The 144,179-nt window shown below is 41.2% G+C and overlaps 1 protein-coding gene across 2 annotated transcripts; it reads left to right on the top strand.

Annotated features, from left to right (window-relative positions):
• The first annotated feature begins 65,031 nt into the window (after nucleotides 1-65,031).
• On the top strand, nucleotides 65,032-139,123 carry fut8b (fucosyltransferase 8b (alpha (1,6) fucosyltransferase)). 2 transcript variants are annotated; one of them, XM_029496400.1, is made up of 10 exons: nucleotides 65,032-65,235; nucleotides 107,465-108,056; nucleotides 114,806-114,924; nucleotides 115,899-116,061; nucleotides 119,095-119,209; nucleotides 122,793-123,030; nucleotides 129,073-129,319; nucleotides 135,875-136,051; nucleotides 136,144-136,294; nucleotides 137,353-139,123. In XM_029496400.1, exons 2-10 carry the CDS (start codon nucleotides 107,854-107,856, stop codon nucleotides 137,689-137,691), a joined length of 1,752 nt encoding a protein of 583 aa, XP_029352260.1. In that variant the 5' UTR covers nucleotides 65,032-65,235; nucleotides 107,465-107,853; the 3' UTR covers nucleotides 137,692-139,123. The 2 variants fall into 2 exon arrangements, with proteins under 2 accessions (XP_029352260.1, XP_029352261.1); XM_029496401.1 differs by lacking the exon at nucleotides 65,032-65,235 and adding an exon at nucleotides 99,151-99,200.
• Nucleotides 139,124-144,179: the final 5,056 nt, after the last annotated feature.

Below are 144,179 nucleotides of genomic sequence, written 5' to 3'. Positions count from 1 at the left end.
AATAAATGCCTCAGATTTATAATCAGTCAATATCAAACAGAATAGCGGCACCGTTGATTGAAGACATGTTTTCTCAGCTTTGTTTATGAGGTGTTGGTATTATCTGAAATTATATAGAAATATAGAAAATGATTTCTATTTGAAATCATCTTTGAAACATTGACACCAGCCAAAGCTGTAAAAATTCCTGATAAAAAACAATACAAGCAAACAATGATAATTATGCTCAGTGCTATTTTGTTTTCCCCTTTAGCAGCAGTTCTGCCAATCAGTCTGAAGGTGAGAAAGTGTTTTCAATCCTGGAAAATGATAATATCTGAAAGCAAAGATATGAAAAACGTGTGCCACGTATTACATCACTAATGCAGTTTGGACTGGGGGGAGTCTGGCTCTCACTGAAGCCACCAATGCTAAAAATACTGTAGGCTTGATGAAGTTTCTCACCATAAGCCCCCAGTCTGACGGTAGCTCTGGCATTAATCCTCTGGGTAGCTCTTTAGGGCACAGTTTCTTTTCTTTCTTTTTTTTTTTTTTTTTTTTTTTTTTAACCTCTCTCAAACATCACATCACATTTCCAAATATTTTTTGTAGCCATTCCTCAAGGCACAAATTACGTCTCTGAAGCGCAGAGGACTGTATCGACACACACTGTGCTGTCTGTAAACACGAGCAACATGGGAGTGACAGTGAGCTGGCTGGCTGTACAAAAACATCAGTTCCAAAAGAGTCTCTGTGGCAGTTCTCTTTACCTTTTTGTTCTTCACCACTGGCCCCGGTACACCACAGACTCATTTTAAAAGAAGAAAGACCTCTCTCAGAAAATTCCACAGTTTTTTATGAAAGGAAAGAAATTGGAGATGATGTGAGCAGGATTAATTTTAAGTTGTGAGGAAGCAATACTTAATACGGTTCATGTTCCTCTCAAAGTGTGTGGTTGTAGTCATGCATTTGTATGTCTGTGTGTGTGTGGGGGGGGGTTGTAGGGCTGAGCTAAATAAATGTGTGTCTCTTTCTTTTTTTGTGTAATACCATGTGTATTTGTTGCAAAAGGGGAAATGAAAGCTTTGCATGTAGCTGTGTGTTAGTGTGTGTGTGTGTGTGTGTGTGTGTGTGTGTGTCTATCCAAACGTCAGTTTACCAGTGTGAGTATGTGCCCGTGTGTGTCACTGTGCTCCTGTGGAGCTCAGTAAGACAAAGAACCCATTGAGTCATTGCGTGAGTCTCCCATTAGAAGAAATAGCTCCTATTTTCAGCGCTGCCTTGCACTCATTATAGGCTCACACTGCAGACAGAATATGGCTGACATTTAGCCATTAGGCTCTGCCACCATCCTATCCCGTCCTGGCTCCTCTGCACGAATCAACAGCATTAACAAGCGGGTTAAAGACCATGGTAAATGTCACTAATGACAGGCATCTAAAAACAGCAAGGATAAGGAAGCTTTTGCATTTATGGAGTCGAAACCAGGGGCACATGATCTCAGGAGGTTTGAAAAGGGTGCTGCACCCTATGACAGTCACAAAGTCCATGGCAAAGCAATTAACACAGAAGCCCCTGATGACCCCAGCATGTAAGGCAGGGGAGCAGAAAGCAGTGTGACATTTGTATCTGTGACACACAAGTGCCCTGCTCTGCTACTGAACATGATAATTTCTCTTGTCAGAATGTGATTATCTGCTCTGGGCTTGCTCGGCCTTTTTTCCTCTCCAATTACGGCACTCCTAGGGAAAAAGCCATTAGGACATGAAGACAGGATGCCAGTGACGCTTTCCTGCAGACATGTCTTGTCATTGTGAATGGGCCGCATATCTTCTGATGTTACACGTTAATGATGAGACTCGTGATGTGCTGTAGAGGCCTAAAAATGTGGTTTAAAGTTATGTCCACAAGGCCAGCACAGTAATATAAAGCTATCCACTGGTATGAGACAAAATAACAAGGAACCAAAAAAAAAAAAAAAAAACTGTGTGAAAGAGATAAAGTGAGAGGGATGCAGAGAGGGAGGAAGGGAGGGAATGGCTGAGCTGACTGCCCAGTCACCATAGCAACCTCTTTGACATGCAGCTGACATACCTGCTGCCAAAATCAGAGATTTGCTCAACCATTTACTTTGTGCCTTTATATAAAAGACATACAGTATATAGTATGTTAATGCAGAAGATAGTTGTTGAATACATATACCCAACATGTGTGATCTTTTCAACCTGCCAGTATTAATGTTCCTTGAGTGCTTGTGGTAATTATGTCTGAGAGCTGGTGTTTGGTGGAAAAAGCTTTAGAGGGTCTTTCAAACATCTCTCACTGGTAATTACTTTGAATTATTGCTGTAGTTGGTGTATGCATATGCGTGTAAGTAGGAGTGTGTTGTCGGACGAAAAGGCAAGGCTTCAGGGCAGCCATCTGAACTTAATACATAAGTCATCTCAGAATGTGTGGTGATGCTCTGTGTTTCTACTTCATATCAAAGACCTGTCAGCTCTAAGTTGTTCAGAGTGACCACCGGCTACTGCCTGAGGGCAGCTGACATCTGTACACCCACACAAACTGTGACACAACACCTGCAGCCTCCCAGCTACACAGCGCACTGCATACAAAGAGCTAACTTCCTGTGATACAGATGTATAGATGATTATGCCCATGTGGTTGCAAATTTGACAGCTTTCTCATTCAGAAGCCTGCGTGACTGAACACACACATATATGCACCTAACATACTGAAGTGCTCTCGCCTTTAACACCTTAAAAAAAAAAAAGCAACACCTGTGGCAGTGTAATTTTCATCCACGTTCTGCAGCACTGCTGTGTTTTACCCCAAGAGATAGCAGCAATCCACTACAAATACACACACGTTCATAAATATACACACGTGCAAACATGCAAATGCCCACCAGGGTAAATGCCAACCAAGACAGCCGCTTTTGAGATTAAAAAAAAAAAAAAAGCTGCAAGTTTCATAAACACACCAATGAATTAATAATGATGCTGTCTAAAACCGGCTCACCACTCACTGCTGTATCTGGGCAAAACATCTTCCTATCATTCACCCCTCACTCAAGGATGGAGAAACTTATAGTCATTGAGCAAGCAACAAGTAAAGTTACTTTTCAGTATCATTCCTAGACAATGGTTGTGCTAAAGGTCCACAGAAGCCACTGACATCTTAAATTAATATTGAGTTTGAGGTGAAATGAAAAACAAATTCTCCCATTTGCCATAAGTACAACATGAAAAGACCTTTTTCAACTGAGAGGGCGAGAGTAAAGTAGTTAAGAATGTAGCGGGAATGAAATATTAAATAGTCTTGGAATCATATCAGCAAATACATAGCAAATCTGTCATATTGATTTAAATGTATGTGTGCATAAAAGCTAATTAGAGCTTCTGTATAAGAATTTCTAAACTTGCAGATTGACATCTTCTCATTTAAATAATCTTTGATGGAACATGCGAGTGGGTAAAGCAGATGGAGGAGTGGATAGTAATAGTCATTTTTTTTGTGATCTCAAAGAATTTTTTTCTGAACATCAGTGATTTTACAAGTGAAAACTGAGTGTATGACAGACAACTGCCCTTATCGCACATAGCCAGCTTTTACATGCTAATGAGAGAGTCCGACTGCTTTAATGGCTCTGAGGCTCAATGTGGGGGAAAAAAAGAAATCCCAGAAATGGATAAAAATGTGGTTTTCGCTCATACTTGAATAGTCTACATCCAAATGACAGGTTTATCATATTGCAAGCAAGTTAAGAGATATTTTGTATTTGTCTGAAAATAGAGCAACCGGAAAGTTCAGCCTGTTAGGTTGACACTAAGATTTTATGCCATAAGTAGTGCCAGGCAGGCAAAGCTGTGACAAAATGAAATGTAAGAAAAGCAATCTTAAGGTCTGTGAGCATAAAAGGACAAATTACTTCCTCTTGTTCGGAGCGAGACACACACACACACAAACGCACACAGTGAGTGAGTGAGCACATGCCAGTAAAAAACTTCCCTTCACCTGTTAAATTATTGACATAATGTAATTATAGCTTTCATTGAATTTCGGCTCCAAACTCGGTGCATGCGCCCTCCAATATGTGGCTCTGAACAGTGAACAGTGAAAACTGTTTGTGTTGCAGCAACCAAATACAGCATTTTGGGAGCAGTGAGCATAAACAAGAGAATGACAGACCAGACAGCAAAATAATGAGTTTAAATTCACTATAAAGCTTGGTAAAGCTTTGTGAGTGGACCTGCAAACCTGCATAATAATCACCTGTTTATCGCTCAACGTGTCCCCTTTTATGTTGTCACATTATTTTCCCGTTGGCACTCGAAAAATTGCTCATGTAAATCACGGTTTATAGCGACTTTGATAAGATGTATGTAATTAACGGTGTCCTCATTTTCAGTAATTTCAGTAACTCTTTTAGTGCATCAGCGTTCTAACATTTGAAAATCAGCACTAAGCACAAAATACAGCCTATAAATTGAAGGCATATCCATGATGGGAGAAATTTTGTTTTGTTTAAGAACAACAAAAATGACAACACTAACTGAAAAACAACTTTGAAACTAGTAAGTTTGTCAGGTCTGTTACTTTTTTTGCTCAGATGCCAACTTTGTCCCACGAGACAGAAGCAATGAGGCCTGGTAAAGGCACGGCTTGTCTAACAGAAGACACTCTGTGAAAAATGCTAGTTTATGAGCTAATGTTAGCTCCTGACAGCTAAAAGTCGACTCAGCACATTATGGCCTGAATCTGGTCCTCTGTGGCTCACGCTGAATTTGATTCACAGCCTCCTGGCGTTGTTCTGACAAAAGAAAAAGAACAACCCAAGACAGGAGGTTTTCAGAGAACGCAGCTGCAGTGGCCACAACAACAGGAGCAATACACATCACGCACTCCCACAGTGACCGATATCGGCGCCAATCACGGGCCAGTTAGCATGGCGGCAGTTGATGTGCTTAAGTATTTCAGTATAATTTCATCATCATCAAAGGCATTTTGCCTACACGCAGTGTTAAGTTTTCTTGTTACAGAACATGTTTTCTTTTTTCTTCCAGTAGTTAAAGCAAACTCAAGCCAGAAATAAACATGAGTAATATTCACATGTCTTCAAGGCAAATCAGCATCTTGATTTCAGACCAGAATTGAACACAAAATCTTTGGTACTTGGTGATCATAGTTTGTTGTTCTGATAATTCAACCTTGGGGGAGTGTGTCTAAAAACCCTGTATTTCCTTAACAAGTCTGAATAAACTTAAATTTAAAAGGCAATTTTTCATCCCATAGTCCTCCCAAATGAGGCCCTTTGTTGCTTCTTGAAACTAAAATCTTTAATTGCCCTATCTATCTGTACCTTCTATCTACTTTGATGCATTTACAATGTCCGTGAGTGTGCAACATCAAAAGAAGACTGAAATGATTCATTTTGGTGAATTTTACCTTGAGACACTGACCATTCACTGTGGAGATGCTGATGCTTCAAATATTCCACCTGCATAGCAGAGGCACTGGATTAAAAGCGGAAAATAACATGCATCAGTCACTACTGTTGTTGGGTTAATTCTGATTATACTCCAAGCCTTAGGAGTAAATGTTCGGTTAGACAGAGGCATCAATATATTATTCTGTCTGTTTTCCTTGAATCCGTGAAATGCGCAGGGGATCTGGTGCGGGAAGACTGAATAGGTGTTTGTCATTCTTAATCTTTTTGCCCCTATCTTGTGGATATTCATTATTGTTTAACTTCATGTTTTTATTTGTGTTGCTCAGACATGTGCATTTCGGTTCAGTGAAGCTCATTTCATTTGGATTTGATAAAGAAACAAAAATGAAAAAGAGACAGAGAGAAGAGCAAGCCAGAAGAAAGAGCCAGGAACAGCATTTCTGCCCAACTCTGAAAGAATCGGGATTTTCACATCTCTAGCTAGTTTGACTTTTTTGGAATATTGGAATTGAATATTCTGATTCGCTTTCCATTGACTGCTCCTTGTTTGCCAAAGTACTTCAACCCCCAAAGACTGACAATTTCAGCAGTCCATATTTTTTGCTGTTGAGGTGATACGGTAACTGAGATAGAGGGTTTTGTTGCAGCTCATTGCATAATGTCAATAGACAATTAGGCATTTACTGAATTCTACCCACAAGCTAATTAGAGCTACGTAATTAGCGCAGGGAGAGTCTTAAGTGTTCCCAAATGGTGCAGCAGATAGCCACTTAGACTGTGCTGTGCTGTGTAAGTGGCCTGGCACTCCAACCGCAGCCCCTGAGACACTCACATGAGCACTAGAGGCACTTGAAAAGGCTCAACATCGCGTTAAGTCCGGATAAGTGGTGGTCAGTGGTGACAAGAACGTGCTGCTTGTAGTTTTATTTATTTATGAGCCAGAAAATGACTGTTCTCTTTCAGTATGGCCTGGACTCACAGTTTAAAGAACGGTCTACATGTGGAGAGGGTGAAGGGCTGAGACTGGCCGCTGAGATCACACTTTCAAGCTTGTTGTTGGTCTGTGGCAAGTCTCAGGATACTTTTTCACTGAATACCAGTTTCCATATAAACAGCATAGCAAAAGCTGACTAAACTCCTTTAGAACATGCCAAACACAACTTTTCTTCCTGGCATTCCAGGCATGCTCATCCTTTTAACCTCGCCTCATCTTCCTCCTTTGACTCTATCTCCCTGCCTGTCTCCCTTGGGTTCATTTCAAAAATGCCTCATCTCTTTTGCTCTGATGGACTTCCAACTTTGATGTAAGAGTTTTCAAAACTCACACGTCTTCAGCACATCGCTCCTCTCTCTCCCTTTATTACGTCTCTTTTTCCTAACTCCTCCTAGTGATGTGCTTGAATCAACAATTCAGTCACATCTCTCTCTTGTCTTCTGCCTTCCATCCAACAGTTTATTCCCTATTCTTTGTCTTTTGTTCTCCCAAGGCTGAGGTGGGGAGCATCGACTGGCAAATTCATGTCAGAAAGACAGGCGGCCATTACCCATGAATAAAGGCTACAGTATGTGAAATGGCATGTCCATAATCCACAAAGGTTAGTGGTCAGTTTTAGGGCTGGTGACATACGTGCTTTATTAATACTCATAGTACATTAATCGTGCAATGCATCTCAATCATAATGCCTTCTATATTCATACTGTGAGAATGATACATTTACAGCCTTCAGCATTCAGATCAGGGTATAATTTTTCAGTCAAATTCTCGAAGAAAACTAAAGAAAAAAGTCTTTTTGTACACACAAAGAACTGATTATTCAAGATGATTGTCTAGCCAGCTTTTCATCTCCACTATCCAAGGTCCACAATTTTAACCAAAGAGAGAGTAACTCACAGCATGAAATTCAATTTTCACAGCTGCTCCCAAAATAAACCTTAAAGCTACTCTTCCAGATGTAAAACACTGATTGATTTATTAAAAAAAAAAAAAAAGCTGGGGGGCTCAGGTCAGTAATTATGTGCTTGCTGTGTCTTTTTTTTTTTTTTTTTGCAGCTATCACATGATCATTCTGTCCTGTACTTACTGTCCTCCCTGTAACATTACAGCTAGAAAACCTAAAACACTACATTGCAACAAATACCATATGTGGCCATTGCTGTTGAATAAAAGAGCTGTGACAAGTTGTGACAAGGCTATATACTTGTATTATAAACAGAAAATGTAAACAGGATAAATGCAATGAGGCGCCTGACCCTGTATTTATCAAACCGTGGAGATGATGTTTTAATACATTGAAATGCTTTTCTGTTTTTCTACCTGCAAATAGCAAACTTCCCTATCTGCCATTATCTCAAAATCATTGTGGTATTGATTGGCACACATGATTTCATTTAAGTGAAAGCTCAGCTGGATAACAAGGCCTAGTTGTATCTAGTTGTTCTTTGGTTATTCAGGTATTACCCACACCATTTGTTTGGCAGTGCATCAGTGACAAAATCAGTAGGATAAATGTAGGTGGTCGTGATGAAACAAAACAAAAATACAGATATGACTAATTACTTTTTAAATTTTTTTTCCGCTAAAGAGCAGATGTGTGAAACCATGAGAGACTGACTTTGATGACCTGGCAAGCCATGTGGAGCCCAACTCTGATTAGACTAATGAAACTGTTAAATGGGCATGGGATTTTAATGACTGCAGACTAAAGAGAACTTTGAAACATACAGCTTGGATCAAAAGCGGATCTATGCAGATAAAACAAAGCACACACTGCAACATAGCATGACCATATAAGTTCTTTTTTTGACCAATAATGAGGGAGCTTACTATTTAGTAGCATTGATATTTTAACATAACTGCACCATTATTGTACTTTATAAACAGAAATAAATGTTTCCAGCAACCTTTTGCCCTCTATATTAATCTTTTTCATGTGTTCATCAAGCGGCTTACATGGCTCCAGAGCTGGCAAAGTTTCTTTTTGTAATTTTGGTTTCTGATGTGAGAATTAGATGCAGACTCATAAAAGTACTAAGTTCATTATATCCATTGATGTGTAGTAGGACTGCTGTTACTGACGGAGCTAATGTGCGATCTAGTGTCTGGTTTAAGTCAACACAATCAGTAGACAATATAGCATTTCCCTGACTTTCAAATGATCTTATCCTGCGCGCATGGTATTTTTGTGCTGATCACAGAGTGCACAGATGGGAGCTTCATTGGAATTAGCCGGTGCTGAGACACTTATTATTTTGATGAAAAATGACTCCCAGACATGAAAACTCCAGTTGTTGCTGGCGTGGCGACAACTGCCATAAAATTGAGTTTGAGTTTATCAGCAACAGCTAAATAAATACATGGGGAAATTAACCGTTGATGAAGTTAAATCAGTATCAAAAATTCCTTTCTAATGTAAATGTAAATTACATCTGTGAATGAATATAAGTGATTCTGGCAGTATTTGTGATCTGATTTTTGCAGTCAAACGTAACTGAATGTAATTAATAGAATCTGATTGCCATAACATACCACAACATGACCTACACAGCGTATCTGAACACAATTCCTGTTTGCAGAGGCTTCAAGCCAAAGAGCTTGTCCAATTATCACCCCACAGAAGAGCTGGATCATGCCCTGCAGGAACATGGTAGCCATTTGGTGCTTCTCCATCTTGTGTTGAAAGGACATGATGTCAAAGCAATGGTCCACATGCCCCAGAAACACTACTCATGTTGCAGTAAAAGGCGGTTTGTATTTCAGACCTGTTCCCTTGCTGACATTCATCTCAGGGCACACTTTCATCTTGTTGAAAAGACTGGGCTAAAGGTATAACAAGATGCATTTGGAGCAATTTTCAATGCTAACCCTTCTTGGAAATCCATCAAATCTTTCATGCATGTGTCCTCTCAGTGGACACATGTGTTGCAGCTTCTTTGTGGCAGGGGAATATCGTGCGCCCTGAAAGCTTTCCTGTTCCCAGCTTGGCTCCACACTCAGTGTGAGCTCATCCAGAGTCAGCACACACTCGCTCTCCTTCTCTGCCGGGCCATCCACCTTCAGCTCCAGCATGTCAAACACTTTCCCCAACTACTCCTGGCTCTACCTTTATACACTGCAGTCTCCTTTCCTGATGCCAGAGAGAGAAATCTCCACGTCCTAAGGCAGTCTGGCCTTTTTAATTTAGCCATTTCCCAAGCTCGCGCCCCCTTTTACCCCTTAGAGTTATAACTCTTACTGGAAAAATTGCGGCACATTTATTTTCCCTCTCTATTTATTTCCTTTATTGCATTACTTAGAATATCTGTCATTTAAGAGCTTTCTCTTTCCTTTGTTATCTTCTATTTCAGCCAGGCTCCTGGTTTACGCAGCTACCTCAAACTCCCCCCTAGTTCTCACCTTCCTTGCCCTTACTTTCCCTTGCCACTTTCCTAACTTCCTCACTCGCTCTTTGTCTTGTTAGTTTTGCAGGGAGGCTGTGTCGGCCAGACAATGAAATGAGAAACATTAAATAAATTATGACTTTACATAATACATTCCTAATTTTTTCATTTTACGACGATTCGTGTGGTCACTGCCCACTTCATCAGCATGTAATGGAGGTTCACTGCCAGGGCCCTTCTTCCTGTTGGGGTCAGTGATACACCAATATGGTTGGAAGAGCATTAACAACCTCAATTTCACTTTGCCTTGTTATGTGCTTGTGAACTGCTCTCCCTGGCCGATGAGATATTACCCTGCAACTGTCAATGACTATTTCTTTGCAATCATGTACATATGCCATTCCGTTTGCTGAACCTTGATGTGCTATTAGTGTCTCTGGCTTAACACAGCTGGACATGGTTGGATATTGTGGATATTGCACCTCCTCCTTGTCCCTGAGTTGATCTCCTCCCATTTCACGGAACTTGCAATACTGTTCGCCAGTGAATATTTTGTGTTTGTATTTTAGTTGATTCAATTCATTTACATACAATTTGTCCCTGCTTCTGCACTGCCTTGTTTTTTAAATCTAAAAACCTGATGTCAGCCTTAATATATTTTTGCAACAGTAAGATTGCGGGGTTGCTGGAGCCAATCCCAGCTCACATTGGGCGAGGGACAGGGTACACCCTGGACTGGTTGCCAGTCCATCACAGGGCCAACACACAGAGACAGACAGAGACAAACAATCACTCACGCTCGCATCCACACCTACGGTCAATTTAGCATCACCAGTTTACCTAGACATGCATAACTTTGGACGGTGGGAGGAAACCCACGCAGACACGGGGGGAACATGCAAATGTGCAAAAAAACTGTAACCACTTTATTTGGTTTATAGGAAGTTACCAACAACTTTTGGCTCGCTGAATTCTGTAGTCTGTTTAATGGTCATAATTACTACATGATGCTATTGATACATCTGAAACTCTCCACAAATTTAAGCTGTTAAGCATTTACATTTCAGGTCCATGGTCATTATTCAACTTCAGATTCAATAAGCTAAATAGCACTGACAGGAACCAAGAAGCACTTTTGATACTTGACAATATGTTTACTTAAACAAGAGGCTGAATAAAGAAACTTCACTTACTACAGTATTTACCTGAAAATTGAGGTACCAGTTGCACCTCTTGTGCCTGGAGATGGTTTGAGCAGTGATCCTCAAGTGAAGTTTATTTTATAGCACTTCAGGCTCAGGTGTCCAGACCTCTCATTTTCTGGTTGCAGTGGCATGGAACAATTGTGTTCCTCTCTGGCCTGCTCCCTGCTATCCCTCTCTCCATGGAGCACATTGAATGAGTTTCTTTCAGGCTGCCCATTCAAGACAAAACGTATCAGCTCTCTCCCTGGATATATGATATAATGTCTTGTGGAAAACTATTGGTTTTGCCTTGCTTATTTTCCACTGTTGCTAAAACTTTTTTCTTTGCTTGAGTTGAGCAGTTGCTCACATTGATTGATATTCACTTGTTATTCATCTTAACGTCAATGTTGAAATCCCCATTTCCTTCACAATGAAACCCAGATAAACTGTTTAATACTGTCCATCACTCCCTTGATAAAATACTCTGTGTGTAGTGAATGTGTCAATCAATGCGTGTTATGTGTCAATATTTCTGCAAATATAGTTGCTTCTGCTCTCTGTCTTCTTTGTAAGCAATAGACAGCACACATTTGTTTGGAACCATTGAAAGCGACATGACCCATGTGGCCACACGGCTGCGACGTGATAGTCTTGCTGTCTTAAAACAGCAAACGCATACCAAACCGCAGCATTTATAATACGTTTATCAATGATAACGAACAAAGTACCTCTCAAAGAAATCCATAAAGACTGACCAAATGTGGGCAACCTGCTGTGGCATCAATCCCACCAAAGGAAAAAATATTGAATGGCATTTATGGAGCTCAGCATTAAAAAACATCCCTTTAAAATGTTAAACACTTTCCAAAGAGTTGTTTGTAAAAGCAAAAGCAAAATATTCTTATTCCACATAGAAACCAAATAATTAGATCAAAGTGCATGAAGCACTGGTATATAAAGTATCTTTTTTTTTCTTTATTCCATGTAATCTGGTTTTCTTTTATTTATACAAGAATGTACCATGAGCCTGTGCAGATTTTCCACTTATTCAGGTCTTTCCCTTTTCTAATCATTATTTGCATTTTCTCTTCTGTTTTGATTCCATTCTTCTGATTTCCCCTTTCTATTTCATGCCATAAACAAGTGCGTAAAAACCTTTGAGCCAATGATCTGTGCTGCCAGTGGCTTGGATTCAGCCTTCCCTCTGAGCAGAAAAGGGTTTGCATTTGGACTTTGGCCTCAAGCATGAATCTGTCCGCTCCTGATAGAAGCCTCAGCCTCACTTGTTATCACCAGACACTTCATAAGTGATTCCCAATTGGATGCTTTCCTGAACCAGGACCCAGAAATCAGATTGAGAGTGACTGTGACACTGCAGTGTCCCTCCAGCTGTGTGTCTAAAGCGCTCATCCTGCTGCTGAACAACAGCAACCTGCCAGTGAACCAATGATTTAGTGTTTGAAGAGAGGACGCTCTCTGCGATGCCTGCTTGGACCCCAGGTCCTTTTTAGTCCCTTACAGAGGTGTCAGTGAACCTCTGTTCTCCCTTGTTGGTCAATCAAAGTCTCTTTGTGCTGTAACTGCTGGCAGTGCAACTAGTTCTCTTCTGATTCACAAAGGCTGGTCTTCTATTAAGGGGGTTCAGTTGAAATGACAGTGTGAAAAAGCACAGGGCTCTCTTCAGCTTCTGTAAAGGTTAGGTTTATAATAATTACTCAACAGCAGTTGTCATTTGTGATGGCACATATTTGATATATTTTGTATGTGTCAGAATAGACAACTTCTCTTGGATGAAGCAGCTCAGACAAACACTGAACATTTAACTGAAAATTTTTCAACAGCAAATCTTTCTCTTTTCAATTTTTATGAAAGATTTTATAAACTTTGTTGTGATACATTTTTCAGTTTTTACAATTTCCATTACAGGCTAATATTGGGTAATTTTCTTGGTGATTGTTTCACTTATGTTGTTTCGAGTTTTTATATTAGAGATATTTGGTTCACTGTTTTCGTCTCTCATCTGCAGTGGAAACACTTTCCTTTGATTTGCACTCACACAAATCCAATCCAGCAGTTTTTTTTGCTCCTATAGCAGCTAAAGCTTTATAAATATTATGAAAAATACAATGTTTTGTTCTGCCATGATTATGCTTCTCTGGAGTTTTATCACATACATGTTGTATATGGTACATTCACTTTATCATTTTCAGTATCCTTTAAGAACGATGACTTCCACTAATCAGCTGCCATGCTGTCCACAAGGATACTCTGAAGTGAACCTGCTTCATACCATTTTAACCAAATTCAGATCAGCAAGGTTATAATTTTCATCATGAGATTTTCTCTCCCCTTTGCGACTTGTTCCACTAATGACAACAAGCACCGCATTTGTGACACCATGCAGAAGCACCCGTGAACCTTGAATCCCAATCATTTTCAAAGTAAAATTTTTCAGTAGATAGAGATGATTAAACAGGGCTCAGGTTTGACGCAGCCAGATTACCCACCAGTCTATGGGCCTCCGGGCTGATGTTTGTGGCAAAGGAGGCAAAGTGAGCTCGAAGTGGTTTCTTAATGATGCTCCTGTATTCCAAGATGAGGTTTTCCATCTTAAGAATAATGTGAACACTGTCTCATGTGGTTATATGTAATTCAAAGTTAGATCTCCACTTTTTATAACACCTCTACGAGCCTGGGGCTTAAAGAAACACACACAATAAAGAAGCATGTGACAGATATCCAAGGAAGCTGTTCAGAAGAAAAACTGCAGCCCCACATGAAGTTTTCTTATATTTTTTCCACTCCCTGTGCAATAAGTCTATATGTCCTTTTCCTTCCTTCTCTACTCACTGTATCTCAATCTTTCTCTCTGCTCTGGGTGTCAGGCAAAGAGGAAGGAGTGGCTGCTGTATTGGCATGACAGAGTAGGTTTGCTGTGCTCTTTTGTCGCCGCTGTGAAGCTGTCTACCGGTCGCCTGGGGAGGTAGACATATAAAGACAACGAGACAGGAATGTGTCACACAGGATTGAGCTGTCACACATATTGAAACAAGACTTCCGTCAACAGGTTCGCATATTATTCGGGGGTTGGGGGTCACACACAGCAGTATAGAGATTTATATTGAATTCTGAATGCTTAGTGTCTAATTCTTATGCATGCAGGTAACAACTTACCTTCAACATATGAGCATGGAAGATTTTGACTTGCATGCGTGAGAGACTGCAAGACTGGGCATACGACACATTTTGTTTAATTTTTGAGTGGCATTGTCTTCTCTTGCTTTATACATAACTCTGTGAATGAAGTGTGAAGGGTTGTGCGGTGATTTTGTTTCCATTTATGCAACAACCACACAGGGTATTGAAGGCTGGCCATGAAAATCTAAACATGTCATACTGATGCATTATATTGACCTTTGTATAGCAATAATAACAATAATAAAAATCCAGTTTAAAGATTGTGATTCAAGAAAATGTAAAAATTAGATTTTCCAAAATAACACTTAGTATTTTATGACAACAAGGGCGTAAATTTTTGTCTGTTTCTTTTTTTAAAATAGCTTAAAGCCAGATTTGAGATCTCACACATAGTGTGTGTCCTTTCCGGTTGCCATTGGCCATTTTGTGCGACTGCCCACTTTGTGTGTTTGCTGTATGTTTGACTACCATGAATTGTCTGCTGTGACACTGATAAATGGTGCTGCACTTTGAGTAGTGGCTCTCAGAGACTCAATTCCTCTTGGCTGTCGTTGCTCATTGCTCCATCCTAATATTTATCTGGAAGAGAGAGGTGGAGGGCTGGATACTGTCTGTCAGAGGACAATCTATACGCACTGTGCCCCAGTCCTGACTGCAACTCCCACACCATCTTTCATCTCTCTACGCCCTGGATGCTGGTTTCCCGCTGTCATCAGAAACTTGCACACACCCAGTCATTTTCAAATACAAAGAAATTGCAGTGTGATAGATGTTTCATTACAACCTGGATATGACACTTTTGGGGTTTTCAGAAGTGGATAATTATGTTTAAACAGTGACCGCTGTGTGGCCATTTGCCTTGACAACGGGGGCTGACATCTGAGCGACACACTGCCTACTTTGGGTTGGCTTTGGTTTTGGGTTTGTAGGGTTTTTTTTTCCCATCTATTTTTCATTCCCCCATGGCTTCTGTGGCTCGAGATTTTTTGTCCCTGTGCAACTTTCAACATTAACAGCATCCATAGTGCTGGGAAACATGGACACTTCCAGAGTGAAGCTATCAGGGTTAATGAGTTACTTAACTTCTGCAGAAAGTAGATGGAAACTTAGCTTAGTTCACAAAGATACAGTAGCAATGTTTCTTTTAGTTCGTGATATTTCAATACCTTTTGAAGCATTCCACGTTTGTAGACTATGCTGTAGGTCAGTATCCTGTTTGACCCACATTATGTGGTTGAGTTAACAGCTGTCTCTCTGTCGGGTTCAGAATGAAAAGGCTATTAAAGCCAACAGTATCAGTAATGTGTATATGACATGGAGATTGACCCTCAAGTCTGTACGTGTCTGTGCATTTATTGGAATATAAATGATATCACAAACTAATATCACATCAACTGTTACTATGGTTACCAAATCCAAATCCAATTTCTAAACCTAATTGAATGCCCTGGAAAGAGAGCCTTATTGAGGCAGAAAGTATAACTTTCATAAGGAAAAAAGGAGCCATGGCTCTCTGTTTCAGTAAATCATGCTTTGTTTGACAGTTAAGCCTGAGAAATGCCAGGACCCTGAAAGCTTCGTGAAATTCAGACATCAGTGATTTTATTAGTACAAAAGGAAAATATCTCTAACTTCAGTCAATCTGTAAACTCAACAATTCTGATTGTTTAGTAGTCTGCAAAATGTGCTGTGTGTTATTCCATAGTCCATGAAACTAGGAGCAAAGGAATACTAATCTGGGAAGATGAATAAGGCTGTTGTGTTTAACATCAAAGACATTATTGTGTTACATCTCCACCACTGTTTTAATTAAATGGGTCAAGGACCTTATCTCCACTCTATTGTGCTGGATTGAAAGAGCCAGTTATGCATAAACAAGAATCAGTTCTGCTTCCCACTACTGTGTTATCAGATCGCAGTCACCTGGTTCAGGGCATGAACAAAAAAAAAACAAAAAAAAAAACAACTCCATAGATGTAAAGATATTTACCTGTGGCCAGCTGGGGGAGGTAAATGTGGCAGCCATCTTTATACAGTATGAGGGTAACAGTCTCAGTCAATACTCAGAATGACTCTGTCAGGCTTTTAGATGCCTAAGTGGTTCTCTTAAAAAGGCAGATGTTGTCTTTCTGACATACCATGGGTCAGAGAATCAAGTGTGCAGAGGAGAATAGGCAGACGTAAGGAAGGCTGTATGCAATGATGCAGACAGATACAAACTGTAGACACGCAGACAACTGCATTTTAATCCCTGAAGGGAAAGTGGACGAGCAGGAAAAAAAAAGAGGATAACGACAAGGAGGGAAAATGGAGTTGGGGGCTTAAAAGAGAGTGACTGCCCACATCACTGGCAACTACTCTGATCTTCTGTCCACCGGCTCATGTTCTGGGCATCAATTTCCAAAATGTGATTCCAACTCACTGAGCTGATTTTTGTTTTGCATCTGTCCCTTTCAGTCATGTCTGCAACAAATAGGTCTAATCTGTACCGGAGCAGATTGTATATTTATGGTCATTAACAAAGAGGACCTTTTGTGGCTCTTTTTCTGTTGGACAGAAACTATTTAGAACATTTTGTAGAATTCATGTAAGGTTGTGTGTGTGGAGAAGCTAAAGAATAACAATAAGTATGAATAAAATATCTAAAATATAATATTACAAAAAGACACATTCCACTTCATTACAAGAAGTGTTTAGCTGTCATAGCCTACAAATGTCAGCTTTCTTTCTTTCTTTCAGTGTACCGTAATTAGTTTAGTATTGCCACGGTGGTTATTCTCCAGGTGAAGAATCAGGAGATTTATCCATGATGATGCCATGACTGGGTGACCTCTGGGTAATGCCTGCTCTTGGCTTTCGCTGATGCACCTGACAAGGGTCAAGAATGAGGCGGTGGCTGCGATGAATGCATTGAGCATTCGGTCACAGCGGTCAAGATGAGAGGGGGAAAGGCACAGGGATAGTCAAAGAGGTCTAAATACAGTAGAGAAGCAACGGTAAAAAAACAACAACATTGCTTTCATTTTATGGCACCTTCTTGGTGGTATGGATGGTGCATGATGCACTAATGTTTAATTATTCTAGATTAAACAGTTTACCTCTGTCGTCCTTTGCTGAGGTAAATCCATAGACCTTGCTACCTCGTTTTCAATCTGTCCCTGCCAGTGGGTAGTTCCTTTTTTTTTAACTAAATTAAATGTTTATGAAGTCCTTGATGCATCCTTGCCTGTAGCTTTTGGGATCATTTTGGAATTTAAAAATATTTGGTTATAAATGAGAAATTAACCCCCCCCCCCATAACTTTCTGCTCATGGATAGCATTCTCTAGATATGACTTTGTCCAACAGTTTTACTGTGCAGTGGGAGGCCGGCTGGATACTGATATGAGCTGAGAGCAGGTAGAGTGGCTGGGTTAATGAGGGTCACAGCCATGCCTGACTGTCAGAAAGCTGAGAGCAGGGAGGACCCAGTACATATTAACACAGTTAAATGTGGCTGTAATGCAACACAGCCTAGGGCAGCCCTTTTCTTGTAAAAGACATGAACCATATGACTGGCCCTGTCTCTTAGACCACCTCCAACAGTCTGGATCAACATCCCTATTACCAAAACACTTATCTCTGTAGAGTGTGACATTAATAATGCAGTCTATTTATAGGCACATTTCGAGCCACCTATGGGATGAAAACTACTACTGTAAAATCCGTCACTTTGAAAGTCTGAAATTCAAAGTGTGTGGTACATCATTCAAAACAACTGTAACTTAAGCAGCTGTATGTTATCTGAAACTTCTGCACCCATGTGTAGGAATCGGTTCATGCTAGTCAACATAACTTCAGCCTGGGGAAAATGTGACCTCTGACCATCCATGTAGGGACGTAGTTAAAATGATCTGGAACGGGAATGTGTTCAAAACCCGATGTGTTGTCCAGATCTCTGTAACACTGCTTGTTCCATCCTTCCTTCCTTCCTTCCATTCCATCCATATATATTCTCTCCAACCTATCAGTGGTTATTGTGTGCTTATTAAACTATGTTTCAGAGCGCTTTCAGGTAAAAACTTTGACACTCGCCACGCCCTTTAGAACATCCAGTAGAAGATCCAAAGACATTTTGAAGGGCACAGCTTGTTTTTCATTGAAAAACAAATTGTTTTCTTACTCTGATAAAACTGTGGTAACGGTGGTTTAGTCAGGTCTGGTCAAACACACACACAAACATACAGCCATGCGAGGACCCACCGTAGCCGTCAGTGACTAATCCAGGTTCTGTCTCTTACTAAAGTGTCTTGCTCAAGGACATGTGGACAGAAGCCAACGATTTAATGTGCCAACAGATTAATGGACCTGCTGAATTTCAGCCATGTCCAGACCAGAAATCTTACCCTTCTGACCATTCGAACCATCTGTTATAAAGTGGACTTCTTGGAGAGATGAAATTTTACCACTTGTGTTGGCTTTAGGCAACAAACACCTTGTCATTCAGGCTCTGCCGTACTTGTCGCTGCAGCACTCACACATTTTTATTTTAATATTTCACTCACTAGAAGTAGAAAAAAATGTAAGCATTGCAGGTTTCTAGAATATGACTAAAACTGAATGCTATCATTGCCAAGATACTAAAAATAAGATCAAAGAGAAATTGTCTGTTAAAAGTAACACTGATACAATCTTTATCAAATCCCAACAAGCAGAAACCATCCTGGACTGAATCTGTCATACTGTACATACACCATTGTTTCAGAAGTATGACATGCCTTTCTAACATTTATAATTCATTTTCTGTTGAAGTTACTTTGAGAATTGCGAAACTAAATTCCGTCAGAATAAAAAGCTAAACAGGCTTTGAGGCAGCCATTGACTTGTACAATTGGCCTGCTTTAGTATTCTTCAGTGCAATACCGGAATCACTGAAATGGCAATTCACGCTGTTCTCTGAGAGTTTTTGTCAAGAGCAGCATTAAAAAATAAATAAATAAATAAATAAAGCAAATCTCTTAGATAAATCACAGAGAAAGAAAACTAGATTTGTTGTGAGCTGACTGCTACAGACCTTTTCTTTTCCTCTTCCTTAACACTAGTAAAATATGAATGCATACCTCATGTTTTATCAATGGCATTCTTTTTTTTAAATGGCCCATAAAGGAGCAGTCCAGTGAAATTTCCAAATGCTGCTTCTTTGTGTGAGCCAACAACTGATTGGACACATAGGCAGAGAAAAAGGCACATTTTCATGGCAACATCAGTTTATTCCAGTGCAATTGTTCTGGTTTACCGGTGGGCTGGTGAACTGAGGCATCTTGATACGTGCCATTGACCAATAAAAAGCCACCTTGAGAGGGTTCAAAATGGACGAAACCATTCCCTCTTTCCTACAATGGACAGTTATGCAGTTAGCAAGCCCCAATAAACTCTTTCTCTCAAAATTTGCATGAAGTCAACAAAAGCCTCGGGGATGGGGAATAAAGTGGAGTGCAGGGAAAATACTAACTGTAGGACGCACCATCGATGAGCACTGACAGGTCACCCAGATATAATGGATAAGTTGTTACCTACACCAGCTAGCCTCATGACTGCTGACTGTGACCAGGAATCTCAGACAAAATATTATTCACTAAGAGATAGACTTTTCAGGGCCAGTTTGTGGTTTAATCCGGACTTTACTGTCAGTGGTTAAAACAACAAGCAGACAGAAAATCAATGAAGTCACAGAGGAATAAAGCATTCATTGGGTCTAAATTAAAATGGAACACACAACTTAAACAAACTACTGTATATTAAGACCTAAATCCACAAGCAATTTGTGCTGTGGAGGAACTGGAAAATGTTCACAGTGCTTCTTTTGTAGTGGGAGTCATCTGAAATTTAGCACAAGGAAAATGGCAGACATTTCATCTTCATCATTCTTCTCTTGTTCCTGTTTGGTGGCTCTCTCCAAACACTTAAGAGGGGGGTAGGCTGGTTGGATCCCCCACACCTGATACAGGATTTTCACCCGACTCCAAAAACATTGGGCTGCAGATGACACAGTGAGCCGGGGCACTCGCAACAGAGAGAAGCCACCAAACAGTGAGTCTGCGTTGATAGGCGTGGACGTCGTCGGAGAACCTGCAATGACAGATACGGGCTTAATGTCTGTCTGCATGGTGAGCAGGATAAGGGTTATAATGGGCAAAATGCTAAGAATAGTCAGACCCAACGCAGTGCAGACAGGTCAAAGTCAGCATGGAAGTCGCGGGCGTTGGATGGGTTAGGACAGCCAAAGGAGCTAAAAATGTTCACAGCAGGCATGATCATTGATGGAGGCAGCAGGAGACCAGGCCCTGATGGTCTAGTCAGGGAGGCCTCAGCAGCTGAAGGTAAATTACAGCTGGTTTCTCTTCGAAAAAATGTCCAAATAGAGAATCTACAAGAATTTCTTAGCTGCTGTCATGTTGCAGCTGCCACGATCAGCTGCAAAGAAGAAGTGATTTTCATCCTCCCGCTCTCCTTTTTACACTCACACAGCAGACAGGAGACTCCTCCATTGCATATTTGTAACTTGTGAGGAAGGCATCTGCATAGTGCTTCACATCCACGACACTGTGACCTTGATCAGAGACTTAGAGTCCATGACTAAGCTCTTCAAGAGCTTTTGAATGTACCTGGTGTTAAGTCTGAGAATACAGATGAGCAATGTGTACATGTTAATGGCCTACCAGCCACAGTCTTGCTTTTTGTAATTTTCCTAATAGATTAAAACGATCTCACTAAGTGTGCCATAGTAAATGTGAATTTCTGCAGGCTAGCATGCCACCTTTTGTCCTTTGTTACACACAAGGTTTTTTATTAATCCCTCTTTTGTGATTTGCAGTTTAAATATTGTACACTAACAGAACGTGTGCAGGTCTTGAAAAGTTTTAAAATATTTTAAATTCAAATGTAAACTTAGGGACATTTGTTCATGCTCTCAAACCTAAAATATGGCTTTATGAGAAAACATCAGAGCAGTCAGCAAAGTACTTCAGTTGTTCTTTCACATTGTGCTGATGGGGCTGATTCTGTAGTTTTTAACATCATGGTGAAAACAAAGTTTACATTTTACTTTCCTCGTCTCTTCTGAGTGTGATGTCCTAATACCAGGGACATATTCCTCATTTGAACCTTCTTGAGTGTCAGTGCAAATTTGCCAATGCAAGTATCTCAAAGCCAAAGCCTTCTCCCCTTCACATTCTGATTTCAGTGCCAGTGTGCCATCGCCAAAATACTAAAGCCACCGTTTTGGCTTTCTTAACTGCACAATTTAATGCATCCCCTGTAAAAGTCTAGCGCGCGCACACACACACACACACACACACACACACACACACACACACACACACACACACACACACACACACACACACACAAAAAGTCTAAATTACTGATGCAGTTCAGCATAAGCATAACATAAATTCACAGATGACAAACTTCCTCTGGCTTCTGTCAGAAGGGCATGTTTGCTGTTGCTTGCTCTCATGCATATGGTAGACTGGAGTTAGAAGATTCTTGCACATAGAGAGATCATTTCAGTGATCCAACTCGAGCTAATGTACAATGTCTCAACAGAACACGACAATTACACCTGCCATTTTGACACTAGACACCCTCAGAGTTGTCTTGTCCATTGACCTGAATTAGTCCCACTTTGCACATGCTGTCCCTCAGTACATGTGTGATCTTCCATTAGTTAATGGATAGCATAACAACCTTCCATCAATATTAAATGACTGCAATCCACGTTGTCCCTCATTGCATAGCATACCCATAAAGCTATTAATCAAAGGCAAGTTTGCTATCATGTCACAAGCTCGAACAGCTTGCGTTTAAGGTATTTCATGCTGAAATCTGCAGATAGTCCCACAGGAGCTATATAAACAACATAGCTCTGCCTCAGTGTGAGGATGAGAGGTGTACGACATCAGCTCTGAACAGAGGGGTGGAATCAAATGCAGGAGCTTGCACTTATCACATCAAATGACTTGTTTGTATTCCTTTGTTAAATCCATGGTAAATAGAGACAAACAGCTGTTTGTGTGAGGAGCAAATTAATTACCCACACCATCTGAAAATTGTTCTCCTCATGTCATCGATTATAATTTCTGTAATTTTTTTTAAATAATGATTGATAGGCATCTCATCAGTCTACTAACACACACACACACACATACACACAAATACATATTCACCCTTGACTCCATTCCAAAGTAATTTACAACTGGGATGGCTGCCTCTTGGTTTGTTTGGAAGAGAAACCGCATACATACAGTAGCTGTTGCCAGAGGCTGCTTTTCTGTGAACACTGAACAAAACAAAACAAATAATCTCTATTTATCAATTACAGCTTATTTTCATCAATTATTTCCACATTCTGCCAAATGCCACGCTCAGACATCAAGGTGCTGTCAACAATGGACTCACTACAGTTGCAGATTCCTGGGAGCTTTGACAGGCCACCCCCCTGAGCTGTGAGTATCAGTGTTCGCTAATCCACCCAGAGGGGGTATTTATGTCTCTTTCAGAAACATATTTCCACTGGCTACAATTCTGCTGAACAATTTCTTAAATATTATCCATCCTGCCAGCCTTCAATCTAGCGCCTTTCCCAGGAATCACAAATGTGAAGCCTGTTCTACCCACAGGGGGTGGGGTGGGGATTACAAAGGGTTTCAAGCAGAGCAGAAATGTCTAATACACTCGTGCCAAGCTTTGGCATTCTGACTGAAGCCTTCTGTGTGTGTGTGAGTACACCCTGTAAATGTGTCTTTGCTGTCATCTGAGAGCTCTCCTTGTAGCACCAAATAGCCCAGCACAGTTGTGCTGTACATTAACTGACAAAGTGTCAGGTAATGTACCTTGTCGTTGCAGGGATGCCTTCAGAGATCCCATGCAGTTCTAAAAATCATCTGCGGACTTTCTGCTGTTTTACACCTTCTCATCTCACCACTTGGGTTCTCCAAAGCCCTTGTAGTACCCATCACAATGACTGTACCCCACCTTAAGAGCCTCTTTGGTGACAGAATCAGGACAGCTCCACCGTCAGCAGCATTGAAACAGCAGTGAGACGGAGATTAATAAGTAAAGAAAAGCGTGACAGAACAAGAAAGGCACCCAGATCACACAAACGGCTGTAAAGTCACTTGGGGCCTGGAAGGGAGACGAAGTTTTCAAACCTGTTTGTTTTTGTCATGCTTGTTCAAAGAGTTCCTATGCATGAGCCCCTACTATCCCCAAAACATCAGGAGCAATGGGGGAAGGGAGACAGACTGCCAAGCTGAAGCTGGCATACAGAAGTTGGGAGAAGAAAAGAAGGCATGTGTGCTTACATCCGCATTCACCCAGCATGCCTCTGTTCATTATTCCACCAATCTGTCACTTCCTACTGCTGAATCATCGTGGTTGCTCAGCAGGAGGGTGAACAAGCCTTTAAAGTCATTTTTGATGTTTGAGAACATGAATGGCTCATTGATTTTAAGGACGTAGTTGAACAACGCACATTCACATGATATTCTTTCTGTGATGCTGAGGAATTGAATTTTTCTTTTATTTGGCCCTTTGGTCTTCTTTAATACCTGTTCTATTTTCTAATTCCCTTCCTCTCTCCCCCTTGTGCTTTCCTGTCATTTCTCCCATCCTTATGTTAGGTAGTGCCTCCACAGAGCCTTTTCACATCTGAGACGACATTTTGTAGCAGAGGCCCTACACTTAGTATCAGCAATATGAAGCCAAGAGCGCCGCTACTCTATTTCCCCTCCAGTCAATCACACTGAAGTTCAATTCCATTACAGGGATAAGGATTTTTTTTTTTTTTTTTTTGGTATCAAATATATCCTCCTTGCAGAAAGGGGATTATCAGATGCTCAGAAGTTTATGAGGCATCACTGTTTATCAGCTGCTATCTGGTGTTTAAATATAATCTTTATGATAGCTGAAAAACAACTCTGAAATTTATAGAGCAGCGGTAAGGTCACCCTGCTGATGGGCTGTAACTAACTGCAGCAGGAGTCGCCTTCCCTGCATCTCAACGGGGCGAGACCAATCAAAGCCTTAACCCACCCAGCCACTCATGTCACAACAACCCAAAACCCATCACGGTTTATTAGCAAAGACACACAAACAGAAACGGGCTCACAGATGTTCAAAATCATTCGGTGAGGCTCTGGCTTTCGTGTGCCTCTAAAGGGGTGGGACAACACATTGTAGTCTTTGCCGTCAGACACAAAGCACAGCACTCCCACACTTAACTTTCTGTGATCTTGCTTGACCCAGGAGTGAGGGAGAAGCGTAATGAAGCTAGCTCCGCTCCCTCCCTAATCTAGCCTGACAGGTCCTGACTCTAAGAGTAAGATTAATGTGAACTGCAGCCGCAGCCGGACGCATTTAATGTCGTCTGCAATATCACCCTGCTCCAACAAACGAGGGCCCAAATGTCATAAATTCCTGTGGCATGTTGTCCATGTCCATTAGAAAACAATTTATTGCAGATGTGAGCGTGAATTTTGTTGTTATTTCCTTATGTGGTTCCTTCGAATCCATCAGCCCTGGAATGCCACAGAAAGTCAAAGACTGATAGGCAGTATCCTGCTGCCATCCATCATTTCTCCAACATTCACTCATTATCCAGGTGACACTTTGAATTTGGCTTTTCATAGGACTGGTGAGGTTTTCCCCCGAGGAAACAGCAAGGAAGCTGCCAGAGCTATGTGCTATGAGCATCAATGCTAGAGCTATTATGGTGTCTGGATTCTGTCAACTTCTGTGCCCGTGAGGAAAGGCTGCGATTGGTCAGGAGCAAATTCTAATTGGTCAGGAAAAGTCATTGGTCAAATCACTCATCAATTTTAGGATGCTATAGTTAGAATAGCTGTACTTGACCCAGGATTCAAACTCAAAGTCAAGCTAACCCTAACCCTATCCCTAACCCTGTCAATAATACGTTTACAGAGAAACACTTCTGTCGTCCCTCTTAACAAACTTGAGTTTATCAACATGGATGTAAAGGCATAAGTCATAAAGTTAAAGCTGAGCTGCAAATGAGGAGATCCAGTTTTATTTGAAGGGAGGACTTCCCTGTCTCACTCACCTGTGGTTGACCTTGGCACTTTTGTGTTTTCTTGTTTGCCATTTCATTTGCTGAAATCACACCCCGTCATCCACTCTTGATTAGGTTACACTCACCGTCAAATAACCCACCTTGATACACTGCGAAAGACTGCGAAACGTTGCCTTTCAATTCTAGTTTTTTGAATTAAATGGCTGACTCAGCACAGTTCTGAAAGTTGGAGTAAACAAAGGTTTTTGAGGCTCAAACAGATAAAGTAGCACAAATTGTAGCCGAATCGCTGTTGATGCTTCTGATCTGGTGAGAACCGCACGGCATGTGGAAACCCCCCGTCCCCTCCAAACAACACCACCTCCACCACCATCTCAGCCTTCATACATTTTGTCATTTGCGGCACATTCCATGTCAGCATGGATCTTAATCTGAAGAGATGGTGCCTTCTCAGCTCACTATTGATAACCTCCCAATTCATCGCTCCCCATGTACCCCTTCGGTGAAAACAGGGGAGCTCCCAGAAATAGAAATGAAAGAAGATGATTCCAGTAGCTGAATCCTAAATTTAGTGGAAACAAGTTGAGAGAGGGAGAAAAAGGGAGAGGGGAATAAAGGGAAGGGAACAAGTTGAGATGAGAAGAAAGAAAATGTGAAGGGAGGCAGAAAATAGCGACTGTGTTTGGCTTTGTGGTGTATTAACTTCTTCGAACTGGAAGCATTAGAAATGAATCTTATTGCTGTCGCTGCCTGCCTGGTTGAAAACACAAAGAAGCGGCCTCTCTGAATTTGCAGAATGTTGCATCATAACAAATGGACTGGTTAAATACTCCACTCCATCTATAGCATCTTGATTAAAAAGCAATCAGTCTGTTTTCCTTTTTTATAGGAGAAATCCTGAGGGAGCAACTGGAATTTGAGAGACAAATGAGGTTCAAATGGGAAATGAAATAGTCTGTAGGAAAGTGTAATGAGTGGATCCTGGTTTCCTGATGAGCTTAATGCTGCTGACAAATTACTGGCGGATTTAATATCGAGTGCTGATAGGTTCGAACTTTCACAATCTTTTTAGTTTGCCGCAACAATAACATAAGGAAAACTAATAAAGACTGGCCTTGATTCAAATACCTTTATACTGTGTTTTTGTTGCCATAGAAATGTATCAGACTGTTTTAACGCCATTGGTTGTTGATTATTTCGAGCAGATATAAAAAAGCCACTGAGGCTGCACTACAGTATTACTGTTGAGTATTTTTCCCTCCTAGCATGTAGCTCGAAATGCTTTTGGCCAAATGAAGGTTCACTGTTTGTTTAAGACTGCATGGAAACGACTTCTCACCTTTTGCCTACTGATAGGGCTGACAGAGCAGTGAGATGTGTGGTTTTTGTCCTCAGGCTGCCAGAAATGTCAGCATCACACACTGGTGGTCACTGGCGGAGGTGGCAGAATGCTGATGAGGAGCTGGAAGGAGCTCAGCACGGGAGTCGCTATGCAGGCAATGACTTTGCCCTGTGCACACACACACACACAGCCCCAAAGCTACATGTGTAAACAGGCTCACATGGCTGAAGGCACACACTTACACACAACTAGTCACGCTCCATGATCCAAATGAAACACACAAATGCATGCAATATCCTCAGTCTGACATCAGTTTCACTCTGACATCTGAGGCTCCAGTAGCTGTGACGCGTCTGTCACCGAGCTGTTGTCGGGTTAGCAGGACCAGACAGAGCTTTCTGGTAGAGTTGACCTTTTGGCTGCACCTCTAACCTTTTAGCGGATCACCTACTCAGCTCAGCTACATCTCCAGGGAATCTACACTCGCCTCAACTGCCTGCAGTCCCTTGTTAGCCTGCTCAAAGAACATACTGTATTGCTAAGTCAGGACGTAGACGAAATAGATAAATCAAAGACAGCTCCAGGATACTGGAGAACTATTAGCACCTTCTCAATACGATCACAGCTGCAGGGATACCTCAGACAGAATATTCACATCCTCAATACTTTAAGGTGGCAATTGAAATCTATCAAAATAGGGTCAAACATTGTGCAGATGTTTTTCTTAAAATTTAGAGCCACTAGCTTTCAAAAGACCCCAAAGAGTGCACACCATTTGCATGCATTTTTAATCATCTTTCATGACACAAGAGAGGAAAAGAAGGTTTTAAAGTTGTTGAGTGTTGAGATAGTTCAATGTGTAAATGTGTAAGAATTAAGATGTAAAATGAAGGTATCAAAAAAAGGAGCTAAAGGGAAACTCTTCACAGTTTTTTTTTTTTTTTTTTTTTTTTTTCAATTTTCCTGAAATGAAGCACGTTATTTTAAGGTGGACATTTTTCAGAAACTTTCTGTTAGGTACTTTTTACTTACTGCAGCCCTTATTTCCCTTGAAATGAGAAAAGACCACTCAATTATTATTAGAGCTCTCATTATTTATAATCTCCCCCAGCTCCAGTTCTGGACAAATGTTCTGGGCCTCCGATTGAGGACGCTTTTGTCTACCTGTACCACATTGAATTTTAATTGAATACTGCTTATGCACATCGTGATTCACAGTAGAAAACCTGCTACTTGGTGAAGATGTGAAAGATCTTGTTGAATTAATAACAACCTCTGTTGACCTTATCCAATAATTGTAGGTCTCAAAACTACAACTATACAACAAATTAGTGAGCTGGAAGCCCATTTCCCAGTGGCTCGTCTCGATCCCAGCACATTACAGTACATGTGTTCATTACGTGCCCCAACTCCCTGCTCCCGCTCTGCGTTCTTGTCGGCCTTATTGCCCAGGCTATCGCTGCCTTGTTGAGCTGTCTGCGTCCCTATTGCTTGTCTCTCTCTTTCGCGCTCTCACCTTACTCCATCTCCTTCTCTGGTAATTGATGCTGAAATCTATTGATTTTTATTCCAGTTTCTTCTCACCGGGCTCTGCCTGTCTCTTTCACTTAAGCTGTGAGCAGTGCTGAGGCTTTTTCAGGTCAATGAAGGAGGCTCAATTATGCTGCCTATTGGATCTTAATTTAAAAAATTTGATTCACAAGATGTGGCTGACATTGAAGGTCTTCCTGTACACCCACCGGAAGGAATTTCAAGGCTTTGTTGTGAGGTCTTGCATTAATGTCCCTGCTGAGTAACATCAAGGACTAACCCCTTACTAAATGATAGGACAGTTTGGAAATAACAGACCATTTGTCCCTTAAGCACCTCATAAAAATCCTCTAATGTTGTTTTCTCCCCATTAATCCAAAAGCAGTTTTAAATCACCACAAATTGACACCCTTGAGCAAGAAGGTCCTAGCTGCTCTTTAGAAGATGATGTCTTTCCTCCTTTCATCACTGCATGTGGTAATGAGGGGAAATTGAGCAAAATGTGTTTTTAATTAAAAAACAATAAAGCGGCCATATTTCATGTGTAAAATTCACTCTGAGATTAACCCAAGATGGAAATTGAGAGTGGACAAGTCAACAAAGTCAAAGATAAAGCACGAAACAAAGGGTGGTCCAGACATTAATCAGGCTGTCAAGGGGTGTCCAGATAGTAATCAGAGATGACACACATCATGCCAGTGTGCAGTATCTAATTACTTGACAATCTCTGACTCTTGGACAAAGTGGATGAGAGCAGCACGAGCCCAGCCGTCCTGCTGCCTGACGCCTCTGGGCTCTGTGTTTGAACAGTATGATTTTTCTGGTGCACTCCAACTTGGTGATCATTACTCAGACAGAGAACAGATACTCTAGTCCAGGCAGGGACTATTGACTAGGGTTATTTTTACTGTGCAATTTGCTTGAGGGAAGGGATAACGATTATGACACGTATTATTCTAAAAGGTTTTTTTGTTTCCCTCTGCCCTACATATACGGTAGATCACAGACATCTGTCCGGCAGTCCATCCAACAAACTTCCAACAATCAACAAACTTCATCATAATGACCACTTACTGTTGGCCAACTGTATTTTTAAATATTTTGAGGATAAAGAGTACAAAACTTATAATGTAAATATAATTGTAAAAATTACATTTGCTGAGAGCAGAGGCCTCAGTGAGTAAAATAATATTCACTATTCAATATTCACTTTATGTTAAATAAATTAAAGTTTATTGAAGGCATGAAATTACTAATATCTATGTGCCAAGGCCTGAATGAAAGTCTAAAATCCAATACAATTTGTCCCACATAGAATGTTTGCTTCTGCTTGTTGATTCTTCTAAAATCACACTTGGCTGAAAGTGGTTAACAAAAAAAAATTTTATGAAATTTAATTTCAGCTCTTATGAAGCAAGCACATTAATATTGTCTCCCGCCAGAGGATTCCAGCATGACATGCATCCCACAAGTCACTGAAATCCAAGGATGTGCAAAATAAGAGCCTTAGGATTTTTTAGCTAATCTAACCCACAAATGTAATGTGATGTAATAGTAATAATAAAAATGCAAGATTGTGATTGGCACCTATTTCATACTCAAGTGGAGCAGCGCAGTAGGAATATTGTCTGACAATATAAAACATTACATTTCGTAAACTAGGATTGTGCATGTTCAACAAGAAGTGTCTTTAATCTCATAATGCAAATGAGAACAAGGAACAACTATACAAACTTTGCACTCAAGGCCAAAAACATATATGAGTTGAGTTGATGATCTTGCTTATAAATATGAGCAGAGTAAATTAGTTCTGCCTTAAAAAAAAAAAAAAAAAAAAAAAACTATTTCCAGTCAGTCATAATCAGTATGTGTCCTTGTTAGCATGATATTAAGAGCAAAAAGACACGCACTCACTTAACTATTTATCCATTCCACCACTGCTGCTTTTGAAAACTTCTTTAAAAACCCCAAAGAGCAGCGAATTGGTGTTTTGGTTTTGGTCTTTGCGATCAGTGTGAGTCAGTTTGTGTGTTCCAGTAGTTTGTGCCCAAACTGGAGCTCTGTGCTTCCTAGCTTGAACTGCAGAGGTGAAGCTTGTCTGCAGGATCATTGAACGGTTTTAATTGTGTGATTTTTGGAATTTCGCAGATTTTTTTTTTTTTTTTTTTTTTAATATATACTTTGACTGTGTAAAAGCCCCATACACATAATGTATGTGTGTACGCTTCTTTCATGACTGGCTCATACCTATTACAGCAGAGGAAAGTTCAATGGCTCCTAATCTTCACTGCCAGAATCATCTGTCATTTCTGCTTGTACATTTAACAACAGTGGACACTCAAGACCAAAAGCATAAAACACATCTGTACGTGTCTGCTCCTTTGTATTCCTATAGGACGCACAAGGACGAAAACACTCCCACGTACACCCCCACACACAGAAGCACACTTCTTGTTATCAGGCTGCATTACAGCAGCTGGCAGAGTGAGTGATCTGTCTGTGTGTGTGTGCTTTTTCGCTCGATGTCTCTTGCTCAGGCAGTTGGCCATAGCAATTTCGCAGGAGTGAACAGTGACCTTTGACTCCATTACAGCTGATTGGATTGGTCCCAGTGTTGGCTGGCTGCCTGGTACTACACCCTGGTGTGACACAGCCAGGGCCACACACTGCCTTCAGTCCCTTTTGCTTACTCCTCCTCCACCTCCTTCTATCCACCCAGGTGTTCATCTACCTCACCTGTCTTGCTGGAGCTCTGTCCTGCTTCCATTGATCCATCTCCGCTGCTCTCTTTCTTCTACTCATAAAGTTACTCTTCTTATTTTCTTCATCCCAATCATCCCAGATGGCTCTTAGAGTCTCCCACCTCTGTTCATCCATATCTATCTTTAACCACATCTTCCTCCCTTCTGCCTCATTTTAAACACACTGCATGGCCAAAAGTATGTGAATTGGATGTGTATGTGTTGAATAAGTCAAATCAAAGACATAGGCAATGTTCTTCCTCTGACTTCCTCTGACTCTGATAGCTTGGCAGCTGGTTGTAAAGGATTTCTCCCATTCATCCATAGGAGCATTACTGAGGCTGAACACTGATGCTGAGTGATAAAGCCTGGATTACTCCATAAGTGTCAAATGGGTTTGAGGTCAGGGCTCTGTGCAAGCCAGTCAAAGTGTGTCTGCAGCTCAGTTGGAACAGGTTGTATGGTTTAATCCCAGGCTGCATGTGGAACTACAGATTGCTTCAGATATAAATGTACATGTTCTTGCAATCCAGTGGGTCCACTTTATATACAGGACACTCATTAAACATCATAACAGAAGCATGCGCTCCCCAATCCATCCTCGAAATTGCTAAAATGTGATTGTATGGGGTAATCATGAAATTGCTTTTAAATGTGAGTTAGCGCAACTGTAACAAGACAAATCTCTTAGTGAAGCTGTAATAAAATGCATAATAGAAAGAGAGATATTGAATTCAATAAAATTGGATTGGATCACTTGAAATTATGCAGCAATATAAAGCTGAAGTAAGTTTTGTAGCTGTCAGACCGCTCACTTGTGTCGCCACCCAGGATAACTGAGACATTAAGACATGTGACTGTCGCCACAATCTTTGGAAAATAAACAGCAAACTGAAGAACAGTATACTGTATATATTGTTTACATAGTATTTCATGCTTGATTGGATAAAAGTAAGTCTACAGATTTTGATGTTTTACAGGAAGAATTAATCCTTCTATCTTTGCAACCTCATTCCCTTTCCTCCACCTCCTATCTTTATTATCACCTGATGCCCCCCGTCCCCCGCCTCTCTCTCTGTCTCCCTGTGTTCCAGCTCATAGCCCTGAGCTTTGCTTCCTGGTTAAGGTCAGTGTCAGCTTGCATTTATTGTGATTCAGTAAATCCATCATCCAGGCCGTGTCCATGTGTCCCAGCACACAATGCTCCCTACAGCCTTTGTCTAAAATCATGCTCTTCTATTTTGAAACTGTACAACAGCTTTGAGAGTGCATAAAAGTGTTTTGTTAAAAAAAAAAGATAATGACTAGTTAGCTGGTTGGCATGTGAACATTTGCGTTTCAGTATGACACTTAGTATAACACAGGCTAATGTTAATGTCAGCAGTTTTTCAAGTATTTGGGTAACACAGTCTTGGAAAACATTTCTTTTTCCTTTTTTTTACTTGATCCAGCACTGTGTCATTTTGAGGTTAGATATGAATTTTGCAGGCTACCATACATGATTACAGCAAGAGGCGACAACAATAAAGTGGGGTTGTGCTGTTAGCAGAGCAATCACAGATACCCTGAAGGAGGGTAAAAGATTTTTGTCTTCAAAGCCGTTCATCACTTATTGACACAGTAGGTGCAGCAAGCAGATGTTCCTCTGTTTCACCTGCTCACCTTTACTTCAGCAGATACAGCTATTCCACTGCCTAAAATACATTTGTTATTTAGAAATACATTCCTTTGGCACGTTTCGGAGCATGTGCATGGATATAAGGGCCGAACTCACCTTACCTTCAGCTGTGTCAGATTGGAAATTTTTACAAAGAAGAATTATTCTATTTTCAGGAAGCACTGCATGTATAGATGCTCAAAATAAATATTTAGAGGAGGCTCTGCCATTGTGTACAATGCATTTTAAATTCAAGTTTTGTTCACCCTGACGCTACTGCATATAAAACCGAACACTCACATAGGACGCAGGCTCACATGAAATCCTTCAAATTAATTAAACCCTGCATCAACCATTTGGTGCCTTTAAATGGGGTCATTGTGATGGTTGAACAGCCTTTGTGGGAAGGTGATGGACAGCTTACCTCTGCCGGTGTTTACCAAAAAATTGAGTACTATATATAATCATACATTTGGGCTGTGCTTTTGTTTAAGGGAGAGAGGTAAAAGATAAATGCTGCTATACAGAGCTGAGTTAAGTGTGTTAATGTGCTGTAAAAGGTAAACAGGCTTTGAGCTGGAGATGATGCTGCTCTCTGCTTCTTTAAGTCCTCTGCATGCATCAACATGTATTATTTAATACTCATTTCAAATCAACGTTTATCCTAATTTGTTTTTGTGCCCGTGCATGTGTGTATCTGTTTTAATGTGATGTGTTAGGATACGTTGCATTCAAGTCAGCCCTGAGTTCATCATTTGTGGACTGAGGCTACAAGGGCGCCGTTAATGAACCAGGATCTCAGGTACTATTACTGATATTAAAAACACAGCGTGATCTACATGGCAATGAAAGTGTTAGCTGATCTTTGATACAGCTCCAAATGGACACAAAACAAATATCAATTAACTCCTTTAATCCTTTGATGTGTTTCATATTCTGAAGCAGTTGGGACTGGGGGAAGGGAGCTTGTCCACTTTGGCCCTGCAAACCTTTTGTTGAGAGGATAATAACAATGATAATGAAGCACTAATGGACAGATGAGGGATTTATTTATTTTTTATTTTTTTGGAAAACTGTCTGGGGATGATGATAATGATTGATAATGATGATAATGATTTTTTGTTCAATGCACTTGCTGAGAGAAAGCAGGTTACACAGTTAATAGGAGAATGAGTTGACAGCCACTGGATTATCTAGTTTTTCTAAATTAATTAAAATGCAGCAGCTCGGTAATCAGATTTCTTCCGGACTCCCTTCTAAAATAAGATTGGTGAGTCAGGAAGAAATCTTAATATTGATCTTTTTATATTGGTTTTAGTTGACTTTTTATTTATCTATTTGTTTGTGTGTGTTGGCACATTGAGAAATTCAGAATACACACGAATTTTGCAGCTACTGACAGTTATCATGGAAATATGGGGCGTGTTGTGTACTTATGTAAAAGGCATATTAGAAACGCATGCACCTGGCCAAAAAAAAAAATCAATGTTCTCCATGAGAGATCAAGAAATCAAGTTCTCTCAAACTGCCAACACCAATTTCACTTTAAATAAATAAGATTCTCACTGACATGAACTTTATGAAATCAGCTGACTGGAGAAATCTTCTCAAGGCTACACAAACACACTGACCAAGAGAGGTGTGTGGGTTTTTTTTTTTTTTTTTTTTTAACAGGATGGCCGCTGAATCAGAATCAGGTCATAATAAAATGAGGCAGCCAGCTGAGTGAAGACTCTTAGAGACTCTTAAATCTCAAATAGGAAATTAGCCTTGAGAATGCCTGTACCTTATGAGGGGGTGTCTGGCTTTTTGAGTTTAACTTGTCTCAGACAGCCTGAGCCACTTCATGAGCCATGGTGAAAAAATGTGTTTGCTACCACTTTTTCGAAGAGCCTTTGTTTGTGTTTTCATACAGTTGGCTCTCTGTTGAGTGAGGAGTGAGTCTGGGGGTTATCTGGAGCGTCTTTTGAGTTTGCCCTCCAGTCTTTGACAAAACCCTGACTGAGCTTTGATCATTTCCCTGTTTATCTTCTTCCCAGCCTCCTCTTTGCCATCCCGACTTTCTTTTGTTGTTGTTTTTTTTTTCTCTCTCTTGCTCTCCTTTTTTCTTTCTCCCTCCCCTGCTTTATCTCAATCAACCTTTCCTGGAACTTTTTTTCTTCTTCACTTTTCTTTCCTTCCCCATTCTGAATTTATCCTCTGTGATGGATGAGACAGAGAGAGAGAGACAGATAGAGAGAAGAGAGAGACATCTGTCAAAAGTGCAGGGTGTTGCATCTTCACATGAATTCCTACACACCTTGTAATTGCTGTCAGCGAGCCCTCCAACAACTCACTTAATTGCCTGCCATCCAATTTATGGTGAGATTTGGGAGGCGATGGGGGGAAAAAAAGAGATGACAGAAGGAGTAAGAAGGGCAGGGGAGGTGGAGCCCAAAAAGATATGGTTGCTAAGCACTGAAAAGAAGAGCTGTTATTCCTTTGTGCTCAAGTACAGATGAACAGAAATAGTGAATAATTATGTGTAAAACAGGATTTATATGGGCAGCATAGCGGTCAGCGCTGTTGCCCCACAAGATGGTCGCAGGTTTGGTTCCTGGCCTTGGTTGTTTGAGTGGTTGTTGGTCTCTGTCTGTCTCTGTGTGTTGGCCCTGTGATGGACTGGCGACCTGTCCAGGCTGAACCCCGCCCTCGCCCAGTGTGAGCTGGGATTGGCTCCAGCACCCCCGGTGACCCAGAAACGGATAAGCTGTAGAAGAGGAATGAATGAATGAGGATTTATAAGGTGTTGAGTTATTTCTCCCAGCATCAGAGGGGAGAATATCAGGATGGACTCATTAACTTCAGTGACTTGAGTGAGATGAGGGTGCTGAGGTAATGATTCTAGGTGGGAGGATTGCTTAGAAGCTGCCATTGTTCACACAGACATTCTGCTACACTGTAATTGGTATAAGTGCTGTCATTAATGCTCCACTGAACTATATAATGTCTTTATACAGCTCTTTTTTCACTTCTACAACATGTACAGATAACAATATGTAGCAGCATTAGTCAAGGGTAGTTTCCACGGGGTTTTGACTGTCAGCTCTTCTATCACGTCTGCAAGTAATTCTGACAACAAGGCTTTAAACACCAGCTGAGAGAAAAAAGAAGACCTTTGCACTGGTGCTGTACTATGGTAGAGCTCTGCCAGAAAGGTAGAAGTGATTTAAAAAACAAAAAAAAAACAAAAGCAGTGATCACCAGTTGGTGCTGAACCCATCATCCCAGGCCGTGTAGATAATGGAAGGACAGACTATGTAGTGACTACTAAATATCCATTTCTTTCTTGAGTTGTTTGGGGCAAATTTGTAGAAATAACTTCATGGAATATTCATGAAAGTGGGACATACAGTAGGGACGGACAGACAACCCACTGAACGAAATATCTCAGCCCATCTATGTAGAAACACACATAAAAGCTGCTGTGTAGTAATTTTTACCGTTTTTTGCCGTGGGCCCCTCCTGGATCATTGTTATTGACAGAAAAACTCAAAATGCATTCTTTGTTTGGTTATGTTTTTCCCTGCTCGTCGAAGCTTAGTCGACTTTTACAGACTTTGTGATCTTCTGATGTCAACAGTCTTGAGGAGCGATAACTTTGCAATACTAACATCCACAAAGACAAGCTGCTATACCCAGCTGCAGCTGAGGGATTTTTGTGTACACACATATTTTTTTTTTTACGTGCAACACAATGCATCAAATGTACCCAGCTAGTATGTACATGCACACACATGACAACAGACCTGACTTTAGCTTCTGTTTTTAACACGTAGCATTTAAACATGCGCTGATGGAATCTGTGCTGTGAGCTGCTGCAGTACAGATAATTCCAGCCACTTCTGTGGTTTTAGAGACTTACTGGCTTTTAGCTCAGACTTTCCCAGAAACACATAGATAACCAAATCAACTTGTACTCATGCACATACAGTCCTTACACACACATTAGCAACAGAGCACTGAGACAGAGCACAGGAAGGAAAAAACTGCCAGAGCCAGATGTAATTAAATTAAGTATTGTTCCTGAGGTTAAAGTGACCAATCCCTGCAGTCCACAAAACAAGTCTCCCCTCAGGGCTGTAGCTTCAGCTTTGATTAATATTCATGAGAACATTGCAGGTACAGTTTGAGGGGGGGGGGATGTTTACTCCAGTGAGGAGTGGGAGAGAACGTGCTACTGTAAACGATGGCAGCTGTATGCAGAGGTGGTGGAATTGAGGGTTGCGGCAATGCATGTGTTTGTTTTTCTCTCTTTGGGGTCTGTCACAGCAGAAACAAAGACAGATGAAGGGGCTGTTGCTGTAGGAATAGGTCACAAATGGATCAGCCAGAGAGTCAGATGACAGGGGTCAGAGGTCACGGAATATAAGCTGTGAGCATGTAGGTGAGTGTCGCTGTGTTTGTGCTCTCGTGAAGTGGACTGTGGTGGCTGGTAATTTACCCTAAGATCAAACTGACCTGATCCAGGGGGAGAGAAGCAAGTCAGGAAAGAGGTCACCAAAATATGCTGACGTATTTCGTGAGCAGCGCATCTTCAAAGCAAAATTGTTACTGTTATATTTTGCCTTTTGTTTCACATGTAGCAGAAGTGAAAACCAAGAAATGTTGCAAGAGGATAACAGCATTGATGATATATTCAAAGAGTGGACTTGGCATGCTAAATGGTCTGTATCATAAAGGTACCATGCAACAACAGTGTGTTCTGGTGTGTTGTTCTCTATGTAAGGCCACACATTCATTATGTTTTATTAAATCCTCTTCGTTGGATGTATGTATGATATAACTGTTTTATTATAGGGAACTTTTGCACATATATGTATTTATTTCAGCATCTGATCACAGGAATCTAGGCTAAATTATGACCCCAAACTGCGCACCAAGTGATTTTGTAATGTCAGGGGTGTTATTTTATTTTGTGAGATGTAATTTAAATTCTCTCTTGTTTGCATGATTGTGAAACGTTACATGAAGTATCCACTCATTTGTGTTGAGCCAAATCATCTAATCATCATCTAAATTATCTATTTTTTCAGTAAGTATTCATGTGGAATGACCTTCCACTTAGTAAATACTTAATTTTAACTTTTCAAGAGTAAATGCAGATTGTTCTTATCTACAATAGCGAAAGCTGATGCTGAGGCATGTCGCAGCATCACCACTGGTGGTTTGTAGCTGCTCTGATGTGTGAGAATTGTCGTTCTTGGCATGTGTGATCATGCAGGCTGAATGCTGCAGCAGGGAAGGCTTCAGGCTACACACACGCACACACATATGCTGACAAAAAGCAAGTCACAGCTGATAAGAGCCGTTCTCTTCCTTCTGTCCGTAGGAAATAAGCGCTACATCTCTCCCACTCAGTACAAGAAAAGCTTGAAGAAATAAAGAAATTTTTGCAGTTGTGATATCGTTTCTAATAATTACTATCATTAAACTTTAAGTGCATTATTTAGTCTAGTTAAGATCTATGGTACTACTTTGTAGTTGAATAGCATTGAACCAAGATTAGTTAAATGTGAACCTTTGTCTTGTAGACAGTTATAGTGGTAGTGGATGAAAAGAGGCAGTCGGAGGGATTGAAAAGGAAGTGGGTGTGTGGAAAGGCAAAGAAATGGGATGAAACAGTGAAAGACAGTAAGTATTATAGTGGATCAAAGAATACTGTTTCAGGCAACACAAAGAATCAGACCAATGGCACAAAGGCAGTCTGCAAAAGACCTCCAAAGTACCCCCAAAAACTCAACACAAGGGAAACAAGTTTAAGGCGAGGTCTGGTAGAAATGGTACTTTACTGCTCATACTGAAAGTGTGTGTGTGTGTGTGTGTGTGTGTGTGTGTGCGCGCGCGCGTTTCAGCAGAGGAACAGGTGGAATCCCTGGGGATTGAATGCAGATGCAACCAGCTGCAACTCACGGATAGATGTCCTTATCCTCAGAAATCACTGGAGAGAGAGAGGGAGCTTTAACGGATGGGGGGTTAACATAGTAATAGCTCTGAAACAGGGACCGATCCAGGCTGCCAATATCAGTTCGCAGCCCTGTGAGGGGAAACACAAAAAAATAAACTGGCACAGCTGCCAACACTTTGTTGTGTCCCCAGACTGCACAGGATCTTAACAGGTTTCCCAGTTAGCTTTAGTTCATGTTTTAATTTAAGTGTACTCATTCAGAGGTGGCTGTCTGTCTGTCTGTCTGTCTGTCTGTCTGTCTGTCTGTCTGTCTGTCTGTCTGTCTGTCTGTCTGTCTGTCTGTCTGTCTGTCTGTCTGTCTGTCTGTCTGTCTGTCTGTCTATCTGAAGAAGCTCATGTGAATCTATGCCGTGTAATACATATTTAATGTGGCTTTCAAACACTCTGCCACATGTAATAACTTCAAGTGATAGATGCAAATGTCATCAGAAGAAATATCACCTGAAAATTTTGAACAAAGACTGCCTGCGGCCGTTCGTGAGGAAATGCTTTTTAATCAATTCTCTGTCTCACATTGAACATGCAACAAGATGTTGGGAGAGATCTGACTTGGAATCTGACCTCCTGAGGTGTAGAATAGGAACTAACAGAATTAAGGCCTCCCACTGGAAATTGCCCTTTGTTCTTGTAACCCAATGCCAGTAATGTGAAACATGAAAGAGCCTGTCCTGTATATATATTTTCTATGCTTGGTGGAGAGACAGCCAAAGTGTCAAGCATGCATTGACACTGTTCTTCGTACTGTTAACGAAGAACATGATGTTAAGCCCACAGCAGTCCAGGAAGGGTCTGGACAATGCTGTCAAAGTTAGATTGCCACAGGCCTGACCCAATGGAGAGTGTATTAACTGAGAATTTGAATGGGCAGTCTTAGATATTTATGACCACGCCTCACTCATGCATTCCTGATGCCATGGGAAAGGCCAGGGACAGATTGCTCACTGAATTGTCTTGACTTCATGTGAATATATTTCTGTGAAACCAAATGTGCTGCATTTCTGAGCGTAAAAGAAAAGAAGTAAATGTGTAGGGAGAGTATTTCAGTACGGATGAGGAAGGTTCAGAGGTTATGACTAGCCTGTTTTTGTGTATATGTTGTCTTTTGGCTTCCTTCTTGTATGGTTAGGGTTAGCCTGGGGCTTTAGGACAGTGCCTGGGGTTTGAGAGACATTATCTTATTCCAGGAACAGAGACTGAAGTGGACAAGGACTGAAACAGTCAGTCAACAGAATATTTTTCTGCATCATTAAAAAAAAAAAAAAAAAAAAACTATCAAGGAGAGTTTGTATAGCACATTTCATATGTGGAAAAAAATTAATATATAAATGTGCTTTATGTGAAGAAGATGGAGAGAGAAAATTAAATAGATTGTGTATTAATAATACATTATTAATGGTAATTGCCAACCACAAGCATACAAGAACCTACATACACTACCAGTCAAAAGTTTGGGCACACTTTCCCATTCAAATGAATAGGAGTGTGGACAAACTTTTGACTGGTATTGTACACTGTGGCATATTCAATTACAGACCATATATACCTAAAGTCAGCAGCAGTAAGAAACTTCTTTGATATGAGGATTCGCAGCCTTTCTGTTTTGTTTGTTTGCTTTTTTTTTTTTTTTTATGTAAACAGAGTAGTTTTCTATTTTTCAACTCTCATTCAGACAAGCAAGCAAAATGACAACATAATTTGTTTTCTGCGGTCTTTGCAGGTGTGTTTATGCTCTGTGTGGGAAATGCTCAGGGAGGCCATGAGGAGGAGGTTGTTGAATTGTAAGTAGTGGTGACTGTGGGGGGCGCTGAGGAGTGCTACGCTGAACGAAAGGAGATGTTACCATGTGGTAAATACACTGTACAGATGCCATTATTCCAGTAATTGTCATTTTCAGGAGACTGTTGGTTTTGGGGGTTTGTGTCTAAATTAGGGCTGTGAAACGATTAAATCTGATGAATCACTGGGTAGCTCTGGATTAATCAAAATTAATCACCATTCCCAAATCTGTCCAAACAAATCATATTTCCCAAATTAAGGATGGATGGATTGATGAAACTTCCCAATTATTTGTATTTGTATTAATAATGTGAAGCAGTTCTCACTAATTTTGTTGACTGGGAATCAAAGAAAATGACTTTATGAACTAACTTAATTGGGTAAATATTATGTAGGATTTTGAAATGTAGTGCTCTAATTTTATATTACAGATATTAAAAATTTGAACGGGACAAGCCTTACTTTATGCCAATCAGTGTCTTGAAATTGGGGAAAATTTGCCATAAGGTGTAATTTCTAATGTGTTTAGTGGTCCACTTGTTAATTATGGATTCATCTCCACCAATTCAATGCAAATCATTGATTATGGATCTGGAGCCCCACGCTTCCCCCCGTATCCTCTCATCAATTCAACTAAACCATCAGGTGCAAACATAACAACTGAGCTATATTCATTGGCTTTGACAGGGAATGCGTTTGTTGTGTGTTTTGTTTTCATGTATGTAGCATCAGGAAGCAGGAAGCTGCTGACAGCTTGACGGCAAATTAAAGGTGCTGCAAAGTGTCAAAATAGCATCACGTGATAAAAAATCAGAAAACTGGCAGCCTTGTTTAAATTGGTTAGGGGTAAAAGGTTTGTCCTGTGACAACTTTTGTATGTGTGCGTCTGTCAGGTTGATGGGCAAATTGCAAAATATGTGTATGTTTGAATGAGGGATTCCAGTTTGCCATCCATAACTCACTGTCATGTTGCGTGGTGTCAAAAATAGCTCTAGAAAATAGAAGAGGGAAACATGTACCCCTGTTATTTTGTCAGTGTCAGTTGTTCAGTGTAGTGACAGAGATAGGTCGAGGGGGGGTGTTGAGGAAGAAGAAGGTGGGTGGGTGGTTGGACCTTGAATCCAAGCAAGCAAGAGACCAGCCCCAGCAGAGCAATGGACTGGCAAGGCAGGCGAAAATAAACAGCAGGCCTGAAAAATCAATTCACTGTGCTTGTCAGAGGACTGTCGAACCCCCCCACCCCACCCCCCACCATGATGGACAGTCTGGATGTTCACAGTCTATTTGCCGCCAGGCTGTGCAGCGGTGAGTAAGTGAACCGTGCCAGGCCGAGCACAGACAATATGAAGAGGGAGTGTTGAGCAATATCTGCTGTTGCCATGCTAGATCAGCATAAACGTCAAGGCCACTCTGGCATGGCCTGAGGGGTCTTCTGGAGAGAGCTCCGTGTGTGTGTGTGTCCCTGCAGGTTGGTGTCTGTGTGCATGTGTTTGCAGTGTGATGCATTATTGTCAGTATGTGGTTTCAAGTGTAAACTGTTAACATAAATCAAGCTTGAAATCTTAATTAACTCAATCCATTTACCTGTTTGATTAGTTTTCACAGTGCCTGTATATAATCTTGCACCTACAAGGGCATCTCAGATTAATTCACATAAAGTGCAAGATAGTGACGCTGCAGGAAATAATTAGCAGACAGTTTTTCTTTTCAAAATAATACCAAACAATCAAAAAAAAAAACAAAAAACAAGATTGTCTGTAAATATTCCCAAATATCACCCATGTGGTCACCATACTGTGAGGCCCATAATCATAACACAATTTTACAACACAAATTTAACATTTTTTTGTTTAGTTTTTTTCAACTGTCTCATAAGCTTCATCATAGAATTTATCCAAGTGCTGGAGCCAGATAATATCCTTTCCCAAGTTGTGTTTTCCAGTATTATCCCCTCAGCGGTAAATGGATTTCAATTTACACCAAACCTTTAACGTCAGCCTCTTGCTGGAGGTCCATATGTAAGCTTGGTCACAACCTTGGTTTTGTTTCTTTGCTTTCAGAGTGAAAGGCCTATTAACAGCCTTTTATGTCAGCGTCGTGCCAATATGTCATTATCATGGGATTTGTGAAATGATAGATCGACTGCAATTTTCTCATTTCATTCAACAGCTGCTTCTTTCAACAAATAAAATACTGACACAAATACTGAAAAGAAAGCTTCTCATTCATAAAGATAAAATCCAGTCACATTGGAAAACTCTGTTCTAAAACATCGTAATCCTGCAAATGGCACTTTACTGCCAATCCTCAGTGCCTAACGACAGTAATGGAGAGTATATTATCTTTAAAAAGATAATATCCTTATAGAATGAGCATCACTTATTTCAGCTGAATGGATCATTTCTCTGGATTGTGCTGCATATACCTATAGACATGAATGAGAGAGAGACAATATTTCCATGTGTCTGACTTTTGAATGTTCAGGTCAACTCAGGATGGTTTAATACAAATGGTTTGAGAGTTGAGAGTTAAAATGGCCATTCAAAATATAGATATATAATATATATATATATATTATATATATATATTATATATATATATATATATATATATATATATATATATATATATATATATATATATATATATATATATATATATATATATAGTATATAATATATACAGACTTGGATGACAGTCTGAGGTGGCATCTTTTTTTGTTTGTTTCCAATCCTTTCTACATTTGAGATCTCCATTATAACTACAACATTTGACTTGGACTGGTTTTGACATGTTTATGCAAAATTGGCCTCATGTTGAGTCAGGCTTTTTATGTCAGCTCTTAAAACATTTTCTCCCATTTAAGTTAGAGATGAATTTAGCTGTATTTGGGTTGATAAGGCAAAGTGTATATGAGAAGGAAATGTATTAATGATTAACTGTATTTGGATGGTGATTTGAAATTAGCCTTTCCTGACCTTTATTCATGGCATACATCTCGACTTACAACAGCCGAGGTGTTAATGATTAGTGTTAAGCTGGCCTGTTTTGACCCTGACTCTTATTGTTTGCTCCAGTGTTTGGCTAGTGTCTGTACTGTTGTATCATCTGTGGGGACTTGGTATGAACCAGCTAAGCTCAGCTCTTTGTGATCTGCTAATTAGGGACATTAACGTGTGAGTATTTGTGCGCTGCCTCCAACTAATCGCTGAGTAAAGCTTCTAAGTCCAAGTGCTTGTCATTTTTCATTTTATTTACATGCTGTTTGAACCTTCTACCTCTTCCATTCAACAGTATGAGACATTAAGACATTGGTCATTTGGTCCAGATGAACTTGTTTTAGTCTGGTTCTGCCACCAGGATGTCTGACAACTGACGTACGGACTGATTAATGCTCACATCAGATGACTGATCACAGTTAATGCGTAGCACCCAGGTCCTAGCAAACTGCCTTTGACTCAGCTACACCCAACAGAACCGTTTTTGACATCAACATTTGACAAAAATAAAAAAGATCAGATCAGTTAAGTGAATAATGTCCCCAGAATCCATACTGATCAGGACATTCAGAGCAAGATGAAGTACTCATATTAACCTTAACAAGATTTGGCAATAAAGTTGTTTGGGACTAAATGAGAAAAATAATGCGGGTTGAGAGTTTTGCTGTTGCTGCATTTTTAATAGAAATACCAGTCTAGACAAAAGCTTGCAGGTTCAGCATCAAACCTAATTTCTTCACTTGACGACAGCTGCCTTCAGTTGTGGAAAACAACACCAATGTTATTGTCTCTATTATATCTTTATTCTACTGGCTCACACTAGCCATCTAGCCCTGGCTTTCCAATTTCATTCTGATAGCCACTTGCTGTAACCTTTAATCTGCCCTGAAGATAAAGTCATGATCGGGAGCACATTGCAACCTCTTGTGAGTGTCTTCTGGTCAGAGGTCCATTCATGAAAACATTTTACTGAAGAGAGAAGCTTCTTGTTTTCAAACAGACCAAATCTGGAAGAGACCCCTCTATCCCAATTGAGCTCAAGAAGCCTTTTCAGGGTTGCCGTGCTGGTGCAAAGGTCAAGGCCAGGACACGGAGATGCAAGGCTTTTCTGCCGTCAGTCATCATGGGGAATGTCAGCTCTTTGCTGAAAGAGTGTTGAGCTGGAGATCCTGGTGAAGACAGCAAAGCATATTGTGAGTGCAGTCTTATGTGCTTTGCTGAAATCTGGCTCAATGTAAACATCCCAGACGCTTGTGGAACAACTTGGCTTCATTCTGTTGATGTTCAGACAGAGATGCTAATGCTAGTGACAAGATAAAAGATGGGAGACTGGCTTTATCTGTGACCCTTAGGTGGAGTGACCCAAAGAGATGTGTTGTACAGACATTGAACTATTGGCACTATTGTCTGAAACCTGAACATGTTCCATGGGAAATCAGAAATTTCATCATAATAATCCAGGTTTACAGCCCACCCAAAGGCAAATGCTGACATTTCATGCGATTTCATCCATGAAGCTGTTGCCAGGATACAAACTAAACAGCCTGACGCTCATAGTTATATCAGGAGACTTCCATCAGACTCCTTAACTATTAGAAGATAAACTAGAAAACATATTTCTCATTCTGAAAGTTTATGCATGCAAGCAAGTTTGTTGGCGTAATTGACTCGGTATTCAGAAGTGTTTACATTCCAAACACTGATGAAACAGTAGCCGTAGTCCATAAATACACTGCTGTATGCAGCACGGATCAACTGAACCTGTTTGGGAACAAATATTGGAAAAAAAAGGAGATTGTTTGTCCTTTCCGTCCACTGTGGGCTTTCCTCCCCACTTGTACCACAGGCTTTGTGCTGAGGTTTTCACACTCCATTGCTCTGGTCTGAGCACTCAACTTGCCTTTGGGTGTCTAGGTCCTGCAGCACAAGACAGTAAATCCTCTTGTGTCCTGATGGTTATTGATTAGGTATTCACATCCTGACTCCTGCCCAAGAGAAATCAGCTTTGCCCTCCTCTCTCTCTCATGCTTTCCCATCATCGCTCTTTTCCTATTTCACAGTTGCACTTTTACCAGCAGGCCCTTACACTGATATGACAGCACAGAGTGTATTATTCAGCATACAGGTACGACTGCTTGCTTTTTTTTTGTCCTCAACCATTTCTTCAGCTCAAAAAGTATCTTACCTCTGCCTTTGTCTCTCCAGCAGTGAACCTCCTCCTGTCTCACTCTTCCGCTTCCTATCATCCCTTCATTTTCTCTGTGCCACCCTGCCTCATCCCATCCCTCTCTCCTTCTCCAACCTGTCACTCTCGTCCGGGCTCTCTGGGCTGTGAGGAGCGCTGTGGCTGTAATTACCACCCGCTTCGGGAGCATGGAAGCATCCTCTGGCTGAGTGTCATCTCTGATCTTGATAATGTATGCAGATAAGGCTGCAAATATAAATTAAGTATTTCCCTCCTTGGTGGACGGCCTAAACTTAGCTGACCAGGCATTCACCTTAACCGCTCGGTGACACTGGTTGGGAAATGCTGAGTGAGCAGTGCTGGTGAACTCAGTGGCATAAACAGCTGAACAATTAGACAACTCTCAGCGGAGTCAGAAAGTAGCTTTAGTAACACACACACACAGAAAGACCAGACTTCAAACAAAGACAACAAAGGAACAGGTCGACATGATTAGTGTTCCTCTCAATAAAAAAAAACCCTCATCAGCTTTGTGCTCATTCTGCCCAGAACCTCACTTCCTCAAACGCTGCCGGTGCATGGCAGTAAACGTATTTTAAGCTATTTATAACTCAGATATGCGTAAACAGCACACAACAGTGCAAGTTACAATCAAAACTTGAATACATCACTTTTATTTGCTTAGTATATCTCAATGCTGCAGTTTACTGTGTGTATTTACAATCTGCTCCACATGTCAGATTTCAAAACAGCTTTTACCTAAAAATACGAGTGCAGTATAGTTCCCAAGTGCAAGAGGATTTTTTTTTTTTTTTTTTTACTGCGTTGAGTCAGTCTCGGCACGGTGTTGTCTTTCTGTGCAAGTTGGAGTGGTATTTATGATTATGTGTGTGCATGTGCGTGTGTGAGAGCAAAGACGGTGTGCTTTAATGATTGTGTGTGGGTGAAGATAATGTGTGTGCATGAACACAAGAAGAGCAACGCGTGTGATTGTGTGTTTTTGCGTGGGTGTGTGACAGAGGAACTAATAGAGAGAGAAAGGTGTTTATTTAGGATTTTTCAGTGTGAAAGTGGTGTGTGTCTGTTTTTCTGTGGGTGTCAGTGTGTGTTTGTGAGTTGCTGTGCCTGGGTTGTCACTGTCACTTTGTCAGTGTGTGTGTGCATGCGTGACAGCAAGGGGGATTACTGTATATGTGTGTGGGTGTTTTTCTGCTGCGGCGTGATTGTGCGAGAGAAAGAACGGTATACATTCTTTTTTTTTTTTTTTATGTGGGTGTGTGTTTACTTGGAAGATACATGAAGATATGTGTGTCCTCAGGATTTGAAGGGTATGTGTGTGCACACGGTGTAGGTTCCCTGAACTGGAGGGCTGCCCAGGAGCCTATGGTAACCCTCTCTTAGGTGGTTTAGGAAGCTATTGATTTCATAGTTCTGTTTTGTTTTTCCACTTTCTCATAAATAGCAGATCAAACCTGCTATCGCTCCTGTTTGTTTTGTTCTGTGCCTCCTGCGGGCTATTTACTCTGACATTTCCACCACTATCCTTGTTACATGGTGCAGGAAAATCATTTCGTTGTTCCACACCTTTGTAGACGGCCAGAGGCGATACTATTGATGGTGGGGATGGTGGTGACAATGCAGAGGCCAAGGACAATGAAAATATAGAGGATAAAACACATTATGAGGATCACAATAAAGTTAATGGTGTATGGGAACACAAACAATGAGGCTGAAGGAGTTAATGTAGGAAAAACTAATACATTGTCCATTTAAATGATGAGCGGTCCGATCATGGATAAAATAAAATCAAAAATTTCATATAAAAAACATATATATTGTCAAGGGTTTGTACTAAAAAGAACTGATGTTTCTGCCCCCAACTTGAAGTTGAGTGCATTTTTGTTTGAGGTGCTTAATGCCTTGAAAAATGACAATTATAAAATTCAACAGCCAACAAACAGTGTTGCTGTGTCACTCAATAGAAATCTCAGAGGCAGACACCTAAAACCTAAAGCAGTTTCCCTCAGCCTCCGTCTTTGACTTGCTAAAGCCTCTAAACTCAAAAAATTCTAAACTCCTCTTCAGTCTCTAGACAGCCAGAGATGAGCTCCAGATTCCTATTTGATGCTCCTGAAGGATCCCGCCTTCATCATCGCCTGCCTTCGTCCATCTTATGAATGTCCATGAAATAAGTTATATCAGTCTGTTCTGTGTCCTGACTGGCTCCAAGTCTGGCCTCTGGGCTGTCTGCCTGAGGCATCCTCCTCTTTGGTTCAACAGCTTCCACCTTGTCCTATGTAGAGGCTACACCTGCCGCAACTTCCTGCTCAGCCTCCCTCCTGCCCACATGCCCTCAGCCTGTGCTCTTCTGCCCTCTCTCAAAGGTCCTTGACTCACACGGTCCTTTACGTTACCTTTGTGACAAAATCCTAAAAAATGAATGGCCAAACTTTTCTATTTGGTGTTCTAAAGGTCAGTTTTACACATCGTGCCTAAAACAATATCCTCGAGCACAAGTTGATCGAATATCACAACTGTCCAAAAGAAAGAGAAATTTTCATATTTGAGAGAACGCAACAATCAGCACATTATTATGTTGGATATAAAAATGACCAAAAAGATTTTATTATTGACTATCCAAATAATTGCAGATTCATTTTCTGTGGGGCAGCATGGCAGCATAGAGGTTAGCGCTGTTCCTGGCCCTTTCTGTACAGTTTATACGTTCTCTTTGTGCCTGCATGGGTTTCCTCATATCCATGGGTCTCAGTGTGTTGTGTGTCTCTGTCTGTCCCTGTGTTTTGGCCCTGCAATGGACAGGCGACCTGTCCAGGGTGATCCTGCCCTTGCCCAATGTGAGCTGTGATTGGCACCCCACATGACCCGAAAACGGATAAGCGGTTGAAAATGAATAAATGAATAATTTTCTGTGAATGAGTGAATGTTCATTCTGGGAGATCATCAATCCTTCCATTATCCACACAGATATTTTTTAAAGGGTCACAGTGGACAAAAGCAGGGAACCCTGGACAGGTTGCCAGTCAATCACAGGGCTGACATATGGAGACAAACAAACATTCACACTCACATTCACACCTACACGACACTTAGTGTTGTTATGAGGCAGCAGGATGATGCACTGGTGAAGCTGCGATAGATGCGATAAATTAAAACTGATATGCCAAAGCCCACTTGAGCTTACATCCCACTGATGAAGACAGGAAAAGCTAACTCTTAAGATCAAAGGAAGACTGTGGATACACAAAAATAAAATGACAACGACTCGTGGTGACAGACTCACCCAGATCACACAGATGACATTTTCTGTCCTCTGGGACAGAATGGAAGCATCCAGTTTCCGTAGCCAGCGATAACGATGACAGTGACAAAGAGGCTAATGATGTAAATGCTGACTGATGCTGAGCAGATCGGGTTCATTCATTAGGCTCCCAGCTGACTTAACATGTCTAATCATATTCCTGCAGGTGCAGCACAGCCACTTTAACACACTCATGGCAACACTGTGTGCTGCCACAACACCGAGCTCTAATGCTCATACATGAGTTTGCTGAATCTTTGTTGCTGCTCTCATCGAAACTCCTTCAGAGAGCAGAACCTTTTACTGCTAAATGTGTAAGCATTTGCTATGAACGGAAAATTTCTTGGCTGAAGAGCAGTATAGATTAAGGCAAGGATTATATTAATAGACTGCTGATGATGAGCAAGAATATGATGACAATGTAATAATACTGATAACCGAAGTAATGGCATATTATAATGAAGATGATGACAAATATGCTGTAGAGTAGGAGGGTGATAAAGTTGCCTTCAGTGATAAGGTTTTTAATATTACCTGGTCCAGATAATATTCTGAGAAGTGCATTAGTAGTATAGCTCATACACATGTCAGCAGTATTTTGGGGATTTGACATGAGTATGACTGCAGCAAAGTGTGAAGAGGAAGTGTGTTATCTCCTGTGCTATTTTTAAAGCTTAAAGTGCAAGCAAAGCCACAATGCTGCATTGTCATATGAGACTATAATGTTTGCAAGAATTTTCAGATCCTAAAATAGCTGAAATGTTGGTGTTGAATAAATAGTCAATGTCTCTGCTTTATTAGTTACTTCTGTATTTCGTAATGGGATGACTTCACCAGTTACTGCATTTGGAAAGTAACTTCACTGTTCATTACTTTGCTTTACTTTTAATTTTCTTAATCCAAATCCCCAAATTAACCACAACGATACATCGACAGGGCAGCGAGGCAGCGTAGCGGTCACCGCTGTTGCCCCACAATAAGAAGGTTGCGGCTTCGGTTCTCTCGCCCAGGGCAGAGTTTACATGTTCTCTGTGCTAGTGTGGGTTTATTCTCATCATCCAAAGACATGATGGGAGTGTGAGTGTGGAAGCCTTTCTGTCAGTCTCTGTATGTTGGCCCTGTGATGGACGCAGTAGACTGAGTGATACATTGACAAACATAATGGCCCTTCCAGTTTTCGATAAGGGCTTTCTTTCTTTCTTTCTTCTTTCTTTCTTCTATAGCCTTTCGTTCGTCTCCATTTTCCCTCTCTCGTGTTCCTGTACTCACAAGCAGCTACGTTCTCACTCAAGTCGGGCTCTGTGGCAGCGGTGCTCACCAAAACAGATCTGAATTTTTCTGATAGACAAATGGCTTGGGGAACACAAGAAAGTGTGTTCATACGGTCTACCAAAGAAGTGCAATAGCTGATATTTCCAGTGTAATCCCTGACTTTACTTTGTTGCCCATAAAAGTAAAGACCTAATTGTAATCCGTTACTTAGTAATGGGTTACCCACAACTCTGGCCCTGGTTGATTTATGTGCCATGCTTTCATTCACCTTACCACCTTATGGCAACCTCTTGAACTAGGCATCATGGCTCTCAGTTCAAATTCAACATGACAATGTTAGATTGCCAAAGTGAGATGAATTCATTAAGTTCTTCTGAAGTTAGAAGTCTGCAGTCTGGTTTACGCCAATCATGGTCCCTGTGGATGGCATGATAGCCCTGACCATAACAGCTCCGTGCACCAGATGGCTGCTTGGAAAGGCTCAGGAGAACGTTGCATAGGCCATCTTAAAAGGAAAAAGCTGCCAGATCAAAGCTTCCAACATATCTAAGAAACCGATAAAAAGCTTTAGAAGATGCTATGCCTCAAAGAGTGCGAGCAGGTCCATCAACCGAAGCAAGATGTCAGCGGGGACCTTGAAAATGTCAATCAGTCTCTGCTCCTTCAGAAACGAAAAGTGTGCTCCTGCCCCGGGTGATGTGGCCACAAACTGTAACTGACATCCCCCTCACAAGAGTTAAAAACATGATCAGAATAATGTGTGTGCTGTGTGTCCACAATGCTGTGTGTGGAAATCAGGAATACCTTTTAGAGACAATGAGACGAAGGCTCACAAATGAGGTTATTTCCCTAACATCTGCTGGTGAGCCCTAATATTTCCTCGTGAATGGTGATTTAACATCTGGTTGAGAGGGCCTTGAAATGTGCAATGGATAATCGGCACCTTATATTTAAATGACACATTTACTCATACTCACTGGCTTCTTTTCCTTGTCCATTAACCCCATATAAGTCCATAAAACTTTGCTTAGCACTCACTATTTTCTTGTGTAAATATTTTAAAAGCTCAAAAGAGCTATACATAATTAATTGGCGCATTTTGCCCCAAATTTTCTTCTATTATTTCCCGTCCATATTTTAGCTGTATCATACGAACCAACTGACAGTGTTAGGTCTATGCTAGTAAGTGGTTGTACTGAGGAATATGATGATAATTACTGCTAATGATGAAATGGACTTGAATAAAATTTTGTGTAAAGATGCAAATATTAATCAAGTCTGAATGAGACGGAACAGACACTACTGGTGGCCTAAAACTAATGGACACCATTCTGGGTCTAAATAGTCCCTGTAAGTGAGCGGTACTTCATCTCAGTGTCAGGAAAGCAATACTAAAAAAGGCCACTCTCTCACGATGAAACAACAACTATAGCAGCCATTATTCTCAGTGTGACGTCACTGACAGCATAAGGATTCAAATTTGGGACGAAACTTCCAATTCATACTTGGAATTAGTCAGTTTCCCACTGAATTATTATCCCAATGTAACTTACAAATGAAATTCAAATTTGTCTCTTTTTAGGGGATTCACTGAGGTTTTGAAACGGGCCCTGCTTGTTTTATGCATCCCTAAGAACACAGATGCTATGGTGCCTTGCCAACAGCATCAACCCCCCCCCCACAGATGTGCTCATTTCCCTACACAAGACAGGATAACATGACTCTTTGCAGATTCTGGACACTAATGATATAGAAATACATAATGAGGAAATTCTCCTGGGGAAAGATCTTGTCATATTTGGCAAGAATTTTGTTTATATAAATGCAACTCTGTGACTCCAAGGATGGCCTTATGTCGCGTTTGAATTTCAGCAGTAATTAATTGTGGTGATGGTGGTGGTGGTGGTGGGGGGCTGACGCAGAACTGAGTTGTCCAATTGGAAAAAATAACCATGTCTAATGCACTTCATCTGCCATGGATTGTGGTTCCTCCAGTCGTCTATTTGTAATTATTTTGTTGGAGCACTGCAGAGAGCCACTGACCACAACCTTGCCCTGGGACATGCTGCCAGAAGAATAATAATAAAGGCAGAAAATCTTTCAGTATTGGCTCTTTTATTCATCATGAGTCAGATAGCAGAATGTGTTTGTATCGTTTTGTGAAACCTAAATGATGAGCACAGGAAACCGTTATTCAGAGGACTTTGTTTTATCGCAAAAGGAGGAAGGAGGAGAAATTAATATGGCTGAAACTAGCATTTGTGTTGGCACTATTGATTGTCAGTATGAGAGGGGTTTAGAAGAAGCTAGGCCAAACTGAACCTCTGGAGTAAGCTCTGGGGATAAGTTGAAGGATTAAGGGAAAGGGGGAGAACAGGGGAATGGCAAAGAAGTTTCAAAAAGAGAGAGGGGGAGAGCGCCAGAGAAATGAAGATGAAGTGAGGCAGGGAGGAAAAGGGAAACTGTCTCGAGCGTGTTGAGACAGAGGAGGAATGTTTGAAGCTACAGCCTTTAAAAACTCCAGTAAAGTCAGCTGGCTCCTGGTTACATTAGAAAATGGGAAAAAAGGAGGCTTTTAGTGGGGAGACCAGGGGCCAATGGAGCGAGGTAGGGCCCCGATGAGGCCAGGTGGTGGGGCAGCTGTCCATTGTGAGTGAGGACTCATTTACAATAGTTAAGGCAGGGTGAGTTACACTTAGCTGGGCCAAAAAAAGAGCTGCAGTCTTCAATATGACTCCAATCCGTCATGACTTTGTAATGGAACACACTACTGTAGGTATCCACAATGCAGAATTATTCATCATTCTCCCACGATATGAATATAGGTATGCTTTCTGATGTGCCTTTGCCTTTCACCATCTACAGTATATGGATACAGCACAGCGCATTGCTTCAGAGCTTGCTGAGCAATGATACTACTAGGAAGAGGCTCAGCTCGCAGCAAACACCAATCCTGTCTGGTAAGGCTGCAGTAATGAAAGACGAAGTCTGCTGTGGCCTCCCTGCCTCTTCCTCTGAACCTTTAGCATCCGAGTCTTTTCTCAAAGTCAGGCAAAGACAACAAAATCATCTAGCTGTGTTTTTCAACCCTGAAGACGGAGACTCTGTGCCAATACTTTCCATTCTCTTGTCACCCCTTGAAGAAGTGATTAGCAACTTAGCAAAAATATTCCTGTTTGTTTCTTTTCAGCAAATGAATTTCTCTCTGAAGTGGAAAAAAATACACCCACAAATCTGAATAATCAACATATTTGTGGGTGTATAGCCAGAGCACAAACAGAAACATAAATCTGTACTTTTAGGGAAGTCGCACACATTTTTTCCTGTCTGTAAGACTACTTTAAAAAAGAAAACAACAAAAACAACAACAACAACATCCTGGCTAGGGTGTTTTCAGCATCCCAAAGTAAGTGTGCCAGTACAGACTGGAGACTCCCCCCCAGTCCGCTATATATGGTAACTCAGGATCTGATCACAAATGCTGACTCATAACTTTCTGGTCAACAGAAAATGATTTCAGGACAGGGATTTATAGTTCAGTTAGTTGAACACATCTGATCAGGTCATGTCATGATGCTTTCATTATACAATCTCTTTGTGTTAGCAGACCTTTGTTTCAGCGACAAAGAACCGTCGTTCTTCAACTTCTAATGGTCTCAGTGGAATCAGAAAAGTTGTAGGAGAGAAAAGAGGCAGCCTGTGCTAAGCATTAACACAGCTCCCATGTGCAGTCGCGTGTTTGGAGAGGTAATGCACATATGGTCCTGCTGCATCTCTCTAAACCTTTAACACAAAACCGTCAGTCTGTGTCTGCTGGCTAAGCACCGGAAAGCTATGTAAAATTTTGTTTTATAAAGGTGTTTTTCCACTTTCAAATCTTATTAATCATCTCATTTCACCACAAATTTATCTTGGGATTCCTTAGGGGTGGTCCTGACCACCTGGTAAGGAAGCACTGCTTTATGCCACAAGCGTTTCAGGTATCTGCTCTTAAATCACAGAGCCATAATGAGAAACCACTCCCTAAGGAGCAAAAGCTGTTTATTTTATTTCTGGGGCATGGACATTATCCAGGCCAAAAGCATCTCCTAAGGGTATAATTAATGTTTGGATATTTTTGCTGAAAAGAAAAGAAAAGAAAATGTGAGCCTCTCCCAATTTTTTGATAACCTGAAGTCTTGAAAAGTTATCAAGCGAAAACAGAAGAGTTATTTCTCTGCCAGAACTGTATAAATATTTCTTCCAGCACCTTCAGGGGCCTTTATAGCAATCTGCAAGTCTGAAGCAGGGCAGGGTTCACAGGAAGAAGCGCCATCGCTGGTGTTGAGCACTGCAGATGGGCTTGAAAAGGTGGTGTATATGTGTGAGTGCGAGCAAACACAGACTGTGTGAGTCAGGGGATTTGGCCTGAATTAAGAGCCTGTGCCCGACTGAGACATGGTGCTCGCCTCACTATTACCCATAAATCCCAAATGCGCTCATTATTAAGTAAATTCATCTTGTCAGAGGCCAGGACACGGCTCAATTCAGGCTCCAGATTGCCATCCAGTTTTATCGAGTGGTCTACCTCCTCAGAGGGAGGGAGGCGATGCCCTTGCCAATTGAGGCCAGTGCGATGACGGCCGCCATTGACATCTTTACAGCTTCATCCTCCACTGACTTTGCATATGCTTACACTACTGCCTCTTTGCTGAGTCACTGTGATCTGCGGCTGGGCAGTTTTTTTTTTTGTTTTTTTTTTTGTTATGGGAGGAAATGATGTGTTGTGTGTTTGTCCGCCCAGTGTAACCATTTATCTAGCAAATCTTGCTTTCGTTCCTTTTGTTCACTTGGCACCAGAAAAACAGTGAAGTGATAGTCAGCGAAGTTCCTTTTGGTAATTTTAATATTATCATATTGTTTGTTTTCTCTACAAATGCAGGAAAATCAAAAGGGCAAAGACAAAAACTCACACCTCTCTGTCTTTGTGCTGCCGCATTTCTATGCGTGTGTTATCATTAATCTGCTTTGGGTCATCTTTAACATAGTTATCAGTGGGAGATGGGCCCTGGCTCCAATTCTCCTGGTTAGCAGACTGAAGCCAGGTTGGCCAGTGTTGCATCCATGCTTGTCACACCGGGCGTGTTATCATTCACGTAAGGCAGATAGCAGGCCGAGACGAAAGACACATGGCCACTCCTCTGTCAATTTGGCAGCTGTCTCTCCCTCTCTCCATCTGTGACTATTCGGTGTGGTTTTCATCTGTGTGCCGCAGAGTTCAGTGTGTTTTTGTTTGGTTTTTTTGTTTTTTTTTAGGTTTTGCTGAATGGTCTGTGTGATAAGCTGGGGGAAGGATTTCTTTGTAAGCAGGTCTATCTTTGGCTCTCTGTGCTCTGCTAGAGGAAAACCATTTACTGCTTTCGTTAATTTTCTGTTTGTTCAGGCTCAGCTGGTCTTTTGGCTGGGTCGGGGGGTTTGCTACAACAAGTGCTGTCACCAGACTTATAGGTAGCTGTCTTTTAGTAACTGTGTTTAAGAACTATGTTACTTTTAAAGCATGGGGTTTTTTGATGTTTTCGTACTGTGAAAGCAGATGGTACCTTGAAACGTGGATTAACATGCAAACACGTTTGAATGTGTCTGTGTTTCCAAAGAAAATATATTGTAAGTCTCAATGATTTTTTTCAACCCTACAAATGCAAAGCTACATTTTTTTCCTCTTTTTGATCATCATCACACTTGCCTCATGCATCTCATTGTCTACATTGATATCCTCAGGTCTTCATTTTTGCGGCGCATTGCTGTCTTTCTTGGTCCATTATAGCCAATGAGATATGTGTTGGGGGTTTTGGTGGGGGTGGTACTTTCCATCAAGGGGGTGAAATTCAGTGGCTGCTATTGGCTTTCAAAATGCAGGTGAAGATATCTTCAATGTTTTCATAATATGTTGCAGTATGCTCACCTCAGGATATTGTTGTGTTTTTACATTGTTGCACGGTCTTTTAGATAAAGAGGGTTTTAAGTCAAATGCTGTTTAAGTCCTGCACGCCATTGTTGCCAAATACAGAACATTTTCAAGTTCTGGGAGGTAAATTCGCATTCACGACTCCCTGTGTGCTGTTCAGTCTACCACCTGCAACAGACATGCAGTAAAAGCTGATACCTGCCTTACACGCACTGTACACAACATAAATGATATCTCCCCAAGCACTCACTACCGCTACATCTCACGTTTGCAGCAAGAGATCTCTCAGATAACCCACTATCTCAAAAATCAGAATAGTCACTATGTCGGCTCCTCTTCAGTACATCCTTTAACAGCTGCGGGTTTGCGAATGTCTCTGCCGCCAGGATTCAATTTAAATCTCCACTTGACATGCTGAGTATGAGGTGGTCCTTCAGAACAATATTTCTTGCAGGGCAGACAAGGATTTGCAGAGCCTGATTTGGAAATGTCCTTATGTACAGAGCTTGACCTTGCATGCTTGCATTACAATGCAGTCAAATGAGGGGGACTTTCAAACTGAGTGCAGGTACTGATGACTTTCATAGTTGTGCAACTTTGCTTCCTCATTTAGTCTTAATGCCAGCCAATACCACAGATGGAACAGCTAAAGTCATTTAACATAGCTCATGATAGTAAACACAGGCACTGCCATTAACCATGAAGTGCTAAAGGCACAACAATTGGGAGTAGATGTTAGCTGCAAATAGTGACTTTAAAATCACATGTCATAAACCTTGAATTCTCCTAACTTAGTTCAAAATACTTAAAACTGTTGACCTCGAGGTTTTGTAGAACAGTGTTCAACATAGTCATCCGATTGTTTACTCTGCAGTGCAATGGTTTCCATGTGACTCAGCAGCTTTTATGAGAAATAAAGGTGTGAATCATCACGGAGGTGAAATTGGAAAAGCTTGCATTGAACATTTGCTTGGAACTTGCAGTTAGTCAGAAGGATTAATGAACCCTTATGAATGAGTGGTGAGATGTCTGACAGGATAGACACAGTGTTGTCAGCTTTTTCGCGTACTTAACACTAGGGACGGGGGTGTTTGGATGCAGTCAACAATAATGAGTAAATATATTCATGAATTTTCTCAGAAAATCAAAAAAGAGCTGAATTGTGGTCAAGTAATTATCTGTCCATCAATCCATCCATCAATATGTGTACTGGTCTTTTCAGCAGTATATCCGGTACAGTTTCATGTTTTCAGCTACCTTCACCACGACTTGTCTGTCAACTCAATGTTTATGATTACACAATTAATTTGACAGTTGATCGAGTAAAACTGTTGGAACATAATACTGGACCTAATCAGTATTTTTTTTTACATTTTTATATTTAACTGATAACTAACTGAATACCTGAAAGTGAAAATAATGGTTACTTGACTCCTTTAACTACTTGAGAGAGCTCCTACTCTACTCCACCTCTGCACTGCTTACAAGTGTGTGTGTGTCATTGTTTTAAATCTCCGTTTATTGTGACTTTCCTGCTCATAAGCACTGCACCGATGCACTGCACTAGCCTTGACGTCTTTGTACCATATGCAAACCCACTAAGAATGTCCTTATGCCAAGCTCTTACATAACGGTGATGATGATAGTGCTAATGGTGAACAATGACAGCAGATGAAGATAAAGGCATGCTCATGCAGGTATGATTGGCCCTGCAGTGAGAGACTCAGCCTCCTCCACTGTGAAGAAACATCAGTGACACCTGCTGGCAGTGTGACAAGCACTAATCAGTGTAATCACAGGGTTGAGCTATATTCCACCATCGAAGAGGTGTCACTTTGTGTTCTCAACCAGTTTAACCAAAAGGGTATATTTGCATTTTCCTAGAGGCACCTATGATAAAACTGGCAATGGGACTTAAATAATAGAGTGCACAGCTATTTCCGAAAGTGCACAGTAAAACATAGGATTTCCCACGCAGCCCATCACAAGGGGCACTTTGAATAGCATGATCAACATATAGAAGTGCTGCTGCGACTTGCCGAATTCACAGTGCCATGCAGGATTTTGAGCAGACAGACACTGCGTCTTCCTGATGTAACAGCACCATCTACAGTAGTGCTTAAAAGCAAATAATAACTTAAAGTAAATGTTGCTGAATGCTTACTTGCCTAAAGGTTGCTTGCATGTCAAAGAGCAGCTTGTTGTACATAAAATGCACTGCAGATCCTCATATTTTATGTGGCAGCTGTTTTACAGCTGTAATTATAATAAATGGGGCTTGTGGCCCATTTAAGCTTGGTGGAGTGTGTGACGAGGCCGTACGCCCTGTGCTGTTTGTTTTATTGGCACACACCAACATGAGAAGATTTACGAGTGTCAGGATTGAGCAGCTGCACACTGCTGTTAAAGGTTGTAATAGATTCAGGACCTGTCCTCACAGGTAGCTTAACCACGTTGACAAAGCTTTCGTTTTTATATCTTACAACATTTTAAGGTGTACCTTACACCATTTATTTATTATTCATCAAATAAAAAAGTAATGATCAGATTCATACATCAGCAGTGATAAGAGGTGTTATTAAGTTCCTGCTGAATGCGGTCATGACCTGCTAATGGCTCCCTGCCTGGTTTCAGATTCAGACCGGAGTGCTTTATTTCACAAAGACAACACAAGCGGTTTGCAAAAGGGATAAGGTGGAGGCTATTTATGCCAATCTGGAACAGCCTTCCCTGAACACAAGGACAAACTGTCACACTGTGACAAAATTTAGCAACTTTCTGTGGAGTCCTCACATGACCTTTGCAAAAATTGAGTTCTTCATCCATTAGACCAAATGACCCAAAGGGTGAATAGCCCAGGAGTGCCCACTTTAAAAACTCATTTTTAAAACTAATCTGATAAATTAACATTAATTTAAAATATGGTGAATTCATAATGTCCATCTTTATCCTCAACCTCCTCTTAATCCAGTATTTATTCCTTTTATAATTCACCATAGGCTGCCTGTTCTTTCATTTATTTATGATAATTTATTTTTAGCAGCATTTACTCCATCTATGTAAAAGCTATGTAACATAAGACCATTTACAAATGGTCTTTCTTCTTTAATGAAACACCAAAGAGCAGAATGTGATTTGAGTGCTGCAGCAAAACAGAAAAAGGGACCATATGTGCATCCAGTGAGACAACTGGAGTTGGCAAGAATTTAATTTATTCAAACAAAAGTGTTGGATAATGGTTAAATAAGCATCTATTCTTTATACTGTATTTAATCAGATGTGGACTTTATAAATTAAAATTGTATAGATTTTTGTATACTTTGTGCACCATTAAATGGGATACACAATGATTTTGTAAAATGAATTTGAAGAGACTGATCTGACAAAATAATGTATTGACAAACAAGAAACATTATTGCATTGATGCTAAAATCATATTTAAGTCCAAATTTGCCATAAAACATTCCATCTTATTAAAAATAAGAGTAATATAACTACGGTACAGAGTACGGTAAAGTCATATGCTTTCATGCATACACAGTGCAGTTTAGTAGCATTAAAAGCTCAAAAAGAAAAAGAACACTGAAATCAAACTCAAGATAACATAAAAAACTCAGAACTCATAACATAACACCCTTCTAATCATTGCCTGGCATCGGGGTGCAGTCTTGTTGGCCAGTATGTCACTGGAAACAAAACACAGAAACTTCTTCATGCTTTTATGCCTCACTACGGTTGAGCAAATAGCTCAGTTACACACACAACAAAGCGAAAATAACAATCAAAATATGAAAATTGTTATACAGTGGCAAACTGCCCTCCTCCATCGCTGATTAGACAACATTTTAATGACCAGTTTTACAATTTTGAAATGGCACTTTAAAACACGGTATAAATGTGTAATTGTGACACAGTTTCAACAGCATGAAATCACTGCTCAGCCCTACATTGCTGATGGTATAATGTTACAGGAAAATTACAGGCTTTAATCAGCTCCAGGGCAACATCAAGGTAGCACACACAGTGAATCAAACATCTGTTGGCGATTCTTTTTTTTATCAATATTAAACAAATTGTTTTATTTTTCATTCAAATCAATCAAAAAACTTAAATTACACTATTACCTGGCAACTTCAATTGATACAAACACAACAAAATAGAGATGACTGATTACTAACTGATTAGTAAAGCATTGCTCAGCTCATTAACTAGTAGTAATATACAGGCCACCACTGAGGAAGCTTACCTTACCTGTTCTTTGCCTTCCTCTCTTCAGAATTATTCATCCTATTCCAGGTAAATGAGCAGATATATTTTGTCAATTAATAATGCTGACACTTTTGTCTAATATCCCAACCTTAGACCAAAATGGGTTCAACTTCTTCAGGATCTCCACTATCTTGTCCAGCTGTAATTTTCTTCACCAAGCCTCCGAATTACTCTCTAATCTGCCTGTTTCTTCATTTGTTCAGTTTCCACTAAGGTCACTTTTGGTCCAATGGCCCAACATGTGAATTTTCTCTTTCAAATGGAAAAACTTCTTTTATTTTTACACTTCATACTGAGAGTAAAATCATAGTCATACAGAGCTGATACTGGCAGATATGCAGTACTTTGCCATTCAAATAACTTCAAAGGGTTGTGTGCATGTGCATTATGATTATGATTATGATTTAATTGCATTTGCGCCCTGCCCTATTTATATACTGTATTGTCATTAGCTGCAATTGAATTTTTTTTTTTTTTTTTTTTTTTTTTTTTTTTTTTTATGAATTTAGCCTTTACTTATTCAGGAAGGTCCCACTGAGTCCCAAGATTTCTTCTTTCAGTTTGTGTCAAGATGCCAGCACATGCTGTGCTTAAATGAGTCGTATTGATGGTCCTCCTCCAAATGAACAATTCCATCTTTGCCACTTTCACTTCAACATTAGAGGTTAAAGGTACCAGTCCAAAATTCATTATGACTTTTAGTTTGGAATTTCAATGCCAGCAAATAAGCCATTCTAGTATTCTCATTTATAAAAGTTTAACTTCTGCACAAACAGCACATTACAGTTTTTTAAAGGGGCTCAGTCACTCGAAAGCTTTTCATTCCACAGATTAATATTTATAAATGAGCTTAATATCAGCATGCCATTAAGCGGTAGTTACCTTCCAAACATAACTAAGATAGTTTTTACTGAGGCCATACCGGTCAAAGCTCCTGCTGCTCATTAGACAAGGCAGGTTATGCCTCATGATTTACTGATATGATCTATAATAGCCAAAATTAGCACAAGTAAAACTATTTGCGGGTAACAAGACTGAAGCAGGCTTCAAATGTCATGAAGATTAGAATTCATCTCAGTGGTTGTTTCAAAAAAACTATTTTAAAATATGAACAGATGGTTCATACTTATGATTCCAGTCTATTGCTACTCAGTTTAATATTTATTCCTCACTATGCTTTTCAAAGGCATTGGATGTTAGTTACTATCCCCAAAATGCTCTTCACCCCCCAAACTGCCCGAGCCAGCAAGGAAGTCAGTATGTTGCAATTACATTTCATGAATAATAAGCTCTTGGACTACTCAGCACCAGACTGCCCATGAAATAGATTTTCTTCATTAAAATGTTCCCATTGTCACAAATTTCATAAAATGTTTGGTGGCACAGAATACATTTTAAAAAGCTTTATTGGTGGCATGATGGTGAATTCCTTCCTGAGTATTACAAATGAATGTCAGTACTCTAATGATACGGTAATAATATTTTAATTATCCTGTTCCATTTTGTTAGTTTCATAGCATGAGATGTATTTTATAGCATGAAAAGTGACACTCGCCCCAAAGTGCATTTGTGAAAAGCTGCTTACAGACCTCTAAATTCCACAAAATTTTTTCAGGCAATGACACCACAGTCTCATCTGATTATCGGGTTATATTTGCATACAAAGTGACTCAGTATAATTTGTGGTGGTTCCGTGACTCCCCTCCTGGGCTTTTTCCTCAAATGACTAAAGCACCCGTGTTCCCTTTTAGAAATTCTGCTTCAGTATCTCAATCCGAAAAGTTAAAAAAAGACAAAGAAGGTCAGGAGTGATCGAGCTGTCTCCACCCTGCTGAGAACACAGATGATAATGATGTTAACACAGCAAACAGTCAAAAGTCTCTTGTGTGTGTGGTCAGAAGTGTAAGGGTGTGCCTTACCATCAGGATGATTTTATTTGATGGTGGAAAAAATCATTGAAAAGACTCCTTGGCCATATTTGAAGCATTCTTCCCCTTCTAAGCTATGCCTCAGTCTTATCCATCACCTCCTCCCTTTGATACAGTGCACCTTGTTCTCTGCACCACGTGATGGCGGTACTGCATCAGCTTTGGGAACTGGACCCACTGACTAAGTAAGATGGAAAATATTTGTGTGCTAAAAGCAGGTGGGGGTTATTATTGTGATTCAGCTCCTCGCCACAGGAGTGAGACTTCTCTCAGGCAAGCAGGATATTTTCAAAGATGGATTTTGAAGCAACAACAAATGAAAAAGCCTTTGGGTATTATGAATTAGATTTAGTGGCTTAATTCTCAAGTGAGTCTGAAGGGGGTGGGGAGATGTGGGCGGTTCGAAAAAACATTCATATACAGTAGTTCAAACAGAGTAGCACAGTAAATTAGATGTTGGACAATAAATTGCTACCTGAAGCCTATTTACAGTTATGCAGCAGCTATCTATATACATACACTACACACACACACACACAGCCTGTGCTTGTTACACAGATCTGTGTAACAACGGTGTGCATAGAAATTTATGTTTTTACACACCAAACATCAGCCACTGCATCGATATGCCACTTAAGGTACAGCAGAGCAGTTGGCTTACTTAGTGAGGTTAATTTGAAGTTGATGAACGTCTGTTGAATGAAGCTGACCAGTTCAAATTAAAATGAATGTCATGTAGCCTGAACCGTGACAGTGAATAACTGAATAAGCAGGTCTTCAGAGGAGACTGCAGAGTGTGATTATATTGAGCCTGTACAGTGGCTTATAGCAGTGTGACTGATGCGTTGGGTTGAGCCCTGAATACACTCAGGTACAATACACAAACATGTGCCGAATAGATGAGTTTTTCACAAGAATTGTGTAATCTTCATAGTGTATACAAAACAAACTTATCAATAAACTGTCATGCATGGTTGTAACAGTGAATTAAAGACAACAAATACTTCAATGTATACCTGACAATAGCAGTTAATGCCCTTGGATTACTTTTGAATTTACTCATGCAGACTCTCAGTGAAAGTCATACAGGCACAAAAAACTTTGCAAAAACTTTTACTTCCCAGATACTGAGATATTAGGATGTTATCCCACCCCGCTGTGCTGGAACTTTCTTCATTTGAACAATAAGGTTGTTATGATGACACCTTCAGTTTCTGTTTTGCTTTTCCCTCACACACCTTTGTTTGACTTTACTTGTTATCACATGCAAACCATAAATGCCTTTTTTGGAAATAATGCTCAAGTCAGCCCTTTTCCATGTTTTAAGAAATTGAAAGCATTTTTTACATGACAAGTTGTGATACGGTGATGCCATAATATTACAAATAATTACAATAAAATAACAATCAAATAGACCATGTGGTGAAAACTAAACACGGGATAGTTTGTCTTTTATGACCAGACATATTCAAATTCACAAGTTTATCAAGATAGAGTAAAAAAAAAAAAACAGCAACAACACACATGTTGGCGATCAAAGCTATTTATTTTCTCTTATCAGTCAAACGAGAAGAATTTGAACTACCCTGGTTATGTTGAGCAAAGTGTGTTTGAAACCATTAGTGGTATAACTGATGAGTAATGGAGCTGCTCCTGCACAGTGGTGGTTAGTGTGGCTTTGTGTTATAGCCCAGAAGACTCTACCCTGCACCTGTGCTGTGGCAGACTGAAGGTCGAACAGCGTGCCATCCCTGGAGGGGATGGAGGTGATGGGGGTGATGGGGTTGTGCCCTCGCCTCGGTGGCACCGGCTCTGTCAGCGTATGAGTCCCCCTGCAGTACAAAGACCTGACGCTGGTGTGCGCACTGCAGCGTCGGCTCGATCCAACCCCGGCCAGGATCTGCATCAGCCAGGAGTCAAGCCAGCCAACCACAGCCGGAAGTCGCACCAGCGTGCCTCCAAAATAAATGTACCAAACAAGTTTCTTGTTATAGTTCATACTAATCCCTATAGCAAAGCTTGGAAACCGAAAGGAAAGTAACCATGCCCACACACACACACACACACACGCACCCATTAAAAATGCAGAAGTGAATGTGTTTTTACATTCTGGATGTTCAGTCACTGAAGAAGAGAATAATGAAACAAAAGTTTCACTCACCTGTCAGTTTTGAGGCCATCTAGTCAGATGTTGCTCGAGGTCCCAGATCCAGACTGAAAAATAGAGCTTTTTCTGTGGCTGCTCCTAACCTTCGGTATAATTTAAGGAATAGATAAGAAATAAGAATGTACCTTTTTGTATGTACCTTTCACATCTTGACATCACACGGTTTTTTTTTGTTTGTGTGTGTTTGCCCTATAGTTCTGTATTATGTTAGCTTTTACACTTGTGAAGCACTTTCGTCAACTCTGGTCATTTTTAAATGTACTATATAAATACATTTGACCTTGACCTTGAAAGAGATAATTAAATAAGTCATTCATTATTTAGGCATAGATAAAAAGACTGTGTGGGTGATTTATTATGCTCATATAATAACAAATATAATAGGCCAACAAGTACCAGATAGGAAAAATCTATTGTTTTTATTAGACAAATATACAACAACTATTAGAAAAATATAATAATTCGTCCTTTTATTTACTGAATTCATCTTGGACTGTGAGCTCAATCATAATTTATTTTAATAACTTCATTGTGACGTACTATTCTGTTCATTGAACTTGGAACCAACTCAACCAGTTCTCGAATCACACGGGCCATTATTTTGGAAATCCCCGACAGGATGTGGAGCTCCCTCCAGCTCCAGTCTGCTGTGACACCGGCCGTCCAGCAGATCCCCACGGAGCAGCCTGGACTGCCGTATTCGGAGAGCCGGGCACCCCCAGTTCCTGTTTCCGCCGCAGCCTTCCCCTCACTTTTCCTGGAGCACCCCTCCTCTGTCAGTCCGGGCCTCCGCAGCCCCGCTCGGATGCCGCTGGAAGCCGCCGTATCATGACAAGGTGGGTGATATTAACTGCGCCTGCATGGCGGAAATGTAGCGACGGAGGAAGAGCCGAGCCCGAAGACTCCTCCGCTACATCCCGGCCTGTTGACTGCGTCTCTGCCGAGCTCACGGTGACCAGATAACGGTCACAGCAGGCGGAGTGTGCCCGACCCCGCTACATCCGCGCCGGCTACGCCGTTATTATCGACCCGCCTCTTGCTGAGCGGCGGGGTCGGTACTTAACCTACGTCGCATCCACATAAACTAACCCGCGTCCTCTTTGGCTGCTGAAAGGGAGGCAAAATGGACATTTTCAGCAACAATTAGAGCTCTCATTGTGTCCGCTTAGTGAGTCCGGGTCCGGTCTGCCATGAGCCCCGCTCCCGGACCGGAGGAGGCTCACCTGGACCGGACTATGGACCGGGACTCAAAGCGGAATCAGTCCGAGGCTAAAGGCATCAACAGGGCTAGGAGCCAGTAGCCCAGAGCAGCTAGCTGCGTTTTGGGGCTTTTTTTTTTTTTTTTTTTTTTTGTTTTTTTGCGGTATTGTGTGAGTTCACACGGTTTATATGTGAGAGAAATGCGTTTGACCTCCAACCCCCGGCGCGCACACCGCCGACACACAGACACATGACACTGGAGGTGTTTGACAAGTGCGTGTGCGCGCGCCCCGGCGTGCATCCACCGGCGACTTCTCCTCGGCTGTGTTGAATGTGGAGAGCAGACGAAGCTGTCTGCGTGTCGCCGCCGGTTTCCGGATGGCTCTGTAATAATCTGCACAGCCAGGTGGTGCGTTTCGTTCGCTGCATCTGGGGGTTTTTAGTTTGACCGTAATAAAGTCCTCCCTGATAGGTGATCATGAAATAAAATGGCTCATACAGACCCATTCCCTCCCCATCACACGCACACTATAGATCCCTAAGGATCATATGGATGGTAGCGCACACACACACACACAGTTGTGTTTGTGGTCCTGTTCAGATGACTGACATTGGTGGTGGGAAGGCTGGAGGTTCACACTCCAGCAGGCGCGCCCATCTGGAGATGTATGCCTTCATGGAGTTGTAAAAGTGCCACCATTTGGCACATGTGGTAAATCAAATGCATATTGAGGAACTGTTGACAATTTTTTTTTATTTTTTACAAAACGATTTAATATGACAGACGAAAGTGAAAAAGAGTGAGCTATGTTTGTATTGACTGAGCATTGCTTCCTTTTGTTTTGTTGTACTGTGTCGTATAAGTTGATATCTGCTGCAGATACAAGACATGTTTGAACTGTGAAGCTCCATGGGATGTTTCTTTTGTTTCACAGCATATTCGTAGACAGAAAATGATTAAGTCATAGTGGTGTGCGGTGCCAAAGTTATCCCCAAATTTTGATCCATTTGCAGTCAAAATGCCCAAGTGTTGTACTCATTTGAATTGTGGTTGCTGACTTGATAGAACCTCGACACCTATGGAGGACTAATGCATCATTAATGTTGTCTACGAAAGTCACAGTTGGTAACTGAAACTAGATTGATTGAGTTAGTAGCCCTAAACCATTCATGAATAAGTAAAGAGGCATATATATTGCAGTGACAGCAGTCTATGCCACGGTAAGGGAGCGCTGTCTTGGATTCCAGTCCCAGGGACTGTGCTGCTTGAGATAGACACCCGTTTGAATTTGAACTGCTTTAAAGTGTCAGGGGGCAATTATTTTACATAAAGAAAAGTGACTCATGCTTTGATCTGGGCTTGGCCATTTTTGGAATGAATAGGCATAGCCACAGTTGGACCCATTTATATCAGGCTCGCGCAAATAATAACATCAGAGCAGTTAATTTTCGGCTGCATAATTTTTGATGAAGCACTTAAATCAAACGGTAGTGATAACACTCAAACTAACCCTGGAAATTTACTTGGCAGGTTTGACAGCTTTTGCCGAATTCCCTCCAGAATGTGTTGTTTCTGGTGTTGAGTTGATTTAATTGGAGTAATGTTGCATTTGCAACTGTGTAGCTACTGTAGCACTGTAGTACTGTAGGGCAGTATCATGTGCCTGTAGCACATGATACTGCATCTATAATACACGATGCTGTGCTTTCTAGTAGCAAGTAACACCCCCTCACTTCAGCAGATCTATTTTCTCTTTCCCAATCCTTCGTTACACTGTCTCTGTTCTTTGTACATCCACTTTCCATGCGTCACGCTGTCTGTCTTCATTCTTGAGTAATGAGTTCATTAGACTTATTAGTGTTGCTCTGCCGAAGAGGTTAGATGCATTGCAGTGAGCAGAAATGGACATTGACTGATTATATGGTTTTATATTCATTTAAAACAGCACATTTGTCACGTGGCAAGAATCATTCCTCCGTTTGGTTTTGTGCAACAATCTACTGGCAAGTGGAGTTGTATTTAAAATAGCACTTGGATTTGTTTTTCATTTCAGTTCTGGCTGCAATAACAGCCTGTCACCTGCGCAGGAAGCGCCTGTTTGCATGAAAAGCCATTCTAATTTCAAGCATCACAGTGTTTTGGCTCAGTGTACAGTGTGTGTATAATGCTTGATATTGGCTTCAGTGCGCTGTGTATACATCCCCTTTTTGCACCCTGTTGTCCCAGATATATCCCTTTTTTCTTTTTTTTTTTTCAAGAGAACGTTGGATGGATGAGAAGAGAAGGCTGAATAGAGCTGTGCAGGAAACAAACAACACATTTTGAAGTGAAGAGGCTATGCAAGACACAACAACGCTTGTAGCACGCTGCACAAACAATGCTACCAAAAGAGGAAGGCTCATCTGGTAGCATTGTTTAGTTGGTATTGTTAATCTCTGTGCAGTGTATTTCTGCTCTCACATTCCAGATAATAAATTGTAAATAGAGCAGAAGTGATTAAAAGGGAGCTTTTGCTTCTGTTGTTCCTACTTTGGGGAATGGAAAGATTGAAATTGGTATACAAGGATACATAGACAAACAACTATTTCAAAGCCCCATTATGAAAGGACTTTGTCAGTCAAGACAAGAAAGATAAGGAATAGCTGGTTCATGCACATGGTTCAGTGAGCAATCACTGTATGTCCAGTGCTGGCATTTGGCTGGCATTTATCATGTGAGACTGGAGTTTGGTGTTTTCTCTCTACTCTGCCCTCTGGCTTTTCAAGACACCCGCAAAGAGATATGAAAATATTCATCGACCTATTAAGATGTTAATGACTTTATGGAGAATGTTAATGATATGTTGTGCATTAAGGTGTTGATTATAGCGCTAATCAAGTGCCACCCATGTGCAACAACATACCTGTTGTCCCTTAGTTTCTGTGAGCTTACAGAATGCAGCCTTTCTAAAGGGCAGGATCTGTAGGAAAAAGGCCTTTGTGCCATCACTCTCATCCTGCTCTCATCCTGACGGAGGGCCATTATTATCTGTATTGTAAGACAGAGTGTCTGTCTAGTGATCGTACAAGCCAATCACAGAACGAGTATGGGGCAGGTTTCCATGGAGAAAGCAGGTTGGGCTGTGAAGCTGCTGGAGCTCAGCTTGAGCAGGCTAGCCTGATGCAGTCTGATAGCATTCTCCAGCAGCAGAAAAAGAAAAGACCCCAGCAGGTCTGCCCTGTTCTCTGCCTGTCTAAATGCCTCACTGCTTGTCTACCTGTCTTACTCAGCTGAATGTCTAAAGACAGGGTTGGAGAAGGGGAGATCTGAAAAGGAATTCAGTCAGACAGACACAATAGGAACTTGGCCCCATAGCCATGCAGCATCAGATTGGATTTGTGTAGGAGCTGGACTTAGATCACATAATGCCTTAGCCATAGCTGTCTAGAGTGGGTTTGGAGGATGTTTGAATGTGTGCAATGTTTGGGTTGAGGGGTAGCTTGAAGTGCACCCTATCTCTCTTATTGTTACTGTGACCAGTCGGAGATCCTGACCTGAACTATCCCTCAGAGTTTGTTACCCGAGCTTTGTTTGGCACTGTAGGGGGTGCTGGCCAGTCTGGGGTGCACTCACTTGCGCACGTGTATTTGCGCATGTGTGCACACTTAGCCAAAGTGTGCTTGATTTTTGCTGATTTTTTCCCGAGAAGGGAAGCAGGTCTTACGACATTTCTTTTCGGCTCATTGGAGCCATCCAGAATTAGGCATGTACTCATCCACATGCAGCACTTAAATGTCTTCCCTTCCCTTTTTTTTTTTTATATCTTTGCAGTTGGAGGGAGGTAAGTGCCCCTTGTTGCACAGCCTTTTTTTGTTCCTTTACATTAATTTGTATTTATGGACATGCTCTATATATTCTAGTTTTTCACAGGCTCTGTGAATGCTTGGCATTAAAACAATTGTGGCGCCTCCTGTTAGGGAGGAACTGAATTCACATGGGTATGACACCCTATGAGAATTATTATCTCAATTGAATTTGCTGAGCGGCTCACTGTGGGACGCTATGAGCCCCCCCACACTTCTTGCCAAACGACCACCCACCTACTGATAAAAATCCCCTGATATTCAGTGCTCATGGCCCATCAAATAGCTGTGTAAGCCTCTCTGAGTCCCGCTCAGGCCAGGATCAGAGCAGACAGGGAGGGCTAGAAGGATTCAGAGATGCTGCTAAAAATTTTCAGCTGCCTGGCAAAAGGCACTGTCCAGGTCTAATGTACCCTACAACTTCTGACTTAAAATAGGATCCAAACCTATTTAAGTGTCTCAGGGCCTCTTTCTGGCATGAGACACCGCTGAATGCACAAACCCACAGTAGCTGCTTCCACAGATGGATGAGATGGAGTTTGGAATATAGGAGCAGCAGATGGGTAAGGAGGGAAAATTAGGAGTGAAGGCAGAGGTAGTAATCGGGACAGCTGTGCAGCTTGAGGCACAGGCAGTGTCAGATCACCAGACTCTCTCAAACCCCACCCCAAAAAATGAAAAAGGGAGCCAGAGAGCCAGATGCTGGCCATTAGGATCAGAGCGACAATAGCCCAAATTCATTTCGCGACCAGAACACAGAATGCACAAGCCCATGAAGGCGTACACACAGAACAAGACTTTGAGCTCCTCTGACAGAATGGGTGCATCTCCCACTCTTGGGTAGAAAGGTTGTGTGACAGGCCTGCCTCTGCACAGGGGTTTCCAGATATTATTCTGTTTTCCACAGGAAGTCCAAATTTCCAGCAGCCTCTCCACCTCTAACTAACCAAATGAGACTGATTGAATGGCCTCTATTGAGCCAGTTGTATCTGATCCAGTACTGGCCAGTACTGGGTGCCCTGCATATGACCTCCACACAGGTCCAAAGAGAGTTCAACCCCAGGCTCCTGGAAAGTGTAACCTGGACCATGATGAAAGGTCTGCATTATCTTTTAGTCTCAGGCAGGGGGTTTATTTATGTCATTGTTGCCATTCCTGGTTTCTGAAGGGTTTGTTTGCCATGGTGGGGGTCGGGGGAGGTTTTCTTGTGTTTTTATTTATTTATTTTTTGCTTTGTTTTTTTATTTTCTACCATTGACCCCCCATGGGGTAAATTCATGTGACCTCTACTGAGAGGTCAAAATGAAGGGTCAGCTACACTGTAGAGTCCTCTTAGCTGTAGGGGATTCAATGTTCCAGTTAGCAGCTGCCCTCCCACTCCACTGGATCTGCCAAGTTCATTGGAGATGATGTGGTCAATGTGCTTGTGTCTATCTCCATATCTACCAAAGAGTTAATTGCAAGTGTCTTTGGCATGTGCAGTATGTGTACTGATAGTTGGCGGTGTATGGAGGCTGAGAGGATTGTCAGGGATCGCAGAGGATTGGCCTAATTGGATTTCTGTTGCAGGAGTTCTGTCACCTGGCTGAGCATGAAGCTCTGGAAGACAGCAGGGTAGCAATCAGATAGCAATGACACTGTGATTATGCAACAAAATCTGCATCCAGCAGCTGCAGATACAAATATCCACTTTACAGAACAGAAGGATAGAGGGCCTAATACCAAGTTGCCAACATCTGCCAAATCTTTTATTTAGTTCTTGTACCAAATATTAAAAATGTAAAAAAATAATGGTAGTTGGTGGTGATTAGTTTCAGGAACCAATGAATTGCTAAATGGCAGAGGTGTAATGTCAATCACACATAGAACCCTCAGAATCAATTTAAACTTTTAAATAATGATTAACTATTATGATTGTGGAAATGTATGGTTAATCAGACAGCAAAACATTCTCCGAGTATCCTCAACTGACTGGAGTGCAGTGCAGCTACAAGACATTATGTGTTCTAACTTAAGCACATAATGCTCTCAACTGAAAAAAGATCTGTTATGATTTTTTCCCCCTCTTCTACTACAGGTCTATAACCCACAGCTGAATAAACAGTTTGTTCCATTGAACTTGTCAAGCCTTTTTCTCTGGGGGTTGTTGAAAAGCACTCTGGGAAATATAGGAAATCACTAACTGAAGTCAAATTAGACAAGGAAGGCTGAAGGAAAGTGGGCACAACAAAACAGTAATTATAACAATTGCAGAACGACTCCTGGAGTGCATTGTTAATCACATATTGATCTTCAACAGTGTAAGAGTATCTGAGGGTGGTTTGTTCTTCATTCTTTTCTTACAGCCCTCCTTTAGGGCTGAGGTGGGTTTAATCAAGGACATGAGCAGATGATCAGGGCAGTATAGTATAAAACAGAGATAAAATTATTAACAGAAAAGAGAGATGCTGCAAATTAGACACATCTGGTTATTAATTGTATGCAGCAGTACATTGGACAATTCTGAAGTTTTCAAAAATTGAACTTTCAGGGAACTTTCTGAGGGATCACAGACCATACAGGCTCTATCAGTGAGTTGCCATGAATTTGTACTTGAGGACGAACATACATCAACTTAATTTTGACATTTATTCCAGCTGCAATGAGTTTGAAGAATAGATTTGAGTTTATATCCATTAAACATTCATGAAGCATTTGTAGGAGCTTCAAACTCTCAGTGATGTTGCCCTTTTGTTACTTAATGGCATTTCTTTCTATTAGGAAGTTCTGTCTGTCAGAAAAATCTCATTCCTAACGTTTCAGTTATTGATTTTGTTCTAATGACTTTATTATCCCCATGTTTTGCACGATAGATATTGAATTGTATGACACTGCACTTTTTTCAGGCCTTGTAGTACAGATTGGAAACAGCTTGTGGTTTGCTTGGCCTGGTCATATAGGGAATGTGCAGGTGTAGTAGTCTAGTCTGAATTACAGTGGCTTGCAAAAGTATTCATACCCCTGCTGAAGAGAAGCGCCCCCAGAGCATGATGCTGCCACCACCATGTTTGACACTGGGGGTGGTTTGTTCAGAGTGATGGGCAGTGTTAGCTTTCTGCCACAGCCCAAAAAGTTCAATATTTAATCTCATCTGATCAGAGCACCGTTTTCCACATGTTTGCTGTGTCCCCCACATGGCTTCTGGCAAACTGCAAACGGGACTTCTTATGGTTTTCTTTTAACATTGGCTTTCTTCTTGCCACCCTTCCATAAAGGCCAGATTTGTGCATTGCATAACCAATAGTTGTCCTGTGGACAGATTTCACCCCCTGAACTGTGGATCTCTGCAGTTCGTCCAGTGTCACCATGGGCCTCTTGGTTGCATCTCTCATCAGTGCTCTCCCTTTTTGATCTGTAAGTTTAGGTGGACGGCCGTGTCATGGTAGGTTTGCAGTTGCACCATACTTTTTCCATTGCCGGATGATGGATTGAACAGTGCTTCGTGAGATGTTCAAAGTTTGGAAAATCTTTATATAGCCTAACCCTGCTTTAAACTTCTCCACAACTTTATCTCTGACCTGTTTGGTTTGTTCCTTGGACTTCATGATGCTGTCTGCTCCCCAATATTCTCTTAACAAATCTCTGAGGCCGTCACAGAACAGCTGTATTCCTACTGAGATCAGATTACACACAGGTTGACTATTTAGTCATTAGGTTAACATGCAATCATTCAGCAATCATCAGGAAACTTCTGTAGGTAATTGGTTGCAGTCAGAGAAAAGGAGGCTGAATACTTTTGTACACTGCACTTTTCAGTTTTTTTTATGAAAAAAAAAAACAACCCATATGTAATTGCATATTTTTCATGTATAATTTTCTTTGTGTGCCACTTTGTGCTGGTCTTTCTCATAAAATTCCAATAAAATATATTTATGTTTGTGGTCGTAACGTGACAAAATGTGGAAAAGTTCAAGGGGTATGAATACTTTTCCAAGCCACCATAACCTGATGCTATCAAGCCAACGCAGACCCCAATGGTTGCCAAGAGTTTTTCCTTGCAAATTGATTGAGTCAGTTCTGCATCACTTCTGAAATAAATAATTGTGGTATTTCTGCTAACACAGAAGCCATAATGTTGAGGGTAAATTGAGCTTGTATATTTTCTAGTTCCTCTCATTATCGCAGGTCATCCCCTGACCACTACCATTTTTGTTACATTTGCTATATAAGTAACGTCTTTCTGTTTTACATCCTCTGCTTGTGCTGCAATGGAAAACGTGTGGTGTACAAAACCCAAAGTGGAACCATCACTCTACATGATGTGGTCTACCTTAGCATAACGCTAATGACTAGTACAGTGGAGCGTAGTGGAGAGTAAAGTAGCTGGTGAGGTACCTTTGAGACACTGACAGCTTCCCTTTTTTTCCCTACTCATTTGTTTGCCTCTGTCCCTCTTATTGTCCCTTTTTGCTGTTTGTTAATTTTTGGTTTATTTTCAGCTTGTGTCATAAACTGGCTTAAAATTAACTGCGACTGTAAACAGTGAACCTGGCAGGACCTCTTATTCAAACGTGATACTTCTAATAACCTCCAAGTCATATTCATAAGCAACCTTTGCCTTACGACATCATCACTTCCCTTTTCTGTGTAATGCCACCTTTACAAGCTTGCTGATGCCCCTCATTCATCTCTGCGTATTTATTAGAGTGGCAGCAGTGGCATTCACCAAAGGGAAAGCCTTTGGCAAATCAGCATGAGACTATTTGCATCTGACATGCCTGTCATGTAGCCCTAAGGCTGTTGCGTGCACAGTGTCATTTCCTCCCCTCCCTCTCTTTTCATGGTGTTGTTTTGTCATCCTCTACCACAAACGCAATGCTCCTTATTGCCAATGCCATTACTGCAAAGGGGCCTTTAAAGGTCCCACTTGGCAGAGCCACTGCTCAATTTTACCTGTGGTCTGGGAGAGCAGTAACAACATGCCAGTCAGATATAAGAGCTCCTGATGGGGCTCAGTGAGATGACACAGCCGTCCAAGGCCTATCATGGTGTTTGAGACATGGGACAAATTGGGAAAGAAGAGGAAGGAGAGGACAAGAGCAAGTGACTGACCACTTACCAAAAAAAAAAAAAAAAAAATTCGAACCATCCCACATGGAAGCAACAGGAAAGTGCGGCAGGAGACTGGATAGGCAGGATGGAGGTCGTCTGAATCAGCGGGATGCATTCTGTCAGCTTCTGTCAGTGGCCTAGAGCTAGTTTTGACGAGGATGGAGGAGACTCTCATGTAATGCCAGCCACACTACCAGGTTTTCAAATATACATCGGTAAAATAGATATGTGACAAGTAGCAGAAGAAATAAAAAAAACTGCCTCCACTACCCTGTTTTTTTTCTTTACTTTTCTTTGATCATCTGACAACAGCAAAGAACTGAAGTTGGCACATCAACTCAATGAGGAGCTTTTAACACCCAGCAAGGGCTTTGCCTCACTTTGATTTGAGACGCAAATTAGTGTTTATTATAGATGAATCCAGTGTTATGGTTGTCTTCCAACTCTTGATACCTAAACAAAAAGTGAAACCGTGCAACAACCTTGATCTGCTGCGCTGTCGCATCAGAGGATGAATGAGGCGAGCAACTAACCTGGATGGCTTAGTTGTGCATGTTAACTGAAGAGAATATGAGAGTTGTAAAGCTACCCTATAGTCATTATAAGATAACCTACCCTGTCTGAATTTAAGAGCTAATTATATGTTGGCCATTGAACTACTTGTCCTGGTGAGTGGGCGAGCCTTTACAGCATGGAGTGCGTCAGGCCTGGCTAAGGTCAAGCTGTGAGATTCAAGCTTCATCTGTATGCTTACTCCTCTATTTAAAAGCCGACCCGTCCACTCTAGTTGAAATAACAAAACGCCTTCTGTGCTCGGCCCCTTTTCCGTTCATATTGGCATCATCCGCCTCACTCGGTCTTTGCTCTCCTCTGGCAATTGGCGCCCTAATTGAGGCACTCTTGAGCCATGTTTAGCACCGTGGCAACGTTGCCCTGCAGATAATCATTGTCTTGTGGATTAGCATAACAACAGAGGAGCGGCTTTGCTTTAATTCCTCTAACACTGGACCAAGCTCCTTTGTGTCGGCTCGCCTGCCGGGCTTGTCTTAACTGGGATTAGAACCATGGGCTCCTAGCACCCACCAGGCCCCCACATTACGCTCATGCCCCTGTCTTTGTTCTTGAGTGAAACCTTTTCATGCCCTTGGATCTCTCTCAACGGCAAAACCAGAAAATCATGATTTTCACCTCACCATTGTTTTTGCACCATCCTTGAATGCTAAACTTTAGCACTCAGCTCCAAAGTTTCACTCGAAAAGAGCTGTTCAGCACAAACTACTCATACCCACTGAAAGCCAGCACATTGAAAATTAGTCCCAGGTCGCATCTTGGCCTTCTCTCAATGAACTGACATTAACAAGGCTGCCTTTGTATAGCTTAAGAAAGGTAAAAATATCTGCCAACTTTGTCTGAGCAACTTGTCTAACATGCTCTGTAACAAGTTTTAATTATTTTTTATTTTTTATTTTTTGTTTTATTTTACCTGAACTTTTAAGCTACTTTGAATGTGTATATGACCCTGTAGCTCTACTGAAATAATTAAGTGTGCAATTTTTTAGACTAACAAATTCTTACAGGTGTCACCTTAACTGTCAAATATGAAGAACAAACCTTTAACTCACTCCTTGAAGGCATTTGTTAGGCTGGACTCAGTGAAGGGGAAGGAGTACTTGTGTGAAGACTAGAAAAAAGGAGAGCTTGAAGTTCAAATCGTACATATCTACACTTATGCTTACCTGGCCAATCTTTACCGAAAGTGGGTGCACTATTGGATCGCCATTTTGACATAGTTATTGAAATTGCCCTCCTTTCAATTCTGACTTAATCAGCTTGTGGGCGAGATGATATCAGACACTCACTGATGATCCAACAAACTGTTTCTTTAAAACATAGTGATGCCTTAATCCCTAAGGGAAATTATAAACTATAATACACCCAACTGAAATCAAAGAAAAAAAAAACATCAAAAACATAAATATTCCAGATTTTTAATTAAAGTCGTGAACAGCTTTTTTAACGAGAGTGAAAATGGCGTGCCTGGCTGGTTTTATGAGAAATGAGTCACAGTTGGTAGCAAGTGGGTTTGGTGGCAAGTGCAGGGAGAGAAGGCAGGCATGCAGCGGGAGCGTGGCTTGCTGTCCTATCCTGATCTGTGGGTGTAGCGCAGAACAGGCTCCCATGGGAGATTGGGTCTAACTACGTCTGTTTTTTCTGGCAGAGGGAAGGGGAAGGGGGTGCTCGAAAGCAGAGATGGAGGAGTGAAGGGGGGAGTGAGGGCAGCCGCTGACCCTGTAAGCACACAGATTAAAAGGAATAATAAAAAGGGGTCTTGGCAGAGCCTCGCTAATATGCATGGTGATTTAAACACACTTAGAAAAGAAATGTCAGTGATGTGTGGGTGGGCACATTTAGTGTTTGTGTGTGAGTGAGAGGAAAAGAAAGATGCACACATCAACAATCTCCACAGAGGATTCCTGTGGCAAAGCATTCTCGGTTTCTCAAGCAAACAAGTGGTGAAGCGTGCAAAAGGAATTTCAGGCCCTCTCAATAAGATGACCACACCATTCCAGCGGAGCTCTCATGAAAGATTAGCACAGTGTATATGCGTTTGTTGCACACAGACAAACGCATACACACATTTCTTTGTACTCCCAGTTGATTTACTTTGTGGGATAGTGGTTTCACACTGTTGTGGCTGACATTATCTTGGTATCATTTCATTTGCCAGGCTTTTTTCCAGGCTAATTTACTGTGTTTAAGGCAACCAACTCCCCAGCCAGCAGTTTTTAATTCAGTTGAACTTGCAGTGTCAGTACTTGGCAAGAATATGGCAACACAACATAGCCCGTAGCACTGGCTAGCATTTCTCTTAGTTAATATAAAGGACTTTTTTGGACATTTACAATCATTCAGCGGCCCACCACTGGTTCCAATTTTGCAAACAGAACAATACGAGTATCTAAGTAACTAATGACAATGTGGGCTTCTTGTGTTCTCTAGTGTATTGGGCTGTTTACAAGTGGGCAATGGGAGTTGGAGGGTGAGTGGTGAGTGGTGTGAGGCAGGCTGCTGAAGCAGGTGACATCTGTGACCCAGCACAACAGTGGTAGATGCTGGGCACATGCTTCTTCCTCAAAGGCTACTGGCACAGTTTCCGCCTCAGCAGGCTCATGCCCACACACACACATACACTCAAACACTCACATTTTAAATACTTCATGTGAATGAATCCAATGCACATGCGGCTGTCATAAAACGATAACCTTCAGCTTTCAGACCTTTAGGATATAAACACTATTGAAAAAGTTTTCACCTCACAGTTGTTGTTTTTTTTTCTATTTTAATGACTGAATTCCACCCCCCACCCCCTCCTCCTGTATTTTAGACAGTTGGCCTCCACTCAAAATGCTGCTAACAGCTACTTTGCATGACAGACCACGAAGCATCAGGAACAACAGCTTACAGAAAATGACCTCCCAATATGTGCAGCTAAGAGCTACCGCTAGGTCAGTTTGGCTATTTCACATGAATGGGGAAAAAGTACTGTTGCAGGAACCAAAAATATTGTTGCAGCCAAAATTTGAATATCGCATTACACACAACAACTGTGTTATATTTGTGTTTCAGAATACAGTACAGGAAATAACAATAAACCCTGTGTGATAGCTGCATATGAAAGTGAATTTCATATTCAAGATTGCAGGTGGGTGGGTATGTATCACATAAATCGTATACAACGCATGCCTTGCTTTTGAGCCAGGGGAAATTCTTTTATTCTTTCAGCTATAATGAAAAACTGGGTTTCCTATATATTATATACATTGGTGGAAGTTTTCTCCACCGTCACAAAATGACTGAAATCAGATGATTGATCTCACCTAGTTATTAACTCATTATATTTGCCAAGCACAACTTGTCTGATAATTGAACTGTTGATTAAAACAAAGGCTTTAGTTCCCTCAACTGAATCCCTAACTCCCCACACAGAAATGAACCATCATATATATTAAAAAGTGGAATATTGACTTTCCATCTAGTTTTTTCCTCCATGTCTGTTCCCCATTGTGGCATAGAAATGTACTTTTAGATATCCAAAATAAACCACACAAAGTGTTTTTGTTGTTTCATTTTATGTTATTATCTTGCTATCTTGATGTCAAAGACATATTATTGCTTAATTGTCACTAAATGCAGAACTACATGATTTGCTTACAGTACAGTTCCACATCGGCTTGTCCCCCCAAAATTGCCCATTCTTTCTTCTCCCCACTCGCTGGAGGGAGTGCATTTCTTTGCCTCTTTTCTCACAGCTGATTGAATTTCTGATAAAGCTGACTTTTCCTCTGATGTCTTTTATCCCCTCTCATCTCCTGCAGTAAAGACAAGCTCTGTTTATTTCATGCTTCCTGCCAGTTTTTCTCTTTTCGTTATGTTACAGCCCCATACCCCCACCTCCCCATTAGGTGATGATCAATATTGTATACAATGGATCAAAACTGTCAGAATAATTTAAGGGAGTGCTGACCTGCCCCCAGACTCCTACAGTTTATCAAATTCTATCATGTACTGTAACTAGAAAACTATCCGCCTCAGCCCCCCATTGTGTGAGAGGTAAAGATTTGTTGCTCCATATTCCTGCAGTGCAGCACTCTGCTTGCTTACTGCCATTGATAGAGTATGTGTCCAGTGCAGACTATGCTTGGCTGCATCAGGGTAATGCTGCTTGTTAGCACACATCCTGGGGGGGGAAAAAAAAAAAAAAAAAAAAAATATATATATATATATATATATATATATATTAAATTAAATAATATGTATTGGGTGCTAAGTGAGTGTTCATTGGAAAAAAAAAATATTCCCTAAATAAATATTCTAACTCAAACGAAAAGAAGTTTAAAACTTGTTTGGTCTTGCACCACTGGAGTACAGCTGATCGTTGACTACTTAACCACACTGTGACAGTGAATTACTGTGTATTTTGCATCCTTGATGGCAAGAGTCCAGATGAAATTAGACACTTAGTCTAACAACGTTTCTCGGTTCATCCTGTCTCATCCTATTTTTGAGAATTGCATCAAAAACATTAGTTCCAGCATGAGAGATGCACACAGTTGCAATTTGCTGGTTTCTGGTAAAACAAATTAACCAATCTTGCTTAACGCTACATGGTGGGACAGCCAATAACAACTGTGGTAACATAGCACCAATTGTGTGTTTTGTTGTATTTGTACACTATTTTCTTAAACGATCTTAAGTGGTCAAAATGTGTTTTCATTTCAGTGTAGTTCGTATATATTGATACCAATCGGCACATTCAAACACACCCAGCATAGATAATACAATTTTTTCACATATTACATTGGTCACACTTACCCTAAATAAGTTCTTGATTTAAACATTTAGTCTCATTGAGATTATCTTTTCTTTAAGAGCGACCTGTACATAACAATACACAACATGAGTAGCTGAATAAATCAAATGAATGGTACAAAGTTAGTCATAATTCAACCATCTTATAATGCCTCAAAATGATTAATTTACAGAAAGCTGACCATAGGATATTTTGCAATGAACTGAAAAAGTGCCTCAACCTGGAAAAGGAAATGGAAAGCAAAGCAATTTTATTTTATACATGAATATAGGGGCATATAAATCTTACAACCTGAGGATTTCATTATATGGATCAACCAGTTAAGTGAAAGTGTGCATCAAATAAATTACTTCACAGACCTCACCTTAATATTTGTACATTTTTATCATAGTTTTATCATTATCTCTCGACAAAAGAGAAACTGAGCAGATACGAGGTAGAGAAGGAGACATTGTTTGATGAATGGTCTTGTGGTGGTATAGTATAGAAGTGCTTGATCAGCACCAATGAGGATGTTATAAGATGTTGTTAGTGCTTCATACTTTAGTCCATTTTTACTGGCATTGCAGTGGGGACCCACTTGCAAAGGATTTGAAAGGTCTGGCCAGGGTGCCTGCCTGCCTGCCTCCCTTTCCACAATATGGAGTCCTAATCCATTCAAGGCTTTGTTTTTCTTCACTAACCCAAACCCAAATGCCACCTTCTGTCCCTTAGAAACCACTCAAATAATTTTTTACAGAAGATTTACCATTGGCTTAAGAAGCCATGAGCTCTGTTAGAGAGCGTTATTGCTATAAAATAAAGGTGGTAGCAGTATCTAGTCATTTTCTTTTGCTAGGTGAAGCGTTGATCCCATTTCATTTTAATATCCATGAATATATAAACATAAGGATGTGAAAATTGGTTTCTATTTCCTCATTATTCAAATTTTCCCTTTCCTGCTGCATAGTAAGATAATTTCTTCTATCATAGTTGTCATCATTCAACGGTTTCTGTGGCACATGGCAAAAGGCACAGGTCACTTGATTGATATCAGAGAAGTGGTGTTTCTGTTTAGACTCACCCCTGCCAATATGATCTGATATCTAATTTTCTCTCCATCTGTCACTGGCCCTCATGCTTTCTTTTGTGTTTCAACCCATTTCTCTATGATATGATCTGCTGTAAACACATGGCTGACAGCTGTATAGATGCTCATCAAATGACCATGCAAATACCTACTGTAGTATTCAAACCTTCTCTGTCTCCATGAACACTCTCACATGCTGACAGGGAGACAGACACTGGTCTGAGATCAGGTGTGTGTATGAGGTGGCAGTCTGCTCTCTCTGTTGGGTCTTCATCTCCCACCAGCCTTCCAGATGGCCAAAGTGTACACACCACGCCTTGTGCCCACATGACAGTCCCTGCATCCACCCAGCTCCTGCCCACAACCCCTGTTTCCTGTTACAAAGTGCACAGCTACAATTGATGCAAAAGACACCTTGTACAAAATTCCTCATTAGCATCAACCTTGCATTGATTTCTGGCACAGCTTCACCTACAGCAGGTCTGAAGGGTAATAGTCTGAGGAGAGCAAGAGTCAAGCAGCACTTGTAGTTTAATTGAGAGACCAGTATATTACCAGACAAAACAACAATAAAGTTGTTTTTGCTATCTTGGTCTACTTCAGCTTACAGACAGCTGAAAATGTTTATTAATGACTAAGTGTATAAGCTGTGTGTAAGCCTGTGTCTAACATCCAGTTTAATAGCTTGACTTCTAAACAGAAGTAATAGATGGGTGAAAAATATGCACAGAGCCACTACATTCAAACCACTCACCCATTTTAATGTTGTGTTGGTGTTGGGCTGATAATAGCTCATATTTTTCATATAATGTTTTTATAGACTAATCATTTCTGAAAGTCTACACACTATTACTTAAACACTAATAAGTCACAACATTAAAACTTCTACCTGGTTTTAATATTGTGGCTGAAAGTTGTGTAACATGATCTAAACTCTATTAACCTGTTGACATCTTCATGCCCATTCCTCCATTCCTTGCTTTTATTTAACCAGCATATTCAACAGAAAACTACACAAATGGGTTAAAAGTGGGTTAATTCTTTGAATTGAATGAGTCAACCAAATCAATTATACACATGCAAGCACTGATGAAAATGTCTCAAAGATTTTGTAATTTAATCATAAGCTTATGTGCTTTTTCTCTCAGTGGCAGCTTTATTAATGTTTTAAAGAGCTTAGTAGTGAGGCAAACAAAGATATATCTTTGAATGAAAAGTCTGATGCTGTTGTTTAGAGCTATATGTATATTTATGTATATCATTAATGCCAAGTTTCAAAGAAGTACTGATCGTTATCTTGTCAAATGACTAATCAATTTAGCAACCAATTTTTAAGGCTTGTGATGTTTTGAGCTTGTTGCCATCCAGATCCATTAGAAGAACCAACTGTACAACACAAGAGTAAATGAAAAAGCTTTCACAAACAGTCTACAGATTGAGTTGCTAGTCAGCAAACGTAAATACAAAAACAGACCTTTATTTTTTAAAACACAGATCATTAAATTATTCAGTGACAGTTTGCAGAGAGGAGCTTGCTATTCTTCTGCAATGCCCTGTTTCACATTCATAAAGCAACTAGAATTCGCTCAGGGAGCTCTGCAGGAGAACCGTGCGTTTGTTTTCTTATTCTTTTGCTGCTACAGTAACAGAGCAGCTACACCGGAGCAGATTGGACAGTGTATGCTTTGCTCGTGCATGCATGTGAGTGTGTGGTCAGGGGGTGAGGTGCGGTGTGTTGTACTCAGCTGGGTCACTTCACTTTTATCTCTTTTGACTTGTTGCTAATTGCCATTTTTAAAAATTTGATTGAAGCCACTCGTTCATCTTTTGATTCTCTCCCTGTCATCACACCTTTCAGTCATGTAAAGTTCAGCAAATCAAATTCCCATCCACTCTCCGTGCTCCGTAGCGCTCGTTTTCATTAATGTGCTCCATTCACTCTATGTTGCTCTCTATTAATTTCTCTCTAATTGTTCCTTCCCTTACCCCTTGGTGAATTCCTCTGTGCTATACATGTAAACCTCCCATTTGTCATCCTTATCACAATCATCTCTCCTGTTGCCACTCTCCTACTTCTCTCTGTTCACCTCCACTTTCAAGCTCCTCTACACCATGTGCTCTCTGTTCAACTCCACCACCCCCTCCTGCTTGCATTTCTGTCTGTCTTTGCTTGCTTCCATCTTTACTGCAGGGTTGAATCATCCCCATTTCTGCTTGCCTTGTCATGTTTGGCCCCTGTGTGCATTAGTCCGGGCCTCATCACAGGGTGATGGGGCTAGCCGGGCTGACATCTCACCACAGCGCTGAGGGCCTCTGATGTCCATGACGCTAGCAGTGACCTGTCCCTCACTCCTCAAAGCACTGACATTATCAAATCGGAGCACTTTTCTGCCCAGGAGGCTATTAATCGCCAAGTATGTTATGAGCCGCATTTTTATCTGTGGCATATCTAGATTAGAATAGAAAGGAGACAAGGGAGTTTTATATCCGCTTCTTTTCCTTTTATTTTGTGTTATCAAAGACATATTCTAGCGGGCTGCAGATTTTATGCCTTTTCATGTAGTTCACATCCTGCCGTCTCCTCACTTGGCATTCTCTGTCTGTTGTCGGAAAGAGGGACCACATCAGCACTACTCTCCTCAGAACTTTCCTTCACTAGGGAGCCTCTGCTTCAAACGACACACCTCAGATCACATGTGTGCATATGCTCACATGCGCTCATAGACTCGGAGGAGTGGAGCCTTCATCCTTCATGCAAAAGTGCATGCAAATGAAAGCCCCAGCATCCTCTTTGGTGGAAAATTGAGTCACAGTCCTTCTGCTTGTGTAAACCGACGGACAAGTCAAGCGAAAAATGGAATCAAAATGTCCCTATATTGGCGAATGTGTGGACATGAGCAGTCGCGTTATGTGATTTTGTAACAAGCGCACACAAATCAAGTCAACTCAAGCCCAGGTTCATTAAATAAAATCATGCTCTTCAGGACAAAAGTCTGCTTTACTGTAAACTTGCTATTCATAATGACTGCTCTTCCTTAATGTGCAGTAGAAGAATGTTACGCAGGGTGACATTATGTGGTGGGTGCTACTTGGGTGCATGCCGTTTTTCTTCAGGCTGTGAGCAGGGTGTAACACGAGTTGTTTTTTGTCTTCGTATTTCTAATTTAAGAATAAAAGAAACAGACGAATTTTAACCCTGTGTTTTCATGAGTTGATTCCTTAGCTGTGATGGGAAGTGAGAAGTTACTGTATAAACGGGCATAAAATATAGAAGATTACACTCAATGATTTGATGCAGTTGTTCTCAACACCTACTGCATTTTTCCAGCTGATCTTGGAAGGTTGGCCTTGACTTTGACTCTACACTTCCAGGGTAGTTGTGACAAACACTGGGAATGGACTGATAGAATAGTCAGAGGCCATGATTAGATGACTCGACTGATCACAGTGATCCCCTCCAGCCAGCAAAAGCAGCCGCGAGCACAGGAAAGAGAACCCATTTAGATCTGGCCGCGCTGATCCATTGCCCTGAGTGATGGGTGAGAGATCTGCAAAGAGGACTATGACAGGCAGTGTTCATTAATGCTCCAGTTTCTACTGCAGAGTCCAGTCAAGGGGCTCCACACACAAGCCCCCTTAAACACTAAAGCTCTCTCACTCTCTCACACACACATACACACACCCACTGAGCTATCCAAGCAATGAGACAGGCGGGCTAAGCGTGGGTGCTGATGGCTTCACTGCCTCAATTGATGGGGTGCTTAGAGGGGAGTGAAAAAGGAGAGCTGGAGATATGGGGCTAGTAAGCCTGAGCATGAGAGAGATGCAGCAGCGGGTCTGCTTTGTCGATGACTTTCTGATAGCCTGAGCTTAACGCCACTTCTGCTCAACATGCAAAGCCATTACATTAACCCACATGCTGCCCAGCTGTTTCCATTAAAGGCTTCAGCCCTGAAAATCTCTTTAGCTGTCACCACATACACTGCAACCCTAATAAAGCATCCTCACTTCCAGGTGGCGAATTATTCTGGTAAAAAATAAAATAAAAAATATTAGGTGTTTATTAAACACTGAGATTCTCATTGAGCCACGGGCAGGGCAACAATAGAATTAGTTTATAGCGGTAAATTGCCAACATTAAAGGGAACCATATCATATACGTATCAGTCTCCAGGAGGAATTGGCATGACTTTTCTGCAGAATATTAACGTAAATCTACATTTAGAGTGTGACAGACTTGGCAAGGCACAGAGCAGTGTCTGTCACAGTAGTGTGCCCGTTTGTACTGTCATTGAAATGTTTACTTTCCAAATACTCATATGAAATGTAATCAACAATTTGTGCATTGATTTTAGGCCTGTTTGACCACCTGATTGACTCAAACACTGGACAAACAGGCTGCGAATGGCCTTCGATAAAAAGGACAAATGCTGACTGTAAAAATGTCACCCCTGGTCTGTCCTCAACCTAGGGGCTCGCAAAGTCGTCAGAAAATGACACAGAGTGGAGTAGAGAATGAGTGCACAGGGTACTGTGGGTAGTCTGTTGGATAAAAGGGGGAAAAAGGCCATTCTTTAAAGGTAATTCCATTTTCAGGTCCCCATCCTTCCCTGCATTCCTATGCTATTTCTGAATACACACATTTTGCCTAAATTAATTAAATTCATACTGCTTACTTGTTTCAGTCAACACAGAGCATAAAATTCTATATAAATATTGCAGTCTGTTGCCACTTTTTACTATTTCATGCTGTAGACACCATAGATAGACAAAACTGAAAGAGGAAGAAAGATGCTTCCTCTTGTCTCATTTCAGCTCTTGCATTGTTCTCACATTTGCACATTAATATGACACAGAGGCTGGAGTTTCACTCAGGTTTATAGTCTGATGCAATTTCACAAAATGGATTACTGAAATTTAAAGTCTCTAGTGTTGTTTTATTTGACATTTTGAATTTAATATGGATGAAGAGATGTGGTAAAGCTGATTTGAAAATATACCAAATCCTTTTGTATTCATGGAATAGATGTTAAACTCATGCTGGAATTCTCCTTTTAGGGAAGCATAATACTCCGCAAAGAGCAGTTATCTGTTTCAAAAGTAGCAGCCTTCCCTGTCTTATGGAACAGAAAAGATTTTGAGGTGCGTTTAACAGCCTTCATTAAGTCTTGTTTTCTGGTTTGTAACTGTCATGGACTCACATTCTTTCAAAAGAATTACTGTAATACTCTGCTTCAGTTTGAGTTCCACCACTTGTGCTTTTCTCTGAAGAGCCTGAATGTGATCACATGAGACAGTAGGAGGCAGGGGAGGAGAACAATCTCATGAGAAGCGTTGATACATGTGTGTTGACTGTATGCATATGAGTAGGGTGTAGTGGCTGCTGGACATGTCAAAATGGACTGATTTAGAGCTCTGGTTGGTGTGTCTGTGTGTTTCCCTTGGAGCTTTGGGGAATGAAAACAGATCAGGTCTTGCTCCATCAGGAGTGCAGTGTTGAGGAGAGTAATGAATTCAAGGCTGAGCGTGCTATCGAGTTCATTATTCCAGCTTGGTTCAGGAGTAATTACCATTTTGCATCATAAGCCATTCAAGACTGGGTTGCTCTTGTTGCATTAAGCCAAGTGTGATTTCAGATAAATATTTGCATAAGTGTCAACTGCACAAGGTGGGACTTGGTGACAGCCAGTGATTGGTATGGACATACAGGGTTGGGTTTTTTTCCATTCACATCCTTAATGATAAAGGTTTGCTGGCATCACATGAATCAAGGAGCAGCGGGGATGTATCTGATTGGCTGATGGCATGATATGATGATGATAACAACTCTGAGAGGCCGGATGTGAACTTGTGAAACTGCTCTAGTTTTATTAGTCTGCATTTCTTTTCTGCTATAGGTTTTTTCTCTCTCTGCCATTTCATATTCTTGCATGAGATTGAATATGGCATGAGCCTAATAAGCAGCCATGTATAGAGCCTACATCAGATAAGCAGACTCATTTAGGTCTCAGAAGAACATCATTAATTATAAAAAACTGCAGGCCCCTCTAGCTGTCTGCACTGGTGCACTCACTCCCTGACTTTCCTGCGTGCACACTAACGATGGCAAATACGCAGATGTATTCAAGTGCCAGAATCGAAGAAACGTGTTCAATTATACTGAGGGGATTCATCAAGAACATCCCAATAGGCACGAAGAGAGCAAGGCTGATCTTGTGATCTCTCTGATGTAAATGATTTCCCACATTTCCCCAGCAGAATTCAAGTTTACTGTGAAAATTGACACGTTCTGGCCTTTTCCCCCGAAAGGATCTTAAAACTAATATTGCAGTTTTCAGGATCATAATTTTAGTCTAGCAGATTCCACTAAAACTTGGTGTAGTGTGTACCAATATTTTCAATTCATAACCTAAAATTAACGATTTGGCTATATTTCCCAGTATTTAATGCATTTGATGTGTGATGCATAGCCCCAGCTATATCTTTGTTTTATCCTTCCCACATTGTAACTGTAGCTTTAAATTGTTTATTACTTAAAAGAAAGTTTTTCAAAACGGGTATTTGAGATCTGACAAAGCTATAACACAATATGGAAAGCATGATTGAGCTTCACTGTGTTTGACAGTAGATTTTGTGTACACAAGTATTGTATGCAGCTGATTGATGTTCTACCCACGATTTAAGTAAATAATGCATCTGCTGTTCTGAACCAGACACATAATGTAGTGGCAGAACCGCATTCTGTTCAGAAGGGTGTTTTTTCTCAAAAGAGCCTTCAGCTGACGATCAGTATCGCAATGCATCTGTAGAAATAAATAAGTAATATTGCTGCCTGTGGTATGAGACACATTCTGCGAAGATCAAATGCAAAATGGGCTGGAGATGGTACATTAACACAATGCTGACCGTATCCACTGAGTTTCCACCCAGTGGTCTTTATCACAGAGGACCTTTGTTGTGTTGAATAAGTACACATATTACTGTGAGTCTAGAGTTCAAGACCACATTGCTAGGCACCCACAGGCACACGCCCAGTGTCAGAGGGAATAACAAGTTCACTTCTTGAAGGGATTAAAGTTAGTTGCCAAAACAGATTTCTATGTGTTCCAGAGAGGCCGCATATGAGATCAGTGAAGGTCCAAATGGGGAAAAACAGGAAGGAGGTGTTGAACAGAGCTTGGCAGGCCTACATACTCCCTCTGCAAGTTGCATAGGGCCCTACAAATTATCCAAGAGTCCTGCTTACACCGCGTGTCATAGCAGGTGTCTATGTTGACAAAGATCATGGAAGAAGCTGTCCTCCTGGTCACAAAAATAGAAAACAAAGCAGAGAGTGAATTGCGAGGTTTCTGTCAGTGTGTTCAATTTAGGCTCACCAGCAAGCAGTGAGTACCAGCTTCTCAGTAGCACAGTTGGAACAAGAACAGCCTCAGTCAAAATGACCATCGACCATAGCTGGACAAGTCTCAGTGGGCCACTGCCTCAGTCAAGAAAATCCATAAAGGTCTTATTAGCCCTGCAAGTCTCTTCTTCAGGCTCGCTAACATGGATGCTCCTTGCTGAAGGTAATCTATTAGATATCATTAACACAGTTAAACCAATAGAGATAAGCCAGGATAACCTTTTAGTTTGTGGTCCAAAACATCTCAGCCAGATCTTTGTGCAGTTTGAGAGAGTTCAATGTAGGAGTGATGATAAGAAATTGGCTGCATTGGGGAAAAAAAAGCAACAAGTAAATGCATGGGATGGTGACTCTCATAATTTTATACGTCCAGTTGGATTCAGGGGGCTAAGGGCCTCACAGTTCGATTAAAAACTTGGAAAAATGGTGCTCAACTTTTGAAAAGCAGCAATTGGAGAATTGATGTTGGACCTGCCAATGTAGCCTGTGTTAGTGGGGAATATGACTCAGAAAATAGTTTTCTTTTAAATGTCACAGCTTTCGCAGTTGGATGGAAACTGCAGGTCAGTAAAAATATGATGTTTAATAATTGTTGAAGTGTTGGGAAAACCAGATGGCTCCACAAGCACCCTAATACTGACATGGATGTGTGTAGAAGTAATTGTAAAAGCAGCATAGACAGAGCAGAGGTGAAGAATTTCCTAACGAAGATGCTTGTGTATAAAACAACTGAGAATAAGATTTAACCAATGGTTTGAGTAGTTATAATTTATTTTGAAATTTCAAGCAATGTTGAGGACAGCAGCCTGCTGGTGGTGCATCTTACAAGTCAATTCAAGTCCAAAACCTTGTTCTAATTTATTTGATGTTAACTGGCAGATGCGCAGCAGCTCATGTCCTATGTTGTGTTTACAGCCAGTACATTTGTTTGGCCTCAGTGGTTATTAACACTGTACTAATTTATATTTGAGCCCTGAAATATCCATGGAGTTTCATGCAACTGCTTCTGTCTGTAGATGTGAGGGGTTTGTGCATTTCTTTTGAAGAGCATACCACTGCTGGTGCACTACTGGGATTTGTAAACTTGAAATCACAAAGATATCTTTTTTTTTTTCTCAGAAATGTGAAACTTGGGAAGAAATAATAATCTAGCGGATTTCTGCAGGGTGAATATGTAGTTGCTAGGCAACAGTTGTTGGCATTCGACAGGAAACCTCAAGTAAAGGAGATGGTGAATGAGGCGGGTGTGTCGGGGTGTTTGTGGCAAAACGGAAACACGAGTGGATCAAAAAGCGTTGTGTGGAGAAAATGGCAATTTCCTAAAGCTTGAAGTGGCCATGTTTTGACAAATTGGTCCACATGCAGGACAGTTGTTTACCAAACTCGAGCCATTTGAACACTGGCCCACTATTATTGCCTCCATTTTATTTTCCAAACCCCAAAATTTCAAATCTTCATCTTTTATCTGTATGTTCCTAATTGTGAAAACAACGGTTTTTAAATGGATGTCAAGTAGCTGTGCATCAAACTGCCCAGATTAGCCAAATATATGGAGTTCCTAACCTGACTCTTTTTTTTTTTCTTTTTTTTTTTAACTGCACAAGGTGTGTCTTTACCAATGGCCCCCCAGCAGCAATCATGTTGCCCATGTTCACCCTCTCTCACCACTGCTGTTTTTGTTTGTTCTTTCATCTTCTTTAGCTTGTCGTCGCCATTACCCAACTCCCTCTGCCCTCTGGCAGAAGTGAAGAAGTCCATGACATTGATGCAGGATTTTCTTAACACGGTTCTCCATCCAAGCCCATTTTCTTTGTCAGATTGGGAGTTTGGATATTTATAATCTTGGGGCACCAGTTAATGGTATTTGCAGAGCAAAATCAGTTTAGCGCATGTTTTCTGTAATGGCTTTGACTGCGTGGCATTGCCAGAAGCATTGTCTTGAATGGTGGAAGGATAGCTCTAATTTGGGCTAATGGGTGACTCAGCCATCATCATCATGTGTCCCTCAGTAGGCTGCAGATGGCTGGTGAGCCATGGGTGCAGCAGAGCCATTGTTGCACATGCACAGCACAACACAGTGCATCAAGTCAGTGACACATGCAGCCAACACTGACATTTGTAGAACCACATGCAGTGAGGTGGGGGGAGAGGATGAAACAAGACTTCCTCAGCTATAGGTGCACAAAACACAGAGGAAGAGGTTAATCGGTAGCCAAGCTAATCGAATGATTTGTCATCAGATTAGATTAAAGCATTGAACCTTCCCTTGGGCAATCATCTTGGGACATAACTGCAGATGTGTGAGGCACAAGTATCAAATAGCTGTGAAATGATAATGCGTGGTAAGTGACTGCTTGCTTTTGTTCAAACTCAACTTATCTCCACAAGCTTGAAAATAGAGAAAAGGCAAATGAATCACTGTGGCAACTAGAAGGCGAGGTGGGTGCAGGGCAGGCAGTTTTAACAGGGATGACGGCACTTTGTGTTAGATGCTGGGCTGTGTGGGGGTGGATGTGGTGGTGGGGGGAAGGAGGAGGGGGTCGAACAACATGGTGGATCCCCGGTGGGGCAGCATCTGATTGAGTACTGCAGTGGCTAGTTTACATTCAACAGAGTCGGCATAGCTTCACCAACTTGCAGTGCACAGACTAACACTCACAAACCAGCTTGGATTTTTTTTTGCAATTTTTTTCTGAAACATACATATTTACTGTTTCTGTATTCCTCAAGCAGCGTAAAATTTCCTTTACCACTGGTAGCCCATCACTACATATGTCACCACAACACAATCATATTTCTTGTCACATCAGTCATGTATTCAGGAACTAAATCAGCTAATCTGTACTATCTAACCTCCATTCCCTTCCATAACTAAGTAACCTTGGCAACAGCGTCACTTTGCTTCATTGCAGTAGAGGTAACAGGGCAAGAGTTGCAGCAAGGGGCAGTTAGTCCCAGAGGATAAGCTAGCCAGTTTACCTTAACTGTACAGAGCTTCATAGCCTTTCCAACCTACCACCTCTACCCTCTCCCTCCCAGAGACCCATTACCTGGGGTCAAAGCTCTGGTCTCAGGGCAGCTGCACTTTGCATGTCTCTGTGTGCTACCTGTCAAAGATTAGCCACGTGACATGAGGATAAATTGGAGGAGGGGGCACTGGGGACTGCGGGCTAAATTATGTGGAGGTAACTGGTGTCTACACTGCTCATCTATACTCATCACTGTGTGTGAGGGCACTGAAGGAAAGAGCAGCGTAACAGCAGCTGTTTGCAGATTCTGCATTTCTACACATACTGATTTGCACTGGGCAGCTGGTCTGGATAAATTAATGGTCCCTCATGTAAAGTTTGGTTTTATATCAAATTTGGCTGCAGAGATAACTGGTATTTACGCTTGGTAAAGAGAACAGCACTATGAAGCTTTATTCCACAACTTTGCACATTGATGAGAGGGCAGCCGGAATCGGGAGGCTGAGCAGGTCATCGACTAATCACTTGGGGTTTGAGCCCTCTGTTCCTCGTGTCTTTGTGCCAAACTGTTATTTGACAAAAGGCTGAACTCCAAACAGCATCTAATGGGAGCCTACTGCCATTGGTGTGAGTGCGAACGGGTGAATGAGAGATAATGAATGAAAGTGCTTTTGCAAAAAGCTGTAATTTAGCATTTGTTATGGTTGTGATGGCAGAGAAAATGTGTAATATTGTGTATTTATCGTAAAACCAAAGTGATTAGCAAAATAGTTGGATTGAAGTGGCTCTTCTCCTTTTTGTGAGATATTTTTTTAAAGGAATTTGGTAGCCGAACGTTTTGCATACTTGTAAATTACCATTTACATCGCTTCTTTTTCAGCACCGAATCACAATCATTAGAAATATATTTGAACAAAGTAGCAACATTGAAAACATCTTAAGTGGAGAAAATTCAAACTGGCTTTTTAAATGTAGTTTTTTTGATTATTATTTTTTTAACGCAAAAATCAGTGAAGATTTACAACTGGAAAGAAGTCGTAACTTATTGAAACACAAAGATCATCGTGCATTGCCCTTTTTGCATGATGCAAGATGACAGGGATGGGCACAATTACATTAACATATTTAAACTCTATGCAATAGTATTCAATATCCATGTAATAGAATGCCATTGTACTTTTAATGAGTGTATGGCGTTTTTGAAATAGTGTCAGAAATATGTCGATCCAAAGCTGCAGTCATTCTTGACTTGTGTGCAAAAAATCCAATATAGTGCAATACTGTACTAGTTTGTAGTTTTGTAAAAATAATAAACACTCGCATCATACTGTGATGCACATTATGTTTGCATCAGTGAAAGGTGATACACCACTTAAAACTGGTCAGTAGTGCTCAACAAAAGGTTTCAATATATTGTACTCTTTGCAGATGTATAGTATATTGCAGGACTGCTGTGCTGTGTTGCATTACGTTTTGTTGATCTTGTATTGGTTTTGTTTACCTCCTCTGTGAAGACAGTCCCCACTTACAGGCCATGTGTTTGATACCATGACAGTGTTTGGACTGTAGCCTGTGCAAGATGTGCTATGGGGCTAATTGACGGTACAGTGTGTTTGTTTCATTGTTTTTCATCAGTGAGAGAGTATAGGAGTCCTGCTGAGCAACTTAGGCAAAGGACGGCACAGTGGAATGGTGGTTAGCACCTCACAGCATGAGGGTTCTGGATTCAATTTCTGGGCTTGGGGCCTTTCTTCGTGGAGTTTACATGTTCTCCCTGTGCCTGCATGGGTTCCTTCCACAGTCCAAGGAATGCACTAAGGTTAGTTGGTCTAAGGCGTGAATGTGAATACGAAAAGTTGTTTCCTCTTTACGTCGGCCCTGTGTAAGACTGCCACCCTGTCCAGTGTGAACCTTGCCCTCACCAAATGTTAGTGGGGATTGGCTCCAATGCCCACCGCAACCCTGACGGTTAACAAATATGGATAATGAGATCAGAACTTAGCCATGGCTAGTCTCATTAGCTTGTAATAGAGTGAGAGACTTCAGTGCTTGAGCAAAGATGAGATAGTGAGTTTACTAAATAAAACGTCAACTGAAAAGTGATGAAAACATCAAGTTGTCAACCCCCCTACCACCAATCACTTTCAATGGAAGTGACTGCCAAGATTAAGTGAAATCCTGCATGTACTGCAGTTTAAAAAGCATTTTTGTGTATGCCTTTCGGATGACAAATATAATTTTGTGAGCATGTATGCCCGTAGATTGGTTTGAGCCATGTACGCTTGAGTACGCATAGCCCCCCACCCCATACACACTCAATTGTCACCCCTGGCTCTGATGGAGCCACTGGAATCAAATCAAATCAAATCAAGCTCCTTTCATGCGCCCCCCCCACTTCCCTCCCTTGGCCCCTCTGAAATCTCTGGCACCAACAAAAATGGAAAATGACATTAAGGCAGTTTGTAAATATTCAGCTGAAAGCACATGAGTATGACGCAGAACACATGCATGCAAGCACACACATATCACAACATAAAGATAATTGAAAGCAGTGGTATGTGACAGGTTGTGTACATAATGAGCCTTACTCGCTCCCCCGGTAGTCTCACTATGCTAGTTGAAAGGACCTGGAGCCCAGCATGTACAACCCCCCCCCTTGGTCGACAGCATATAATGAGAGAGTACAATCATGGGTCCAGCAGGATCTTATGTGTTTTTGCTGCTGCTGCTGCTGCTGCTGCTTCTACCAGAGGTAACTGTGAGGTCGTTCTCTTTGTTAGTTAAGGGGAAGAGCAGTTGTAGACGTCCCTCGCTCTCTGCTTGTTAGCTAGCAGTAATGACTAGGCTGTGGGGAGCCAGGCAACCAGGCCAAGGCGCTGGCAGCCCGTTCCCCTCTGCTGGCCCTCAGCTCACTGACAGGAAGGGGAACAGAAGCAGACACCACAGATGATTCACTGGGAGGATCAGATTCAACAGATTTAGGAGGCAAGAAGTGAGCATAAAGGGCAGGAGATTTCTACTTCTGGAGAGACAAAGACAAAAGTAAATCATTACCAACACACACACACACACACACAAACAAGGGGGCTCCAGCTAGCACCCTCTCTGTTCACAGGGCTGGCATTAGATCAATGCTAGTTGTACAACACTAAGATAAATGCATACTTTGCACAAAAGGCGCTTTGCAGGTTTTTGTGGCGGGGGGGTTTGTTTGTTTTGTTTTTTTTTATGTTTTTTTTTTTTTCTCCAGGATCATGTATTTGCTGGGATATGATTACAATTACCAAGATTTTTGAATGGGAGTCCCTTGTAATAGATGACATGGTAGCTGAGGATCTTCAAACACAATCAAATGAGACTCACTTATCACAAGAGACAAAATAAAAATAAAAACAATCCCCAGTTGCAGTATTTTGGTACATGAAAGAAAAAATTTGCAATTGCATTTCATAGCTGAGTTGTTTCTCCACTCTCATGTTTTCAGCAGCTTCTGCGTGGTCCAACAATATCTTTGAAAAGTGATCTAAAGACACAGTGTCCTGTATGCTGTGACAAACAGGTATTAACATGTTGATTGCACTTACAATACACATGAGCATATCAATAATTCAGAGGCAGTCACACAAACATCTGCATTACAAGGCAATATAGCAGCAATAACAACAGAATGGCCCATCTGTTACCGTGCCCACTAAATGGCCTCCATGAAAACCAGTGAGTATGTCTTGTATGTCATGCTGTAATGAATGCATGGATGCAGATGTCGTGTGGATCATAATAGTTTAATGCTCTCTAAAGGCTCATTAACAATGTTCAGTGTGAGCAACAGAATCAGGGGGACTCAAATGCTGTTGACTGGATTTATTTTACAAGCCAGCGTTTTGGCTTGCAAAGTTGAAGATGATACCATCGATGCTGCCTAAGGCGTGGATTAGCCGTTGAGGAAGCATTTTGTTGCTCAGCTTGGCTAGTATCAGTGTGTTGCGTCAGGGAAGTAGTCAAAAACCAGAGCAAGAACAGAGCTTGGAAAGGAGGGCAAATACAGACACAGGCAAAGCTAATTTTAGTTGTTCACGTCAAATTAAATGTATAAAATGAAGTATTTGTCACAGTGTGACTGTGCTGGAGAAGATGGCACTGTTTTTATCTTCATTTTGTTGTTGTTATTTTACTATTTAGTGCTTTAGCTGAGGGCCATAGTCTCCCATCCCTTTTGGTTGGATTGCAAAGTGCATCGTTGTGTGAAGACACAAACAACATCTGCAGCAGTGGCAACCAGGCACTCCCTCTGTGCCTCGTTTTCCTGCCAAGTCCGCCCACATTCTCTCTCATCTGCCCAGGCCATCATCCAGTCTCCATCCGTCCTCGCCATTCTCCTGGTGTTGCCTTAAAGAAGACCCATCTTTCATCCTGACTGGTGACACAGGCCCGGCTGTCCTGGTGCTGTGGATTGACTTGAATGTAACTGAGCTTAGCCAACTGCCGTGCTGAAACACAATAGACTGTGCATTATTGATTATGTTTGCGGTCAAACCTTGGTGTACCCCACCTCCTCCTCCCCCTCCCCCTGTCCCTGTACCCCTGCATAATTTCTGCAACAAAAGACATTTTCTCACCCTTCAATAGAAACTTTTGGTGAACTATAAGATATTTCAAATAACTTTTGATTTAGTATTCCAAGTTCAGCTCTGTCTGTTTAGCCAGTAGTGGATTCTTCTTTTTGGCCTGTCAAAGGTCAGTATCACAGACAGAGAGCATGAGAGAGTACAGGAGTGAAAAGAGAGTGCCCCATTATAAATAGATGCCATCAATCAGGCAAATGTCCTTCATTTGGCATGCGTCAGTCCTGGAGGGAGAAATGCATATTCAATCTTGAACAATGAGTGTCAGTCACACCGCTTTCACCAGACACATGACAGCTGTGCGCAGTGGATGGTTACACACTCAGAGTAGGAGCTGCAAGCAAGCAAGGGGGTGAAAGCGCAATCATTTCACAGGGGAACTGAATAAGCACCAAATGAAGGGAAGAACAAAAGAGGGACGGAAGATTGATGGACTTCCCTGTTTTTGTCTAGACTAATGTCAGCAGGACCAGCTTTTAAGTGAACAGACAACAAACACATGATCCTTACATACATGTAACACGAATGTCATTTTTTTGCAAGCAACATATTGCTGGCATGTAATGTCCCAGAGCACACTGAAGGGCAACAATAGAGTCACTGTGCCCACAGGTTGTCTGTGGACTGGTCTTCACAAGGGGGGAGGCGGGGGTCACAGCATGTTGCTGGTGTGTTATTGAAACAAGGATGCAGCTGCTCCCACTTGAATCGCAGTGTTCTGCCACCAGTTGACGTGTTTAGTGCCTTCACTTTGACCTACAAAGTCACGTTGTGTAACATCACCCTGTTCTAACAAGGCCTCAGCAGTGCCTGAACTGTATACAAGAAAGGTTTAAAAAGAAGTGGATCAATCAATTTTGAAGGAACAGGCAATATTAATTTCACGATTTCCCCTCCATATGAGATGGTGTGGTCAAAGGTGGGATTCTGTTTGTGTGTGATTGCATCAGTTAGGCTTTAACACTGCCTTGGCATGGTGTGTATCAAGTTTTTTTTTTTTTATCTGCAGCTTAATGTGATTTAACCTGTTTTCAGGAAAGAAATTCTAAAAAAAAAAAAAAAAAAAAAAAAAAACGTACTCAAAGCAAATGAAGAATTGGTCCACAAGGTTCATTTGCATGTTCTTGTTGTTGTCGAGGGCTGAATCTGGGCAAATCAGAAAATGTACTCCCAGTGTCAAAAATAATGTACCTGTTACTATGCCTGAGAAAATTTGAATAAACCAAAGGAAAAAATGTGAAGTTTCCATCCTTGCCAGGGTCTTTCCTCTGTTTGACTGAAGATAACACCATGGTAACATTGATTCCATGCACACAGATCCCATTGATCCCCATCAACCATTCACTGACTACACTAAATATGAAAGAATTTTGTAAAGCCTCTTCAAAGGTTTTAGTAAGGATACAATTGGACATACACTCAGTTTGCAACAATTTGGCACCAAACGTGTCCCAAGTGTGCCAAATGGGTTACTTTTCACTTCCTGTGGAAAGAGCAACTTTAACGCTATAACACTATAACAACTATAATTACAACAAGAACTATAGTTATAACTTTATTTAGAACTACACCAACTCCCCCAAAATCACTCACTAACTTTTGCACCCTGTGCACACACTACACACAACCTCCACACATGCTACAGTCACACTACGCGCACCATCACCTCATTTCTGCTGCTCATAGCAGCCTCCAGCAGTAAAGGCCTTTACTCATAAACTGGGTGTTGTAGTTTTCGATTGTTTGGTGTCATTTGGCTCAGTTGCTTTTTTCCTTTCATCAGACTACAAACATGGCCGTGCTGCAGCTGGATTTAAAATCATACTAAGCATTTCATTCTCTTCCGCTCTGCATTTTATCATGATATCAATTTCTAAACATAAACCTTTGCACCAAAATACACCTCTGGTCTTGTTTTGTGGACAATATGACCTAAGCCTTGACATTGTCCTGTTTTACTGCATTTTATAGTGGTTGATTGTCTCGTTTGCCTATTTATTTATTTATTTTTCAGCCGATTTGACTTAACAGGTTAAGCAACAGTTCCTGGTTAGTGGCAGCTTTCTCAGGCTCCATTAATCAGGGTCATTGGGAAAAACTCTGCCACCGTGTGCCTTTAATCGCCTTTCAGAAAGTTCATCCCTTGTAAGGAAGGTAGAAGTTGTTTTGCAATGATTCTTGTCTGTTTTATTGTTCTCTGGGGTAATGCAGAGTTGAACCATTTCGGGCCAAGCCCAAATGACTACACTAAAAAAGCCTGGTTATGAAAAGCCACAGAGGGAACATTTGCACTGCAGCCTGTAATTGTCAGTTTCACTACACCAACAACCAATGGCCTCCAGCTACATGATACATACATTAAGTACAAAAGACTTACAAACAGGTCACATTGTGTGGAAAGGACATTTAAACAGAAGCTGATAGGCTGAGCCCACACACACACACACACACACACACACACACAGTGCCAGACGTCGAGACGGAGGAGAAGTCAGGCGAATGATCAAGTATGGACCTGAAGCAGAAAACACAACCTGATGGGGACAATGAGTTCTGTCAGTATGGCTTGTGTTGTGACGTATGCAGGCTCCTGCTACAAAGGAGGGATTCAAACCATCCCAATTCCAGCAATGTCTGAAACTAAACTCTCATTAATCCAATGAAGCCCAATTACCCATACCAGTATCTCAGCATTGCTGAGTAATTTTAAATCATTAAGTGAGGGTGAGTGTATTCTAACTTTACCCAAACCATTCTGACCCAAAGCAAAGCAATTAAATGGGAGATTCAGTGCAAGCTTACCCAGGACTGATCGAGGCAGGTCCCTGTGGGTTTTGGGTTTAAATGTCAAGCTTTAACAAAAATCTGTAAAGATGGGAAGAGGAAATGGAGTTAAGAGGAAGTCAGCGACCAGAATATAGTAATAGGGAGTGGAGTGGAGAGTTGAGAGGAGGACAGAAGCGAGCCCGCACAGATGCAGTCAGGCAGGAGCATGGCACAGAAACACTCATCTCAACTTGTCAATTATTAATTTCCTAGTCGGCTGTAACATTTATTCATGCGCGAGTCCATCACAGGGCCAATCCCGACAGACCGATGCATGCAGCCATAGGCAATTTGGAGGATTCATTTTATTTCATATGTGTGTCTTCGGAGGGAGGGAGGACATCGGAGCGCCTGGAGAGTCAAAGGGAGGAGAGAACATGGAACTGAGAGTCGAGTATGAACGACCAGGTCATTTTCACTTTTCACCTTCAGCACTGTCTTCATACAAATGACTGCAACCAGCTTTAATTTGTCCTGGCATTTCTAAATAAAGGCTATTCCTCTTCTTTTAAAAAAGGTATCTTATCTTACAAACAGTTGTCTCCTGCAGTAGCTGGTTGTTTTGTCTCTGGTTTCTTGGAAGAGGGCTGAACAGAGGATAAATAAATGTCTCAGTTGTTGTGGCTGATGTTTTTTTAGTGTTGGGATTTAAGGCCACAGACCAAAAGGCTGGAGTCAAGGGTTGCAAACAAAAGAAGGGAGGTAATGTAGGAGAAGGCGATGAATCGGTGGAAGCTGCGTGTTACTGCTGTTTATAGAATTCCTTCTCTGTTATTAGTCAGGACTCGAACCCCTTGGAGGGGCAGTTTTCATTCTCCCCCTCTCTGTGTCTATAGCAGCCATCTTTCTTCCAATTACCACCTTCCCATCATCCAACTTTTCCTAGCACATTGCTGTCGTATTTTCTCCCTCTGTCTTGCTCTATGACAAGTTCTTTCCTTTTCTTGCTATCTGGACATTCTTGTGCTGTTTACCTTTTCCTCATCCTTGTTCTCAGTCTTCCTCCTCCTCCCCATGTGCCGTTGCTGCTGGGTCTCTCCTGCCACAGTTCTCTTCTTAATCTTTTCTACTCCACAGTCATTGCTTCATCATTCATGCCTCGGCCTGGGACAGGGCACTTTTGCCCAGAGCCAGGGTATAATGGGAGTTAACCGCTGACGGTAAATTCTGTCGCAGAAGATGAGTGAGGTGGGGAGTATCGTGGGGGTGGGGTGCTCTGCTTATTGTGTTGGAAATGTAACTTATTGCACAGGAGACCACTGAGCCCCCTGTTCTCGTCAATCTTGTCTTTTATTGGGAGATTGTGAGAAGAGCTCAGGACAATTTTGCCTCAGTGCCTTTGTCTGTGGCTGATGTCCCCTAACCACTGCTTTTAAACTTGGACATATTCTCTTTCTGTCTGCTCTCACTGTGGTGCCATTTCATTTTTTTTTTTTCTTTTACTTTCCAGCCAGATTTGTCACTCAGACTGTGGTTCCAGTTTAGTCCTTATATATGTGTGTGCCTGTGTGTGTTTATGTTGCATTTTAGAACACCTTTTCTGTCATCATCTAGTGTTCATTGTGGACTGAAGCCAAATTGTAATCACAGTGCAAGCTTGAACACCTCCAAGTTTAATTTCAAAGGTCTGATTGTAATCTGAGTAAAATCCACAGGCAGTGGATCCAGAGGTATCGCATTATGCGTCATCACATATTCAGATGATAAAAATCACACAATTTGTGTAACAGTAGCTGTTCCCTCCAAGTTCTCTTTCATTTCTCCTCCTCTTCTCTCTTCCTCTTTTCCCCTATCTATTCAGGCACTCGTTTGATTATTTTAAAGTCACTAAATGAAGGATGGCACTCTCTATATGGGGGTCAGCAGAGAGCCCTTCTCTCCCCCTACCTCACTGCCCCCACCTCATGGCACTCCGGGCCGTGAAAGGTCAGCTGTCATTGGGTGTCATTATGAGGAACAGAAACTAGAGCTGACAGGAAGTGTGTGTGTGTTTCTGTGTGCTTCTGTGTCCAGATCTGAGCAGCAACAGAGCTTAAAGTAGATGGATAACACAGACCTTGATCTTTCCCTTTGTATTTCTCACAAATAATGATGGTCAAGGCTCTTTGCAGCACTCCACAGTTTGACTGTTTTGCTGTATTATATTTCTCAGTACTGCTGTGCATAAAGTAAATGATCAGTTTGTAATGATGCTTCCCGTTCCCAAATAAACACTTAAACTCTTTCACATACACTCTGGCACTTCATGCCCCTTCTGCTCTAGGCATGATACATGCAGCTGCTTGAGTGGCTCTTTCTCTTTTTCCATCTTTCTCGAACACGCACATGCACTGTTCCGCAACCAGTTCATCACCCTCCTTGACATGGTGAATTAACATCCCTGTCCTTGACCGCATCTGAGCCCTGAGAGCCACCTTCACTTGTCAGGAGACAGATTGGGTTGGCAGGTGGGGCTGCAGCCTAGGTCCAGATTTTTATTTGGACATAAAAAATAATAAAATAGAGGAACGATTGGTGCCTTTTTACTGCTAATCACACGTCCCTCAATCCCAATTAAAAACCTGTTTGCATAAGGACCAGCACAAACAAGCTGCACCCAGAGCCAGAGAGGTGAGCTTGTGTGCAAGTGTGAGTGTGGGCACCCAACTTTGTGCCACTTTGAGGGCATGTGCACGTGTGAAATGCGTGTCTATGTGCCTGTGTGTGTTTCCTGCTGTCAGCGAATTCTCTGCAGAGATAACCTTGAAGGAGAGGCTGTGTGCTTAGCTCTGATACTGAATGCCAAGCTACAGTGAGCTCAGCAGCTGCATGGCTGCAACTTCTCTGAGACCTTTAGCCACTTCTGCCAGACTTAATCCCAAAGTTGCTATAAGGTGGGGCTGCTTCCACACTGCTAAAGTGGCTCACTGCTTAGGTAGCTGATGCTTCATTATTTGAAGTGTCACTGTTTGAATTCAAGACCCCCTTTGAAAAGAGCTGACAAATATTCTTACACTCTCTGTAGCCCATCCAAATTATTCCTAGTCATCATTAGAGCCCCTCTGTTGCATTGACTTTTTTGATTTGCTTTATCCATTTGGTTTAGAAAGTTTCTGTGTGGCCCCCAGTGACTCCTTGCCCATTGTATTTTGAGCTTGTTGTTTATAACTCATGGTCCCTAAATTCCCCATTTATTTTTTATTTTATTTTTACTCAACAAAAAGACAAGCTAATAAGGCTAGTCCTTCCTTAGTTGATAATGTGTTTTAGTGTTTACTATTTGGTGTGGACGTTTTTCACAGAGTCGAAAGAAGATACTCAAAAAGCAGTATGCAATACTTGCAAAGGCGAGGTAATGCAGAGAGGATGCCACGTAAAATCGTTCACAAACAGTGGCAGGAGGCTAAGGCTTGGGACACACTGCCTGCCACGGTGCATCAGTTATAGATTCGGAATCTCTTTTTTTTTTTTTTTTTCAGAGTCATGTAGACACCATACCATCAATAATCCATAATGTATATCAATGTCGCAGCCGTATAACGTCTGGTGTGTTTCAATAGCACATATTAAAAATAATATGTTTTATAACTGTTGTGACATATTGATAGGACCGTGTGTTGCGCCTTGAACTGCTCCATGGTGGAAACCTGCTGGCTTTTGTTTTAGTAAAGTCATATAATGTACAAAAGCACAGTGATTTTTTTTTTTTTTTGTTTTATTTCATCATCCAAACAAAGAGTTTTTTGAGTTGAGGGAGTTAAACTGTACTTTAATTTACAGATTTGCTCCAAGTTGTAAAAGTTGCAAAAAAAAAAAAAAAGTTTTGAAAATAAAGGAAGACATTCAAAAATTCTGTTTACATGATCTTCAGAATGTACAAAATTTGATAAACTCAGAATTAAAAAAAAAAAAACAGATATCGATGTCAGTAAATGTCGGATATCATTATCGGCCAAAATTTTAATATCGGTGCATCCCTACTTCTTGTTCACCTGAAAAATATCTTCCAGTCAAATATATCTTAATGGCAAAGTGTTTGTTCACATTATCTGTTAATGTAACAGAATTGAAAACCTACTGAAGTCCTATTACTGGATTTTCATTATGCTAATTGATGGTTTTAATATAGATTAGTTTTTTCTGCTTCTGAAGAGCTGTTGTCTGAATTTTAGAAAGAATCTGAGTCCCAATTCCCCCAGTATAGCCCTCACCACCTAACAAACATCTGGTTAGTTATAGATACCCATCATTTTCAATTTTTTTCCTCATTATACTGTTAATTTTTATGTTTGGTCTGAATGAGTCTACTGTGTTGGCAATGTACATTTAATTCTCAATTTAGCTTACCTGTTTTACCTAAAAAAAACATAAACATTGCAGACTCTGAGGACTATCAGAATCACTGTGTGCAATTTTTTTCTGTAATTGTAAAACCCGAACTCTCCCTCAGGATGTTACACGCCCCAAATTCCCATAAACAATTCTGACAACGTGACCTCAGCAAACTACGTGTTAGCCACAGGCATTTTTGTGTGTATGTATTAAAACCCATTGCAGTTCACTTTGTGCGTCATGCCCTTTACTCTCCCAGCTGGCCATCTGTTTTCTTCTCTTTCCCCACGCTTGTCCCCATGCCAGGCTTTCTCTCTGCCATTTAGCCTAAGTTAATGGATTCCTGCACATTCAGCTTGGAATTGTTGTGAAGTAAACAGCAGCTCATGAAATATTCACTGTTCTCCTATATGTGTGTCACAGTGTACGTGTGTGTGTGTGCGTGTGCGTGGAGCTCCCGCACACCCACCCACTGGAACACACGTGTATAGAAAACAATGGGGTGCCCCCAAAAAGCTGAGGGAGTCTCCGCATCTTGGCTCTGAGCCAACTGAAAAGCGAAAGGGAGCAGTAGTAGTGGGAGTGCTGTCGCCGAGTGAGTCAGATGTTTGCTGATATTCATATTGATGGGGGAAAAAATCCCAGAGTCACGCTAAAATTTTATGTTTATTGCTAATGGCAGGAAACAGGGGAGCAAACATTATAGGGTGTAGTGTTCCCTTGTCGCTGCAGATTTTTCAGCATAAATAGAAGATAAAAATGCGTATGATGTCGCGTGATATCTTTTATGTCTTTGTTGGATTCAGGACCAAGTGTCTTTGGCTATGGTACATATATTTGGCAGGATGATGAACGGTCACTGGATTGAACCTTCAGACCAGAAAAGTTGGTCAGGGATCATCTGCAGGAAAGTCTGGGTGCACCATGAGGATGGAATGAGTGTTGAATTTGGTACTTCTCCTGCTGCCTTTCTATAGTTTAGACACCCGCTATCTGCTTCCTCGATTGTTCTCATGTCTGAAGCTGGTGATATGTTGGCGTGTGTAAATCGAATTTTCAAAAATACATCTGCTGTCCTAAAACATGTATTGTATCTCTGCTACCATGCTGTGTTTGGTCCCACAGGCTGACACAGACACAGTTGGCAGTTGTAAAGAGTTAGTTGGTATTACTGAGACAAAAGGTGTCAAGGAAGGGGTCGCTGATGGAAGCAGGGGCAGGCAGGCACCCAGAGCACAGGAATAAACGGCTGGGGCCGATGTTTGAAACACAAGATTGAGAATAATATTTGGGCAGAGTGTGTGTAGGTGGTGCAGATGAGAGGCTCCTTAATGAACAGGCACTCTTGTTCCCTCCACTGATAAAACAGGAGGACTGCACTTTCAAAAGTAAGCAGTAGTCGAATATTTCATTTTTGTCCCTGCAATCACGTTTCCACTTAGTGGATAATAGAGAAGGGGCTTGGTAAAAGAAAGCATAACCAAAGAAACAAAGAAAAAAAAGGAGGAATTGTAAGGCTAACGTCTCTTAAACTCCACTGTTAACATATCTGTCACACAGTCCAACTTAGAAATGATGGTGCCACAGTGGGGAACTTTTATTTTTTCATTTAACTGTCATTATTATCATTACCATTATTTATGTAGCCTTGATTCATGACAACTTGAGGGCAGATGTGAGACTTTTGAGAAAATGCAAAAATTTGTCAGTGCGGGCTCACACTGGGCTCTATCTCTGCTGGAATATTACACTGTCAGATCTTCATCAGTAGAATAAATTGTAGTAGAGAATCATTTTCTCTTTAATCAGACACATTTTACTGACAGGATTTAATACACATCTCCAATCTTTCAGTTTCAAAAACATAGCAATTTAAAGCTGTTGAATGAAGCATCGTAAGTGTGTTTCTCTGCTTTTTGCCACTTTATCGCTAGCCAAGGCTAAGCTGAAGGCTTGTTGGAAATGAGCACTAAAAACTCCTTTACTCATTTTCTGAAGCAATTGACTGGATTTCATAATCGTCATTGTGTGCAATTAGTAGATGACGTTCTTTTTTTAAACAGAATTATATAATAATTCTATGAAATTTCAGGGTTTGTATGTTCAGTGTTGGAGTGCATCTCCTAAATAATGATTGCTCAGTTGTAAGTGGCTGATCCCAGGTTGTGTGAGCTAACCTCTGCCTGCTGTGTGCTCCCAGAGTTGTGACCGGATTAGCTCACGCTGTTCTACAACCCTGAATCAAACATTCAGCTGAGTTTGCTTTGCTGGTCATGCTGCTAGACTTTGTAACATATTCACCATAAGTGTGAGATTAGCAGACTCCACAAGCATGACCTCTTTAACATTGGCCGTACTTTTCAGTTCTTAGTCTCTTTTATCAGATTTTTGGTGATCTTTTCTCTTTAACCCTGATGATGTTACTGCTCTACCACTGTATATTAACACTTACACAAAGTTAGAAGTACAAAGTGAAAAAACAGCAATCATCAAAATCAAAGCAGCAGCGGGTGATGCCTCCTGACTGAGTCAAGCTGGATGCTACATTTCCCATGCCTGAACTTTGACTGTCAGATAATTGGGATCCCGTGTCTAACTCTGGATAAATCTGAAAATATCTGGAGAATTATTTTCTTAGACTTTAGACCAATCACTTCAGATGACGCTACACACCTGTTTTATTGCTATTTGACTTTTTGTGTGTACAATTGGGCCGCATCTTTATTTGCTTTAATTGTCTCTTGTAGTTGAATGTAACCTCTGTTACCTTGACTGATATCAGTGTCCCAGGTAGACTGTTGACTTCAACTCGTCCATGTTAATTTCCCCAAAGTTCTATTAATATACTAATGATATATTTTAGTTTGGCTTGACTCACAAGTATCAGGAGAACTAGCCAGAAGTTTTATTGAGGGGGGAAAAAAAACTCCCATATCCTATTTGACTGTTGCTCAACTTCTCCAACAGTTATGTGTTTTATGCATAAAGATGAGCAATCCTTGTGTCAACCCAGGTTAGTCACAACAGGAGCACTGACAGAAAAATGAATATCTGCACAGATTTCACTAATCCTATATCATTCAATAAAAAAAACGAGGGGAGAAGAGTTTGTGCCTCATTTTTTTCATTCAGTGATCTCAGCTGCTTCATTCCTGGGCAGTTTGCGTCCCTGAAGCATGAACAGACTACACTGCTACAGCATGGCAGCTTTTATGTTTTACATATCAGCTATCCTGCCACGGTAAACATGATGAGCTACTGTTAACCTACTTCTGTTCTACCAGGTGAAACCCAGCAGGAAATCTTTTCTCTGTCTTGAAGGCTCACTGGCAGAAACACCAAAGACACAGCAATGTGTCAATCAACACCACCCCACCACCACTACTCACGTAAAGTCTTAAGATGCTTTGGCATAATTCCGGTGTGCTGGGCGACACACCCAGAGATCATAGCGTATGCACACACGCACACGACTGCCAGTCTTCATCTTATCACACAACTTGACTCAGTTCCATGGCAGGGCTTTGTTGGGGGAGTTGACAGTGAAGGTTGCTTCGTAAACCCGGCACGTGTCCATCTTCATCTCCCCTACTGCTTTAGGATGAAGGGAAGTGATGATCCGGGTACTTTTTGTTCTCTCGGCTCCATCAATTTCCATGTGTCACCTTGACAATGACAGAGGTGAAAGGCACACCAGATGGCAGCAGGGAAGGAGGATAACGCTCCAGGAGAACCTTTGGATTTGGCCATCTCCTAACAAATCTAATAACTATCAAGGCCTGAGCAAAGAGTAAGAGAAAAAGAGAAAAAATCTTAGAGATGTCATGTGGTCAAAGGTGTGGTGTTGGCTATTATCGAGGACATGTAAGATTTGGTCTTGTTCATGTGGTGGCTTCTGCAAGTGTGGGAGAGCTTCTGAAAGACATGATTGTATATGAGTATAAGTGTGTGTAATGTGCAAGCAGCCAGGATGGGGAATGTGGAACATCACTGTCCTGCCTCAACAGCAATGCAGCATAGCTTGGGGACTGCACATCACTATGTAAATGCAAATTGCAGTGTCATGCTGATCAATCCTGTAGGCTGCTGAGACAGGGTTATGTCGGGACCAGTCAGCAGCATTTGGCTCCAGCGCCCAGTCAGTCTGCCCTGTTCTGTGCTCTCTTCATCTGCATGGAACTGTATGAGACATTTCTAACGCTTACAACTGTTTGTCAAGCTGTCTTGCTGCCTCAGCCCTTGAATTGTCTCACTTTGCTTCTGTTTGACCAACAACCACATTTTTTTTTCTAGGAGTATTTGCACAACAGAGCGTTATGAAATATACTCAACTAATTCCCCTGCCTTTGTCTTTCCAACAGGATGCAGCTCTAATAAAAAAATCCAGTGGGACTGGAAGGAATCAGCAAGACGGTGTGGAACAGACGGGTCAACACAGAGCTGGGTGGAGGGCAGCAATTGGCCAACACAGACTTCTGAATGCAATAGCCATGTTTTAACACACACAGGAAAGGCCAGTTAAATATCTGAAGAAATAGCTGCTGCCTTTTCTCAAAAACCTCAGAGCCACAAACGCTCTATCACCTGTTATTTTACACCTATCCCTGCGAAGATGCCGATGCCAAGGTTGGCACTGTGGCATTTGTGGTGACGGGGCACAGAGCGTGTGCGCACTTCCGACAGGCAGGTCGGCAGGTCGGTGGGTGTAAAGGCACACCAAGAGGCATTTACGGGTGGGCGTGGTTGAACCATGCGGCCCTGGGCGGGTTCATGGCGTTGGATTACCCTGGTGCTGTTGGCCTGGGGCACGCTCCTCTTCTACATCGGCGGTCACTTGGTGAGGGACAGCGACCACCCAGAGCGTTCCAGTCGGGAGCTCTCCAAGATTCTGGCCAAGCTAGAGCGGCTGAAGCAGCAGAATGAAGACCTGCGGCGCATGGCCGAATCGCTCAGGTGACAACAAGCTGTGACAGCAACGCTTCTCACACACTAATAATGTGGTTACAATATGCACTGTATTTAAAAGCTGATGTGGATTCATGGTCTACAAAGTTAAGCAAATGAAACCTGAAAGCCTGAAACCTGTATTCTGAAATGCTAAATGCTCAAATGTTGCCAGGAAAGGTTTTTTTAAATTTTTGTCAAAAAGTAGTATCCGGGTAAAGCTGTAGCATCTTTGTGATGTATATTTTAACAAATATTGCTGCAAAACTTCTTTAGAGGCTGATGAGTAATGTCAGAGACAGACTGATTAATGGACTGTAGTACACCTCACCAAATTTTATGATGTTATTTTGGCAGATGATGGCACATTGTATGAGCCCATTAACAACACAGCATCTTTCACACATTAATGCTAAGTGTAACAGAGAGGCAGATGGTTGTGCTCTTATTGCCACACGCCAACAGCATTCCTCTTTTCATGGAAGCACCGCTGCTGTACATGGGTGCATGTGCAGCAAATGTGGCTGCGTGTCCCGGCGTGTGGCATATTAACCCAGAACTCGGGCTTCAGATGATGCCATCGCTGCTCCTACTGTGATATCCCGATTCACTTTGATGCAGGGCCCTCGTCATTTCACACAAACGCAGACGCACATGTTGCTTCAGACAGCTGGTCCCTGATTAAATCCCTTGCTTTTGTAATTATTCAAAATTGGCTCAAAAACAAAGGTGGAATTCATTCTAAAAAAAACAAGTGCAGCTTTCAGACAACCAGTGTCCAGATGGGTCCCCAACACACTGCATGCTTGTTGCTTGTTATTGAGTACGGTTGTTTATCTGGGACAGAGGCCTCTGCAGTTGTTTACTTGGGCAGCGTTACTGTCTCTTCTCAAGTCCCTTTAAGCTTCGGTTAAGTATCCAGCACAACAAGCCAAAAGCAGGCAACTGGATGCTGGGGTTAAGTTTGATGAGGTATCGACACAGACAGGTTTGTTTTGTGGCTCTGTGTTGGTGTGTTGGTAAGATACAGTCCAGACAGAGAAGCCCACAGTGTCTCATGTCTTACACTGGACCCCTTAATAGACGCAAAAAGGCTGCGAGTGAGCTGCCCATCATTCCCGCCCCAGTGCCTCCCTTCTCTGTTCATTGCCTCCTCCTGTTCCCCATTTTGCTCCCTCCACAGCTCCCTCCCTCCCTTCCTCTGCCACACTACCACTGCTGACAGAGCCACAACAGACTCCAGCCTACAAGTTGTCACAGACTGACTGACTTTGTAACAACTCACTAACACACTGATTAACTAACGTGCACGTTGTGCAGACTCTGGACTTGAAGTTTTGAAGGAAGCAGGAAACAGTCACACCAATAATAATTTACGATCACTATTCTTATCTTATTTCATTTTATTTTTACTGCCTTATATCTGATTTCATTTATTCTGTTTGTATTTTAATTATTCCATTCAAACACAGCCCATTTCGCTTTATGTCCCATGTCACAGGACATGTGGATGGCACTAAAGTTTGATTGATTGATTGGCTGGCGTAAGATTTTATATAATGTACTGCATTATTGCTTTTTTTTATGAGATGCCATAGAGAGACCCATAAAACTGACATTACTACACCTGTGTGCTGAGTTGTTGAGAAATAGAAGCCAAGGCTGATTTATGCTTGAGAGTAGGATTTAACTTGGTTAGTGTCATAGCTTCAGAGCAGCATGGCATTATTGTGCTTGGTTCTGCATTCATTATATATCTGAAGAGATCTTGTTTACATTATTTTGTCTGCTTTACAACAGTGATTGCCAAGCTGATGCATTTTGCACTGAATATGGATTTTCTTGATCGCACATTTCTCTAGCCAGGCTTAAAGGATGAAGATATTTCCACTTACTCACTGGATTATTCGCACATTGCTGATGATGCTTTTTGCTGAGGATGCCACAATTTGTCAAATTGAATCATTACATGAAATTAATTCACCATCAATCAATGACTTGAACTCAAAATAGCTATCACCTGGCCAGCCTGCAGATACTCTCCTGTAATGCAGTTGTTCGAGCTGTTTGTGAGGGTTTTGAGTGACAGCCAGTGTGCCAACCTTCCAATCATCCAGCAGCATTAATGAAAGGTGAGCATGAGGTTGAGTTGCCACGGTCTGTCTGGCTCCGCCCTCTCCACAGCTGTCAGTCACCTCGGGCATGAAGCCACGACTGCTACGGAGACAATGACACGCAACAGCCTGGTGGTGTGACATCGGAGGGAGCAAGGGGTGATGGTGACAGCTGGCCTGAGCGATGAGACCCTGATTGATCTTCCAACCTCACCTCACCCTGATCCATGCCATCAGAGGGATGGAGGGAGGAGAGGGCAATGCAGAGAATGCAGTGAGGAGGGGGCCATGATGGATGGCATAAGGGCTGCACAAAGTAAAGAGCAACAAGCAGGAGATGGCAAATGAGGGCTGAGGGGTTGAGGGTGTCGCAGAGGTCACAGTGACGGCACTAATCTATTTTACATGTTATTTCGGCCCAAGTCAGAGCCAACGTGATTAGGATGTTTGGCCTTGTACAAAACCATCAAAAGATAGGTGGCAAACGCTATTGGAGCAATTTGTTCTTCAATCATTGCTTAGCACTACTTCAGCTGCACCCACAGCTTCTGTAAATGCTACCCAGCCAAACTGTCCTACAGCTGTTATTTGCATGAACTGGACCATATAACCCTTGGGCAGATTGCGAAGAGGGCAAGACTGATAGTACCTATCAATCTGCATGAAAATGCAAATGTGTAACAGTAAAAAGTTAACTTTTAGTTTGGATGTAATGAGGCCATTGTCCACTCATTTAGAAACTAAGAGTGAGAGGACTCATTTATCCTGTAATGCTTTTACCCCAGTGCGACCCCACCAAACAGATGCTGCTGCCATTTCCAGACCTGAACTCCCATCGACCTGGCCATCGCCCAGGCTTTGAAAGGCAAGGTCTACTGCTACGCACACAGTAGCCCCATTGTGAGAGTTGTCTGTGTTTGACATCTCTGTCAAGTAGGGCTCAGAGCAGAGCTGGCTGACTCTGGATTTACTGAGGCGTTGAGGCATGCAATGTGAAGAATGCACCATTTAGAATCAGTTTACTTGGAATTATGCTGTTGTAGTTGGGGGACATGGATACATCAAAAGAAGATAAAGACAGGAGGAGATGAACTTATTTCATACAATCCAGAGATGTTGACCCAAATGCAAAATATAGGTACATTTAGTACACACATGACCTCAATCAATACAGGGACCTCATTGTCCCTGTTTTTCTTCAAATTTACAGTTGCTCACAAACATTTCAAGCCACTTGGGGCCTGATAAAAGGTTTTCATTGTCCATACCAGACTGTTCCACTCACAAATATTGTTGTCATGCCTTTCCCCACTGTCACATAAATGTGGTTTATTAGCTTGGCTTATTGGAGTCAAGTGGTTTGGTGTAGCACACGAGTTCCCAGGAAAGCCTAGATAATGCCAGTCAAGTCATGGGCACAACACAATGCACCGATGCACAGACAGACACAGGGTATAGGAACACTAAATCCAAGTTCCATCTCAATATAAAAGCAAATTGTGTTAATGTAGTCTCCTTTCATCTACACCTCCCAGAACAGAACACTTTCCATTTGCATTCATATGTATGGCTTCCCGGCCCAGCCCAGGTTTCCTTTTGAAGTTGACCAGATTATATTAAATCTTACCACAGAAATATGTATGTGCCGCAGCACCACCCAGGCCCCCACCATTCAATCTGTTCCACCCGACTCCAATCACCCTGTGAACTCCATGGTTACCAGGTGCAGGGGCGGTAGCTGGTGGAGCGACAGCTGGGGCAACATTTCAGAGGAAACTGGGTTGCATGCTGAACCTCACCTGCTTTCTGGATCAGTGCTTCGTGCCAGTGGGGCTCATCACCCCTCACTTTCATAGCTTGTCTTTCACTCCACCGTATCTCTGCCCCCCCCCACCGCCCTACCTTTCCCCCAAGTATTTCTCATCTGTTACCTCTCCTGTACCATTTGATTAAGATGCTGTTCAATCCAGCTGTCTTGTCTTGTCTCCGCTTCATGTCCTCTAGAGATACCGTCAGGGATCAATCGTGTATTTGTGAATGGTGTTTTCCGTCTTCCTGCGTGTGTGTGTCTGTATGTTTTGCTACCGTAGAGTGTTTAGATATATTTTACATCTGCATCTTGGTGGGGGATGCTTGTGTTTTTCCTGCACCGGCACTGCGTCTCAGCAGTTTATGTCTCTTGGGAGCATGTTAGCTAACCTCTGTATCACGTCTCCTCTCATTAGCCTGTGCTGCTCTGGCCTATTTCTTCTTCCTTGTTCAAGGAAGATATCATGTTGCTTTATCATACAGTTTTAGCACAGAAATTCTGTCACTGAGGAAACCGTCCTACTTCCTGTACAATGGTGTAACAGGCAGGTTAGGGTGTGGCTTCTGGGGGATGTTGTTGAATATTGTTTGAACAGAGTTCGCTGTGAGAATAGAAAGTAGATCTGATACTAGGAGAGGAAATGCACATGGATCTTGTTTCAAAAGATCTGTATCCAGCAGCTGAAATAGGAATACCGCTGATTTCACAAAGGAAAAATTTAAGACGTATGTATAGACACCTGTGATGATATGCTGAGATTTATCCTTGTCCATCTGATGGTTACATAATGCAGGGGTAAAGATATCCATCTGTTCCTTCTCATTTATTTCCATGGCTTTGAAGCACAATGCTCAGTTAGTACTCAGTGAAGTGAGAGGCCAGGGCCTCTCGTGAGCCTGGGCTTCGAACAGTGACGGGGGGCTGTGCATCAAAAAGGGCTGTTGCAACTTTAAAAGTCTCATCTTTATGCCTGCCAGCGAGTGATGTTCCTCACTCAGGGAGCAAATTGAGTTTGCATGCCTTGATGACTCATTAACATGGCCTTTGCAGCACTCCACCAATGCCCCTGTGCATTCAAACATATTCCATTTTTAATAGTTTTATGTAAAGGAAGTGATGTGTCAAAGGCAGTGCTTTTTTTTCTCCTTGGCTGATTTGAATGCAGTTCTGTGTGATTGCTCTTAACTGTCTTCATGCATTCAGTAGTTATTCATAGTTCATAATTAGACACAGAGAGTAGAAAATGCTTATTTATATCACTCATATCTATTTTTCATGGTGCTGTAATCAACATAAAAACAAAGAAAATTTAATTTTAGCAGATTAGATTAGTAGATACAATCGACTGACGAGCTGCACACCATTTCAAGTATAATGCACAATTAAGCTTTTCAGCTGTAGATTTACAAAACCAAGGGCAGTGCAACACTTCTTAGCACAAATTTGTCACACATGTTCACATTTAATCAATAAATAATAGCAAAAAGAATCACTGCAGAAACCCTAAAAATTTGTTGTTCTCCAGCTCAGTGACAAGGAACCCAACAGCTGTCTGTGATTTGCATGTTTTGTCTCGTCCCATTTCACACATCTGAGATGGAAGTAGGGGTCACAAGGGCCCTGCACCACTAATGCAGTGCACATTGTGTACAGTAGTCGGCGGGGCTTTCCAGTGTAGCTGCTGATAAATGATTAGAGTGGGTGCCACTTTCTTTTTAATCCATTTGCTACACATAGCTTTAATGCAGTTTTTGTGTGTGTGTGTGGGTTTTTTGTTTGTTTTTTTTTAATCAATGACATGAAATCATGACATTCCACTGTTATTCAGTATATGTTCTTGCAGATGTTGTGCAAAGATATAAAAACTTGGATTTCGATAGGCTTGACTTGACAAACATGGAAAATGATGCAGTATTTTAATCTGTAGCTCAGAATAAATAAACCAGGACAGGGCTCCAGGAGTCAGCACTGTGGAGTCTCAGCAAATGAAATAGAATTTTTAGTGGTGAGTACTAAAAGGTACCATACTTCACTGTTCCATTCTCACTGCAACTTTTAAGTCTAGAAACATCCTGATGATGATCACATCACCAGAGTCAAGATACGTGGCAAACTAGTCAGTGAATGTTCAGCTGATTAACACTTCTTCTCCAAACTCTTGCAACTTGTTAGCAACAATTTAAAATAGTTAATTCCTGCCAAGCACTTGGGGTGTATCCAGTCAGCTGTTGAGCAGGTTGATCCTGAAGTCTGTATTGTGTGGTGTGTTTTGAATGATGTCTGTGTCAAGGTGGCTCATTCCTACCTTGACTACAGCAAACTCAATCGGGCCAAAAATTTGTTGTTTTTTTTTTACTCTCATGCAAGATTTCATTTGTGCTGCATTGGTAAGATCATGTGGAATAACAGTTTTGTTTAGAAGGGATCCACTTAGTGCTGGAGCAGTTGCTTACAGCAATTCCTTTTAAGCAGTTGAGCATGTCAGGCTGGCAAACAGCTGGTCAAATCTTAGCATTTTTTGCTCATGTCATTGAAAATCTCATGTTTGGGACTTTTTGGTATTCATGCAGAGTAAGCAATTTAAACATGTCAACTTGAGTTAGAACGCTACAATGTTCATACTTGATTGACTAATTAAAAAAAAAAGCTTTGGGGGAAATAAGTATCTTGCTGCAACAAGTTGATAGCATTCAATTTATTTATTTTGTGTTGTTATTTATTGGGATGCAGTTTTACAATTTGTTTAAAAAAAAAAAAAGAATATTGCCTCTGTTGATGTGAACGGGCACCAATGCTCCTCCATCACAACCTCTCCTTGTGTCCCTCTCCCTCAGGATACCAGAGGGTCAGGCAGAGGCTGGGTCCCTGGCCATAGGGAGGCTGCGCTCCCTGGAGGACCAGCTAACCAGAGCCAAACAGAAGATCCACAGCTTCCAGAAGCTCACTGGAGACGGTAAGCAGTGCAGGGTCTGCCCACCTAAAGAGGTTGTGGGAAAGGATTTGGCACAGCGCTCGGACTTTTTCAAGGTGGGGGAGTTGACTATATAAGGTATCAAACCAGTAAGTAGCTCTGTTGTCAGCTTTCACCTGAAGGAACCAGGAATCTCAGTCTAGCTCAAAGTTGAACCTGCTGCAGATCAGCAGCAATGATGACAGAGGCATTGGATAGTCAGGGTTATGAGAGTGTTTGCCACTCTAAGCAGTGGTCAAGAGGCCAGAAAGCTGTTGGGTAAGTGGGGAACTGTGTGAATGAAGTGGAAGCAGAGTTAAAGCCCTAATGGCAGAAAGAGAGAGAGTTAGGAGAGGGAAAAGACACAGACAGAGAGAAAATAAAGAAGGACATGAGCATGGAGGGCAGCACAGGGTCAGCCTTTCCATCTTGCCGCAGGGGAAGAAAAAGCTAAAAATATCCTCCAGCTTTTTTCCACCGAGGGAGGGAGTGAGGACATAAGAGAGTGTGCAAGATAGAGGAAAAAAAAGAGAAGCAATTTTCCCTCTTCACCACCACCTTGCTCTCCTCCTGCTTGAGGCTGTCCTTTCCTTCCCTCAATTCTCTTTTTGTTTCTCTTTGCAGAAACCAGAGCAGGCAGCAGCGTAATTCATGTGGGTTGCACCACATTGTTTTGGCCAAGCCAGGTGTAGAGTTCCTTCCTGTTGTTAGGACTGTGTGAGTGAACACACGAGAGAGCCATGAGACACAAAAAATGTGATCAAGTGCTCCTTAATGAGGTCAAAACAACACCCAGGGACACAGCATGCAAAAAGAAATTTCTTTTGGTAAAACTGAAAACTTTTTTGCCATTAGTTTCACATAATCAACACACAAACAATTCTACTTTCCTTTCCTACCGGACTTGTCAAAACGTAGTCAGTTCATTGTGTCTTTGCTATGTTTTGCTGAGAGCTGTTCTTTCTTGCCTGCTGCAGGCCCTGGGCCCACTCAGGAGGAACTGCGGAGAAGGGTAGAGAATGGTGTTAAGGAGTTCTGGTACTTTATTCGAAGCGAGGTGAAGAAATTGGCCAACGTGGAGCCCAGCGAGAGGCAGAAGTATGCTGACACACTTCTGCAGGACCTGGGACACCAGGAGAGGTGGGCATATGTATTTGTTGGAAACAAGTGGCTTAGTGAACAACACTTTCATTTCACTGCAGAAAGTAAAAACAGACATTGTCAATCCATCAAAATAATGTTTTTGTTAATGCTTTCGATGTTGATTCATGAGTTACATGCTTGTGTTTATTCGTGCTCTAAAGATCAAGAAAACTATTTTCTTGAAAGAAACACAACAGTGTTTTCTAAGAGGCAAAGGTCGCAGACAGCTTCTGTGGCTTCTGGTGACAGACGTCTTCTCATGGCTGAATGAAGGAAGTCTGGTTGTCACTTCATGACTTCTGACTACTGGTGAAGTGGCTTACATGGCCCGTTGTCTTAGTTGCTGTCCAAGCAGCTTTTCAAAGACTGATTCCTCACACAGACATGCATGTACGCACACGCACACCAATACAGTCTCAGACTTCTACATGCATTCACTTTCATCCTTATCCGCCCTCAGATCTCTTCCTATGTGCTGTAGGCGAAGGCTGGGTGGTCCAGCACAGGTAGTGGCAGAATTGGAAAGAGCAGTTAAATGTCTGACTCCAGTGAAAGCACCGCTCCTTTATTCAAATTCTGCTCAAGGAGAAGGCAAGCTCCTTGTCTCCAAAATTTCCCAATCTAAATCCAATTTGTGGCACATGAAAGTAGCAGCTTTTAGTTTTTTAAGGTTTTCCTGACATGTGTAATGATACAGAAGTTCATGAAGTTTATGAAGATGTGCCTGGCAAATATGGCGTGCAACAAAAAATTTAAATCTCTGTACCTACAAATGAATGAGTCATGTAGCAACATGAACAAGTGTGTCTTGACGCCATAATTCAGTAAAACACTGAATTCAATTAGTTAAATTCAATTTCAAGATTAAAGGCTTTCAGAATGAATGGAAATCTTGAACATCTACATATCCATTACAACTGTGAGGGTGTTTTGTCTGCTACAATAATCCACTTGATCACCACTAATCTGTATGTACATAAAATGATCTGCTTCAGTAAACCTGAAGAAAATAAAGAATCAATTTCTGAATTATGTCGAGAGAACATTGATCATCTTAATGAACATGATCATTTTTAGTGACATAAATACAACATTTGCATTGTTAAGGTATGGCTCATTTGTATTACTCAGCACATACTGCAAACGTAATCTAAACCTGAAACTTCCCACTGGTTCAGCATCTTCCCTCTGCTGCCGAGACCAGTGGCTGCAGTGTCAACATCTGCAGTTTGAGACATTGAGGAGCAGTGGGGAAGCCGTCAGGACCACACATTTTATACCCAGTCACACACACATACACACATGAGCACACCCACGATACATATGCAGGACATTACAGACGTGGTGTTTCCCTGTCTGGCTGCCAAATCCCTCAGCACTTGTCTGTTGATTCCTCCTTGTTAAATCTTGCGGCCAGCTAGGTTTGCTTTTCCTTCCCGCTGAGGGTTGGTGATGATTCCCCTGTGTGCCTCTGGAGGAGTGTTTGACATTCATCACACACTGTGGTTCCAGCTTCAAAATGGGTCAATGACTAATGATACTGTCTTAGTTATAGAGAAAGGCACTATTCACCATGCTGCATTGTTGAAGTGGGACGTGGTACATTTGTCTGCTTTGTGCGTGTGTGTCTTTGCACGCACTACTGAATTTATGCATAAGAGCTCTAAGTCACACTGGATCTGACTGATTTGGGTCAAAGAAGTGAGTAATAAATTAAGCTTGCATAAGTGTGTGTGTGTGTGTCTGTGTGTGTGTGAGTCTGTGATGTGTTTGCATCTGCCCTTCACTGCATATATCAGAGGTCTTGGGCATGTTTGTAAGTGGATGGTCACAGAATTTGGCAGTGTGTGACACATACACAAATTTGTTGTCAGAGGCTTGCAGATGGCAGACTTAATCAAAAAAATGGGATAAACAAGCAGAAAGTCGCTGTCATCAGTCAGTGTGACAGAAATGACACTTTTTCTATAAATATCCTGAAAGCATGTTGAGCCTTGGTAATGTTTAACAGGCAGCATACTGTTAGCGTATGCTGCTTATCAGGAGGTTTTGTAGGCTTGGGGGTGGTCTGCACAGCCTACCTGCTGGAGTGCACAAATCATCATTCTTAGCTCTCCTGCAGTGTAACAAGAACTACTGGGGAGGTGAACTATTCTGCAGGGAGTCACAGAGGCTGAATTTCGCTCATCCTGTGTCTGAAGAGGAGGCTTCCTGTCTGGACAGAAATAGGGTCACAGACAAGAGCTGCAGATCCTTAATGCAAGATCTATAAAATATGCAAGCTCACTTAGTCAAGATCGTGTCAACATAACTCGTCTTCATGTTTGAGTAGGGGTGGACCAAATTGAAAAAAAAATCAGTTCAAAGCTTTCACTGACAAATCAAGGTATTTCATCACATTCATGTAAAATCCTTTAAATTCAGTGTTGCCACACAGGTCCTGATGGTCTGGGGATTTGGCGCCTGTCTAAAAAAAAAAAAAAAAAAAACACCCCTGGTAAACATACATTTTATTTTCAGAATAAGAGATCTGCAGTAAATCAAATCAAATCAAATATATTCATTTATACAGCGCCAAATTATAAAAAAGTTGCATCAAGGCACGTTACACATAGAACAGGTCTAGACCAAACTCTCCTTGAGGGCCAAAGCAGTAAACTCATGCACTGGTTTAGGAGTGTCTCTGTCCTTCGTTTCCCGTAAAATCAAGCTTTTATTTGCATGTTGATCATTAACCTGCATTCATCTCAACAGCTGCTGTGGGAACAAAGTGCTTTCCTTTACAAGGTAAGGTTATTAATTATTCCTGAGAATGTACATGCATTGCTTTACAGCTGTTTCAATATGAACCTTGTGTTTATAATTGGCAGTCTGGGTAATGGTGTTCACATCTGAAACAGTATTGGTGATCACGTCTGGAGATTTACACAAGCAGGACATGATACAGTGTATCATTCAGTGTCAGCTGGATATTTGAATGTGCATGTGTGAACATGAAAAATTCAAAGTTTGACATGTGTGTATCTGCAGGTCCATCATGACAGACTTGTACTACCTCAGCCAGGCAGATGGAGTGGGCGAGTGGAGAATAAAGGAGGCTAAAGATCTGTCAGATCTGGTCCAGAACAGAATCACCTACCTACAGGTAACTACAAGCACACCAGCTGCTCAGCCAGCGGGCTTCGTTTTCACTCCTGCTTAAACACAAATGCGGGCACAGCATTTATGCATGTTTCCCTCACACATTCAAATATGCATATGTGTTTCAGAGGACATGTTTCACACTAGCTTGTCTCATTTCGATCGAACCATCCATAACTGTCCGTATCATTTTCCCTGAGGAGCAGGTGAGGGGTGTGAGAGCAGACTGTTTCAGCAGTCAAATCTGACAAGCTGAATTCTTCTTGCTAGTCAGCGGTTTAGTGACACACACACAAAAACACAAATGCAGACTTGCAAAATGACAGATCGACAGACACACATGCAGAAATGCTGAAAGATGAGTTAAAAAAAAAAGAAGATAAAAGCACACACACAGGCCTAGTTTTATGCATAGAGCCCAACAAACATACACAGCCTGAGACCCAGAGTTCCCCTCGCCACCAGCCACCCCATTCCCCCTTCCTCAGTTCTGGTGCTGCGGGGCCCGTGGGTGGGGTGGTGCAGCACAGCACCAGGCCCTGCAGCATTGATGAGCCAGTGTGTTTGATGAAGAGGACCCAGTCAATCTGGCTGGGCGGAGACAGCACCACTAACAGCTGCTGTCACCACTGCTGAGAGATCACACCGCTCCACCAGCTGCCATCACTAATTCATCTCACACACACACACACACACACACATACACACACCTATGGAAGCAGTTGGTGGACACAGACATACACACTGTGTCACAAGATTGATGCATATGCTCTTACACAAAGAAATACCCTGTGTGTGTGTCCGTGTCCCACTGTCCCACTCACACACAGTCACTCACATATCCACAGTCGTGGTCATGACACGCATCACAGGCATGAATGTCATTAATTTTGTGTTTTTAATGATTTTTTTGAACGGTTCTTTTTCCAGGGTGGAAAGATTACACAACGTTAAACTTCAATGATTTTATAAAAACAAGAATTGGATGCACAATTTTGAATTTATTTTGGTCCTGGTCAATTTGGTATAAGCTGTGGTCATTGGTGGTTATGGCAAGTTGGTTTTAATAACATAGTTCCACCTTTAGCTAGTAAATGCAGACTAGCTAATAGTGTCTGAAAATGCAGAAGAAATAGCGACCGATGTTTCTGTTCACACCACAGCTGGAAAATGTAGAGTGAGAGGCTTTTGTCTTCCACGTCTTGTCTTTTCTGTGAACACCTTGTGCGCAGCTCCTCGTACTTGAATCCTGTGGCAGCAAAGCAAGGAGCAGTCAGTTGCAATGAGAGCTATGAGAGCTACTGTACATGGAGACAGAATGCAAAAGATGAAGTGGCTGCTATTGAGAAAATTTGCCAGTAGTGGATAGATGGTGCAAATGGGGCTTGATATAATAAAAGCAAAAAACCTATTGAAATAATAACAAATGCGCTCGCTTGTAATTCCTGATGAGGATATTTGACTTCTCTCACAGTGGATTACTTTGATAGTTCAGTCATTGTGGATGTTAGCACTCATGTTAACATGATTTTCTTTAAATGACATACTGTTGATTCTTTCAGTGGAAAATGTGTCACAGCTTGTGCATTTTAGGTGATTTTAAAAGGTGTCCATGAGGAAAATTTAAAAAAATGAATATACAGTAAATCTTCAACTTAGGGTAGCAAACCAGACACTTACATTCACAGAACATAATCATCCTTTAAAAACTCAAGTGTGGACAGCTTGCTTTCCTATGCTTCTGCGTTTGTTTGGACAACACAGTGGGTAATTACCTGAGCATTGCATGCTGTTTTTTCATATCCAGTTGTCTTCGGCCATATTCCCTACAGAAACAATCCTACTGCCTTCTCTGAATTGAATCTCACCATTCAGAGTTGCACTGAAAAAGCACACAATTTAAATGGGCACTTAACTTATATCACGGAGTGGTACTCATGCATCTGCCGTCATTATCCTTGAACAGAGTCATTCTAGCGTCATTATCATCAACTGGGGTCCAATGGTGGCCTCCGCACCCCTCGGCTCATGCAGCACATAGATCCCGTGGAAACATAGTGGATCAGATGAAGAGCTCTGTCAACAGAAAGCATGCTTTACACAGGACATTTTGTTGGAGCACAGAATATTATTAGTACAGTGCATTAGCTGGCACCTGTGGGGCTGGTAGTGACCCAGCAGCCTGGAACTTGGAGGAAATACCTGTATGGTTTGTTTTGTCAGTTTAGTGACTCCCGTACTCTGTTCATGTTGTTGAACAGAAAAGGTGAAAATCATTTTTCTGCACCTAAAGGAGCACCCTCTTCTCCTCTCCTCTTCTCTCCTCGCTCATTTCTTTGCTTCATTTCCTCTCATTGCATCTCTCTTCATAGCCTACTGTTCTCTTTTTCATTTCCTCTCCTTTTTTTTTAAGTCCTCTCATTTGTCCCCCTTTTCGTTTCCCTCTTCTTTCCTCATCCCTCTCTTCCTCTTCCTCTCCTGCTAGTGTGCGATAGGCAGAATTCAATGGTGGGTGCCGGGCGGCCTGATTACTGTGAACCATCCACAGCTGCAGCAGCCTAATGAGGAAAACACTCCCATCAGCCGGTAATTGCTGTTTAGGAAGCTAGTTGGCACAAGTATTACGGAGTTGCTCAGACTTGCTGCAGAGCGAATCACAACCTGCCCGGCTACTCATCGACAAGAGCATGTGTCACTCTGCAGTTTTGTTGTTGTTGTTTGTTTGTTTTTTTTTATATATATGCACACACAAAAAATAGAGAAATCCTGAGATGAGGAATGCTAGTGAGGTGGCTGCTGGAATGGAGAAATGGAGGGAGGAAGAAAGTGAGGAAAAATTATGAGAATGAGAACATGGATGGCTACCAAGAAAAGGGTTAGTAAAAGAATGAGAGAATGCAATAGCAATAAAAATACTAAGGCGGTATTAAAAAAATAAGACTGAGGAGACTATGAATGTTGTTGCTTTTTACTTAAGACCTAAACCTTTAAAAACTGGTCAAAAGTATTTATTTTTAAGTCATTTATTTTAAAGAAGGTTCATTAATTTCCCAATTTTCATTAAATTAAACTCAAATGCAGGTACATTTTAAAAAATATATTGTTTGGAGAACATATTCGGTCATACATTAATATGCAGTAGGGATGTACAAGATCACAGTGGTGTGTGTGTGTGTAGGTTGGATTCAAGTGAAGTGTTTATGTTCATTGAATTGAGAATGTCACCCAGTGGCTTATTTATTTGCCTTTGTAGAATCAGCACAACAATGTTGAAATTGAGTTATATCAGGTTTTGAATGCATGTATAGTTGTGTTATCCTTTTAGAAGATGGTAAAAAGGGTCACCTGTAAATGAATCACAGAAGCACATAAAAAAATGTGGCTGGTTAAAGAGCAACTGTGAAAACGATTGAGCTGCTGAGAAAAAAAATGTGAGTGGAGCATGAGACAGATAGACAAGGAAAGAGAACAGAGAAACCAATATCAGCCGTGTGTTATTACAAGTCAGAGAGCAGGGCTTTGAGAGGTACAAGATGAGGGTCAAACAATAAAAAATGTTGAAACATTCTTTCCTCTCCTACACCCAGAACCCCCCAGATTGCAGTAAGGCGAGAAAGCTGGTGTGTAACATCAATAAGGGTTGTGGTTATGGCTGCCAACTCCACCATGTCGTATACTGCTTCATGATTGCTTATGGCACCCAGCGCACACTCATCCTGGAGTCCCACAACTGGCGCTACGCCCCCGGTGGCTGGGAGACCGTCTTCCTGCCCGTCAGCAACACCTGCACTGACCGCTCAGGTGCTACCACTGGGCACTGGTCAGGTAGGTACACACACACACACACACACAGCAGCATTTTTGTCAACTGCACTCGGTTCTGTGTGCGACAACAGTGATTGCTTGCCTAATAATCAAATAAGCCTCCGTCTCTCCTTGCAAAAAAAAAAAAAAAGTTGGGGGGGAGTTGGCCAGACCTCTGCTTTGTGCTGCTACAGCAAAAAGAAAGTGTGAATTCCCTGGCTAAGCACGACTATGCAATTCCTGTTAAAGCACTTTGGCAGTTGATACAGCCGCAGCAGGTTACCGCTCAAAGGTTTAATTGCTAAGAAAGCCTGTGACTGGATTTCAGTAAACACTCCTCTGACCCAGAGCAAGTTTTTACTCACAGACTGATACAGGTTGTTGGGAATACAAGCAGGCGTGTTGGCTGCTATTTGTTAACTCAGCATCTAGCACTGTTGGGATTTGTCATCACCTATACATCGAAATATCAAAATAAACTTCACGGATGATATCAAATCTTATTTATGTAGAACTGCCCATTTTTCTCTGCTTCAGGCACAGGTTGTGACACAGTCTGACTGAAGTATCTCATGCTTTCACTTTCAATCTGCTGAAAACTTCCCTGCTAAACAACCTCTTTGACATTGGTATGTAATTTAGTATTTTAAATATCAGTGGCGACTTCAAACGAATCCACTCTCCTTGAGGCAGATTTCGGAGGGCAGTTTGCAGGTGAGCGCCCGGCAGCTGAGCCTGTACCCCATGGGGCCAGGTCAGGGCCAACTTTAACAGGACTTGGGATTGCTGTCAAGTGTACCCACTGCTGAAGGTTATGTGCAGGGTGTATTGACTCTTGGGGGGAAAAAAGCTGACGGAATGTAAAATTTCTTCGATGTAGTGCCAAAGACGTCACACCAGTAGGAGCAGTAACAAGTAGAAATAGCTTTGGACCAAGAGGTCAAGGAGAACACTAGGTTTACCTCTGAAGGCCATAACAGCTGCAGCCACGTTGGAGCAGCTTACTGGACAAGGTATTACCTTCAGACTTTAGTTCTGCTCAGGGATTTCAGAACCTATAAGAGTAATGATAAATACAAATATAGCAGGTAGGGAGTAGTCTGATCTGAACAAGAAGGGCATTTATTTTTTAGACACGCAGGCAACATTGCTCCAACGATGGCAATGCTGGTCTGATTGTTGATCTGATTGTCGGTCAGTCAGTCAGTCCACCACTTTAGAAATATCCCAACACCTAAGAGACTGATTGCAAGGGAGCTTTATGCAGGCATTTACAGTCCTCTGAGGATGAATCCCACCGTCTCTGATGATTTCGTGACTTTCATCATACACAAAAACCAGGTCATTAATTAAAGCTGCCATTCGAAATAGTTCAGCATTCAATAGGTCAATCGGTATCTAAATTTTTATAAAATTTACCTTCTAAATTTACCTTCATGATTCACATTTACAGTTGTGGTTTTGATTTTTATATCTCAGGAAACCTTATTAGCGGAATTCATAGAAACTGTCCTGTTCTTGTCCGACTGGTTTGTAAGGGTAGTGTCAGCTGTTCTGTATGTTGAGTTCAAGGTAAACTTTTTCCCTGCAAAACATTGCCACTCAGCATAGTTCACAGTGCAGCTGTGCCCATATTCAATCTCACAGAGTAGTGTAAGTCTAGACTCTTAGATTTGGTATCTATGTGTTCTGCACAACTCCTGGATTGCTCATAATGAGCACCATGTTCAAGCATGAGGCACGTATAGTCTGTACCAGAGTGCAGTAGACCAAAGATCAATGTGTTTGCTTTGAGGAAAACTATCCCCCTTCTGATGTCAGGGCAGCAGAATCATTTCTTATTTGAGATTGTATTAAGATGTGAATTGACACTGTGACTTTCATATGGCTCATCAATAGTCCTGCATTATAAGTAAGTTTGCCTCTGCTAATCTGACAAAACCAAAGCCTTTATGAAAGGAGAAAAGTGACAATTTGCAGATTTTTCTGTTGAAGTCCCCTTCTTGCTTCCTCATTATCACGTTCTTTCTCATTGCTTTCTTGTTCTCATGGCAGCATTCTTTCAGCTCTTCATTTTTCTCCCATTGCTTTATTTGATTCGTGCTCTCCTGGGCTCTCCCTTCTTATCTCCTGCTCTCCCAGCACTGTCCCCTTCTTATTTTCAGGCCTTTCATGTGTGCTTTTCCACTATCTAACATCTTCCTCTGGTGTCTCACAAATAGCTTCCTATATATCCATATACGCCACATCAACACCTCCTGCTCCCCTCCTCCAGTTTCATAGCATCCTGAATTCTTGTTCTGATACAGTGCTGAAATTTTCTGAGGGAATATTTTGTGCTGACCAAGCCAGCTAACTAGCTAGGCAGAGCTAAGTAAGCCTGTTGGGTACCTGGCTGCGCCTGTGGTCATGCCTGTTCTGTTAAGAGTGAAGGCAAAAACATTCCTCAGGGTGCTGGACCACAAAGGGACGATAAAGCCCTGGATTAATAAGCATACATACTTTGAGCATTTCGCTCATTAAGTGGGGTGTTTGCCCATGTCTGTAGAGTTACAGTGAGTGCTTGTGTTTGGTGCTTGGTCTCTCATTTTCCCTGCTCCCTTCCTCACTTTCTCTCCTGGTTTTTCTTTATCTCTCTCTCTCCCTTGCTCCCCCTGAGTGCAGTTTTACTCAAGGTTTCTGTCGCTAAGTGCTTGCTTGTGTTGGGAATTGTTTAGTCTCTGTAAATAATATTATAAAGATAAGGTCTAGACCTGCTCTATTTGGAAAGTGCCATGAGATACCTTATGTTGTGAATTGGCACCGTACAAATAAAATTGACTCGACTTGGCCATCAATTCTTTGTGAGCATTTTCACACAGAAATTGGCTTACTGCTATGGATGTTCCATATTGACCAGTTCTTTATAGTTTTCCTGATTCATGTGGGTTCTTATAGGAAATTGACAGTGTTTTTTTCCCTTCAGGATGTGTGGTGTATATGTATCATTAAGTATTTCTGTCCGAAAAACATATAGACTCAGGAAAATCAAAGATAGTGATATAGTCCTGAAGAGACCTGCTGATTTTCTTCCTGGAAATGCGGGAAATATAAAACACAGCAAGAATATCCACATCAAAAAATTCCTAACTTGACTGCTAGCCATTAATAATATGCTTTTTGTCTGAAAAAGTTGTATTTTGATGTTGATGTTTGCAGAAAGAAAAAAATGTATAAAATCATTGGTACATAGATGTAGAATAGAAAATGAGATTTTTCTTAAACCTGTGGTGTGTCCTGCCTCGAGCTTTGGATATCATTGATTTGTTTTTTTTTTCCTAGCAATGCTGATACAATACCCCAATGTTTTGTTCAGATACTAAAACTATCTTTAGAAAATTGTAATTGTTTATATAATGGCAACATTGATAAAGGTTTGAACCTCCTTGTTTCTCCTTGTTTTCTCTTGGCTGTGAATACTAGTACAGATATAGTGTGCAAATCTTGCTTCTCACGTCCAAAGATACTTGATAGCTGACTTTGAAAATATTACCTTTTTTGAAGAAGAAGACATTCCTCACATTTTCAGCATCTAAATGCAACCAAACTTAACAGTGCCCTTAGTTCGAATATTTGCACAAGCCACATGCTGAATCTATCGGATTGTGATCATGTAATGAAAATATCAAGTTCGTCTTCACACCATTTCTAGTCTGACTGAATATGTTATTTATTTCTTCTGATTTTTTTGGCCAATATAGTATATAAACCTAGACTAAATAAAACAGAACAGCACCTTGTTTAGAGCATTACTTAGAGATTTTTTTTTTCTGTACCAGAATCCAAAAGTTCTATATTAAGAAAAGCTAATTTTCTCTGAGTAAAGTCACAGGCAATTGTACTAAAATTAAAACCCTCCATAGAGCAAACAAGCAAACAAAACAAAACAAAAAAAAACAAAAAACAAACACTTGGCAGCATTTTGATTTTAATTAGGAACTACTAATACAAATCTGAGCAGACTGTTTTTGATTCTGGGTTCTATGGACACATTTCTGTCAGCTGTGAGTTTTGATACCCGACCACACTGTCTTGTTGGCCAACTGGCAGCCTTTATATTCAGTGGGCAGCATTACTACCTCACAAGCCTGGTGAAAGACTACATTTTGATCACACACAGGGGGGACACCAGTCTTCTTGTGGAACAATGGTTCGTTGATCAAAGGGCTAATTTTCCAAAGAGAGTGTATTCCTTTGAGCCCCTCTGTAGAGATATTACTGCCTTATGAGTGAGTCTGAGAGCAGCAGGAGAAACATAAAGTTCCCTGCCATTTAAAGCCTGGAACAGAATTTCTCTAAGTTCATAAACTCAGTCTCAAATGCATTATGAATAGAGAGGCTCCGTATTTTTTACCAGAATAGTGTCACTCTCATCTCTCTAGTTTCATAGCAAATGCTTATCTAAAATTTTTATTTGGCTCAGGGGGCTTTAAAAACAGTATGGGTGTTGTGTTAGTGGGAGTGCAGATCCATATGCTTTAAGTCATGATACATTCAGGACATGTATGCAGAGGTTGAGATGAAATTTAGAAGAGCTTTGTGATCTAATTAAGTAGCTTGTGGGAGGGAGACATTCTGCATATCTGTACATTTGTGCCAAGAAGTGCAGGCCTTGAAATATGCCCATACCCCCTTATGTGAGCCCTGCCAATATTGTTATATAAGCAAAGACAAGCCTGGGAATATTTTTTCAGTTCAATATTTAATGCTTCTACTTATTTATATTCAGTTCATACTCCAGCATACGCACACACACACACAAAGTCAAGCCTCAGTTCCTGTCCTTGTTTTTTCATGTTTTTTTGTTTTTTTGTTTTTTTCCCTGCACCCTTTCTGTGAAAGGCCATTTTTAATGAGTCATTATGCCATTTATTTGGATGTGTGTTGTGGAGACTGTGCAACTGTATTAGAATTTGTCTGTGGCAGTTAAAGAAACCACTTTACAGAACACTGACTCTCAAACTTATTTTTACATACACACACAGACCACAAAAATCCTCCTCGGGTTTTAAGACTGAAAAAGAGTGAAGGTTGTGTCTGCCAGGCATATCCCTTCTGGTGAGATGAGATTAGCTGGGGTTCTTTGTGTGTATGTGTGTACATTTCTGTGTGTAAATGCGCATAGTTGTTGTTTGGGTACCCCCAGACCACTTTTCCCTCAGATGCACACGACCCCCTACATGGGCATCATGTTGAATGTGTATCGTTTGGGGTTTTTTTTTTTTTTGTGGGGGGGTGTTGGTTATGTACATTTTAGTAGGCGCATGTTGGTGAGAGTATGTTTTGTTTCCACATGAGCATCATGCACGTGTCTTTGTGTATAATTGGTTGTCCCTGATATGTAGGTAGGTCTGGCAATGCATAGGTGCTACTGCCCAGACATTTGACCTTCATATTCATCTTTTTTCAGCCTTCTGCCCGGGGCATCTGCTAAGCAGGACTCAGCCTGAAGGGGCAAATGCCAGACCACCATCAACCAAGTCTCAAAAGTCCAGATCCCTGTCTCAGCCCCTGGGCCTATACAGCCTTGATTGAAAGGCGCTTACCTTGGCCTTTAAGCAAGGACAAGCAAAGAGCAGCTGTCAGTCACACAAGATTGACTCTCTGGGGTTGGGGGATTTAAAGTTATGCTGGAAAAAAGCTGCAATGAATATATCACAGCTGGGGAGTCACCCTGCATCACAGTGTAACATGTTTTTATTTTTGACAATCAGTTATTTGACTGATTATCCATCATGTCAGACCAGAGGTTGGGCGAAGCTACGCTGAGAAGTTCTTCGTATCTTGATTTCTCTTAAGCTTAAACCTCGGCTACTCAAGTTAATTCAGATAATCCATTAATCATGTGTGTCCCATTGATGAATTTCAGATGGCCAACACTCCAACATGTGCCATACAGTAGTAATCTGAAGGAAACTGTGTTGAGCATTCTTCATTTGTTTCTCACACAGCAGTTGATGACTGGTCACAGATTTTCATGATGTAGATTCTTGTGTGTCTCATTCTGCCCCTGCTCTGCTCTAGGAGAGGCCCATGATAAGGACGTACAGGTTGTGGAATTGCCAATCGTGGATAGTCTCCACCCTCGGCCTCCCTACCTGCCTCTGGCCATTCCTGAGGACCTGGCTCCACGCCTGCAGCGTCTGCATGGTGACCCCTCTGTGTGGTGGGTGTCCCAGTTTGTCAAGTACCTGGTGCGCCCGCAGGCATGGCTGGAGAAGGAGATCCAGCAGACCACTGCCAAGCTGGGCTTCAAGCATCCCATCATTGGGTAAGAGCACTCGGTCACCACATTTTAAGCCAGTGTGGTTAGAAACGCTTTAGTAGTAATGGCTTGGTTTCTATAGCATCCTCTACATTAAAGTGCTTCATAATCAAAGCAAACAGAAAGCATAAGAAGAAAACAAAGACATAGCCTTAAGCACTGTGGAGGAATACAAGCACAGCTTTGGGTAAGGTTAATTTGAGGTTAATACAATCGCATTAAAAGTAACTTAATTTGATGGTTAGCATTTTATTTGGTTAATTTTCTACTTTTGTTTATGCTTGGGAGGCATTTGCCTTTTCATTACTTAACTGCTTTACGGTCATACAGCTCATATTCATGCAAATCAACTTGTTTAAAGAAACTTTTGCTGCTGTGTTTCCTTTTCCTTCTAATATCAATGGCATGACACAGCTGAGTCTACCTTTTTATATATATACACTACATACTACATACTAAAAGCATCGATCACTGATGCTTTTAGTATGTAGTAGTATGTGTTTGTTTTTTTTTTTGTTTGTTTGGGGTTTTTTTTTTTTTTTAAGTAAATCCAAACTGCACAAGAAAACAGAAGCTTACTAGACATTTATGACTAAATTAAAAATGAATAGTCTGGCAGCTTTTTTTATTTTTTTATCTTCAGTAGTCTTTGTCACTTAAAGGATAAGGATGTCTTTACTCAATATTTTTTTACTGTCAACAAATCCCATGAAAAGACCAAAAACAACAATGAATTTATCTGACTAAGAATTACTGTCTGTGTAGCCAAAGCTTTATACAGCTCTTTCCTGTGTGCTGTAGGCCACCGTTGTTATCACAAACTATTAAATAAAATTACATATTTTTTGATTTCAGAGGAACAAAGGTAGAGAGGTAAATAGTATTAATTTGCATCAAAAAAATAGATCCCGTTCAGCCGTGGTATTAGCATGTATCTCAGGTCAGCCCATCACAAGCTGACAGCTCAGAGCATGATGGTTCACCCCTGGCATTACAATGCATGTCCACATGCGTCTCAAGTGATGAATTGCGATGGGATTCCCTTGTTCTATATGCAAATAATCGCATGCTTTAAGCTAGTCTTACGGACAGAGCTGTTGAGAGAGAGAGCGAGAGAGCAGGGTAAGGACGGGCTGTGTGCTCTACAATGAAAGGTTTAAAACGTTTGAAATTTTAGTTGATTGGGAAACAGTGTTGGGACCAGTGTGAGAAGATCAGTGTGAATTTGTGATATGCATTAGTGTACACACTGCTACAAGAATCTGGCCAGATGTGGCCTGACAGATGGGATTTCAACATGTTCCCATCATGAAATAAGAAACAGGTACATAGTCTGAATTCACAGATACTGGCTAAATGTGCTGCCCTTTGTAAACTAAACTTTTTATGTTAGTTCATCAAACAGGTTTTGACAATCACTTTTGACTACAAATGGGAGAAAATTTAAAGGCACTGCATTAAAACATAGTTGACTTTGGTGTTTTCATGTAATCTGTTATGTATAAGAACAAGTGAAATTAAATCATGCTTAAATGTCAGCACTGAAGTTGTTGGGACATTTCATTCAAAGCTCCAACCTGCTGATGGCGCTCCATGAAAAATCAGGCAATGGCTAAAGCCATTAGGTTTCATCTTCTGGACACCACAAGTGTTTGCCTTGAACTCCCCTCCGCATTTGTTGAGAGATTTCATTCTGCACTAAAGTGGACTGACTGAGCAGTGAACCTTCCCACCCTGGAGCCACGCTGCTATAGATGAAAATATAAAGTGATGCCAGCCTTTTTGTTAAACAATCCACACTGCACTCAGAGCAGTCTCCACTTTAAATGCAACGGACCTAGCTGTCCTAATATTGGAGTACACCTCATAGGCATTACTTTTCATGAAACCTGGCAGAAACGGTGGAGATGAGATGATACCTGCCATTCCAAATATGCCATTATTATTTCACGCTTTGATTTCACTTCACCTGTTATCCTGAATGCTGAGTGCCAGGCATTCTTCTCTTGAAGGTAGAAACTGACTTGGGACATCTTGTGTCCAGGGCAGAGTAATAGGTTAAGTGTCAGACGCCCAGCCCAATGCAGAGCCACTAGCACCCCCCATAATAATAATAATCACAATAAAATAAGCCACTTATGGTAACCATAGGTTGGACATGTTGAGCTGTTTATTTCCTCGTTTACTTTTCTCTGTATCCCTGTAGGGCCTTCTGTCACTAACGTTCATATGATGTCTACCTGCCCTTTTTGACTCCGAAACTCTTCCCATCGTGGAGCAGTGATTCCATCCTGGATCAACAAAGGCTTTGCAAACAGACTCTGCAGATGTTTGTTTCAAATTTCAGGTCTGGTAGTTTGAGGGGATGTACCATATTAAGACAATAAACAAAATGTCATATACTTCCCCAGACTTATTTGGAAAGTATGTAAAATGATTTTCAGGTATCTCACTTAAATTGAGCAAAATTTCTGCTTCATCCCTTGAGACAGACTCCACCTGTCTGCTGAAGCAGGTAGCTGGAAACAAGCTTTCAAAGTTTTTTTTGTTTTTTTTTTTTTTGTAGTTTGTGAAGAGAGTCTGGTTTAGTTCTATCACCCGCTTTGTAAATTTCACATGTACGTGTTCATAGACTCTGTGTCAGCTTCTGTCATAACTTCTTTTTCTCACCTTTCTTCTCTGCATTTCTTCAGTTCTTGCTGCCTGATGTTACGCTTCCTCTGTCCATCCTTTTTGTCTGATGTGCTTCTCTTTGGGTTTCACCTCTCTTCCTTTTCATCACCCAAGGGACTGCTCACCTTTCTTTGCAGCCACTCTTTGACTCTCCTCCCCCTTTTTATTCTCTTTTTTTATGTGTCTCGTCCCAACTTTTTTCAATTTCCCTCAGTCCTCTCACATCCTCTCATTTGTGATCGTTCCTCTATCTTCATTTGTTCATACCGCTTCAAGATTTTTCAAATTTTTATATTTCACACTCACCTCTTCCTCATATTCCCCAGGCATAACTCTGTACCCACAATCCTCTCGCTGTCACAGTTTTCCACACATTTGTATCTGTGTTCTCAGTGTTTCCCACACACACATACACTCCCTCTATATCACCGAGCAGAGGGTTGTTGAAATGAAGTGCTCCTCGGTACAACAAAGTTTTTACCCCCTCTTTCTCTCTGCCTTCCTCGGCTCCTGATACATCCACTCCACTCTGCACTGATGTTTTCCAACAAAGTGCCTGGGTGCGGGGGCAGGGGGATTTGATTGAAAGAGCTCCACAGTTTTTGTGAAAGAAAAAGTTGGGAGGGGCAGTGGTGGGAGCTGCAGAGGTTGATGGAGAGAGCAGCAGAACGGACAGTCAGTCACCACCATCACCAGCCCCCCCAAACGACACGTACAGCAGGATGGCTAAACTAACACCTCCCTGCCATTGTTTAATGTTAGCAAAGCCTCAGAAAGGGAAATAGGGCTGCTCCGTCTACTTCTTCTTCTGCTGCCCATACCACAGCAGTATTATCACCATGGCAATGCAGTTAGCAAGAATCCAACTCACTGTATTGCTTATCTTGTCAATTTTTTTTCTTGATGAAGAGGCTTTAAAAAGCACAGTGTGGTGTTAAATGGCTAAAAAGAAGCAGTAATATAGAAATCAGAAGGAAAGTCTGCGTTTAAAAGATTTTCTGGTTTCAGAGATTTGATAGATTGATTTTTATTTATTTATTTATTTTTACTTTGGAGGAAAGGAGAGGGCAGTGGAAATGTATTTACACATAGGCAGCTATGGAGTTGCATTAGATTTCATTTCAGCCATCTGATGAGTCTGAGCACAATATTTTAATGCTCTGGAGTTTTACAGCCTTTTTTTTTTTTTTTTTTTTTTTTTTTTTGAGTGAAAACAAATGACACCATAAAATGAAAACAGTAAAATGAAAGTGATCGAAATGTTTCATAGATCTGAAAGGAATGGCAGAGCCAATGGTAATTCTTTATTGCCACAAGTGACTCCTTTTACTGTTCATCTAATATACTGAGCTGTGCATGATAACACATCACATGTTGGTTGATTATTTTGCTAAAATTTAAAGCATTACGTCATGAATCTACACAGATGAGTGATAATGTATAATATACATACTCTGCCCTCCATCACCATCATTAAAAATCTAAATGAGGGAAAAGGCAGCGGAAACGTGGTTTCCATCACTGTGGTGGAGCTGACTAAAAGCAAGGAAGATGCTGTGGAGGCTCATTGAGGCCTATCGTTTTATCAGAACTCTGACTGTTCCATATCTAAAGATAGTGTAACCTACCTTTAGTTATGAGTATTTGAGGTAAATCATGTTTTGATGTCAAAGTAGATATCACATGCACTGACACTACGGTGATCCTCCACTGCTAATAGGCCAAAGTTGCTGTTGGCTGAGCTGCTACACAGATCTGATAGACAGTCAGAACGCCAAATTTATTCTGTCTATATGGCCCTGGCACAATCGGCTAGCATCAGCACTTGCTGTGTCCAGTGTGGGTGTGCTTGAGGTTTTTAATGTATACTTTAATGCCCACCATGAGGATTGCCCAGTCTTGCCAGTGCTGTGTGAACAGAGAAAAATGAAATGAATTATTGTGACAGTAGTGTGGGAGTGTGCAGCGATGGAGGATGAAGAAAGGAGGAGATCACTAAGAGCTAAGCAGTGCCTCAGTGCGGCCTCTGATGCTCTGAAGACTAGTAGAGACAGGAGGCAAGACAAAGGGAGTTCACCAGTGGGAAAAAAACAGCAGGGAAGCAAGAGAAAAGATCCCAGACAAAAGACCTCGGCCCGATCAGCGAGACGGGGACTAAATGTAACACTCGTATGCCCTCATGCTCTCACCTTCACTCTTTGGGGTTTTATTTGTCACATAAATAAAGCTTTTTTGCTTTTTTTCCATTGCAACAGCTCCCCAATAGCCAATGATTGCTCTCTAGCCAAGTGGGATATATATATGAAGAAATTAGATAAAACTTTGTTTGTTTGTTTTTGTACTTGTTATTGCAGTCTCCCAAAGCAGCTTGGAAATCCTAATGATGGGGGGGTAAGGCTGTTTGATTCTCCAAAATTCTCCTGTCCCTGGAGGTCCCAGGGACCCAGGGTCCCAGGGACAGCTAGTAGCTGTACTGGGTAGCTCTAATGTGGAGCTATATGAACCTGGAGAAAGGAGAGGAGAGAACACATCCATGTTCCTGGAATATTTCCTTCCATAAAGTGAAGACTGAAAAAGGCCTTTTGTTTTCTTTCTTTTCTTTTAACCACTAGATTATTGAAATTTTATTCTGTCCTCAAGGCCAGATGTCACAATGCAGACATGGATGGGTAATTTTGTAAGTGAATACTTCTGGATGGAATCAAACTGTGTTTCAGCATCCATCAGTTTGAGGGATGCATCTGAGTGAGCGGAGGAAATGTGGCCGTTCTCACCCATCCTTTGTTCTGTGCTCTTTCTCTCCTATGTATAGCCAGTGACAGCACTCTCACTTTGTCCTCCCTTCCTGGAAGCAATGACAAGGACACTGAAGAAAAATACAGCTGTGTTGGTTATTTCTCTTTCTGTCCATCTCTGCTGTCTCTACGGTTCTTAAACTCCCTCCGTCTGTCACCTTTTTTCCTTTGTCTTTCATCCCATGATTTTTTCCATGATTTATTTTATGTCTTTAAACCGATTCTTCAAAAATATCTCCCTGATTTTACTTTAGAAGGAAAAGAAATAACATGCTGTTGTTGACAAGTATTACCAGTGTTACACAAAAATGAATTTAGTGTTATTGTAGAACCAGTGTAGAAATCCAGCCATATTGTGTCAGTGAGAATAAGAAAACATCACTGTCAGTCCTTTCAAACTTCACTTCTGTAGTTTTTACAGATATAAGGCCCTCCAGGTTGTTATTTATTTATCAACATGTTTCGCTCAATTCTGTTTCATTTGTAATCATATATTTTCTTATGTATTGCTCTAGGACATCCAACTAAATGTGTACTGCTGTTGTGCAGCTGTCAGCAAGCATCTGCAAATCCTCCATCTGAGAGCAAGTTTTATTTTTTAGCATTGGAGGGCACGTATTTCAGAAATGAATAGGCCAAAGCTGAACAGATGCCACTTGTGATGTGATTAGCATCATCTTTTAATTTTAGGGACACACAAGTTTACTATGGGGCAGTATAACCAAATGAAACAATGCACAATGCAAGGTCATGATTTTTATGATAATCAAGATAACCTGAGCTATCCAAGTGGAAATGGATGAAACTTTAAATTGTCAACAAAAAAGCATTTTTGTAGTTCATATTGGATGAATCTAAAGATTATTTTCACATTACTTGAAGACTTGTGTGGTCAATAATGGGGCAGTAGATTATGTAAATCATGTCTTGTGTCTTTCTTGTCCAATCAATAGACTAAAGATTTACACACAATTTAGTACACAATTTTTCATCCTGCTAAAAATGGTTGAACACAATGAAAAGAGTCTGTTACAGTTGTTCTTACATACAATACCAGTTTGTAATCTGTTTGTCCCTGCATGTGTTGCTGCAGAGTCCATGTGAGGAGGACAGATAAAGTGGGGACCGAAGCAGCTTTCCACCCCATAGAGGAATACATGCTGCATGTGGAGGAGCAGTTCCAACATCTGGCCAGGCGTGTCCACGTTGACAAGAAGCGAGTGTACCTGGCCACTGACGACCCCTCGCTACTGCAAGAGGCTAAGACCAAGTCAGCCACCAAGTCTTCAAGTGTTTTATGAAAGTGTCCACATAAGGTCTGACTCCGTCCATTTATGCTGGTGCTCCTGCTGTCCCCTCCAGGTATCCAGATTATGAATTCATCAGCGATAACTCCATCTCGTGGTCAGCAGGACTTCACAACCGCTACACCGAGAACTCACTGAGAGGAGTCATCCTTGACATCCATTTCCTTTCCCAGACCGACTTCCTGGTCTGCACTTTCTCCTCCCAGGTGAGTTCGAACGCCCCAGTGCATACTTTAAAAACAACATTATGATATTCTGGCATGTTCTTGCTTTAGACTGAAGGACTGAAGTTTGAAATACAGGTGATGTGATGAAAGCAGTCCAAGCTGAGCCGAACAGCTGGCTGAAGTTATGATACACAGTTGCTTATTTAAAACAAAACAAAAAAAAATGTAAAATGCGTATGTATTAATATTTAGCAGGTAAATCTGATTTATTATGGGCCATATACTTTTAACTAGACTTTCATTACAATGTAAATGTAAATGACGGGACAGCAATTTAATCATTAAACTGACAGTCTGCTGTTGAAGGCCATACAGTTCATGGGGCAGGAATTTGAGGTTGTCAGAGGCTTAACAATGAATGACAAAGTATCAGCAATACATCTTAGTTAAATGTTGAAAGCTCTTAAAGAACCACACATAAAACAAAAATAACCTTCAAATTCTTTGTAGATCTTTAGAAAACAAAATCAGGTCAAAGCCTTTGTGGTAAAACGGTTTGATAGAGCCGCAGCAAAGACAATTATCAGCTGATGTTTACAATGTGTCACAAGACAAACCAGAAATCCTCCAGTAATCACAGTCATGTGATTGTCAACAACCACATTGTCCTATTTTCCCTCGCATGTTCTGAATCATTGAAACAATCAGCTCATTTATTTAAGATTTGGCATTACAATGGCATTTGTCATCCATTTTTGTTCTCATCTGAGCCTCTGAAGGGCTGTTTGCTATCGACTTACAACAAAGAGTGAATGGGCTTCGTGCCAACCCTAAAAATAATGTGCTAGCCACATAATTTCTATTCACACTGTGGGCTTATTAGTGTACTTCAAGGATCTGACTAGAATGAGTCGCTGAGCACACTTTATCCCTCTTTAACTGGGCCCGAAATGAAATGTATGTGTCTTACAGTGAGAAGTCCTTTAGTCCGTCTATCACAGTACTCACTACTTCTGCTGCATTGCCATCAGGATAAATTCCTCTACATTTACAGATCTGAAAATGAAAATAATCCCCGCTTCCCGTCTCTGTCTCAGGTCTGTCGTGTGGCCTATGAGATAATGCAGATGCTGCACCCGGACGCCTCCTCCTTCTTCTACTCTTTGGATGATATCTACTACTTCGGAGGTCAAAATGCCCATAACCAGATCGCTATCTACCCCCACCAGCCGAGGAACAGCGAGGATATTCCCCTGGAGCCTGGCGACGTGATCGGCGTGGCCGGCAACCACTGGGACGGATACTCCAAAGGCATCAACCGCAAACTGGGCCGCACTGGCCTCTACCCTTCTTACAAGGTCAAAGAGAAAATCGAGACTGTAAAGTACCCGACATACCCAGAGGCAGACAAACTGCTCAACTCTCAAAAGAAGTAAAAGAAGAAATGAAAAAAAAAATACATAAAGAAAGAGAAGGAGTGAGGAGAAATGCGCAGACTCCGATTCCAGGGAAGGAGGCTGCTTTTGTACAGAGAGAGACATACTTAGTGTGCTAAGCTGAGAATAAAAGAAGAAGCCTGTACCCAGGGGTGATAGGAATGAGAATGCACTCAGTGTTGATGCGTGAGAGAGCGTGTGTGTGTGTGTGTGTGTGTGTGTATGTATGTGTGTGTGCACTTGTGTAAATGCTTGTGCATATGTTGGGTATCGGAAGACTTGCACCCTACCACCAGTCCCCCACCTGACGCTCTGACGTCCGGTCTGTAGAGATGTAGACGTGAACAGTGATTTTAAATAACGCAAGAAAACAATTAAAATCTACACAACCGACTGACCAAGCTCGCTCTCCAGAGACAACACTTGGACTCAAAGACTGGCACACTCCAGAGCAAGCTTTGAATCAAAGACTAAAAAAAAAATTATGAACTGAGAAAAAAGTGTTTTGATTTTTATTTAATTCTTTTCAGTGGTTTTGATTCTAATCTTGCCTTTCTTTTCTTTTTCTCCGGTTTTTTTTTGTTTGTTTGTTTGTTTGTTTGTTTACTGAATGTACTGTATCCTCGACTTGCCATGCTCACCGCTGCCCCTCATCCTCCACTCTCTGTGCTTCTTCCAACTCATCTATACATGTGCAATTAATTTTCTAATGCCATATTGTGCTTTTTATCCAGTATTTTTAACGGTCTTAATTTAGTGTGAATGGGACTTGTGCATTGTATACTGTGCAATGTGCGTGTGTGTGTGCGCGTGCGTGAGAATGAATGTGTGCGTAATCAAGTGTGCCTGTTGTGTGTGCTGTTTTAAATCTAAAGGGGCCATGCCATGACCTGGTGCCTGGTTGTTGGTGAGCAGTGTGTGTTTTTATTTCCCACTTTTCCTCCCAACTGAATTGTGTTTGTGTGGCCAGCGAGAGACTGCCGGTGACAGCGGGAAACTGATCTCACCCCCCCAGCACTTAGAACAATGATGATCTCCAGTCACTGCGCTGGTGACCTCTAGTGAACAATGGTAAGATTATGTGGAGTATGGTGAACTCATGGTGCACGCACACACACAGACACAGGAGCCGTCCCGAGGCTCACCAAAAGAAGCACTCCACTGATAATGTCCTTCTCAGCATCTCTGCTGTCTCTTTTGTCCATCTGTTTGTTTGTTCAATTTTTGTTAGTTTGATTGTTTTTGTTTAGTTTTTTTTACTTTTAACATTGCTGTTTTAAAATAAACGAGGAAAAATATGCCTATGTTTAGAAATGATAATGCTATGTTATATCAAACTCAGTCCCCATCATGAAGGCTTTTCATAACTTATGTTCTTGGGCATTGTCTTTGATAACCACAGATCGAATAAACTTGAGAAACCAACACGGCATTTTTAACTTCAGTCTGATTTTGTTCATCATCTGTTCCCTCATCTCTTAACAGGTGACACCTGCTTGTTCAATAATGCTGAAAACGCTTCAGAAACGTTACACATTCCAAACTGAGAATGAATGTTTATATAAATATATATATATATATATATATATGTGTGAAGAGTTCATTTCCTGAAGGGTATCTATCTATTTTTGAAGAGTTAAAGTAATTACCTGAAGTTGATCTTTCAATATCTCCATAAAAAGGAATACCCTGCTTCTGAAATTTATATCATTTTTGGAATCCAAGGATTAGAGCTACCTTCTGCCTTCAAAAAGCCATTATTTGTTTCATAAATCATTCAGTAAGCGTGGGAAACCATTTTCAAGTCATTTCAGAGCAAAAAAAAACTCTTAAATCTGTCTTTGATTTACATTTCAAACTGAGGATGGAGATCAGTGCCTTCAACAGAGTCATTGCCATCCTTCATTGAAATATGCTGCATGACAGCTACATGACATTTCTGCCCCAAATACCAAATTTTTTCCCCCGCAGAGCCACATCTCAGCTTTGTCATTAAATCACTAGTACACTTCCTGCTTGTATTCAATGTCCTACTTCCTACTTCCTGCACGTCTAAATCGTTTATGATCTCGTTCTGTATATCTTATTTAAAGACTGTCTTGTTACTTTCTTACTCAGGGGGCTCAGGGAGCTTCATTACAGATCCCTCTTTAATTTCAATGCTGATCTGCATGCTTCATTGGACACCCATAAGGAAAGCTACAGCATTGCTAGTGAAGATGAGCTTTTTGGCGCGTGTAATACTTTTATTGCTTTTTTTTTCCCTCCTCTATTTGACAACAATCCACAACCAATTTAGCCCACATTGGCAACACACTCACAACGCACATGCGGTTTGTTGAACGTCTCTTTTCACTGAGAAAGGAGTCCCTTGCGGTCTTTATAAACTCACACACTAACTGGAGGACACTTTAATTAAAATACAGTTGTTGCTGTCACAGTGGCCTGTAACAGTCGTTTAAGGGAGATGTTGGTTCAGTTAATTATTCTTTTAATTGGCCACTGCTTCTGATGGAGAGTACTCAGTCTTTTAGTTGCCGAGTGCTCTTTTTCTGCATTTGCGTCAGTGAGGCCTCTTTGCACATCTTCCCACACATTTTGAAATGTGTGTCAATAGGTCCAGTTTTCCCAGAATTTTGGTTTTAGAGGCTAGTTTGAAATAATTTCACGTAATATTCAAGGCAAGTGGAAACTATAATTTCAAAATGTTAAGGGTACACACCACAAAGGAGAGGTTTTTGTGTTTCTAATATGGGAGCGAGACTTTGGATATGTAATAATAATATGTAAAAATATAAAACAATTTAAAAGAAAATATGGAACTGATGTTTACTAAGATGGTGTTCAAATGTCATCAGGTATTCATTGTAAATTCATTGACTTCAATTTTTATTGATTTTTCATGTTTGACTTTTTATATGGTGTGTGTGTATGTATGTATATATGTTGGTATCCCTGTTGGTAGGAGTGTATGCGTGATTATTGTGGATGAAAGAAGTAGGTTAAAATAAGTTTTAAACTTCTTACTCCTTTTCAGACATGATATTTCTTTTTGGTATTTTCAGTATATTCAGTATGGTAATTGGCTAACAAAATTTTTCCATGTTTTCTGTGTGTCCTTTTAGTACTGTTTCAAAATGTTCTTTTCTCTTCATTTCATCTTTTTTTTCTTTTACATGTTTGAAATAAAAAAAGCCCTGTAATGGAAGTAAGGGCGGCCAAACATAGCAGCACTTTAAATGTTGTACATCTAATTAAATCACATTTGCTTCAGAGTTGAAAAGGTCACTATTTTAAAATCATCAAAACTGATTTATCCAATTAGTTTTTGATGCTGTTGTTGGGAGAAAGGCTCAGATAAGCTCACACATTGGTTCTAAGATCACAGACAGATGCTCCAGCATTAATTTAGAACGTGCCAGGTGAACTAACCAATCCCATTTTGATTTTCTGCAGGTGATCGTTTTTTGGTAATTGGACCTTTGCAATAAATTTTAAGCGTATTGTATTCATCAATTTGTTGCATTATTTGCAGGGACACCCTTATTTTAAGCTCTGTTATGTATAGGGATAGGATTTTATTTTTTTATTTATTTATTTATTTAATAAACTGTGACTATTGTGTTTACTATTCAATTGCATTTTTCCACGTATTGAAATTATTGAAAACAGGCATTGAAATCTTATATCTGATCAATTTCACTCATTTTTAGTTGGATGAATCAAATTTGCTTTCAGTTGGGCCTATTTTTATTTATTTGTTTATTCTTTTAAATCACATGTGCTTCAGAACTGAAGCGATAAATTTCCCAACGTTTGTTGTTAGTTTGTTTTGAGTTGTTGTTGCCAGCTCGCTCTCTGATTGGTCCGCTTGGCAGCTTTGGCAGGTAAAAGGCAGGTGAACCAACCAATCACATTTTGATTCGGTGTGGGCGGGGCCAAAAGAATTAATTTCCGGGGGACTGATGGATTGCTGAAGGCCGAGCAGGTGTTAACCCGAAGTCCCCGTAATTTGAATTTAAAGAAGAAGAAGTTAGCCCGCAGACTTAAATAAAGTCCACATGACGGTATTCACAGCTTGGAATATTTTATACCTCTTTATTTCGGACCACAGTGGATTAAAGGAATACATGTGTAACGGAGGGATACACTTCAGTCGGACTTCATACTGCTTCAAAGGTAGGGAGACGCCATTTTGCTGCTCTCATTGTCAAGTTTAATTAAGTGGAACTTTCTTTGAGATAAAGTTGTGTATTGTAAGAATACAATTTGTTAGTTTATCTTGTGTGTAAAGAAGTGTATGCACAAAAAAAGCGGTGTCTCAGTGTGCCATGGAGCTCGTTGTTTAGTCTGAAGTTAAGGCCTGATTCCGACTCTTAACACGTGTTTTCAGTCAAAGTCAGCTGAATGGTGTCATGGTGATGAAGGTTCGTGCTGTTGCATGTACTGGGTTCGATTCCCGGCCTTGGCGCCCTGTCTTTGAGTTTTGTGAAATGAATGTGAACAGCTCTGTGTAGACCCTGTTATAGGCCGGTGACCTGTTTGGGATGGACCCCGTCAATGTGCTTGGCTCTGATGTCCCTGTGCAAAGGGCCATAGAGAAAAACGGATGATTAACAATTTCATTAACATCAGCCATAAAACGGAGAGGCTAGTGTGGTTAGACAGACCATATCCTCACAAGATATACTGTTGATTTGAGTAAAGCCGAGGCTGCTGAAGCCTCATGTTGTCTTTGGCTTCCAGCACAGATTTAGGACTTTGGACACTTCCCCATCCCTTTCACTGGAGTTTTTTTCAGGATGTGTACAGAGAGGGACCAGTGATAAATAACACATGAAGAAGAGAGTATTGATTCCAGCTAGTTTTGAAAAATTGTGATGCTATCCTCCTCCTAATACGCTGAGAACCCACACCAACATTTTATGTGGGTTTGTGACTGTGATGGAATTCATGTTATGCAGAGATAAGTGGATATTGCCTTGTGGAAATCCTAATCTTGTAAAGGCCAGCTGAATTAATTCTGACTGACTCATGAAAAAAGGGAGAGGAAATGGAAATGATTATTGTCATCCTGACTGGCCCCAATCAGTGGTCTGTTGGTATCAAGTGAAGCATGCCCTATGGTGTGTGGCCCACATCAAAGCTGAGTGGAGGAACTCAAACAAGAATCTGGTTTTCACAGGGCAAAGAAGATTGTAGGGTGTCGGTCTTTCTCCTCTACACTTTAAATCAACCCAGCAATCAGCTACAGTTTGACTTATATTAGCTTAGTATTTTTAATCCCACCTGTTATCTCCACTCTTTAAACCTGGTTCTATAAACCTGATTCTTGGCACAGAGCAGAGATAATGTAAGCCAGGGAGAAGTACATTATCACTCAGAGGAACAGAGGTGTTGTGTTTGGCACACATATTGTACTTAAATGTGATCTCTGCTGTGAATCCAGTAAATCAATGTTTCTAATGGAGTGCTGATACACCGGAGGACTGGTATTTTCTTTGGAGAAACAGTATCCCAGCAAAAACATTTTGCTGCCACATGATCTGTCCTTTTGGATGGAATGAGGGATTAGTTTTTTTCTCATTTGCTGCAGACAGCACGTTTAAACACACCAGCTCAAACTGATTATTTTTGATCACTGGACCTTTGCAATGAATTTGGACATAATGATTTCATCAATTTGTTAAATTTTTGGACCTGCAAACTGATCTGATAGCAGAGAGATAGCATTTTGAAGTTTTGTCATGTATCGTATCAAGATTTGTACAAACAATGAGAGCTCTACTGGTTCTACGGTTACAGTCATAGAACATAAAACTTTATAAAACTAGCAGTCCCAATTAATATCACCCTGCAACGTATTAAGTGATTAAAATGTAAGACAGATTTCAACAGATTTCATTGTGAGTAGTCTACGAGAACATCCTGTCAACAATTTCATCAGTTACATGTACCAATAGTGGAGTCGTTGGCATTCTCATGAAGAACACAGCTAGTCTGAAAGGTCAGTGATGTCGCACAGATAATGGAGCTGCAGTCATTCCAGTCTCTGTAGCTTCCTTTGTTGTAAAACAGACAAAGCGTTTTGTGTCACTGTCAAGATGAAGCCTGAGTGTGTTATTATTACTGTGACTGTGATGTCATAATAATGGCATACTAATACATGGTAATGATTGTAGTGAATGTTGAATCGTGAAAGCATTCCATAACTACTTAAAGGGTAATTGTAGTTTATTAGAAAGCGTAGGTTTTATTTTCATAGCTCTAGGTATGGCCATTGTACTGCTTTCAGTTGAGATCTAAGAGTGGGCAAGAAACATGTGCAGTCAGGAAATTACTCTTGAAGCTTCTGAAATCTTGTATTTTTCCATAATAGTAAATCTTCATGCAGGCATTTTACTTCTTAACTTTTTCTGTACTTTAATTAAACTGAAGAGAAGTGCTCACTACTAATGGGTAATTTTTACACTGTGGTGTTTCAGCTT

Source organism: Echeneis naucrates, chromosome 24, assembly GCF_900963305.1.
Source record: "Echeneis naucrates chromosome 24, fEcheNa1.1, whole genome shotgun sequence".
NCBI lineage: Eukaryota > Metazoa > Chordata > Actinopteri > Carangiformes > Echeneidae > Echeneis > Echeneis naucrates.
Note: the sequence above shows the minus strand (reverse complement) of the source record. Positions and strands in the feature narration are given on the sequence as shown.

Coding starts and splice junctions, on each gene's coding strand:
- fut8b (XM_029496400.1), top strand. CDS start 107,854: ATGCGGCCCTGGGCGGGTTCATGGCGTTGGATTACCCTGGTGCTGTTG. Junction 123,031..129,072: donor TACCACTGGGCACTGGTCAG/GTAGGTACACAC, acceptor GCTCTGCTCTAG/GAGAGGCCCATGATAAGGAC. Junction 136,052..136,143: donor CTGCAAGAGGCTAAGACCAA/GTCAGCCACCAA, acceptor TGTCCCCTCCAG/GTATCCAGATTATGAATTCA.